This window comes from Cyanistes caeruleus, chromosome 3 (genome assembly GCF_971803275.1).
Source record: "Cyanistes caeruleus chromosome 3, bCyaCae1.hap1.1, whole genome shotgun sequence".
NCBI classification, from domain to species: Eukaryota; Metazoa; Chordata; class Aves; order Passeriformes; family Paridae; genus Cyanistes; species Cyanistes caeruleus.
This window is the reverse complement of record NC_141703.1, coordinates 107,559,427-107,703,605: the sequence shown is the minus strand read 5'-3', so window position 1 is coordinate 107,703,605 and position 144,179 is coordinate 107,559,427. Positions and strand designations below refer to the sequence as shown.

The following is a 144,179-nucleotide window of genomic DNA, read 5'->3' as shown; positions in this document are numbered from 1 at the left end:
ACTAGCAGAGTAGGAGAAATCTTTATATGGTTATACACCACAAAAGATGTGATTCCTTCCAAATCTACAGATCTTGGCAAATTTTCATTGAAGTGAAACTACTCTAGATGGGCTGATCCATCTCCTGCACATCTCTCCACAGTACCTTTTTGATTTAAAAAATATTCAGTAAAGGGCTGTTCTACTTATGGCATCACTTTGGTAGCTGACATAATTAAATTAGGTTTGCAGAGAGGGAGGTTTGCTTGTTGGTTGGTTGTTTTTTTTCTGGGTTTTTTTTAATGTGAGTTCTAATTCTGACCTACTTCCCACAGGTGTTTGGAATCTGTCATCAGGTTTTGTGCTGAGTTAGTGTTGTTAACTTCAGTGAAAATGTAGCTCCTAAAAGATCTAGAAATCACAGCTTCTGCTTTGGAAGGGCACCACGGGCCTCCTTGTGGATGAGTAATACAAAGTCCTGGAAGCAGGATTGTTATTCAAATGCCATGATAATACATTAATTGCTTTCTTTATTTATGTAAAATTGGAGGGGGGGTGAAATAGGGGTTTGAAAAAAAATAAAACAGAACGATTGGTAATGGGTTAGAAGGCTGCACTTTTCATTAGTCTGTTTATCCCCACAGCTGAAAATTTTTCTGTGCCAAAGTAATGTTGTGCTCTTTCTTCTCTTATTAGGCTGAAATTCCTGCTTTACAAAAGGAAAAAAGTCAAGCTGAGCATTCCACTCAGTATATTTGAGAAAAAAGTTGAGATATGGTGTGACGTTTTTTGAGATTAAAATTGGAAAAAGTGCGAATTTTACATAATGGGAATGATTAGAATAGTTCCAAAAGAGCATGGCTATTGCCTGACATAACATCATGTTACATATCTCATGTTTTGAGCATCTAAAGTTCTATTTTATGGCTTCTGTCATCAGGGAATGTAATGTTAAGCAATATGTTTTAATGGAGTTGCTGTTGTGCTTCTCTAATGGGGAGATTATGAAATTATAATTAGCGTAATCCTGCTTGTGTTACAAAAAATGACAAAACTGCCATTTACTTTAACAGCAACTATATTAATTATGCTGTTGTAATTAACCTTCTCCATCCCTCTTTTAAATCTGCTGTTCTCAAATAACCGTGGAACACTTTACAGGCTGGCAACAGAGACTGGGAACAGATTAAACCAAATACAAGAAGCAGACGTAGTTGATGTCAGTTAAGAGAGTCACTCTAGGAGAGGATCCTTAGAAAGGGAAGTTAGAAAATAGACTAAAATGAAGAGATATGAAAGGGGAGTGTCCTGTTCCTCACAGTCTTTGCAACACCTCCTAGGAGCTGCACTGATGAATTGTGCACTAATGTGTGTGTTGCTGGAGCCAGCAAACAATTTTTGTGAAAAATGTCACGGATGGGGAGTGACGTTGCTGAATGATAATAAAAACAAAAAGAATAAAAAAAGGACACCATTATTGATGCATATGGAAATGTTACAGACCCTGCTGCTAAAGTTAACTTGCTATTCAGAAACCTCTATTCTGAAGACAGTAAAAACAAAATTGTAACTTGCTTTCTCAGTACTTGTATATGTGAAAATGGTTTATAAACTTAACACAAAGTTAGGAATTTTTACCTCAGTTTTGCTTCCAGTAAAACCAGATTAATTTTCTAATTTGCAATTTGCAAAATGAACTGTGTGCTGTGGAAAACAAATTAAATGCAACATATACTTGGTGACTGTGAACATTGATTTGGTCTTCAGCTCACTCACAAGAATACTTTTTCTCTGATGTGACTTCTTTCTCTTTCTTTGGATCTCTCTTAAAATTTGATCCATACATTTAAATGCCCAAAGTACTGTAGGATCAATAGGGTATTGGAAATACAATATCCTTCTAGGATGGAATAGCTACAGACATATTAAGAAGGAGGGTACATGTAAATCTGTGTGCATTTCCTTTTTAGACAAATCCCAATGTAAATGAGAGGTGAACTGAAGAGTGGCCAAAGCTCTGACCTCTCCCACCTCATCACCAGAGAAACCATGAGGTCAAATCACACACTGACAAGAAAATTGGGCATGGCTTTCACCTGAGCATGAGAACACTCATCTGCAAGGAGAGAGAGTCTCAACACCTATGAATATTTATGCATTTTGTACAATTATTGTTGAATATAGAACATGAACATTCATTAGTGCAGGAACTGAAACCCCACTTTTCCTCATCCAGGGTAACTGCACAAGTCATTAGACTCCAAGGTCACTTCCAGTCCTCAGTGAAATATTCATTTCACTATACTATCCAAAATGAGACCATATAGTGAAATGAATATTTTACTATACCATCCAAAATGTAACAATACCTGAAACAGTAAAAAGGAATCTGCACTACTTTGAATCTAAAATCCTTAAAATTCATGTATTTATTGAGTGGGGTTTTTTTTTTGTTTTGTTTTTTTACAAGCATTTGACCATATATATTTTATTCTCCTAAACTGATTATGTAAAATGTATGTGTTTCCATTCCCTGTAGCTTCTATATTTTCTTTAATTATCAGTGTCATTTTTTTAAATTGGAAAATGTATCACCCATCTATATCAAAGATTTATCTATAAAGTTTGATTATATATTTGATATATATATACCCATCTATATCAAAGATTTATCTGTAAAGTTTGATTACATATTATATATATATTTATATGCACGCAGTATATAATCTTGGCAACATGGCTCCATTAGGACTGTGAATTCATAAAAAAGTAAATTAGTTGCCTCAGAATTTGCAGTCTTTCTGAATAAAAATTGCAGGGCCAAATACACTGGATTATGGGGCCATCAGAGTTGCACACTGAATCTAGTCTTTATTCAGAATCCTATTTTCACAAAAATTAGCTGTGACCTCATGCATAGCACAACTACTTTCCATCAACCTTGACTTCCTCTGAAATACTTTATTTCTGTATTTCAAGATGTGAACTTCAGGATACTTCAAGTACTATATTCCAGAATTTGGGGGATTTGATTAACATTTTTGTTTTAATGTATTTAAAAGAAGCAATAATCGTGCAATACATCCCTTCTGTTTTAGTAACCATAGATTAAATATGGAAATATATACTAAATTTCTCTTATAACTTTGTCTCTTCCTTCTACAAACAGTTTATGAAACCCTATTTGTTATTGCTTCTTATGAAAATCAATTATCCACATTACTTTTAGACATTCCAATGATACTTATGAAAAGTTGCCACCAAAACTACATTTAAGAAAATATATACACGAGGCTCCATTCATTTATGTTTGTATCAATGATTATATTTAGAAATTAATTTAAAGTAGAATAAAAGTAGTGAATAAAGTTTCTCATCTGTACTCATAAAACTTCATATTAATACTTCTTCTGAGTCACAGCCCGATAAAGGTTACATAGGGATGAAACCTTTTTGATACAAGAATAATTTAAAAAACTTCTAACTATGGTTCCTTTTCTCATTTGGAAGTAGCTTAGATAATTTAAAATGCCAAGTGTACATGCACCTTCTCTTTTACTACTATCTGAAATTCAGTGAAAAGTTTTTGTTTCATTATTTCTAACCTAGGAGAACTGGAAATTTTTGTCTTTCATTAAATTAATCTCTCTTTTCTATTATTACCTGAAGGTTTGCTTTTCAGATCTGGCACCTAATATCATTTATTCCAAACCTGATGAGTGTTGTCCAATTACCTATTCCACTTGAACAGTAATTGAGTTCTGCTTAAGGACTCTTATGCATTGTTTGAATACGCCTGATGGAGCTCTAAAACATTCCTCAAGGACAGTAATGAGGCACTGTGTTTGTGGGACTGACTCACAGCTAAAAAGAGAATGATGAGCTACATTTTATCCAAGTGCCAGGGACTGCTGGAAAGTAAAGATTTGATTCTCCTTAAGCCTATTTTGCATCAGTGGACTTACCTGTATGTAACTTATATATCTAAAGACTATCAGGACCTTTGTGTTTGGGAGAGCAAACTTGGGAAATTTACAGGTGAAATCAAATCTCTCTACCCCAAACCCATAGGAAGAGAGGTATGGTTCATTATGACACTATGTTTTGCTCACATTTATTCTTTTCCCTTCCAGCTGGCCCATGTAAACTGCTCTGACAGACACAGCTTTTCTTGCCTGTCAATAGCTACACTGATAGCTGCAGGACTAAACTGTCTACAGAAAACCATCCTGTCCATTTTCTCCAAAAAGGTTATTGACACAATTAATTACAAGGGTTATTAGGGGTTATAAATATGTAATGAAATGTTTCGGGTGCCATTTTTCATGAATGTTGGATGTGACTTTATTTTGCTCTGAGCTCCAAAATCTAAAATAAAGCTAAAACCACTTTATTGTCCACTGGTTTTTGACACCAGACATGATGTCCAACAGCATCTGTGCTGTCAGTCAGTCTTACACAGAAATTGTAGTTTTTCTTCCACAGTGGATCACTGGCCTTTCACTGCATGAAGGGGACTGACATGACAACGCACCTTCCATAATTTCTCACAATGTATACTTTCTGCTGGTGCAGACATATTGACCTTCTAATCTTCTAATCACACAGGCTTGAGACTGCTGGCAGGGTAACATGGTCACTACTTTTGTTTCCTATTTCCTTTTTTAAAACATATTCCTTTCAGGCTTCACATATATATATTTTTATATATATATATATATATATATATATATATATATATATATATATATAAAATCATCCAATTGTTTGAGAGCTGGCTGTACATTTCTTTCTTAAAATAACGTATATAGTCATGTTGATATTAATATTAATAATATTAAGATCTATTAATTGATAGAATTGTGATTTTTTTCTCACCCTCCCCCAACTTCAGGGATCTGTGCAGCTGCCCACTGTTTATGCTGAAAGCTGATGTTGAGATGATCAGTTTTCAGGAGTGATTCTTCAGACAGGCAAAAGGGCAACCTTAAAGGCAAGGTGCATGGAAACAAGAGAAGTGCTCTTTGCACAAAGCTCTCTCCTGCAAATTTTCAATCTGTATTCCAAAAAATATAACATAGGGAAAAAATTATGTCTTCTGGAATGTATAACAGGATGATTAAAAAGGAAAATTTCAGAAAGGCTTTCTGTCACTTTGAAATTGTATGGATTTTCAGAGTTGCTATTTTGTTCTTTTTTTAAAATCTTCAGATTCTTACCAGAAATCTTTCTGAGAAAGGGAATGAGATAATTTGAGCTATTTGGCAAAGACATATTATTAAATTATTCTGCTCTAGCCATTTGCGTTATCTCATCTAATGTTTGTTGATCTCTTTTAACCTCACACCCAAAATTCACCTAAGAATACTCTGCAAAATATGAGCTAGTTTTATTGATGTGGTGGAAAAACAGACTGGTCATCCAGTTCTGCTATGCATTTCTCTGTTTTATACTATATGTTTATTAATCATTATCCATACATGTGTCTCTTTGAGCAATTGACAGGTATTTGCTACTCCTGTTAGTAGACTTTCAGATGGTCACTTCTCTACTAGAATAACCAAATTAGGTATTCAGTTGTGTGTATCTTTGCTTCATCAGTGTTTTTAATAGGAGTGGCCCAAATAACTTATTTTGAACAATAAATTTCTATGTTTCTGAAAATTACACTTAGATTCTCCTGAATGACCTTTGCCATTTATCAAATAGTTCAGAATTTTTTTGTCAAGATGTCAACAGAAAATCTAAAGAAATTAATTTGAAGCAATGCTTCCATTTGCAATGTATACTTGTATTGGTTTGGGGGTGGGATAGAGTTAGGTTTCTTCACAGTAGCCAGCATGAGGCTGTGATTTGGATTTGTATTGATAATACAGAGATGTTTTCCTTACTGCTGAGCAGAGCCTACACAGAGACAAGGCCTTTTCTGCTTCTCACACCACCCCAGCAGGCAAGGCTTGGGGGAAGACCTTGGGGGTCCACAAGGAATTGGGAAAGGTCCAAGCCAGGATAGCTGATCTGATCTGTCCCAAGGGATGTCCCAGACCGTATGTCATCATGCTTAGCACATAAGGAAGGAGGAAGGGAGGGATGTTTGGAGTGATGGTGCTCGTTTTCCCAAGTCACCATTGAATGTATCAGAGCCCAACTCTCCTAGGGATGGCTGAACACCTGCTGCCCATGGGAAGTCCTGAATGAATTTCCCCTCTTGCTTTGCTTACATGCCTGACTTTTGCTCTACTATTAAAATCCACCCACAAGACTTCTCATTTTCACCCTCCTGATTGTCTCCTGCATCCCACCAGGGCAGAGTGGTGGGGAGGGGCTGAGCTGGGGTTAGACCATGACAACCATAGAGGTGCCCCCAAACTGGAACTAGATAATCCTGGTACCTATTGTTCACATGCCTGTGGAATTTATTTGTCATATGAAGCCTTGGAAGCTGTTCATATTTATGCCAAGTTTTGCTAGAGCTAGCAAAGTTTCTGGATGCTCTTGTTTCCATCCAAGCTGCCACTTTTCAGAGATAAACAGGAAACACACATATGTGTTCTCAAGGATCTGCTGTATGTGAGATGTAAGCTATGTCCCCTTTTCTGGTGTGTGAACATCCCTCATGAAATATAACACTTTATCAGGTTTTATTTTGTTTGATTGGGTTTTCAGAGAAGTTGAGGAGGGGAGCATCTTCCCTGCATTTTCTCAGTCATCAGCTTTTTCTTAAAAAGCTTTATCCTTATTAGAACTAAAGCTTCTTTATTCCTTCACAGCTCTACAGAGGTTTCTTAACATACAAGACAGTCCTATTTTCAATTTATTATTGTTCCTCTGCCATCTGGGATTGATTTTTCTCTTATTTTATACTTTTTTCTCTTCCATGCAAAATAATTTTTCAGCATCAGGGGAGCAATATAGCCAAATACTTTGCTGGTGGGTAATTTCAAGCATAGCATAAGGCCTTTTTGCTGAGCTTGTATATACCATATTTTTAAAATTCTCCTTTATTTCTTTCACAATCTTCCATAGTGTTATTTCAGTACACCTCTTGTTTCAAGAGTACTTATTTGGTTAATAATGGTTTCTTTCTAGTCCTATTTATTATCCTTAGTGAGACCCTGATTCAGGAGTTTTCATAAATAAATATCAAACTTAAACCAAACTATACTGCTAAATCATTTCGATTTCACAAACTAGATATTTATGAATCAAGTCTGCAGTTTTATAATTTCTCATTTAGAAGCTGCCTTTGGTCATTTCATTTTTCACAATCTTCTAACCAGTTGCTACTGTGGGTATAAAATTTTGTTGCCTTTTCTTTCCTCTGTGCTTCTTTCCTCTGTGCTTCTTTCCTTTGTGTTTTCTTTTACTCCCTCTTCCAACTTAAAAAGAAAAATAAAAAATAAAAAAAAATCATCGATACATTTAAAAAATGTTTTGTATTTTTTTTATTAGCATCATACTTAGGATTATGAAGGTTACAGGGTCCAATACAGAATAATGGCAAATACTTGCCTCTGTTCAATTTCCTTCAGCTGTGGATATTTGCACAATAACATTATTCTTTATCTAACATACTCTGATCTTACTGGATTCTTTTTTTTTCCTCCTTGTTTCAAAAGATGGAGTCTTTGGGGCATATATGATCTATCCACTTCTAGTTGTCTTTAATAGCATAATTATAGACCTATGATTCATCTAGTTTTGGCACATTAATGAAGTGAACTGCCACATTAAGAAGAGTAGATATTGTTGGGCTATGTTCATTGTAGGTATCCTCCTACTAAAAATAATCTCTATGGGTTTTGATTAGTAAGTAAAAGATGGTTCAATTCAGAATTTATTTTTTTTTTTGTAACTGTAGAAAAAATACTGTATTACTTCCAATAAATGTACAGAATATTCATAAATATAGATAGTATCTCATAAAATCTGTAAAATGCATATGCATGTGTGTGCATGCAACTCCTGAAATAAATATGCTGAGTTTTGAATTGCTTGGTGGTTCAGCTCCAACATATTTCTTTATAGATGCAATATAAAATTTTCTAAATTTAAAAGTAAGCCTTAAAAAGCTCCTCCCTCACATGTAAAATATTCTGTCATTTGGGGAAAAAACAGTAAAATGCTTTTTTCAGTGCTGGGGTTTCTGCACTGCTTTCATTACAGACTTCTGAGAGACAATCCTACGTAATTGTCTATGAAGAGACTCAGTAGAAGCAATTAATTCACCAATAATGTCAGTAGTCAGGGTCTTTTAAAATAGATCCCGAAGCACCAGGGGAATAAATGCCAATATCTAATACCCTTTCATCCTACACTTATAAATCTGCTGTAACAAAAAGTGGAGGACTATCGAATTACTCGGTGGGTCAAATCCAGACCAACAAATTAATGCAAATTCTATCATTAAGCACATGACTACCAACTCTCAGGACCAGGACATTATAATAATTTTATTTGGAGTGGCAGGTTCAAATAACTTTCTTCAGTTACAAGATTTTTGTCCTCCAGTTCTGTTAATAATTTCCTTTCTCCTGCAACCAACTTGGTGATTTTCTAACCAAATGGGTGTAAAAACCCAAAAGTCAAAAAGATTCATTTTTTGAATACTTCTTATAAGCTCCACAGTGAAATTAACACTATTTACAAGTTAAAATTATTATCCAGTGACTAAAAAACAGGGCTTTATTATGGTCTGTATATAGCTTGGAAATGTTAAAAACCCTTCAGACAGAGTTGTGCTACAGTATAAAAATCTCTATTACTGCAAAAATTATATACACTGGTTATACATAAGTTTAAAATAGAAATTAATTTCACATAACAGATTTTTTTCTAGAAAAGAAATGAGAAAAAAAAATTTTATAGGATTTAAATGATGAATAAATTATTTTATTGGCATCTTCAGAATCCTTAGATTAGTTAAAGCTCTTGTTAATTTATGGGCCAATAACTATTTTGAAATAAAAGAGGGAAAAGGAAAAGGAAAAGGAAAAGGAAAAGGAAAAGGAAAAGGAAAAGGAAAAGGAAAAGGAAAAGGAAAAGGAAAAGGAAAAGGAAAAGGAAAAGGAAAAGGAAAAGGAAAAGGAAAAGGAAAAGGAAAAAGAAAAATGTCCTTTGAGATAAAGACCAAAGAGAGAAATGAAACCATGGGGAGTAAACCAACAGTACCCAACAGTAATGTTTAGGAGTAAATATTTTTATCTCAAGGAGAAAAGGGGAGCTAATGATTCTTCAGTTAAAGAAGATTTCTAAATGAGCAAAATCCTCTGGATGAGATGATAAGGAACCATATGATGGATTATTTAGTATCTAGGGAAACAATTAACCACTCTGTCCCCATAAAAGCATGTATGAGGGATTGAGACATGAAGGGTAAAAGGGTCTATTTCCCTTCCTCACACATCAGCTGTCATTAGGGGCTGCCATTGCATCCATTTACCCATATTTCACTTAAATGAGTGCACAAAGATGAATAACACAAACAGCTGAACTGAGGCTGCAGTGCTCTTGGTAAACAACAAGTACACTGCAACTGGACAATATTTGTTTCTGCTTCTGAATAAATATTAAGTAGTGGCTCTGAGTTTGTGGGTTTTAGATTTTTGTTTCTTTTTTTCCTTTTTCAACTCAATCACCATTTCCTCTGCAAAACAGGTGAAGAAACTCTACTTAATAAGTGGGGAAAGTGATTGACACTAAGTAAGTGACTAAGCCAGTGCAATATAATGCGAGCTGTGCTGTAGCAAGAGACTGCCTCAAATGCAGTGTATCAGAGTGGCTTTGCTGCGTTTAGATGCTAAAAGGAATTTAAAAACTACTAGGAAAAAGCAGCCTAGGGGGTTTCTGTGACTCTTACTGCTTCTTTCACTCTTCATCTCTTTGAAGAGAAGCAGACCAGCAAGGTGTGTTTGTTTCACCACCACACACCTGGAGCCATTCTCAGTCTTGCTTCCCTGCTCCCAGAGCTGCGTGTGAAGCAGCTGGGCAGACAGGGAAAAGGAGGAGCACTTCTCCCATCACCAGCCAGGGGTTTGCTCACACAACCCTTTTGTGTATCTCAGGAGTTGGGTTACAGAAAGGTAAGAGTGATAAAGAGTTTCCTGCTTTTGTAAAATATTGGCCATGAACATCTATAAAGATTCAGTTCTACATTTTATTTCAATTCTGAAATGATTGTATTTTTCTTCTGTCCCTCTATTACTTATTAGATCCAGAGTGGATTTATTTTTTGAGGTTAAAATAGCTTAGAAGCAGGTAGGATTTGCAATATGCCATTGGAACAGGTTCCTTGGTCATTCAGTATTGAGAGGCTGAAGCACTGATGCTCCTACTTGTTTTCTGAGCTATGAGCTCTTCTTTTTATCCAGTGTCTGTTAGAGCTTTTGTACAACCTCCTGCTGTACTTTGGAATACAATAGTTTCAGCTGAAACAAAATTACTCTGAAAATGAAAAAAAAAGGACCAGAGTTTAAATAAACAGGACAGAAGATTCTTATTCCACTGTAGGTGTTGCATGTTTAAACTAGTGCAATGTACTTAAATAAGGATTCATAGGGACTCATTACTTTCCTTGATGTTATAAAATAAATACATCTTTAAAATACTCAGATACTGAACAAGGAGAACCACCAGCTACCTTGAATGGACTGAAAATACCTGCCTAAATAATTCCTCAAATCCAACTAATATGAAAATATTCTTATTTGTTAGCAGGAGAAAGTAGAGACACCTGCTTCTACAACATCTACAAGTGTCTGAGAATTTCATTTCTTGGTCTCTCCAGCTGCAAGTTAAAGACAGCCCAGCAACCAGGGACATGACAAAATAGAAGCATTCAGGCTGTGTGGTGTTGAATAATGAGAGCAATTTAGATACATCTGGGATAACACCACATTTACTGCATTAGTGGAACATTTTCTCCCATGACATAATCTGTCAATGGTCTTCTATAACTGACAGAATAAAACTTCTTGTCAACTTTATTTTTGCGTATACATATTTTCTCTAACTGGCTTTTCTTCTTTGTGAATTTATGCGTTACATCAGAACTTGAACTCTTACTGTTCCCTTCTGAAAATTCAGACCTTTCACATGCATGTCATCTGTGCTCTTTCACCATGCACATTCAGAGAGCTCTTCCGTACATACCTCCACAACCTAGTTTGAGACCATCAGTGCTCCTCTGGCAGGAGAAATCCTCGTATATTTACATCTGCAAATCTCAGGTTATCTTACTACTGGAAGGAGATAAAAATATGTCATAGCTTTGCTTGCCTTATACCCAGGCTGGCTGAAAGGCCAGGAACACATATCATGCCCCATGTGTTAAACCTGTGGCTACACTCTAAAGCAATGGCTGAAAGGAGTTCATATAAATCTGTTTGGAACCAGGGAGTCAAGATCTCCAGATCTGAAGAAAGGAATGGTCTTTGCAGTAAAGAAAGACTAGGAGAAGACTCTATCTGGGAACAGGCTGAGGAGTTCTATCTCTTCACAATCACTGAAGATCTGCCCTCAAGGTCCTCAAATCCTATGAGTTATTTGACAGAAATCACTGAAGAAAAGCTCCTCACATTCCTCCCTATGCTTCATCTTATGGCAATGGAAAAGCCTTGTAGATGACTATGAAAATAGCAATCTGGATAATTCATAAAAGCTCTTCTGCCCCTATCAATGATGCCTCACTGTAATGGCAGCATTGGCAATTCCAATGTTAATCACTTAGACAGGAATTTTTTTTAATGTCTTTCTCATACCTCTTCTTGACCCTTAGGACATGCGTGACCATTGTAATACATATAAAAGAGATACTCAACTGGCAAAGATTAATATAAATATTAGCCAAAATAGGGATGTGCCAGTTAGTTCTTCTAGTAACATCTCTGCAACACAACTGGTGTGAGACATGCCCTGAAAAAGAGCCTAAGATGCTGTGCATCAAGAAAATGCCATTGGGAAAGATCTGCAGCTGTGAGCAGTAATTGGCAAAGTGCTATCATCAAAGCCCACATGGTCACATATGCAGAGGGAGATTCATAGCACATCAAGTGTAAAATGAAAGCTGTGATATAGCAAACATGAAGCCAAAGAAATATTGGTCAATATGCTGAAGCTGCTGGCTGCAGCAGTCCCCAAACTGTGTGTAACTTTGAAAATAACAGGAGAAAACTGGAAGCACAACCCCCAAACAGTTGTTCTAGTTAGTGGAAAAAGCTGATGTAGAGAAATATTCCACAGAAATGAGGTGCAGATGCTGGATCATTATCAGTGACTAATATCACAGTGTCAGTGCTCTCACAAGCATGAAAGTGATATAGATCATCACTAATGCCTATGGATTTATTAAGTCACATGGTCAGTCTACATTCCTCCATCTCCATCAGGCAAAGGCTGTGGACACTAAACAATGAAAGAAGTGATGTCCTTCAGTCACAGTGAATGGATAAATGAAGAACACAGATCAGTAACATCACAGAGTATATTAGCGGATTAGTAGGCTAAGACACGTGAAATATGTGCTGGTATAAAATATTAAACTAATTATGAAGAGTGGTTCTGCACAGCCAACACCAGATGCTTTGATTCTGACTACTAATCTGTTTGAAACACAAGGCTATGTCACATATAAGTGTGGTCCTGCACACTGGCAAGGTGCCCAGAGACTGTGAACCTGTGACGGAATGGCAAGAGTAAGAATTTCTCACTCTCTTTTAGTCTTGCTTTAAAGACAGATAGTTCCCTCCCTCTTAATTTATTCTGCTTCATGTTGAACAAAATTAAGGGTGTGTCCCTAAAAGAAAAGAGTTCTTCAAATTTTTGGAAAGAAAGAAAAATGTCATCAATATCAACCTGTCCACTGGCATCTCAAGCATCTTTCTCTCCATCAGCAGAGAGGGAACTAAGATATAGAACATGTGGAGATCCCTAAGTGACTACAGGTAGGACCCACTTTTCCTTTGTAACTCCTAAGTCAAGGAATGAGAAATAACTGTCTTGAAAATCTCTGCTTCAGTAATATGGAGTGAATTTTTCCAGCCTGCATATTCTCTTGGTCAGGGAATGAATACTTGGGAATTTTTGTATTTAGGAATAAATCAGCATGATGTGACTTTTGGAAACGCTGTACTACATTGTACTGCACAGAGAGAAAAAGAATCCAGTTACTTGAAAGTTCAAAAGCCTTGATTCATAATGGTTACTCCTTGGTGATATATCACACCATTCTATTTAAGGTTGTCTGGTCAAACCCAGTGAAATTTGCACGGTTTTGTAGGCAAAAGCCAGAATACGATTATTAATATCACCTAAATGATTTTAGATGCTCAGCTGTAGTGATAAGAGGTGAAGACTTCTCAAGTGATATATTCTTTTTACCTCTTGTTCCAGGACTACACTCTGCAGGAAATGATCCACCACTGCCCATAAATAAAGCAATAGTTTTAACTTCATAGACTCGAGTGAAAGCACAGTGAGAGCAATACTGGAGCATATTCCACAAAGGCTCGTGCTTTGATTAGATCTATCATCTAGGATGATTAAAAAATATTGCATTGGTATTGGAATGCATCATCTTTCTTTCTTCCCTAACCCACTTTCCTCTTGGATATTTCTCCAATTTTTATATCTCAGTTTCCTCGCCTCCTGGAGCATACACATATAGAACTAAGACAGAAACCTGAATTTCTGTCTGTGATATTTTAACAGATGAAGTGGTGCATTTTAGTGCATTTAATGTCTTGAAATGCCTGGGGTTCACCCTTTTGCAGGTGACAGAATGGGGATTACACATCATATTTTGATGATTTACTTGAAAAGCAGTTTGGTTTTGTGTTTGGGTGAATGTCAACCTTTGTATCTCACCTTGATAGTTCTTTACGCTTGTGTGGCATGCAACCAAAGGAACAAAAAAAAATTGGAGAAATCTAACCTATATCTCTGAAAAGTAACTGAACCTAAAAAGAAGAACCTTATGACTCTGTCTTAGAGGATTTCTTCCACTAGCTGACTTCAATCCAATTAAAAAAAAAAAATAAAAAAAATTGAGGACTCTAAAGTTTGTTTGAATTAAGCTCATTGTCTGATTAGAAGCTCTGACTAAGCAGTTGTAGCAATACTGTGTATTTAAGTGAGAAAGCTTTTTCTTTGGTTGATTAATCAAGGGCGAGTTTCATGGTTCAACTACTCTGCACTGATTTTGCTGTCATCTGCAAAGAGAGGCGATCACAGAAAAGTTTGGTGGTTTTTTTTTCCTTCTAAAGAGCATGCCCACTACATTGTATTGCAATTTTATTTAATTTTTATTCAACCACCATTCATCACTATTTACTCTCAGCTCACACCATGACCAGAGTTAAATTCAAACAGCACATTTTGTGCTAAGTTGCTATGATGCATTGATGAGGTCTTTCTTTTGGAGAAGTGCAACCGTATGGGATCACTTCTATGTTATCTGTCAGCACTTGGGTTTGATTTTAAGGTGTGAGAGGCATTAAAGTTTTCAGAGTAAATTCTCTGATGTAGGCTTCTAGTCTTCATTTTTCATTCCCTCATTTTAATTTCATTTCTCTCCCAACATTTTCTCCAGTGCTCTTAATATAACTGAGTGATAGACTCAACCATTTCTCTTGATGTTCCCCAAACTAAAAGTAGGGATTCCTTACAGTTATTTCTCTTCCACACATTTTATTTTTTTTTTTCTATTTGAATGCTGTTTCTTATTGCCACCCATAACATATAAAATGCATAATCCCTTTAAAACTACTTTATTTTAACCCAGCCTCTCTGGCGACCTGAGTTGGCCTGGTTTGGACCAGTTTTTTCAGTTTTAGGTTTCATCTTGTACTGTGGGAGGGGAGGGACTGCAGGGTTAGTTGGAAGAGCAGGAAGTCTGTGTGTGTCTGAGGTGGAAAGGGCAAGGCAGCGGGCCAGGTGAGTTATTTTGGAGGAGCAGATTCTTGACTTATTTCTGGTGCCTAGGTATGATGACCCTGGAAAAAGTCAATGATCACATCCAGCTTTCTTCTCAGGATCCTATCCCAGCCAGTGCTCAGGGTAGAAATGTTCTATGGGTTAATCAGGGTGAGAAGGCCATTATGCAGCCTGGGACCTGTGCTGAGTTGTTACTGGGGAATTTTGAATGAGGCAAGCGATTGCAGTGAAGTGAAGGAAGGTCTGACAATGAAAGCAACTGGATCTTTTTGAGAAACTGGAGTTTGTTCCTACCTAGGACATAGAATGTTATTTTATGCTATCAAATAACTTCAACCTGACTTTTCTCTCTTGTAGAAAAGATTCTTCATTTCCCTGGTGTCTCACATTGCAAAAGTGTTGTCATATTTCAGGAATGGTATTCTCCAATTAAATGTTCCTACTAAAACCATGAGCCACTCACCCCTCATGGACTGAGATGAGAACAGTTTGCTGGAAACAGCAGTGGGATAAGAAAAAAAACATGAACAGCAACCCAAGGAACAAAAGTGTACAAAATGATTCACATGCCAAAATGTTCACCACAGAGCCCATGACCTGACTGCAGCCTCTCCAACATCCAGAGTGACCTTCCTCTGGAAAGATTCCCTTCCCCACACCCCTGGCAATGGTGTGAGGTGGTATAGAACAACCTCCAGGTCTTGGCTATTCCTGCTCACCTGCAAAAATAAACCCTGCCTGGCCTGGGACAAGTGTTTATAAATCAGAACTAAAATTGTAGTCAATAAATCCATAAACATAAAAAGTGCTATGTAACATTAGGAATGCTGAAAAATCAGTTTCTCTCAAACTTCACATGCAAAATCACTTGATGCTTTTGACCTTAACTCCCTGTGATGCAGACACTCTCTTTAAAATGTATATAATAATGAATACATCCCCTTCATTTTAGAGGGGTGAGAGGTTGGGGAAATAAATTGGTATTTGGGAAGCTGTCACATAACAGAAATGTGTGAATTAAGTTTCCATTTTTAGAACAGTGTTTTAAGAGTGTGCCACTAATAATAGCTGAAACTACACATAAAAAAATGAAGAGGGATAAAAAATGGAGAAGATTTTCATAAATGATTTCCATCTGAGCTGTGCATTGCATGAGGAGTTAAGGGGTTCATTAGCTTTTCATGCTTGTGATCTTATGTCTAAAGAGTACCATAAGCATGAGGACTAAATTTCAATGGCTCACATGTGGTCTCCATATAATTTGCAGTGCAAGCCAATAGTACTTTTACCATTGTTTTATGGGTATGTACGTACACAGTCATGCCTATACATATTCACTGACAGATGCAGTTATGAATCATACTCGCCTATCAGTTAATATTTTTTTCAGATTCTAAGACACTGATACATGTTTCAGAGATATCTTGATATTATCAGGCTTTGGCTTTTACTGTATTTGGATGTTCCTATTCATTTTTGGCTTTAATCACACAGTTGGTAGCAGAGTTTCATCTGTAATGTCATTTACATCAATTGTGCAAAATTGTTGTCAAATGACCTTGCTAATATGGCAAATCACATATAAGAGAGGGTATTTAAATGAGATCTAAATGTTTAAATAGCTTAAAATCTTAGGATTAATAACATTCAAAATGTTGACTGTGCTACTTGAGACTTATAACCTTTCTCAAATGGATCTTTAGTTAATTATCTCTAAACCCAGCCTTTTAAAACATTACTCTGAGTCTAGAGATTGATATTTAACTTTTTTTCTATTAATCATATTTAGTTTTAAGATTTGGAAAGGTAGTCCTCTAAGGTTCAGCTGACATTTAGACAATTATGTTGAGACTTAGCATTGATATATTTTGGTTGCTTAACCCTTCTTGTCAGCAGTTTTGCAGTTTATGCAGACCTAGCTGGTGACACTTGCATTTATAGAAGAGTGCACTTATTTTAATAAAACAATTCCTGTCCTTGTAGTTATAGCATTTATGACTATTATCCTAAAAGAAAGCAGTATGAAGCTGTTATCAAACTATAGGAAGCAGTTTCATATATATATTATATATATATATATATATATATATATGTATATATTCATATCCCTGGGGAAAACTGATGCTGATATGTATTAAACTCTAGGCCTTTCATTAAAAAATCATTATATGTGCTTCCCAATTTTAAAAAGGGGGAAAAAATCCAACACCACTAAAAACAAAAACAAAAGAAAACAACCCAACCCTAAAATCAAAACCTGATTTTTTCAGTTGTTAAAACTTGATAGGTTTAGAAAACTTGTATAGGTTACTCCATTACTCTGTCTGTTATCAGCTACAGGGAAAAAAATCCTCATGATATGGATTAAGGAAACTGGGGGTATTTAAGCTATAGCAAAGCCTCTGCCATTCTGTTGTTATTACTTCTTCCAGAATTGAAGAGCTCTTATTCTGGCTTCATCCTAACTCACTGCTTCTTAAAAGAACATTTTTTAGGGGTTGGGGGAAGATAATGTCAATTGATATGGCCAAAAGTACGGTACCTGAATTTTGGTATCTCTAATCAAGCTCGTATTTGATTGTAAGGCTGGAGTGTTGTCTGCTGTCAATGTGTCACTGCCATTTAAACAGCAATCCATGTCCCTTCTCTAGTTCCAGGCAGTAGGAGAAATATTTTATGGTTGTGCCATGCACTGGAATTAAACTATCATAATATAAAGCAGAAATAGTAAAATGAAAGTTGTCAATAAATTGGCAATGGACAGAGGGAGAATGAATTGCTTGCTTGGTGTAAATTCTGATTTCAATTCATCAATTTTCCTTTTTTCAATTTTTTTTTTAAGAGGTCAGAAATGGATTGAAAAAATGCTTGCTTGCGTTTAGAACTGTCTTAAGATTAATTAACATTTTAATGCTTCAAAAGTTTTGAAAATAATAACCAGTAGATAACATACAGAACATGTTAATTATCTTTCTAAGATTACTCACTTTTCCAAACATAGACCTCTGAATTTTTTAATGATGGCATCTGAAGGTCATTTATGAACAATTCATATGACAATTCAGAGCTAATAAACAGCCTGGTGTACAACGAATTACCACCTGCTCCCTTTTTTGCAAGAAAGCATCTTTCATATCCATGCCACACTACTGTTCATCACATTTCAGACTGATGCCTACTTTGTGCAGAAGAACCTTAGCAACAGGGTTTGAGAATTAGTATCTAGTTTGTGTTCTGCTCTCAGAAGCTTTTTCCTCAATGCTCCTGATGTCTAACCTGTTTTTTCATAAACATATCTGTAAGTATCATCACCAGCTCCTGTCCTTGTCTAGGGAGGAGGGCAGAACAATCTGTTTTAGTGGTAGTATCCTGTTTTTGGTGGGATAGAGTTAAGTTTCTCCAGGGTAGCAGGTGCAGTGCTGAGTTTTGGATTCAGTGTGAGAATAATGTTGATAACACACGGATGTTTTGGTGCTGAATAGGGTTTGCCCTCAGTCAAGGACTGTTCAGTGTCTCATGCTCTGCCTTTGAGGAGGGGCACAAGAACCTGGGAGGGAGCATGGCCAGGACAGCTGAGCTGAGCTGGCCAAAGGGATGGTCCACACCATAAAAGATCATGTCCAGTATGGGATATGGATTCCACTCCAAAATAGTGCAGCTGGTTGGAATGGGTACTGCCCAGAGATGTAGCATCAGTCAGAGGGTGGTGAAGAAGTTGCACTGAGCATCACTTCTCTCCTCAGTGTTTTCTCTCTTTCCCTTTCATTGCTACTATTATTTTTATACCTTATTTTGTTTCAATTTTTAAACAGTTGTTATGTGTTTTTTTCCTTCAGCTCTCTCCCCAGCTGGCAGGGTGAGGGAGTTGTTTGAACAGGTGGCCATGTGGGGCTCAGCTGATGGCTGGGGTTAAACCATGACAGGTAGGAAGGACCAAATTCAATCCTGTCCTCCTCCTAGAGGATTTATATGAGTGCACAGATTGATATAATGCTCAGTAGGCCCAGAGGGAAACCCTACAATGCATCAAACAGAATGAAATATGTGTGTAAAGGCTTCTTGCACCTGCACAGTTTGGGTTGTTTGCTGCTGCCCCCACTGCTGGTGGGAAGCCTGAGCTGGGCTGATGCTCAGCTCAGTGGTAGCCTTGTCTTCCACTCAGCCTAGCATCTTCCACCCCAAACAGAAGAACATTTTTTATAGGGGAATTTATTTGCCATTTCTTTTGTCTCCCAGTGCCCAGCACAGCAGCCAGACTGTGTTCTCCCTGTCCTCTCCCACTTCACCTGTTCTCCAGGATGGCAAACACTCAGCAGAGAGGATAAAGTGGGAGGGTGGGCTGGTGTGTGAAGGGAGACTGCTGCCCACGTGGAGAGAACACAAGTGTGTGTGCAGGCTGCAGCCTCCCACAAGGACAGGAGGGGGGATGCTGAAATCTGTATTCAGTTCCTACAGGCACTGCTCCCAGGATACCTATTTTAGGGGAAATATTTAGAATAACTGATGCTTCTGTGACTGGAAGGCTGATGTGAGGTGAGATTCAGAGTTCTGAGAGCACGCCAGGTTGTGTTCAGGGGCACCAGGGAAGAATCTGGCCTTTTGTTTATGTTGCTCACACAATTCAGTAGTTGGTATGTACTGAGCTATATATATTTCGTGTTGATATATACTTTTGAAAATAGTAAATTCCTGAATTTATGCAACAGCTAGGCAAACAATAAAGGATGTAGAGAGCTGAAATATAGAATAGGTGCCAGGATTACTCATCCTCCTCCCACTCTCTGTTGGTAATACTTTTCCTTAAAAGTAGAAGGCAACGGTAAATTTTAATGACTTTTTCCTTCCAAGTTTCTATTTTTAGATTTATAGGTAGAAGAGGCTAGCAAATATTTTTAAGTTTTAGTGCTCACAAAAAGTTCCAGATGAAAAGTCCTTGAGAATAAAATCTCTTGCTCTGGCAGGACACAGGAAAGGCAGAATGTGTATAAGCTTCAGGGCTTCATGCTTCAGATCTGGAAGTGTTCCCGTCGCGCGACCTTTCAGCTGAGACTACCCGTAAAAGTATCAATTAACGTTCACAGTTTTATGGTGTGGGTTCTTGCACTTCGAGAACTATGCTAAGACCATTTATTAACCTTATCTGATGTTCAGAATAGTCGAATGAACTGTTTTTTTGTTGCTTTTAGTGCTCACTAATCCCCTCAATCACTCAGTCCTTCAGCATCAAAAATGACCTTTTTTACTACAGACTGACAGCTAATTCTTGTGACATATTAATGCATTTTTATTCACCATATTCAAATAATGTGTACAATGTTGATAGATGGTCATGTTTTTGAGCTTCTACGTTTCCAAATTTCCAGATTGTTTGATTTTCCCTTTCTGTACCACTCTGAAGTGCATGAGGTACGTACTTTGTTTGCACACAGTAAAATGCAAAGAAGGTTGGCTGCAGCTACCCAAACAATTCCATCTGAGCTTGTTTTAAGTCACTGATTGCTATTTTAATGGACATTTGGTGAGGAAAAATATCTTCTGCTTTCACCTGAGTTGAGCGAATATTTTGTGAGAAAAAAAAGGTTTCGATCAAAATCTGATTTCATTGTTTTTAAAGTTTTACTTTGAATTCTTTGTATGAGTTTTCAGATGACCTTTACTGAGGATGGTTGTTGCTTTTATTTTTATTTCCTTCAACCTTTTGTGCTATGCAAACCAAATTTATAGGTAGTGACCCACCTGCCCAGTCAGCATTAGAAATTCCTCGTGGGAGATGCTGTACAATCACATAGGGAAAACCTATTACTGCTAGCAAGGACTGGTACTCAAAGATAAAACGAGTCTACAAGTGTGACAAACTATGAGAGGGAAAGCTTGGATAGCCATGGTGAAAACGTAGTATTACAAGCTCAGATTAATAGCTTTGAATCATTTAAATGTATTGGGTTTGTTCATGTGTCTGACCTTGTTGTGATTAATGCCCAGGTCTAGAGCTACAAATAATATTCCCCTCTACTCCACAGGAGGCTTCTTTGGCTTCAGTTTCGGAGGGCATGTGCTAACCACTGCATAATTTCTAAGGGGGTGTTGCTTGATCTAGTGACTTGGTGACACTTGTGGCGTTGAGGTCCATCTGCTATTCAGGGAGCATAGGGAAGGAGGCAGGAGGCCAGATGTCGTGTGTTAAAGACCTTGTCTCACCGTGGATGGCCACTCTGGAATGCAGCACTCAGCACACTTCTTGCATCACTAAAAGGGTAAGAGGAGAGCAGTGTGATTCTCCTACAGCTCATTTTGCATCCTGACCTTTGGGAGGATGCTGAGCAGCTCAAGGTGTTAACAGCTTTCATTTTTAATTTTTTTTATTGTTTTTTTGTTACGTGGTTTATTTCAAAATGATAAGGGAAACAGTGAAAGTTACCAATTATGCTTATTTAAAAAGTACTTAAATCAGTTTCTGAGTCCTTGGAGATGATGCATACCTTTGTAAGTGCATAATTTGAATACAGGTAAGAACTTCTAGATTTTCTAGAAATAAAACTAATTTGTTTGAGTTTATACTTTCCACTAGAATTCGGGGTCTGGGTGCCATATAATTTGTAATAATTAACCTTACAACCATAACACATTAAGAAAGGATACACTCATAGCTTTATTCATAGTGTCCAAGTTCTTTGCACAATCTAGGCTAAACCTGTGACATGCTCAGATAGACATATGAAAAAACCCACCACCCCCAGAGAAAACCAGTCCTCCCTTATCCTGGATCAACAGCTCACAAGAACTGATGCCTTTCCAGCTAATTTTTTCCTACTGCTTTGCCATAGCCAGAAACAGTGTCTCTGCTCTCTTTAGAGGTTTATTTTTCTCCTTAGTCTGAGTTACTCCATCAGAAAGGTGAATATTCATTTTCTAAATCCCGTGAGCCAAAAACATGCTGTGCACATTTATGTGTTGTTCTCCATCCTTAAGAATTTCCCAAAGGCAAGTCAAATGGTGGGAAAAATTAGAGAAGAGAATGGACAGCAGTTTTCTCACCTGAGTTACAGCCTGTTGGATGTTTCACAGCCAGAAGCCTGGCACTACTGTGATGTATTGCAAACAGCTGGATTTTAATTTTTTTTTTTTATTTTGGAAACTACCTTTGTAATTAATTCTCCATCCTAAACACATTTTTGTTTAATCATTAGAGGGAGGTTCATTATTAATTTATCCAGATTTCTACAGCAAAAAATGAAGCAACTATCCAAAGGTTTAGGTAGTAATATAGTATTTTTAAATACTGTGAATCTAAGGAAATACTGTTTGGTCATGGTAGAGAAAACTGTTTAAAGTCTTATATTTAAAGTGTTAAAGACAACTACTCCTATAAATAGTTAAAAAAAAAAAAAAAAATTCTGCATCCAAAAATCCAGCAGTCATATGTGATTACTTTTATAGTGCTTTTTCAAATTCAGTCTCCCAGCTATCCAAGCATTTTAGTGTAAGAGCTGAGGCCTTGATAAAAGAATATAATTTATCTGACTTGCACTTTCCAATTTTCAAGCTAAGGACTCTATGCCAAAGTACAAGTAACTGTGCCTGTTCTTTAGTAACTGCCTGTATATTGTTTATACCATCACAGATACAAAGTTTTTTGGATAACTGACATCCCTTCTCCATTCTCTGAATATTTTCGGTCAAGTAATTATTCTATTTACATTAGGAATGAGGGAAGAATTAGAGAAAAGAGGTTCAAATTGCCAACCCTTTAGCTACTTTTGCTGCCACTCATATATGTTAATATATATTTAACATAATTTAATACCTTTTCTTTTTTCTTTTCTTTAATATTGCTGATTTTTATTTACTGTTTTATGCCAGCATGGTCCTTTCTTAAAATGATAGCAGGCTGATAAGAGACTTTGATAATTTTTGCCTATTTATAAATAGCTATTTCCTCTTTTTTTAGAATTACAAATACTTTATTTGGATTCCATGCTTATGGGAAAGTTTCAAATTAGAAATAGATGGCAAAAATGCTCTCTGTATAATTACCCTACCTTATTATAATTGCAAAACACAAAATAAGTGCAAGTTATTTAAAACCCTTGCTAGTTGTAGAATATAAAATGAAAAGTTAGTCTGAAATTAAATGGAAAACTATGTAAGCTCTAGTGAAATGCTGTTCTGTATATTTTATGTGATATGCATTTCTATTAGGAAAACCAGACTGCCCTTTACTCCTCTAGTGCTTATAGGACATGTGTTTCCACACTATGGTGGGGTTATCTCTCCCTCTGCTTTGCTTATTCTCATAGCAATAATGTCATACAGGATTGGCATTAGAACAAAATTCCTTATTAAAAAAAAAAAAAAAAAATACTGAAGTTTTACATTCCTGAACTCTATTGAAATTGGTGTAAATACCAAGGTATAAATTTAGCTGGGGTGATATGCAGAAGAAACATTAATTATCAGGAAACCAAGAGAAAAATATCTTTATCACTGATATTTTTTTCAACGTGTTTTACAAATGAACACAGAGTGCCTTTTTCAACCATTATTGCAAAATACCAGATTTATGTCTATTATGGATGAGTCAACAATGGAAATAAATTGGTAATGGATTATGCTTCAATTCTGTTTTGTCCTAATCTTTTAACCTTACTCAAAAATACTTGCACTCAGAATGGCTGTTCTTCATTTTAACATGATTTAATCAAACAAAGTAAATTGTGGTAAAATGCTGAGAGCAAGATAGTCATATTTGGGTGATCACACATAACTCATTTGCATTTTGTAGTTATGCTCCTTCAGTCCTACTCTAAGAATTTCTTCTGTGTGATTATGGAAATTTAAAAAACCCAATCATTTATTCTTTGAACATTTCCATTGCTATTAACAGTAATTAATCATTTAGTGTCTTTAGATGTCACTAAGCATCTGTATTTGGCAAGTCTTCTGTTTAACTAGAACCATTCTATAAAACATATAATTCATCTACCATTTCAGCTACTTTTAACTTCCTAATTAAGCTATTGAAAATAATTATTTTCATTTTCCTCCTTCACTAAAATTCTGCTGGTTGACTTCTTGGTCAAAACAAAGATTTAGCCTTGAAAACAGAAAAGGCTACACTGCTTTTCTTGAATCCAACATCTAGGAACCCACACCTTCACCTTCAATGGCAAATGTTCATATTTCTAAGTATCACACTAGATGTGTTTCATCCAATTTTGTTAATTAAAATTTTCCTCAAAACAGCCTTTATGGAAAATGGTGATTTCTTGAAAGTAAAAAAATTCTAAGAAATATACACATTTTTGCAGAGTTTTCTTTTCATATATTTTTTAACATCCCTAAGGCCAAAACATTCAATTTGAACTTTTCAGAATGGATTTTTTTTCCTTGAAGGACAACTTGTTTGTAATTCTTTTCATTCTAAAATAGTTTTAAAATGCTCAACTAATATCTGTGAGTTCTGTATCAAAATAAAAATCTGCTGCTTATTTGTTTTCTGAAAAGTATATTATCAGAATTAAGCATTGAACTAATCTCATTATTTTTAAATACAATGTTTTAATTTTATTTTTCTTCTGAGTGGGTAGTAAAAATCCCAAAGTCCAACATTTGTCAAACAGATAACTGGATTCCAAGATAGTGGAGCAAAACTTACTTTTATGAAGATAGCTAACTTAGAGCAATTCCAAATTGAAGGATTCTGCCTGAAAAATTGTTGATGGTATCTGTGAAGGGCAAGAACTTCATGGTTCAACAGGGCAGAGCAAAAGTGCAAGCCAGTGGGAGTAAAAGGATATTGAAGACCAGGAAAAATACTGTCCCAAGCATATTGGGTAATTTTCTATCAAGAATCTCCCCACACGTAAATCTTTCAGTGAGGGGCCACTTGTTTTATGTAGAGCTGAGCACTTGTTTGTTAAATGCCACCTGATTGCTAAATGCTGTGGACAAATTAGCAGCATGCTTGAGAGAAGAAAATAATTAGGATGTCCATTGCTGTGTTCATGGAGGTCTTAAAGTGAAGCATCCAAGTCCTCATAATCACAGCACACTTTTCTGCACTCATTTTCTGCTTTGGCATCTTCTTCTATCCCAGTGTTCTGCACAATCGTCTACACTTTTGGCTCATCCTTTTGAGGGAATACATCTTCTTTTACATCTCTAATTTCCATATAAGTTAAGAGAACTTAGCATCTGTCAGGATTTAGACATGACAATTTTCCTGCTTTTTTTTTACGCAAGATGACAAATACTGATATCCAGTGGGGTAATTCTGTGTGGTTCTTTCACTGGATGCTGGGATGGAGCCCTGTGGGATTCCCTTAATTTGGAGGTGAGATACTGACTAAGAGAGATTACATCTTCTGGAAGATTTTAGTTGCTAAGTTATTTTAAGCATAAAAGTTCCTTCTCCTTTTCCAGTAGGAAAAGCACATAATGGCTAATTAGGCCCTCAGGGATCAATTTTCAAAACAGTGTGCAGGAAGTGTGAGCACAAATCTTATTTGTTAATGGGCTTTGTGAACATACCTCCTGTGATTTTTCAAAATTTAGAATGACAAAACAGCAACCTCATTGGAGAAGGAGGTTTAAATATATAGCATATGATGCCTTTTACATGGGGCATTAGGTAGATGACATACATTAAGACCACAGAGTGTTTTTGTGGTCATTATGCTTTACTTCCTCAAACCTTCAAACAGAAAAATAAATAAATAAATAAATAAAATTATCTCTGCAAGCCTGTTGCAGAAATCAATCCCACGGTTCTTACTACCTCCTCTTTACTTAAAGGAGCAAAAGCAACAAATGACTAGTTCCTAATTTTGGTGAGGAAAAAAAATATTAAAAAATAGACATTAAAATAAGCATTTAATTGTAAAGATTATGCAAGAATGAAATAAAAAGACAGCATATAGAAAGACTCCATAGTAATATTGGATTTAACTGTCTATTTAAACTGTTGGGAAAAGATTCCTTTTCATTTCACAGGAAAATGCAATGCTATTTTTTTAATAATGTCAAGCAGAAGGGGAAAAAAATGTGATTCATAAAATCTGTGAATGTTACAGTATGCTAATGGAATTGATTATTATCATTTATAGTAATACTGGAGGTCATGACTACAAGAGAGAATTTAGAAGCAGGTGGATGTGTTTGGAGATAGGGTGAAGTGGATTCAGGGGACATGCAGCTGTAAACTGAACACATTTGTTCAGTTTGGGTAGTTTGGGTGTGCTCTGGCAGCTTTCTGCTGTGGTACCTCATTTCTTGTCTGGTGTGTAGGCAGATCACCTCAGGTTTGTTAGCACCTTCACATTTTAGTAGGTTTTAAAAGTTGAAATGAGGATCTGGATCCATGTGGCTGGATATGATAACACAAGTGCATCAAGGAGTAGACACATCCAAGCCTGTCTGTGGAAAACAAATGTTGCATATGCATATCTTTATTAACTGAACACTATATGCCTATATCTCTTCTAAAACATGTGCAAATCAAGAAGGTAAAAAGAATAAAGTAAAAAAATTGCACTTAAAATACTTAAGATTGCATTGTGCCCAAGTGAGGGCTTGCCATTGGTTTCAGTGGAGTCAGGATTCTGCCCTAAATTATTTTTTCATGCATGCAAAAGAAAATTATAGCAGAATATACAGGATAAGTTTGCCAAACTCCTAGCTGGTGTCTTCTCAGAATATGTTCTTATTTCAGTTTTAGGCAGCTTTTGTTGATTATAGGACAATTTAAATAAATCAGGTCCTTCTGTGTTTTTCCAAGTCCAAATGTATATTTGTGAAATTCACAAATAATGAACAATCACAAAATTCCAACCTGCACTTGTTAATAAAAGCTTTTGATTTCAAATACTTGAGGCTTCTCTAAATAACAACAATTTCTGTCCTGAGCAGAAAAGGATTTGTTGTCCTAAACATTTCATTGCCCAAGTGGCATATATATAGAAAACATTAGATTTCCCAAAGAAAATAAAAAAGAAAATAAATATTATTCAAAAATAATATTTAAAAATATGTAAGCACATTCACTATAAATTGCTGAATTTATTTCTTAATGTTACTGGACAGTAGCTTAAAGTGGCAAGTTTTATTACACTAGATATTGTTTTAACCTAAGTGCAGTTTTTTCTTTCAATGTACATTTAATTGAATAGTACAATAGTGTGAGTATATTTATATTGTGGTACATGATTGAAAAGATCAGAATGTGTATTTGTTGCAGTTCCATTGTTTTACTATTGAATATCTAAATTCTGCCTTTCAGAATGAAATTTTAAATGTTTTGTTGTATATGTTACATTTGGTATAACAGATTACAAGGTGAAAGGATCAATACCACTAGGTAAAAATTATGTAATTAAGTGTTTAATTTTACATCATTTGCTTTCAAAGACAATTTTGTACCTCACAAATCGCCTGTATTTCCAACAAAATCTAGCTAGGATGTCTGTCACGATACTGACACGCTCAAATAATCCTGTAAAACAGTACTCTAGTTTAAGGGACATTCTAATATAAGGAATGATTACTGAAATTTTAAAATTACCTGGCATTGGAATGAATACATTTATTTTTAGCTATGTGTTTTTGTACTTCAATAAATTTCATATATATTTTCTAATTAATATTTTTTAACTCTTTTCTGCTTTGACACCTTGAGTGCCAGGATTTAAAAACAATCCCTTCTCTTAGGTACTGCATGCACAGACTGTAATTGTTGATCTATCTATGATTATGGAAGCAGTCTACATGGAATAATTATTCAATAAAATGTCTTCCATATGGGCATTCCCATTCCAGGATGGAAGTAATTTTTTTTCATAGGGTAATGACCAGATTTGCAAGTTTATTAAGTCTAGCTAGTCTCCTTCATAAAAAAATTCTTATGAGGTTATTTTTGCAGCAAAGATATTACAATTTATGGGTTTTCCATATCTTTTTTTGGGAACAATTGCACCACAGATAAACTTTGAAAGAAGGAGAGTCCTTCCCCCTCGTATCTTTGAGACAGAGGTGGACACAAAATTTCTGCTCTTTTCACAGAAATCATTACAACTTACAGATGCATACTTAAATTTGATGGAAACAATAACATCTCAAGGTTTTCAGAACTTTGCCAGTAGATTTTATGGTTTTAGTTTCCCTCCCTGCAAAACTGAGATGACTGTTTCTCCTGCACATCACCCATTGTCTATTAACATTTTTTGCTCTTTCTCTTACCAGCTCTTTACAGTGCCCAAAAACATCACCCCTTCACGTTCCTGGTGACTTGCAATAATCCTTTTCTGTAGCCTACAGATTTTTTAAAATTTAATTTAGCCAAAACTTGAATGCATAAAATTTCTCAACTTTCTAAAACATCCCAACTTGTTCCCTTATGAGTTCTTAACACATTTTAAGCATCTTGTCATGGATTCACAGAGTTACTGAGGTTGGAAAAGGCCTCTGAGATCCTGCAGTCCAGCCATTAATCTATCACTGCCAAGTCCACCACTAAGCCATGGCACTAAACACCACATCTACATGTATTTTGAATATTTTAGGACTGGTGAGTCAGCTGCTTGCTTAGGCACCCTGTTCCACTGCTTGACCAATCTTTCAATGAAGAAATTTTTCCTAATATTGAATCTGAACCTTCCCTGGCACAACTTGAGGTCATTTCCTCTCATCCTATCACTTGCTACCTGGAAGAAAAGGCTGATCTCCAGCCAACTACTCCAACCTACTTTCAGGGAGTTGTAGAGAAGGATGAGGTCTCTCCTGAGTCTCATTTTCTCCAAATTCCAGCTCCCTCAGCAATTTGTGCTCCAGACCCTTCTGCAGTTCCATTGCCCTTCTCTGGACGTGCTCCAGCACCTCAGTGTCCATGTTGGAGTGTTGTTCCAGTATAGAGGGACAACCCCTGCTATGTCTGGGTTACCACACCACTGCTGATATGGGCCAGGTGCCATTGGCCTTCTTGGGCACCTTGGCACAATCTGGCTCTTGTTCAGCTGCTGTTCACCACCTTCCCCAGGCTTTTGTCCACTGGGCAGCTTTCCAGACACTCTGTCCCAGTCTGGAGCACTGCATGGGGCTGTTGTCACTCAGGTTCAGGACCTGGCACTTCACCCTGCTGAACCCCACACAGTTGACCTTGACCCATCAATCCAGACAGTCCAGATTGCTCTGAAGAGCCTTCCTACCCTCCAGCAGATCACTGCCAGCTTGGTGTCATTTGCAAACTGACTGAGGGCACACTTGCTCCCCTCCTTCAGACCTCTGATAAAGGTACTGAACATACCTGACCCCTAAACCGTGCCCTGGGAGCATCACTTTTGTCCAGCAGCCAGCTGGATGTAACTTCATTTTCCACAACTCTGCCCTGGCCATACAGACAGTGTTTTTGACAGTGAGCAGTGTACTTACCTGAGTCATAAAAAGCCAATTTCTCCAAAGAATGCTTTGGAAAATGGTGTCAAAAAGGCTTTACTAAAGTCCAGAGAGACGACACCCACAGCCTTTCCACCATCCACTAAGTTGGTGGCCTTTGTTGTCTTCTTTTGCATGGGAGACATTGTCTGTAATTTTTGGTCTGTATCTGACCACTCCACAAAACATCTTTCCAAGATAATCATTATTTTCTTTTCTAACAATTACAAATACAATTTATGCTCTTCTCCCTTGAGTCAGTACTACTTCTAAACTTCTGAGAGTTAGCTGCCAAATATACTGCCTTCCACCACTGAGAGCTTTTTGCCATCCTGCTCTTCCCCCGTGCACATTCGCGTTTTCTAACACTTAGCACTCAGTTTGTCTGCTTTCTATCTTGCCTAAGGTACCCAAATCTCCTCTACTACCTTTCCCACAGTTATTTCAAGTTTTTTCTACCTGGACCTGTATGCCACAAGGGCCCTTCAGCAAAACTCTTCTCCTACCACCTTGCCACCTGCCAGAGCTGAGCTGGGTTTTGCACTGTGCTCGTTAAGAACTAATTGATTAGCATTAATGCAGTATAACCAGGTTTTTAAAGACTTTTGCTAGCCTTGAAGAATTTCTCACGTGACCTGTGTATTCTAAAGAGATCATAATTTCCTGAAGTGACAATTGAGCTTCCTGTACCTCTCTGAAGAACCCTTTGCAGTGATTCTTCAAGCTCCTACTTTGTCTTACAAACATAAGTGCCTTAGGAAATGCTGATAAGTGCACTCAGGTACTTGCATAAAGGCACCAATGTGCAAATGCTGTGACCCTGCCTGACAAGAACAGCTGCAGGGAGGGGCTTCCCAGGCTGGTGCTATCACTGAAACCTCACTATCTGTCAAAGGAATAAATACAATAAACTGAGCATTAGGACATAAAAAATGCTAGCTGGGACCATGGATTTTGACAGGATGAATGACTGAAAGTCAGGTTCGAGTTTATCCTCCTAAATAAGGTTTGTTTATTATAGGTACATTGTGAGTTTGGCCTAATGTTTACGTATTGCTGAAGTTTAGGACAAATGGGACACAGAAGCATTAATTTGTAATGTTTTGTAGTGAATGTAGCACCTTGGTGCTGAAGTCTATTGACTATTTTGCCTTTCTAGGAAAACATATTTGATCAATTAATTAACTTGCTTAGATATTACTCCATAAATTACAATAACATTCGAATGAAAACTGGTACTTATTATAGATGAAAACTGATTTTTTTTTTTTCCTCATGACCTTAGATATCCAATTTCTAGAAATAGTACTAGTGCATTTCTCCCATTAGAGACATCTATAATATTTAAAACCCACAATAAATTAAAAAAATATGAATAAAAGAAGTAAAAATTAGATGAAAAACTTTCCTATGTCAATGCCTCAGGTTTATTGGACAACTGATTTTGGATCTTGAATCTCAGTCTTCATTCTTCAATTATATTTACCAGAAATAAAATTATTACCTAGCTGATAAACTGGAGAGTGTATTTGGAAATAAAACTTAGGTTCGATATCTTTGGAATAGGGGCAGTTTTGGGACTTGAATGCAAAAGTCTCTGGAACTTTCTGAATTTTTTTAATTATTCTTCTATGACCAGTGGGTTTTTCTCTCAGTGTATCTGTTAATAGTTATATTTGACGCTGAAATACTGTGTGGTTCTTAAAGTATATTTCCCTTTTAAAGAGCAGTATATGTAAAGAAAAGGAAGAGTAGAGTAGAGATTACTATCTGATCTTTCAGGGAAATAAACTTCTAAAAATATCCCCCTCTAATTTGCTTTTAAAGGAGCCTCAAGGAAGAAAATTTACATTGCATTTGTCATATCACAAGATGTCTAAAGGCATAGTTTTCACCCAGGCTGTGCAAAATGCGATGTGGATCACCTGAGTCACTGCTCTTCTAAAGTTTGTCTCTTAAGATAACAAGAGGATATTTTAAATTACAAAACACAATGAATGCACAAACTTTGTTAGCATTTCTCTATGTAAAATTCTGTAAATATGTCATTATGTACTAGGCAAGATAGTTTTTACTGGCTGCTTTTAATGCAGTGTTTACAACTTTACCATCCTAAAGTATATTTTTTGTTTTTTAATAAGTAGTGAGTGCAACTGAAATTTGAGCCATTAGGGTTTATTTTGGTATTGATTCCTCTTTTTCATATGACAGCTTCCATCAACATATCTCAAAGTATAGAGCTCTGGTAGCATCAACATCAGAGGAAAGGCTTGAAGGAGGTTGTCTTCATAAAAGATGCTGTCTCATTCTCCATTTATTTGATTTTGAGTTGGAAAGTTTGCTCCTTGGATTATTTTTGCTTCCTGGAGGTTGCCTTGAGGGAAATACAACTCAAGCACAAAGGTGTTTTTCAGAGGAAGAAGTTCTATCTTCATTTGTGTCGTCTTTAAGTAAAGGTGAAAATGATATGGGGCTGCATGACTTGAGCCAAATGTGCACAGATCAAAATTTAGGTCATTCTGCCTCATGTTTAAAGCAAGTTATGGTATAAAAGGAGTAGTCCATTTTCCAAAAGTTCATCTCCAAGAGGGCAATTTTTTCTTGATGTCGTAGAGCAGCTGCCATATTGGTTGCCAGAGGGGTGGGAAATTTAATAGACATTTAAAATTTTAGATTGCTCTGGCTCCATGTAGAAGTTTGAGCTGTAAAATAGTGAAATTACAAAAATGGCATAAAGTCCTGACGTCTCCACCTGGAAGGATGCAGATAATTGAGTTGGACGGAGTTGCTGGAAGCTTATCATCTCAGTGCACTTTACAGCAAAAATAATGTGCAGCCAGAAATCCTTGCATCCTAACAAAACTGTGCATTTTTATAATACAATGAATCTCAGCAATTCCAAGGAAGCTTTCAAGCAGGATGTAACTTTTTTGTAGGAAAGATGTTCTGAGGGCTGGAACATCATACAACACTTTCCAGGCATACACACACACATATATAGACATCTGTTCAAAGATAAAAAGTGTGAAAATTAATATAAACTTTAAGCTGATGTAAAAGGTTTCAGGAAGTCTGAAAAAAGCTCTTGGTGTAGGGGCAGGAGTATGCAAATTGTGCTAAGGAGGTTCTCACCCCACAGTCAGCTCCTCAAACACCATGGCATTACAGGGGCAAATGGGTGCTTCCCAATGTGGTTCACAACTGGCCACTGATCCCAAAAGATAAGGGAGGGAGACAACATAAAATTATGGAGTTCTGATCCTGCTTAACATGAGAGGCAAAAATGAATCTATAGCATAGGAAAGGCAAAGTTATTAGCTGGTCTTGGATTTAATTTTGGAAAAGTAATTTAAAACAAATATTCTGACTACTTTGGGATAAAATGAGTACAAGACCAGACTCAGACCATGAAACCGACTGCCTTTTGTAGAAACTACTCCTTGGATTAATATGAGTAGCTGAAATTTTTTTTTTGCTTTTTTGTAGTATAAAGTAAAACATACTTATGAGAACACTGTAGTTGTTGCTGTTCTGGGATGATTAATCTGTGGCTAAAGTCTTGGAGAACACAGTTGGAGAAGTCTTTCTTTTCTCACATTTGCAAGAGGAAGGCATTGTCAAACGCCTTCAGACTGCGTAGGGGATAAAAGGCACTGATGGTTTGAAGCTATGTCATGCTCAGTAAACACCCACATGATGGTATGTATGAGAGATATCCTACACAGAGCTCTGGAAATCTTGGGAAGATTTCAGCAGCTCCTGCAGCTCTGTATGTGACAAAATCAAAACCAGGGAACCTGTCACAAGTTGTACCTACACAGCAGTGACTGAATAAATTGAGGAGCTACCTGAGCCACCTTTAAACCCTGTTCACCCTTAGAGGAAACAGTTTAGGACAGAGCAGCATGACATTTTACATGAAGCACTTTACCATGGTTTTTAAGGCAGAGACACATCCTTGCTACTCCATAAACAGTGGCAGTATTTAAAAAAAAAAATATATATATATATATATGAGATTATATAATCTAATTCAGATGTCTTTCATTACACCAGGCATAATCAAGTGATAAGCATTTTCAAAAAAATAAAACCTTGCCAGAAATAAGGACATTCCCATCAGCCCCTAAGGAAGGGTTTGAAAGAAACAGATTGACTTCCAGACACATGGTGAAAAACTCCACTGATTTTAGTGGGGCTTCTCTAAAAACTTCTATCTTAAACCAGGTCAGAATCCAGCCCTTTTTTTTCAGATATACATTCAACAGAAAAATAGAGGCAAAAAATTCACAGCCATGATTGAAGGTGGGATGTTGGTTACTGAGGAAAAAGCATATCTGGGAAAGCTACAAAAAAAGAAAGTGTTTTCATAGTGTCCATATTTGAAAAATAATTCTTAAAAATTTAATATCTTGCAGTGTTTTAGTAAATAGTTAATAAAATATTAGTAAATATTAATAAATATTTTTACTATGGTTTGCCATGTAGGAAAAATCCTCTCTGAGGAATTCCATATGACTTTGCAATCCATATCATAACTTCCTTTTCAATCTATTTAGTGATACATTCATCAAAGATTTAGGTGCTGAGCTTTTGTGCAGCCTAGAGAACTCTGTGAAAAACCTGTTGAGAGATATATATAGCATAATGCATGTGGAGGAAAGAGTATGGGGACAAAGCAAAAACCCTGTGTTTCAACAGCAACAAAATTCTACTTAAGTAGGTATGAAAATCTTGTGCTTCAAAAAAATATAGTAGAAAGACAGCAATATCACATAGTGGATTTGCATTAAATATTCAGCTTACAATGCCAGATCATCCTTCGGTTTTTCCACAGAAGAAAAATGTAGACACAATTAAGTATATGCATGTTACTACCATTAAGAAAAAGTTAAGTGGTTCTGGATCAGGAAATTAGATTATAATGAACTCAATGTGATTTAATTGAGGTAAGAGAAATTTAAACTTGATAACTATTCGAAAGAAGAATAGGTAATATGTGAGCATTCTGTTTCCCTGGAGGTAAAAGAGCCTTGACAGGATTGTTCCTCTCATTAAAAGCTGACATGACTTCATCCTATATTATTTGCTGGCTTTGATAGAGAATTTGAAGTTATCTGACACACGTTTTTCATATTCCTAATGGATGAAAAATCTAATTAAGTATATACATGCACAGTTCAATCTCTCCATGGCTCTGTTGGAGTGGAAGTTTACTAAACTGTTTTTAAACCAGATGGGCACAGGACCTTATAATTCCAGCTACCTATTTGTAAAGAAAAGTGTCAAATTACCCCATCATTTTGGAAAAGGGAGAAGATATAGGATAATCACATATATTGGGTCAGATCTGAACACACTATAATCTTCCCAAGTCCCTTTTTTATTTTTTATTTCAGGTTCCAAATGATTTGATAAAGCTGTTGCATATTGGATGCTAGACATGAAAGTTTAATAGATTTCTAATTATTTAATTCATTTTTACTCATCTCATCAATGAAATAAGACCTATATTGACCTTAAAAACTGAGGGATTAAAATATGGAGTGGGTTTGCACATAGATCTGTGGACAACTATTACTGTATCTACAATTAATTAATTTGGAGTGCTGATCAGTAAGATGCATGTTGGAGTTTAAAATTAACTATCAGAACATTTGATTTTAGTTCATCTCTATGCACAAAATTCTTTCAACCTTAAAGTATACATGTTAAAAGTCAATATTAGAGTAAATATAAAGTCCAGTAATTTTCTTACTAATTTATATTTCTGTACTCCCATAGATGACCTTTCCATGACTCAAAGCAATTTCTTGGGAGGATGTTGTCTGAAATTCACAACATGAAAAATGCTTTCTAGATGATTACCTACTCTAAACAGATGAACAAACAGGCAAGGAAAAAAAAAAGTTCCAGGCATTTTGACAGAAGAGTTGAGGAACATTTGGAGACAAGATATAATTAGAATGGTCTGACCTTCCACAAATTGTGAACACTTTCCAAGTATGCAACTTTTATGAAATCTTATATAGTCAGATTTATTTAGAATTTCCCACTATTATTAATCATCTATCAAAGCCTCAAGGGCATGATGGAGGAGTTCATTTGGTTGCTGAGTTATGGGCTTGCAGGCTTTTCCAGGGGCATTTTTTGGGTTTTTTGCACGCTTTTCTCTGTATCCCCACACTCCTTACCCTTGCTATCTCTCCAGCATGGGATTCCCAAGGAAATGAACCAAGCAGGGGAAAGAGATACAGGCATTTGTAAGGCCAAATCTGACTGGTTCCATGAGATATCTTCAAATATAGATACAGCACAGGGTGAATTTTGTCTCTAGAGCCTTACACTGAAAGCCTGAACATAGACTGATATTTTAATTCCACAAATATACAGTACAAGGAGCACTGCATACTTGCAGTTTATATAATTATATAACCAAGTCTCTGAGAGATAGCTATAATCTTCCTAAACATTAATACATATACAGAGCTCTAAGTTACCATAGAATTTGGAAGAAGCAAACAATCCCAGGAGCTGTATGGAAGAAAAACTCTTATGTTCTAAATGTTGTTTAAGAACTGAATCTATTTTTGATTTCTCCTCTCCATTTGCCTGCCTCTTCACTTCTATGTTAATGTTATTTAGCACTGCTGCAGAAAACTGACTGCTGACCTTCTCACAGTTTCCTTTTCCTCATCTCTTCTGTTTTCATTGTTTTTCCTCAACTCTACCTTAATTAGAAAGACATTTTATTATCTGGGTGTACTTGTGTTAGCAGTGCTTATGACAATGTGTTCTTCTTAGCATCGTTAAGGAATAGCTCAACTGCTTTTCTGTAGTGATGGATAAAGGTTCAGTCCAGTTCATGGAAGTAATTGGTTTTTTTTCTCATTAGTATCTGTGCTTACTGGCTGAGGCTTCAGGCCACTTAAGTCATTTGTCTCCCAGCAGATGATGTAGAACATCAATTCAGGGAGAAAAGAACACAGGAAGGGAAATGGATTTGCTGCTTATGATTTTTGGATTCTTTTCAGTGCTTCCCTAAACGTGTCAGAGAGCTGAATCAGATCTTGTGTTTCCTCTGAGGAATCCTGAGGAACCTCAAGACCACATTGCATTTTATAATATGAAAGTTCATCTGTTCAAGGAGATGAACTCCATCCTTTAGGGAAGGCAGAAGACAAATATATTATCCAGAAATGAACATTTTTAGGTCATGCTTAGACCTAATCCATAACAGATCTAATAATTTTATATACTTTGCTTAAAATTAATTGGTTGTGTGGGTGTTGTTCGTTGGTTGACTTTTCCTTTTGTTTGTTTGGTTTATTTTTTATTTTGTTTTTTAGTCCAATGGGCCCTGGTATATAAATTCACTAAAAAAAGTTATTCAGAAATTTCTAAGTCATTTACTAATTAAGAACTAGGTACTGTGTGAACATTGCTCTAAACTTATGTAAGAAGTAAAACCAATTTTATTGTAGGTTGAAAGAAGCTTTTCTGTTTAAGATTAATATTTTCTGAAATACCATTTTAGGTATTTCTAAATATGTCCAAACTGTCTTGACAAACACACGAAAGATTCTTACAAAAGATGAGTTAAGTTTGCAATTAATACTGAATATAATATTTCCAAAACCACTGTACTTAGAAAGTTAATTTGTAATCCTTTGACATTGTTGAGCGTGTTGCCTCCGAAGGGCAGCAAGAAAGCCAACTACATTTGACCACATTTATCTGGGAAAATCCTTCCTGTCAAGAGAAACATTACTCTGTATACACTTAGGCACTTCAAATTATAATTTAAAGAGTGTTAATTAATGAATTTATTACTTTCATGGTACCCACTACATTTTTTTTTCCCTTTATTATCAGAATGTTAGGCCTTGCATATGTACTTCAAGATAAGTGAAGATTTTGTGCAGTAGCACAAAGGTCAAACTGGTGCTTAATCCATGGCTATGTTTCCACTGGGGCTCTGATGTCAAACATCAAACAAGTCTGAATAAGACAATCAATTAAAGGAAGGTAGAACACAATAATTTAGAAGCTAATCTTTCATTTTTAAAATATTTTTTAAAGTAAAACTTACCCTTTTGATGTCTTTCCAAACTAGATCTCAGAGGCCTCTAATAGAAGAAGAAACATGTTCTCCTCATTAACATTCATTAAGCAAGAGTTATTAAAAAAACAGCAAGCACCAGTTATTAAAAAAACACAACCTTGATAATAATAGCTGGTAATTGACAGTAGTGGTGCAAAATCTTTAATTTATGGAGTTTCGGAGTAGCAGACTCAGATTCTGTGGTCAGTATATTCCCTCAGTATCCTTACAGAGATTTCTAGAGGAATAGCATAAATTATTTCCCTACAGTCATCTTATTTCTCATTTTTTTCAGTAAGAAGTGCCAGAGCTATGTCCTGAAGGATGCTTAAGCTCCCTACTGGTTTCATTAGATACTGAGGGAGCTACACTGCTTGAAGATGGAATGTATATGTACCCTGGCTTCAAACGATGGGGTGCATATCTTGCAGGATGCTGAATGTAACACATAAAGTTAAAAAAAAAACCCAACTGGATCACAAAGTAGAATTTTCAGGAGATTTCTAGGCAGTGGCATGGAACAAAATGAATTGTCAAGGAGTTTCTACTACATATGTGATCTCAGATGGCTAAGGACAAGGAACATGAACTGTAACAGTATTGTCTGCCACCAATTGGTGCTGTTGCAATGTCACTGTACCCTGGCAAACACAAGGACTAGAGAATTCCTGCCTCTTTTTCTTTTCTTATTGTGGCATATCTGTCATGGATAGAACGGTCAATCCAGCCTCACACTGTGTCTGACAGCCTTGATGCTGCTGCTGCTGCATCTTTCATGTGCTTGCTCTGATCTCCAAGCTTCTGCCTCGTAATGGCCCGTGATATCCCAAGCCCTTGCATATCAGTTTCTAGAGAACTGCCTCTAAAGCTGTCCTTCCTTATAAAACTGTGCATGTCTTTACAGCCTGAAGGCAACTTCTCTCAAAGCCAGGAAAACCCTTGTTGTGACTTCAGCAGGAGGTGAGGAAGCATCTACAGATGATGATAAATGTATTGTGTAATAACCTACTCTAATCTGATTTCCTTCAGACACAAACTGGTGGTGGGTAGGTTGTGCCCTTCACAGCAGGGAAATGGGCAGTGGGATGCACCCAGGAGCTGGGCTTTGGGAGCAGAGCAGAAAAAGGTATTGGGAACAAGTTGTTAGAGTGCTTGCCACTAATAGGGCTCTTTGGCTTTGAAGTGGCAATTTCAATCATTTTGAAATTTGCACATAAATACACTTGTCTGTTAGAGGTAACATTTGAAATGTGGAAAAGAAATATCATTTCTAAAAATGCAGAAATGTAGGGGGAAAAAAAAAAAAGGATCTATTTCCAGAAATGTTCTCAGCATAATGGGCCTATTGGAATCTTTCAACCATAACGTGTTATCCACTTAATAATCATGTCTGGTTATACCAACTTCCTGTATAATAGTGACTATGATTTTCAAACTATTAAAATTATGCATTTTATAGGTTTTTAGCTCACTGATTTTAAATTAAGTATATTCATATTGAAGAGTTTTTGAATATCTGTCACTAAGGAAGTCATCAAAATAGATTGTCAGGTAAATTAAAGCAGCAGTAAAGCATCTCACCAAGGAGATATTTCTCTTTTATGAGTGGCTGATTTTGAAGTATGTTGAGGAGAGGCGAGTTCTGAGAGTGTCTTGTCTTATGTGTTCTTTAAATTAGAATATATTTGGAGTCAACTGTTCTACTAGTGCTCTACTAAGGCAGAGTTGATGGCCGTGTACAAAGACTTCTGGGCAGAGGAACGAGGAACTTCACCTCATTCACTTTGTTCAGTCAATAAAAAACACTGCATATCACATTTTATATGTATTGTTTGCTCTCATACACAAAGGAGGGATATATACTTGTAAAAAAAAAGATACACAGACACACATATGTGCATTCATATACAAACAAGGTGTGTGGGTGCCTATAGAAAGGGAGACCCCTTGTGTGTACATATGCTTTCTGTACATCTTGAGCATTATTTCTTTGAAGTGCAGGTCATGCATAGTTAAACATATGACAAGTCTGAATATAATAAACTCCCTTCATATATTATTTGCAATTTGTGGTATGAAAAATGCTGTCTTTCTATATTGCTGAGAGAAAAACATTTTTGACAATATTAACTGGAAACGGAAATTTTAAAAAAAAAATAATTCTAAGTTTAGATTCTGCATACCTGTATGATTTTTTTTAGGGGATGAGAGAATGGGAAGATTTTTATGGAACTTCATTTTTTCTGAAGAGTGGAAATATTTTAAATTAGAAGCAGTCTTTCAATAATGATGATTTGTTTGATTGTTATGCTGTGCTTCTTAACACAGACCTTTTCTGCAGCAAAAGGTTAATTAGTTGGGAAATGAAATACAGAAAACCATAATGAATGAGACAGTATTAAGTCTTCCTTTTCCTGCCAGTCTCCCAGTCCTTTTCTAGGATATACACTCAAAGAGGGTAAAGGTGCCTGTGTAATTGGACATTCCTTAGTGATTTGGACTGCCTTGATTCATACACACAGAGGGAAATAAATGAATTTCATTTTCCTATAGAATATTACTGACTTCAATAGCCTTTAACTTGGGGGAGTTTTTTGGGGGTTTTTTTAGGGGTTTTTTTGTAGGGGCGTTTTTGGTGCAGTTTTTGTGTGTGTGTGTGTGGTTTTGTTTTTTTAAGAGAAAAGCACAATTGCTTTCTTGGTAACCTTTTGTAAAGCTGTTTGGTAGGAATGTGTGGCAACAAATCATAGACTTTTCTGGCTGCTTCTCAGGAGGTATTACTGAGAAGGTATTTTTTCACTGCACAGACTCCATCACAGGAACTGATCAGAGAGAAGCAGGTAATCCATGTGCCACTAACCTGGGACAAGTCTGTGTCAAAAGTAATGAAAATGATGAAAATATCAAAGCTCATAGGGCCTCAAAGCATTTATGCCACAGTAAAAAAATTAGCTTAAAGAGTACAGAGCTTGACCAAATCTGTGTCTGCAGCTATGTGCTTTATGTAAAGATTTGTAGAAATACAAATACACAAAACAGACAAATTACAATTACAAAATACAATTAAACACAATACTACATGTTATTTGATTTTTGGTCTTAAAATCTCTCACCTTCACCTGCACTGCTTATGCAACTCTTTTCAGTTCTTTCCAAATTTCTAAATTTTTTGCTCTTTGCCAGCAGTATTTCTTAGCTGTAAGAAGATGTTAAACAAGAAGAAACTGAACTTTAGGTGAATATTAGGCAGTTTCACACTTTTTAACTGTTAAATGTATATTTTTAATACTCTGAAATCATTCATTCCAAGTGTTATTTCCATCCAGCAGAGAAGCAGAAATAGGACTACATTTAATCACAATTCAGCTTGAATTTTGAATATTAAATGTTCATAATTAAAGCTTCTAAACAATTTACAGAGCTGGTAATAATTACAGGAATTAATTTGTACATTTCTTTAATTAAAAATAATTTTGGCAAATTATAACTTGCTCCTGAGAAGTTTTAGAATAGAATTTGAAGCAAGGTTTTGTACAACTTTGTTCAATGCCTCAAACCCTCCAGTATCTTTGGAGTATACACAACAGCTATATTGTAATTGTAGTAAGATAATATTTAGTTCAACACATGTCTATTTTGTACTGTCATATATATTTAAATTTAGGGGGAGAAGGGCAGGGCTGCTAAGACATATCATCATCTCTTTGTGATGTGCTTGAAGAAAAGCAGTCTAATAGCAGCTTTGGAAAAGGGTTTTTTTTATTGTGTATGTTTTCCAGGCAGAAATATATACTGAAGGAAATGTTCAAACCCATGGCATTCATGTGGTACATCTTGGATGAGGCAAGGCACATGACATTCCTGTTAGGAAGGAAATATAACCCCTAATTTGACATTATTTCCTTCTATTTTGCAAGAAAAGACCTTTAAGTCTGGAACATAATGAACTTGCAAAATTAGCCAAACTAGTTCAAACTCTCTGCAGTGCAATTCTGATATGTATGTGTACAGGAAAGCAGGAAATGTTCTTGAGCTTGTTATCAAGTGAGACAAGGTTAATTAGTGACTAGAATAGCTTTAGCATTTATTTTACTCCATTATATTTTACCACTTGTCCTTTTTACTTCCAGTATAAAATTTCCTTGTTTTAATATGAGAAAGGAGTCACTGTTGCTTTTCACATTTGAAGTAACTGATGAATGCATATTTAATATGCAGAGTGGTTGCTCTCCTGTGGGTTTTGGTGTTTGTTTTTTGGTTTTTTGGTTGGTTGTTTTTTATTAAGTGTATAGATTATTTAGACCTATATTTTTTAGAAAGGAACATTGATTGATTTTTCAAAGGTTCAGTACCTAAAATTACAGCTGGATTTTCAAGGGTTCTGTGTTTGTGCTGAGCAGCCTTCAGTACAGCAAGGATTTTCAAAGGTCTCAAAATACAGTGTGTCAATACTTTGAAAATAAACTTGTTTCTTTGATGAGAAGTATACAGTACTGCTTGAACAGGCACTTGCTTGAAGGCAAAGTGTGTAGAAACACTGTTGTCCATAAAAAGGAAAAAACAGAATTGCTAATTAATATCCAGCTGAGAGTTAAATTTGAACATATTTATAACTCTTCAGGTATACACAAGACTATCTGAGTTTCATGTTCTTCATTATTGCTTTGTAGTCCAGAATAATGCGATGTCATTTAACTTTTCTTATTTTACCTGTCTCTGAAGGGAACTGCATTCCACTTGACACTGGGATTCCCACACAAATTCAGATTCTCTCCTTGGCTTCTGTCACTATTATGTATTCAGGAAATGCTCTATTTATAGATTACAAAGGACTATTTATCACTAAATCTTGAAGACTAAAGTCTTTAAAATTCAAGCTAAATTTAAGATTTCAGCTAAAAGCAGGGCTGCAAAATTCTCAGTTACTGAAGATTTCAATATTCCTTTCTGTGTTTTTCACTTGGTATTTATATATAATGCTCTCTTACTTCATATTCTTCAAAGTTATAAATGAATACTTTTTGTTTTTGTTTTTTTTATTTCAAAATTAGAGTACAGTACCTTGATGATGGTCAGTAACTGAAAAAAACCAGGATAAATAGTTACAGACCAAAATGCTATATAAGCACCAAAAATACCATAAGAGACAAGCTCGTGAAAAATAATGTGTGTTTTCATTTTGTTTTTCCTCACTCTCTTTCTGCTCTGAAGAAAAAGGATTTCATATTGCTTTTGTAAGAAATTTGGTTTCTTTTGGTGCAGACACTGAACCCTATGGATTGGTCTACACTGTAAACCATTAGAGCAGACTCTCCTGCACAAATTGAGCAGAAAACCCCCAGCCAGAGAGGTCTGGGGAGCTCAGCGGCAGAACAGTGAGAAAATTTGGTGGTCCAGTGAACATTGTTCTGTTTTCAATTATCATGTCGACGCAAAGAAACAACCTTAGCTGTCTAGTGAACTGCATTGCATCTTTATTCACGTTTTATTGTCTCAAGGAAGATCTACTCATCTAAACTTTCTCAGTCACCTGCTGTCAATTAACAAAACCCAGCCTTTAAGGAGAAGTTTAAAGCGTTACATTTTTTGGTGACTCATTGGATTCGATAATCATGGACATCCTATCTGTGAGCAGAGCCAGGCTGATGTTCCCAGCAGTGCTGTTGCACACACTCTTTGCTCCTTCCAGGATCTTGGCTAATGAACACTTGTTAAACAAGGGAACAGGGAACACTCTTGCTTAATTGGTCAATTAAGAGACTTGTAACAACTAAGAGGTGACACCCTACCATCTTCTTTAATTCGGGCTAAAAAATCAGTGTGATTTTGAGACTTCAACTCTCATTTTACTTTGATCTGGTTTAAAGGAAGAAAGAAGACTCTGAATCTCATATGAGGACTGGATGGGCTAAGTAAATATAAGTGCCATCACCGTTCTCTTGAAGGCTTTTTTCTTTGTCACTGACATGAACTTAAAGAGATTTCTGTTTATTTTACACAGGAAAAGACAACTTAATCCCTCATATATAATATTTGAGTAAATCCAATTTTATCTACTTGCAAATTTGGGGTCCCAAATGCAGAATTTATTTTGAAATAAAAATCACGCTCTATATTGTAATTTGAATTTTTAGTATTTCAAAACGTAAAGCAGGTAACTGTATAATATTCAGTGTCTACATATATGAGTACACTTTCCTATACTAGCTAGTGTTAAATGTCTTTTTTAATATCTACAGTACATCTTATTTAATAATAATTTATGTTGGAAGGGGTCTCAAGGTCATGTAATTGTCCACCCTTCCGAGTTACATGAATCCAGCCTCTGGTTTTGCCTCAGAAGAACTCTTAGATTAAGGCTTGAGTTTATGGTTAACTGCAGCAATTGAACAGTTGTCCTCCATCCATGCTGGAACAGATTTTCTACCCAAAATCCAAAAAAGGAGTGCTTTATCTCAATTTGGAAGTTGTCCTATTCTACAATCTGTTAAAAAACAAAATTAAATCTAAACCAGGATGTATATGTAAAAGCCTCATTTAGATATTTTCAAATAAAAAGGATTTACTTGAGACTCCTGAGGTTGTTAACTAACTTAGATTGGATTTTGCAGCTGAGCTTTTCTGTTTTTTTCCAATCTTATTTCCTTTTTCTGGTACATTCTTAATAAATATTACATGTACTATTCAACAAGTCAGGTAAGTGATTTTTCTTGTTAAAAAAAAAAAAAAATCAAGTTGCAGTATTCAATCTTTCATAGAATGTCCTTTGCAAGCTGGGAGCAACAATGGTTCTGTCTACACTTTCCTCACAGCCTGATCCACTAAGGACCTTTACCACAACAGACCTCAAAATTCAATCCAAAGTAGAAAATTGCAGTCAAAACTCCATTATGAAGATTTCCACACATTAAATTACTACAGAAAGGTCAGAGTACACAACAGTTATGTCACTCATTTCCTGTCTGTTGACAATCATGAAATGCAACCAATACAGAGCTGCTGAGCTGAGCCCACAGAGTTGGGGCAGTAGATACTAAGGTAGTGTTAATGCTTTGTTTATGCCTGACATTTAAGCAGCTCTGTTACTCCTCATCAATGAAAGGAGAGATCAGCTGCAGCCCTGGCACTGTCAGCTCATCTCACTGCTATGGATGACAACTGCAAATTACTAATACTTTTTTTTTTTTTTTTCATCTCCTACACAGTTCTGTCTTCCAACAAGTCTGTTCTTCTTCAGTCAATCAAAAGATAAACCCAAAGACCTTTCACAGCTTGGGCTCCCCTATGAGGTCTCACATGAATTCTCACAAGGACAGGAAAGAACCTGAGAGCATTCCCATTCATGTTTTGGATGCTGCAGCGTGTCTGACAGCAACTAGAAGCGCTCTGAAGCAGCTCATGCACTCAAAGCTGCACATAATGACATCACCCATTCCTGTAGCTGTTTCAACATCCTCCCCAGACTTTAAGCACCTGGTCAGGAATATCTATGGCAGATGATTAATTCATTAAGTTAAAACCACTGCCACTTATAGGAAAATGAACTGTAAGTAAGACTTGGAATATTTACCTTTACTAAAAGACTTCAGTAGCTTCTGCTTTGTGCAGAGAAGGTTAAGGGAGGATTTGATCATGGATTGTAGATATCCACCATGGAATATGATATTGACCAGTGGAAGCTACATAACATGTCAGAGTAAAAACACAGACATAGAGCTGAAAAGCTGAAGCTTGAAAACAATCAAATTTAAGATAATATTCAGCTGTACAAAATGAGGGTTATATTCCAGTGAAGCAACTTACCAAGGGGGCAATTAATCTGTTGGCTCACAGTTAAAAATCACACATGTGTTGAAAAGACACACTTTAGTTTACCTGGAAGTTGCTGAAGTTTGTGTCATCATTACATGGAGAGAAGAACCATTAATTCTCAGAACTTTCAAAAAAGAGTCTGTGGCCTGCTTTATGTTCACTCCTGACTTTAAAATCTTTGTGGTGCCAATCAGTCAAGAGTAACAGAACGTGTGTTAAAAAACCTCAGAAAATGCATAAATCACATTCATTTTGTCTGGACAATGCTTGCATTTGTCATAGAATCATGGAACAATTTGGGTCAGATAAGTCCAACTCAGAATATTCTGTGAATCTGAGTTGTTAAATATCAGCTAATTCCCACCTCTCTGCCATGGGCAGGGACCCCTTCCCACCTTCCACTAAACCAGGCTGCTCAGAGCCCCATCCAGCCTGGCCTTGAGCACATCCATATGTCATATGTCAGTTTGTTCAAAAGAATTTTGACCCACAGGCTTAGAGTGGGAGAACACATGAACCCTACCATGAGAATAAAATGCATCTACTAGCTCATTGCTTCTTTGTTATTTGGTAATATCTTTATACATGGCATTATTTAATTTGCTTTCCTGAAATATATGGATTATAATGAAATATTTGAATGCTACTCACAACTTTAAAATGAAGTTCCGATTCTCATATTTTGTATTTATTCTGTATTTCACTATTATAGGGCACTCATTTCATTATATTGAATTATCTTGCTGCTATAATGAAAACCATTAATTTTTTAAAATCAGTATGAGTATAAACAAAAAGAAAAGAAAAAAAAAGTCATGCCACTCAAATTTGATTGCTTTTTTGATAGACTTACAAAATTAGTGGATGAAAGATATGCAGCAGATATATTTGCATTTTAGTAAAGTAAGAGCATGCCTTTGAAATTCTTACAAAAAGGATCCACATTCACTTGAATATGATTGCTATTACATGGAGGAAAAACTAGATGAAAGACAATGAACAAAGTGAACTTTAATGTGGGGTGAAATGTAGATGGATACTCAAACCATATGCATTAAAATTCATTTTATTCAATGTATTCACGCCTGATCTGGAAGATGGAGTAAATAGTATTTAAAAAAATTGCAAATCGTGGTGTGCTGGAAAGCAAATTTTAATGGACATGGGGTGGCTCAAGAGGGAAGTCTGCCTCTTGCTCCAGTGTGTCTTCACTTTACTGTGACATCCTAAACAAAATCCAGTAAATATACTTTGGCTGAACAAGTGTTAGAAAATTTGCTTACACAGTAATTCTCTTTTAAAGGCCTAAATGATTCCATGTTTTCTATCTTGAAATAAGTAGGTCCAATATGTATTTTCCTTCCCTTCTGGAAAAACTGCCAGTATGAACATGGTATTCCTTCCAGTAAGGACCTCTGGATGCTGCTGATAAACTGTTTTATGTCCCTGCCTTTCCCAATGCCATTGAGCAAGACTGAAGCTTTTCCAAAGAAAAACAGGGTTAGCACTAAAAAAAATAAAGGGTAAATACGGGGAAGTTTTTCATGCCAGTTTTATTCCCAAAGAGGGTTTTTAAAAATATTAGTTAATTATTTGGACAGTTAGACTGTTAAAAAGTTAATTGGAATAACAGTTAATCATTATTGCCACATATGCGGTATCTTTTGTCCAAAAAAGATTTTGGGTAGAATTCTTTTTGTAATGTTTGGCAGTTATGAAAGGGAATTTATCCATGCATAAAAAAGGAAAAAGTCATGTATATTTTACTTAACATTAGATTTGTATTTTGTTACTTATAAAAGAACGTTTAAAGCATTTTGTAACTGATTATTAGCTAGGTAAATTTATAAATTTAGAAACCCATTAACTTAACAGATATAGAACCATTTATTTTATGTATAAATCCCTTCAGAAAGACTTTTCTTTGTCAGCTTTAGCCTGGGCACAAGCATGATTTTGAAAGTACTACCTCCATTTCTTGGAAAAGCCTTATCACAACAACAACAGCAACAAAAAGCCAAGCAAAAACCCCCAAACAAATAAATAATCTAACAATAAGAAATTGTTCTCTTTTTTTTTTCCAATTTTTTGGGGATTTATGCTTATAATCCTGTGAACTGTGAAGTTCTACATGTGACAATCTCTTAAGAAATGCAAAGATACTGAAAATAAATAATACAAATATAGATATGTAGCCTCGTAGTCAGATCTTCTCCTATACCTTCAATATATCAGTGAAAAAAAATCCAAATAAAATATATTTTTTTATTATTATCATTATCATGAGTAACCCATTGAAGATTATATAGGTTCTCTCAAACTAAGATACTTCTCTGATTAGAAATGTTTGATAAACGTATCTGATATTATGATTTTCCTTCTGATAGGTTTAAGAGATGCATTCAGTTTCAGATTTGTCATAAAGCCAGGTTCATTGCTCTGATTCCAGCTGAGTATCTTTTTCCCTAGGTTATTCATAGAGAGCTGTATTTCTCAGTATGATTACAGGACACGTGATCTACCTTCCTTTACTTTTTCTTTATCCAGAAATTCCTGAAGAAAGGCTGTGCTGGTGTTTCCACTTGGCTGAAGCACGTACAGAAATGAATCACTCGGTTTGAATAACTCGGTTTGAAATGCTATTTCCCAAACTCCAGTTTTGCCTCTTGCTTGCTATTGCCTACGTGCTCCAAGTGCTCCAAGGCATTCAGGTTTGTTTGTATGGTGCTTACCAGCTGGTTTTCTCCAGCTTAGAATTTTCAGCCCAGGCTCACTAATGGCTGCCAGGCAGCAGGCTCACTCAGCTATCTCAAGTTAAGTGGAACCCATTAATTTTGCCATCTTGCAGTGACTTGCATTTTCCATCTAAAGATAGTTAAAAATTTACTTCCCATCCTTCTTTTTCCCTGTTACCCCCTAATGTGTCTTGCTATTTTTATTGCAATATGCAGTTGTTGTAGAAACATGCATTTCCTAAGTGATTTACATTGTCACAGGAAAAGTCACAAAGTGCTGAACTTTATGGCAAAATAAAAAGGATAACCTACCAATGAGTGCTCCTTTCACTTCCACCCTACTTCTAAATTGTAGGGCTAATGGACCAAAAAGATTTTTCATACTTTTTCTGCCCATAGACTTTTTCTGCATAGGAAAAGAGAAATACATGCAAACTTTGAGTGACCTGTAGGATCTTTCTGACTGCGGTGACCTGGTGGTGCAGCACGTCCTCCTGCTCTGCTAACCAGACCCACCTTTTCTAAACATCTCAAAGCCTCCACAAATAATGCTCAGTGAGTGCAAGCAAATTTCTCTCTGTGAAATGTAAGATAGAAGTTCACCAGCCATATTAGGTGCAACCCTGACAGAGCTTTCACTCAGGTAATGCTATGGCAAAATTAAAAAGCCAGGAGGGGCGGGGGGGGGAAGACCTGCCATGCAGAGAGAGAAAATAATTGCAGCACTGCTCACTAAGGAATAATAGATCACCTTTTTACACTACTAATTTGCCTTGCTGCCTCTACTAACAGCCTCTGGATCCCACCTAATTGTACCCCTCCATTCCTCTGCCAGAGCACATTGTCACATCTGCTGCTTTGGCTGTCTTTTGCTCTCTTCTCATTGTGTTCACTGACAAATGATGAGACACTGAAGTATGAAGAAATGCAAACTGTATTATAGGAACTCTTCAGATAACTTGAATCAGCCAATTGGCTGTGGCAACCTTTCCTTCTAAGTGTTGTTCCATTACTGAGGGAAAAAGGGCTTGTACAGAGCAGGTCAAACTTCATAGTTATGACTAAGATTTTTTGTCTCCATTACTTTTTACAAAGGGAAACACTAATTTTTTTTCTCATTCTGTTATTTCAAAACCTCCTTTCCAAGTAAGAAAAAATGAATTATAGCTATGAAATTTGTCAGGTACATAATTTTTGGCACATAATTCCCTTCCCAGATTTTAATTTACCAAGCACTCAGTACTTTCATTGCTTGTACCCTCAGATATGAACTTTGGGGAACTTCAATTCTGTCTCTAGATAAAGTTCTCAGTTTTCAAGATCCAGACAGTTATGTCATTTTGTACATTAAGCTGTCCTCTGCAGCCTGGATATCTGGGAATGACCAAAACCTAGGGGTAGCATTTACTCTGGTATTTGCAGCAGATCATTAATGGAGATATGTCCCATTATCTTTCTTACACTATGAAAGAAAAAAAATCCAGAGAATAGAAAATTATAATATAGACACAACAGGAAAACAATTTTCCTTTCACCTCTACTTTTTGGAAGCTTTGTGAATATCCTATGCATGATGCTTTTTAATATTAATAACTAATCTGTTCATCATCCTATCAGCATGTTCAACAAACAATTCTTTGTTTGCTTATTGTCTTCCAACACAGTCTGTATTTCAGCATATTAGCAGATCCAAGCCATAAGAGATAACAAACATTCACACAGGATTTTCTCAGATCTATATTTTGTGCTAACTACTTATCAGGTACCTGAAACAAGGTTATCACACATTTTTATACAACCTGATCCACATAGCAGGAATAGAATAAATATTCTCTGCACAAATTACTCTGTACTCTGAAATAAGAATCTGCACATAATTCAGGAAGCCTAGAATGTAGCTTATTTTCCATTGGTATGTACACAAATATTTATGTTGATTTTCTGTCCAAAAGTTTTCAGTTTGCCTGTTGTGAATTGCCTATCATTTGTTTGTCATCAATATAATGTTTTAGGAATTGATTTCCAATTCTTAGCTGAAGCTGGATGGTAATTTGGAGTTAAAGTGTAGCACAAAGGAAGTACTTTTATGCTGAAATGAGCATGGACAAAAACCAATAGGATAAAAATAGAGCTGCAAAATTATTTTATAATTTTTCATACTACCAGGAAACTGTCTAATTTGATGACGTTCAACTATTCCATTAAAAGCCTGAAAATTAAGGCTCAGAGTGCTGTTTATGCAAGGACTGCTGGGTGAAATGCTTTCTGAGCCCCAGACACACAGGGTTCCAGAGCCACTCCAGGGCACAGCTGAGTCCTGCAGTCACATCAGTGGTGTCTCAGGGAAAGCCCTGAGATGTAAAGTATGAGGAAGGACAAAGCACTGCCCACCAGTGAGAACTGAGGGCAGAGTGTGAGAAACAGCTCTCTGAGCTCTGTGGTGAGAATGAGCAGGGGCAGGAGGTGCTGCAGGTGTCCATGCAGCCTTTGAGAACCTCACAACAGAGCAGTTATTCCCTGTAACCACTGGAGAATAGATAGGAGTCCACTGAGGACCCTGTGCTGGAGCAGGCTCCTGGCAGAAGAGGAACTGCACAGGAGCTGGTCTTCTGGCAGAAACTGCAGCCTGTGGAGGAACATGCTGAAGGTGTCTCTGCCTGATGGACTACCCCTTGGAGAGGATCCAGGCTAAGACAGCTCTTGAAAAGCTGCAGCCTGTGGGAAGGACTCACTTTGGGGCAGTTTGTGAAGGTCTGGCTCCAGTGGGAGGGACCCCATGCCGGAGCATGGGAATTACATGAGGAGAAAGTAGAAGAGTCAAATATTTGTGAACCAACCACAACTCCCCTTGTGCCATGTCCCTGCACCACTCAGGGAGGGGAGAAGGAGACAGAAGATTCCACAAAGGAATGAAGCTGAGCCAAGGAAAAAGGAGGGGGTAACAGTAAAGTGATGAGGTTTTGAGTTTATTTCTCCTACTCTATTTGTAATCCCATAAGTGATACATTAATTTCCTTCAAAGGGAATCTGTTTTGCTCATGGTGATAACTCATAACCAGTCTCCCTGTTTTCACCTTCACCTATGAGCTCTTCCATATTTTCTCCTCCTGTGCTGTGGAGGAATGGGAGTGAGAGAGTATCTGGGTGGGCATCTGCCAGCCAGACAAGGTCAGCTCACCACAAAGACAGTTAAAATTTACTGTCACTCTGAATCTGCTCACTCCTACTGAGGCCATAAACTCAATGTTATTGTCATGAAATGAATATAAAATACACTCTCACTTTCCAAAACTGTGGCAATATTACCAAAGTTGGATTCAGGTCTTCTCTGTGCACACTCCAGCTAGATGTTTATATTCATGACAACACTGGATTTTGAGGAATGTTTACAATACTTGGGTATCGTAAAATTTGTGCCTGATTTATATAGAAGTTTTTTTTCAACTGCAAGAATAAGATTGCAATATTTTACCAAATATTTCTAACATTCAAACTCTTCAGCCAGAAGAGTAAGTGAAATTAATTTTTTTAAAAGTTAATTTTTAAATTTGTTTCTTCTTTAAGGGAAGTTAGTCTGCTCATTTTAATTCAGTGGTCTTTTAGGATATTTTTTATGGTTAGGAAAAACTTTCTAAAATAAAAAATCTTAAATTTTCAGGTGTATTACTAAGTTGGTGGGGTAGAAATAAGCTTTAAAGAAATTATTTTTTATTAAAAAATATTAGCTAAAAATTCAAAAGTAACCGTAGGTTATGCTCAAATTAGCAGTGCTATAAACTTCAAGGTTTTTCACATTATTATTATTATTATTATTATTATTATTATTATTATAACTAATGATGACTCAGCATTTTTGTATTTCATTTATTACACAAAACAACACTTTGTGATTAAATTTAAAATGAAGAAAATGTTTTTGATTGATTTACAGTTAATCTTTGATTAACATTTCAGAAGGAGGAAAAACAAATGAACATGCTATAAAACATGCTAATGATGATCATGATAATTGAAAATGTTCTTAGAATAGATAATGCCTTAATGAAGACATCAGGATTTCATGTAAATATCCCCCCTGCAGGTTTTATAACAGGGAGAAGAACCTTTGAAAGAATCAACAACTTTTGAAAAACTGTGCTGGATTTAAACACTTTCTGCCATTAAAAAAAAATAAAAATAAATAAATACTTGCCGTGTTTTAATTTACTTTGGTTATGATGCTTTCCTCTTTCTATATGTATTCTTCCATCTTTTTGACCACTAGGTTTTGCATTTACTAATATTAAAACTCCCTTGTCTGCTGAAAATGTTGCAGACCAAACCATTCTTTAATTTCATTTTGACTCTGTTATTTATCTTCTTCCTCTTTTGTAATTTGTGGTCAAAGCTGAATGATCACTCTAAAGTTACCAGCAACAGATGTGGAGCTGCTATTCTAAGCACAGGAAGAAAGAAACTGCACAGGGATTTCAGATTAATTGGTCATGAAATCACCTAAAAAGTTCTAAAAGTCATTATGAAGTATGACTCCTAAAAAACCTCACTATGTACAGAACAATGATTTCCTTAAAAAAACAAAGAACTACTCTCTGTGCCTCCAGTGATCTGTAAATGAAAGCCTGAGAATGACATCCTAAATGAAATGGACAGGATGTAGATAAACCTTTCTTTTCTAGATCATTGGTAGGAGTATGTGAATATAAAATGGTGAGTAATGGCTCATTAGGAGATGAATATCATACATAATAAAGTAATTCCAATTCATATTGTTCATCTGGGCCCAATCACAATTTGGCCAGAAGATCTGTTCTAAGGTAGGAAAGAAAAAAAAAAAGGCCATAAGTGAGTTAGACACTTAACATCAGGATTTTAAGAGTATTTAGCTTCTGTCTGTCATGACAGTATAACTGAGCCATCTAGCAGCCCATGAAAAAACCCAACTTCCACTGTATTTCACAGAGCCACCACTCCAAAAGCTGAAACCTACTCTCATTTTTTCTCTTGGATCACCTGCCACATACCAAAGTCTCCTAGTTATCAGCTAGTCTTTATCAGCACCTACTGTTCCTGTTCTGAAACTTCAAATGTAACAACCCCCCCAACTTCATCCTTGGGCACCTACTATTTTGTTAAATGTTCAGGTCTATGTATCTTAGAGACCCTACTATGTTTCCACATGTAAAGCCTTTATTTTTTTTTTAACTTAGCATGTCCTCGCTTTTCTTAACATCCCTGCATGAGCCCTCCTCACTTGCAGTTTGAGTTTCTTATGTTCAATTAACTTTAACTCATTTAACCTTGAAAGGACAGCTGCTCCCCACTAGGCCATGCAGTCCTCAGCTTCTGGTACAGCTATATTAATCAGAGAGTGTGAATTAAAACTCAGGGGAAGGGTGGAGCACTTCCACAGGCAGGCTTCTCCAGAAGAGTCTCTGACTCCATCTCGTTGGGATTGGTTAATGGGCAAGTGCTATAGAGCAAAGGCTGGAGGTTGAGTTTTATCTCTTTTTACTTGGTGTTCTTGCTGGGATTAAAGCTCGTGGAGTTCTGCTACTAGTGGAATGCAGCACTGCTTCATCTTGATGTGTTTATGTCCTTTCTAACTGCATAGAATCTCTGGCTTGCTGACAGAATAAGATGCTCTTTTGCTTTCAAAACAGTTTTAAAAGGATTGCTGCTGTGGGTTCTTTTTATCTGCAGGTTTCTTATGTGAAACACTTCGCCCAGGAGGTGGGATAACTAGCCTAAAGCTTGGAGAGTGGATTTGGGTTTATGGCTCTCACCATGTAGGCACCTGTGAAACCATACACTCAGTTAAGGGGAAAAAAGGACAATTATTCTTTTTACATATTTTCTTTCTCTTGTCCTCTTCCAGTGAACTTCCTCAAGAAGCTCTATGAAGTTTGGATCTGCAGATGAGCAAGCATGAAGTGTATGCCCTTTGAAGAGAGAGAAGTAATGAGTTTTAACCTTTCATTTTGGGAGTATTTGTTCTTTACTGAATGAGGACTGGCCTTTAGGGGTGGTTCACAACAGTTTTTAAGGTGAGGCAGTGACTTCAGTCCTAGAAAGTGTTTAATATTTACCACCTCCCTGTCTTGGCTGCATTGCACTTTCTGTCCTTGCAGTTTTGGTCCATCTCAGTGAGCATCTGTACTTTTTATACATGATATAAAGTGACAACTGATATCAAATGATATTGACAGGCCTTTATTGAACTTAATTACTCTTCAGAGACTGGCATGAATCAATTCTCATAAAATTCATCTGTCACTTTGTGATGTGCCAGGTTTAACATGGAGGAGATGAATGGAGAAGTCTCTGAGAACATTTTAGCAGCAAGTTATTTCTTCTTAAATTATTGAGGGACAGTGTTCAAGTGAAAATTGTCATAAACATCACTTAACATAGTTAAAATAAAGATGAGAAAATTCAGCAGTGACTTTCAGTTTGGATGTACTCTGCAGTGTAGTAAATACCATGGACTTCCATTAAAATCAGTAAATTCCCTGAAAATGCACTCACCACTATGGCAGATAATTTTTCTTTTTTTACCAGTATAAAGTTCACCACTTAGTGATGTATCAAATATCTTATACTGTTTTGTGTGGCTTTTCTTATTGCTTTGTGTGTTTTGTTGTATTTGTTTGTTTTTAGTTCATGCTTGTTACACAAAGCTATGAAATTATACTTTTTTAGCATAAGTATTATGGTTGAATCTGAAAGTGACAAGTTCTGAGCTTCACTGAAAAAAAAAAAGGTTAACATATTCTATGCTAACAACAAATCTGGTTTGTGGTGTTTCTTATGAATGCAACCAAAAGTTTTCCAGTAGCTTAGGAAAAATTGTATAAATATAAGCCAATGGTAACTTCAGGCCTTTTAGAATCTATTCACATTGCTTAGTGTAAACCAATGTTTCTCAAGTTAAGGATGTTAATTGAAAGCAGATTCTTATTTTTCTTCTGAATTTCATATGGTGTTCTCTTCATCTGCAGTGGTGGTATTTGTCCTACTTTCTTCATCTTTATCACCCCAGCTTCTCTCTGTGATGGAGTTAAACCACTGCTTCTCAAAGTGAAGAGAGGCAAGAGCAAGACTGGAATTAAAAGAAATTTGCTTAAGCCAATCTTCTTTGTTTTTCTGACACTAAAATGACTGAAGTTTTACACAGGCTGATCACTTAGAGAGTGATCACTTAGGCCACTCCATTTTCAATTACCCTGCAGGGCTTTCAGCCAATGTTTTGTATTAAATAGGTGGAGGGTAGCTCGAAGAATCAAGAAAAATAAGCATAATAATGTTATTTGGGGAACTCACCACTACTTGGCCTATCCAAGAAAAGGTGTCAGCTGGTATGTAGTCAGCATTAAAGCTGTTCATTTGGAGTAGTCTTCTAAAATGGCTAAAATTTTTGTCTGCTCCCCTCCATTCTTACTTAAAAGCTGTTCTAATTCTCATTCTAGTCTTCAACATACAGTTAAACTTGTGACTTTTTCACAGGCAATATGCTCCCAGTTTTTTCTTGTCTGTCCTCTTCTTTTGTCTTCTGTAGGTTGGTCATGTTGGGGTTTTGTTTGTAATTAGTCCTCCTACAACTTCCATGCTAAAGAGAAGTATCCTCTCTGGTTTCCTGTTGCTAGGCTACATGACTCATGTTCATATAAGACACATTTCTATGGCATAAAATCGTACCATGGAGAAATGCCCAGGTTTGATTGCTGTGAGGTAGTTTGGGGTAATGGAAGCACTGTTTGCCACAGCACTGCAATGTTCTATCCAAGCTGAATTACCCTACAGAGTAATGATGTCTTTTAGCTAATATAACTACCTTTGAGTCATAACAGTTCATATCTTAAGATATCCTAGCTGGTCTGTGTCTGTAGAAACTCTGTACATCTTTGAGCAGACTTTCTTGTAACTTGTTTTAATTTGATATTTTTTATCTTGAACTTAATTAACAACTTTCAATATACTGGAAATTTCTTCTTAGCCTATTTTCCTGCTAGAGATTAAAGCTTCAGACAGGCATTCTTTCATCCAGAGGTTAAACACTTAAGCCTTTCATGTGTCTGGCTTCCTTGAGGTGAGGTTCCTTTTCAGAGTTAGCACTTTTTTTGAAAGCACTAGTACAATTTCCTCCATTTTTCTTTTTTTCAGGAATTTGGAGTATACATAGATTAATTCCTTTTGAGTCTTTTCAAGAATGCATCCAATAGAATTCAAAAATCAAAGGATTTTAAAAAAAATTGTTTATCTTCCCCAGTCTGATTAGCTACCATCTATTACTTTTTCAAGCAATGCATTAAGCAGCACAAGTACTTGGAATTGTGTAATTTGGCAATTCTCTTCACAGTTGGAGAACGTGAAAAGTATGTCTTTGGTAATATTTTAGGTTATTACTTTTTTAAATGTATTAATACTGATTTATGTACTTAATTACTGAGTGAGGAGATGAAGTTTGCACTTGAAGAACAGTGGGATTTGTAATGTTCTGGTTTCTTCAGGAAGGTTTATATTGCTTTTTCATATTTGCTCCTGAGAAAACTGTCTACTAGTTCAGGCAATGAAGGAGTATGAAAATAAAAAGCGGTTCTGAAATAATTAATTATGAAATTTTCTGTGTAGAATACCTATGAGAAGATAATAAAAGTAGTAAGGAATGTTATGCAAGCTCTAATTGAGTTCTGTTTGTTCAGTGTGGCACAATACTACCTTGGTATATGATGCAATTACTTCTACCTATATGATTACAAACAAACTCAATATTAACAAAATCTCATCCAGCTGAGCACGTGGAACATATATTACTAATATAATTTGTAATATAAAGTTGATTTGAATTAAATTGCCTTATGATGAGGGTTAGTGGCCTGAAATGGGCCTTATGTGCTTTGACCAAAAACATGTTGAAGTGCTGTAAACATGGCAAGTCCACATCTACAATTGGACAATGGTGTCCAAAAGTTCAAGCTTTTAAATCTTGTACTACCACAGAACTCTCAAAGGCTTCTTCCACTACTGTGCTGATTTGCCAGCAAACTTCTGGCATCTCAGCATGGCAGGACCTGAGTCAATTGCCAGTTTCTCATCTGGATAACAGCAAAAACCTGTCGTGCATTCAAGCAGGGAGCTTGCTGGGGCCTGAGAAGGCCAGATAGCAAAGAATCATAGCAGAAATCCTGTTAAATAAACTTGGAACAAATTTTGAAGAGGTCATTTTTCACTTTCAGCCCCAAGGTAGAATTGGGTTTTCCTATGTTATTCCTGATGCATATTTATCTAGTTTGTTCTAAATATAATAATGGAAATTTGGCTGCCTCCTTAGACATTCTCTTCAAGTATTTAGCCATCTGTAGTGCTACGCACTTTACCTGAAAGTCTCTTGTTCTGTTAAATCCACTACTGCTTTCCTTATCTTCATCAGATGTGAAGAAATGTTTATTCTCTACTAATTAATAATTTAAAGTGTAAAAGATAAAAAGGTTGTTATACACATCTTCCTTCAGTCTTTGTTAGACCAAATGATATAATTTCCTTTCAACCCTGGTCATGTTTGTTACTCCTCTTAAAATTCTTTCATCCTCCGATCCCAACTGTTTTATATTTTCCTGGAATCATGGTACCCAAAAGCAGAATGGTGATCACTTGTTGGTAAAGCTCCAAAGCAATGCTACTAAAAAATTGCTCTATGTATCTTACAGTCTATAACTGTATATTTTGCAGCATAGCAATTGACAAGAGGAGACAGACTTCATTACCTTGGACTAACAAGTAGTAGAGTTTCCTACCTGTTTTCTGGGACATCATTCAGACAATATTAAAGGGAAGATTTTACTTCCAATTAGTTTGAGACAATTTTTTCAGAAAAATAGATTATTCCAGATTGTTGCTAAATTGGTACATAGACTAAATCTTTGGACAATTGTGATTGACAAAATGTATCTGTTTAATTTATGATGTTGCTGATACACTCCTTGATTCATCTTGAGCAAAAACACTTTAGAAGAGATCCCAGACCACAATCCTAGAAGTGTTTTTACTTAAGGGGTTTTCACGTTAGTCTAAATTGCTGTATCTCTGAACATGGCTGATGTTTGGAAAATGGGCTCCTCTACAACTACATAGGTAGCACAGATGCCCTATAAAAATTCCCAAAGCAATGTCATGTAGCATGATCACCTTCACCACATGATAAATTATACTGTGCATTATCACTACAAAATCGCTAAATAATTCCATGGAGCCTACGGTATTCTGGGTTGAAAAACTGGGGCACTTCTCAAATTGACATCTTGACTGTGCCCTTCATGTGCCTTCTTTTTTGTTGCATTGGTCTTTTAAGATGGTCATTAACAAGATGTAGGGAGAAAAAAACCCAGTAGGATGGAGGTAGTAAAAACTCCATGGTAATTCAGTTGCACAAGATGCAAAATTCTTTGTGCTGGAAACAAATATTCTGCTTCTGTAAACAGTGTCTCAAAGTAAAAGCCTACATTGCTCTCCTCTTCCCTTAAGCCCTCCTCACCCCTTCTAGTGGAATGACAGAAATAATGACTTGATGTTTGGCTTTGGTGAATCATGGCCTTGGTAGCAGAAGTGCTATAATTATCTCATTGCTACTATCACAGCATTGTAAATATTAAATGCAAAAAACAATGTTTCAATAGCTTTGAGGTTTTGACACTTATTGAGAAAAGCCGTGGAGTTCACAGCTAATATTTCCACTCTTTCTTGAGTATTTTTAGTACAGTCCTGCTTTATAAGCCACAGATTGTCATTATTAGTAGAACAAGCGCCTGGAAGTTCATCTCTGTGCTGCTGATTTCACTCTATTGTCAACCATGAGCCTGGATTCACTTAGCAGAAAGGATCCTCTGATTAGCTTTCCCTGCATGCTGCATATGTAATCTGGCTTCCAAGAACTGGAAAAGGCTTCCCCATCTGCTCAGGTAATGAGATAAGGTGCACACACCCCACAGCTTCAGCAGCACGGGGAGGGAAGGTGACATTTTCATTGAGCCACTATTGTCTGTTTCTTGGAAAGGTGGTTCTCCATGACTGTGATAACACAAGGAAATTAGAAAATGAAATGAAAAGTTGAGAAAAGAGGAAATTTTCAGGCTTACCTGAATTTATTCTGTCTATGCTTGGAAAGAAAGGTGATAGTCATAATCATCTTTGAAGAGCTTTGTTGTACCGCTATTTGGTGCTTGGCTTTTGTTCTGTGCTTATTTAAGGAACCTTGTTTCTGGCCTACTCTGAAAAAAAATCCCACCTAATCCGTGCCACTTTAATCACTCTTTTTTTCCTCTCGATTTAAGTGACTTCTGTGTGGTCCTTACTCAGAGCTCATTCCCTCTAAACATGATGATTTCCATTCAGAAATATTCATTGTGATGACTAAAGTCAGGCATGGTGACATCTGTGGTGGTATATTAGGAACAACTTTTGGCACCTAAGGTTTTTAGGGCACACATCTCTGCTTCTTTTTCTGTTTTTATGCTGAAGAATGGGGCTACTCCTTGGTATGTTTTTATCGAGAAGAGCTTGGAATTGGATGTGTTTTTGAGTCTAAACTAAATTTAAAAAACTTGCTAAGTAATACCCTAAGGCAAGGAAAATGAGCTGAGAAAGAGCTACTCCTTTTTTACTGAGTGCTTGTATTTGATCAAAGGTTAATTCTGAAGGATTATGTTGTCTTTGTGTGTTTATTTAGAATAAGATTAGGACAAATGTTCAGTTTATTATTAAAATGTTATACACAGAATTTTCCAAAGGACATTTCATACTTGACCTACTAAATATTTGTAAACCAAGTGCTGCTTCTGACTGAGGCAAAATTGCTAAAATTAATCACAGCATAAGGTCCTAAATGTGTTTATTGGTCTATCAAAATGTTTTCATTTTCTGGCATTCTGACATTTGCAGTTAGTCTTAGTCCTAAACTACATTTTCTATTCAAGACTAACCAGATGATACATATTTGCAGTTCAGCATAGTGGAAGGAAGTTTAGGTTTGTTTATGGATGTTTCTCCTTCCATTTATATTGTGTGTATTTATTTACTTTTTTGCTATTGTTCTGGTCATTAAAATCCAGCAAGAACATACCCAGACATGCCCCCCCTTACAACATGCAATAGAACAGGAGTTTGACTGAAAAATCTAGCTGACAAAATGACAGTGACAAACTATTATGAGGCCTACCTATATATGCAGGACATTTTTTAAAACATTAGATCAGTTAAAAAAGGAGATGTCTATTTGTGAATGCTTTTTACAAACATCCCCCCCCAAAAAAATAAATTAGTAATGACTTTATATAATCAAAAAAATCACAGATCTCAGAAGAAAACCAGGACCTGTTCTGTATTCTGTACAAGGGATTCCCTCCCCTGCTCCCATATTTTCTTAGTTGTAGCTTAACAGACTTGCTTTTATTCTGTGGCCTAAGAAAAGGACAAATGTCAGTGCATGGGCAGAGGGAGTGAGGAAAACACCAAACCAGACACATCCAACACTTCTTTAGCACTCTGGTTTCAGAGGGACTCAGGCTATTAAGCAGCTGAAAGCAACAGGCAGGTAAGAACACCAAAGTTCTAACAATATTTCAAATGTATGGAACGCTGTTTAGAGCTAAATTAAGGATGGTTGTTCATGAAAAAGCTAGGAATAAATATGTTAGGCTTGTGGAATCATGAGGTAGCATACTTTGAAAATCAATATTCATAACATACTCATTAATCTCTTAGTTCTTTCAAAATAGTTCTTCCTGATAACAGAAGAATAAGCCATTAAATATAAAGCAGAAGGCAAATTTGGAAGCTGTTTTAGATTGCTGGGTTTGGGAATGTCTCATTTGAAGTGGGACTTCCATACATCCTGAAACAGAGTACCATACTGTTCCTGTTTGGTGTGAATTTGTGTGGCTGTATTATTTCTTGAAAAATAATTAAATTGACATTCAAAAAATACTGTCTAATATTTATTTAATGGAAAGAAAAAGCCCAACCAAGTCTGCTAAAGAACTGGCCAGGACACTGTGGGAGTTAGTGGAATCTGCCTTCCACTGCCTTTAGTGTGGCAGTAGCAGGTAGTGGAGGAAAACTCCTTGTCAGGCAGAGAGCTGCATGGATGAGGCTGAAGCAGGGAGCTCTAGCAGCTGCCAGGGTTGGATCTCCTTGGTGACAGTCATGTAAGAACTTCAGTGAAGTGTAAATGTTGTGCTCAGAGACGTGGTTTAGCGGTGGGCCTGGCAGTGTTAGGTTAAAGGTTGGGCTCAGTGACCTTACAGCTCTTTTCCAGCATTACTGATTCTTTGATTCCTGACCTGGGTGTGTGAATGTGGGCGTGTTGCTTCTCTGCAGTTAATAGGTAAAGCATGTTGGAGCTGTTAAGGTGGTGATGCTCTGGAGAGTGGGCCTGCAAGACTCAGTAACACCTCAATGGCCAAAAAGGTCTGCCTAAATTTCCCTGCCCTACTGCTCCCTGCTCCCCCATTCTCCTCCACCAGCTGCTTCTTCAAAGTACTTGGCTAGAGTTGCTAGATGGAGCTGCTAATGTGGAAGTTTCTTTTTTTTCTGGCCTTGGATACAACCTTTTTCTGTAACAATTGAGGCTTATAAGCTATAGCATGATGTTTGAAGGGGAAACAGAGGAAAAATTATGGGAGATGCCAGAGAAGAAATTCTTGCTCTTCTTTATTCTCCACAGATTTTGCATAAGAGAAATCTTCATCTAACCTGATTTTTCAGTTTAGTTGCTCTAAAAATGGAATCTTGTTTCATATTTGGTCTATTTTTTTATCCTTTGGTAAATCAATATGCTTAAGTCCATTTTTGTTTTCCTCCCACTTACTTCCTTTCCATACACACTACAAAAATAGCATGTAGAAATCATCCTTCTGTTGCTTCACTAACCCATGAAGATTGTAATTCTGCTTTAGAAGACCCTCTGAGGCCAGAACTGCTACAATACTGACTTAAAAAGGCTTGTAAGAACTTCTCTTACAAGCAATTTATAAAGATCATTTATTATTATTATCATATAATTTATATATATTATGCAATTTATAAAGATCATTTCTAGTTTGATATTCACCTTCTACTAATGTTAGATATGACAGTACAAAGGTACATGATAGATTCAATGGGATTTTGCAAGAAAGAGATCATTTGGATAATGTGCTCCTATCTCCTCTTAGGCTTGCACAGCAGTAATTCCTAGTTACTGCTATTTAAATTTATACAAATTATCCTTTGCTTTGTAGTATAGGATGCTCTAGTCTCAGATTCTTTACTTGAAAAAAGGATTCTACCTCTAAAACCTAATCCTCTAGGATTTTATTTATGTGAGTGCTTAGTCAGTGAGTTCAAGAAGATCAGAACACACAAAAAGTTTATTAAGCTAAAGTCCTCTAGAACTGAATGAGAGAATTTATTTTTTGCAATACCCTTATAGGTACTTTGTAGAGTTCTTAGCTTAATTTCAGTATTCTAAAATAAGTATTAACAACCTATCTGATTAAAAATAATTCTTATTTATTCTCTCCTATTTTTATCTGCTCTGATGAAGCTCAGTACTTTACCTCATTTCCAAGAGAAAAATTGGATCATTTTAGGGCTGGGGTTTTTTAACTCTATTGCTATAAAACAGATAATTCTCTGCAAGATGACAGCAGTCTGTCCTGAATTCCCTTATGTCTCACTCAGATTTACTCCTGGTAGTAAAAGGGGAAATTTAGGGATACACCAAGAACCTGGGCAGGTGGTGTGTGGTTTAACCCCAGCCAGCAGCCAAGGCCCAGGCAGCAGGTCACTCACTCCCACACCAGTGGGAACAGGGAGAATATTGAAAGGCTAAAAACTGGAAACTGGTGATTTGAGATAGTTTAATAGGGAAAGCAAAAGTCATGCACAAAAGCAAAGCAGGGAATGAATTCCCTGCTTCCCATGGGCATCGCCAGCAGAGCGGGGCCCTATCATATGTAAAACTTTGGAAGGCAAATGCCACCCCTCAAACCTCCCCCCATTCCTCACACTTTATATATCAAACAGGGTCTGGAATATCCCTTTGGGCAGTTTGGGTCACCTCTCCTGGCTGTGTCTCCTCCCAGGCACCCCTGTGCTCCCTCCCAGCATGGCAGTATGAAAAACAGAAAAGGCTTTGGCTCAGTGTAAGCCCTGCTCAGCAATAACAAAATCATCTCTATATTATTAACCCTGTGTTCAGCACAAATCTGAAACACAGCCTCATGCCAGCCACTGTGAAGAAAACTAACTCAGCCTCAGCCCAAACCAGCAAAACAGGTGTCAACTCAATAACAGAGAAAGTCAGATTTTTATTATACTGGATGCTGAAAGCAGCTTCTAAGATCAGGGTAAATGTTTATTTTTATATTTATGCCACAGTGCTTTCTTAATTTTTACATTGATATCCTTGGCTTTATTCTATTATTAAATATCCTGTTTATAACTAGTTTTATTTTTCCATTTGCAAGTTTGACTTTGCCAGCACTGACATGGTTTGGAGGGTGTTCCTTTGCTCAGTGGTTTTATTCTCTGACCCTAAGAAGGTGGCACCCTTCTGTTGTGTGCTGGTAGAGTGCCTGAGGCAGGAGTTGGTGTGCCCTGGTCCTTCAAATTCACTTTCACCCAGTGGAGGCACTGAGAGCAAAGAGAGTGAGCCAGGAGCTACAACAAGCTATAGGCCCTAAGTGAGGCACTTATAAACTCGGCCAGAGTTAATCAAACTATCATTTTCTGCAATAAAAGGTCAATTTTAGGTGAATTGGATGCTTTTCTCTGCTTGCAGGAAAATGTGAGATGACTGCTGTAAATTGAGGCTTCTGGTTAAATGTTCCTAACTTTTGGCTTTGGTGTTTCACTCTGTAGCTATGTTTTTTTGCTGATATTATTGTTTGGTGGAAACTTGTCCCTGAGTCATGTTTTCTCTGTTACTCAGCACTGGCTTATTTATGTCTCTTATCCTTTCTGTTACAGAAGATTTCTTGTGAGTTATAAAAAAAATGGGTCAGGGAAAGGTCTCTGCAGAAATGTGACACATTGCTTTCCATTTTCTTGCTAGTTTTTTGCAGCAGTGCACAATAAAACTCATAACTTAAGTGTGGTTTTGTAAGCTGAGGGTAATTTAGTTTTCATGTTTAAAAAAAAAATAAAAAAAATCTCCATAATAGGAGAGCAAGAAAATGAACAGGAAAGCAAGAATTATTTGGTCAAAGAGCATGGGACAACTGATGCCTTTCAAACAAAATCAGATAACAAACACACAATAGGACTAAAATAGTGCTCTGATCATTCACACATCTAAAATTAAAAAAAAATTGTAGGTACTCATCTGGAGAGTTTAGATTGGACATATAACAACACTAAAAATACTCCACTCATTGACTAACAAGCAGAGAGCCTTGACATTTAGATTAATTTGAAAATTACAGCTCAGGATTTATCTTGTGTATGCTTAAAACATTAGCAAACCAAATTTATCCAGACCTGGTAAAGAAATTGGGAAACTGGGGAAAGGTTTTTCACATTTTATATTTGATTAACTGTGCATCTGACAGTGTAAAGCAAATCCATCTTTAAGAAGAAAATTAAATATGTACCAGAAGTCACTTTCTGACAATCAGAAAATCAGATTTTATGTCATCACAGCTAATATTAGCAAAATGTCCTTTAATATGATAGTATTCAGAGAACAAGTTTCACCTCTTACATTTCATATAGTCTAAAATCATCCCCTCATCCATTGCTCCTTCTGATCTTTTTTTTCTTTATTTTACCTACAAAAGCATCTTTATTAATAGTGCTATAGAAGTTGAGCCAGCAGGATTTCTTAGATCTTTTAATAACTCTCTGAATTTAAGCTTTTTTTACCTTCCTTTTATGATGTACCAAGTCTAAAAACTTTAAGGTTGGTCTAACTTTACTAAAAGCCTTCTTTTTTCACTTTGACCACCGTATAGGAATGAATATTTCATACGGGGAAAAGGTGTTTCTTTCCTACCTGATGAATCTGTGCTCAAAATCTATATTTGTCACTAGAAATAATGTCCAAATGAGATAGTGTTGCTGACCAGCAGACTTGTTCCTGCTTTGCTCTCAGAAGTTAGCTGGAAAACAAAATGAGGGTCCTATTTTTAGTTAGCAAATCTACCACCTGCTCCAATGTGATATTTCTCTAGAAGTAGACTAAGCAGTCAAAGAAAAGTAAAAATCCTCAACAAATATTGGAAGGAAGCAAATATATTTTCAAATAGAAAGTATGTCTTAATTTCAAAAAGCACAAAGAAACATCAAATTCAAATCTTTTGTACAGTCATATTTAATTTGGTTTAACAACTGGAAACAAATTGTACACTGTGGCTATAAGAGTCCCTATAAATGACTTGTCTAATCAAATGGATGCAGGGGCAATAAAAGCCTTAGAGGAGAAATATTTATCATTGAATGGGATTGGTTTCATGCCATTTTATGAATGATAAATGATATAGGTCTGTTCTGCTCCAGGTTACCTGCCTCACTTGCCCCATACAATAACCCCTGCTGCCTTACCCGTGGCATCAGGGTCTCAGTAGCATTTTGGGCTTGTTGGTTCTGGCCTGTGAGCTTCAGCTAGATCAAGAGGCTAGCAGGGCTGAAAGGAAAGCCTTGACCCTGATTCTGTGACTCATCTTCCCTCTCATGTAGCCAAAGGACTTGAATCCTCCTGTGATTTCTGGAGATGGCAGTGCCCCTGCATGCCCTGCTGGGTGCAGGGCTCTGCCATGCCTTGGTACATCTCATCTGTTCTCCCCAAAGCCCTGTCATCCAGCAGCTCTGCTTCTCTGCTGGCAGCACACCCTGATTGCTCTCTTGCAGCTCCTCACCTGCACCAGGGCCAGGAGGTAGTGCTAGGATGGTGCTTCACCTGTCACCTTCACAGACAGCTCCACAGGTTTGCCATGCCTTTTGCTGTAAAAGCTCCAGAGTGACTCTGGAACAGACAGAAATTTTTTCTGTTATGCTGTAATGTCACTCTTGGGGTCCTAGTGCTATTTTCCTCATTCTAAAGGCAGCAAGTCTTCACATGGAGCTGTGATTGCCCTCACTGGTCTCTACTGTGCTGTTCAGTCAAAGTTCTGCATGTTGTGAGGGACCAGCGTGGGAAGTGAAGGTTTAAGGTACTGGTGAGGTCAAAACTGTCTACAGCCATATTAGAAAAAAAAGCTGGAGATGGAAGAGATGAGTCTGCAGCTGAACTGAGACTAGTATTTATCAAGTTGTTCTCTTATCTTGAATAAGCCCTGAAGTCTGTAAAGTGGCCATTAAGAACCCATGGCAGGAACAGTGGGATGGTAATCCTCTTTACAGACTGCAATTTAACTTAAGTCATGGTGTGCTAAATAGTATTTTTAGGTCTTGACAAGAACAGATCAGAAACCTTGTTTTTCAAACTCCATACTGAGTATGTTACTCTCATTTTTAGGTTGGTTTTTTCCCTTGTTGTTGAGAAACAGGACTTGGACTCTTCTTTGAGTGCTTGGAGTTATCCAAACAGATGAACTGGTTTCTTGAAATTGATAAATTTAATACTTTGACTTGATAATGTTATTTGTGATAACATTAGCTTAATTTCTCATATAATTTCTCTGAAGAATGAGTAACATTAATATCTATTTTTAACTTATTTAACTTATGCATAGCTAAATTTTCTCCAAACTTATATAAATCCATAGGAATATATTTTATATATCTTATTATCTCACCAAAAAATTATAGCTTATCCTTTAAATACTGAAGTCACTAGAACTGTTTCAACTATGCCAGAAAAAGCAGTGATCTACTGGTATGTCTGCAGTGAAATGGCTATGGGTAATGGCTTCTAAAAATTGTCTCAATATGGGCAGAGATATTTTGCAGGCTTCCTGGTACACAGCAATTTACAAAAGGAAATACTATCATATACACTGTATTTTCTGGGTATGACATAACAACAATAAGAAAATAAGTGAGGTTTGGATCCAAACTAGCAAGGCTTGAGATATTTCAGCTGTTAGGAACTATAGGATAAACTAACAAAATACCAAGCAGGCTTTTCCTTTCAGTTATAAAATATTTATACTGTGGCTGTGGTCAAAAAAGCTTCTGTGCATGCTCTCCCAACCCTTCATTCAGCTCATAAAAGTTAAAACTACTTTTTTTTCCTTTGTTACACAGTGAAAGACACACCTTTTTTTTTATTTTTTTTTTCTCCCCCTCAGTTTTAAGTTAGGGAAATGACCAAGTTTTGTTTGGGGAGTTTGTGTAAACTATCCTGGCTTCAGGGAGATGAGGTGGGCAAATTAAATAATGTGAAAATTCCCAAGCTGAGACAATTTTGCCTACAATACATGCTAATGGTTAAACATTTTGACTTCTTGGACTTTCTCTTTGATACCTTTGGGTATATATGCAATAGAATTGTAAACTTGGTCAGCAGATTAAATGTTTTGTCTTGCCATTTGACCCTTACCTCAGGTCACTTAAAAAACAAAAATACTTTCTGGTTACAGAACTATTCAGAAGAGTGGATGTTAAATTGAAGAACTGGAATTAATAGGTTCTTATTTCATTTTGAAAATGGATGGGCTACTTTTACCTATTATTTATTGTAACTGAAGAATGATGTGAGTGCTGATGGCAGAAGTCCATTTTCCACAAGCAGATAAAATCTTCATGAGTTTCAACATATTTTGGTCTGCTTTTGTGATTTTTATGTTGTTACATGGAAGAGTTAACAGAAAATGTTTCCTTTTTAAAGTATTTAAGACAGGCCTGCCTCTTTGCAAATTTTGGTGTAAAATTCTTTGTGAGGGTCAAAACTTTTAGTAAAGGAAGGAAAAAATGGGAGGGGATTATACCACTATACACATGAGCTTAAAAGCAAATTTCTGGTACCTTTAAGCTTATGATATGAACCTGCTGCTTCTCAGCAGACATAAGCAAGTTCAGTCTACCTCTTCTGCTTTTGTTTCTTGCCTCTCCTTAGGTGCACTCAACACTACACACACACACCCACCTTCAACATCCAGCAGGTATTTAAAGTTGGGAATGAGGGATGAGAAATGCGGTCGTTGGGCAATGCTGAGCTGCTCTCAGCTTAGACAGGTAGTGATGAGAAATTAAACTATCCTGTGACTGTCTGGAGAATCCACCCTGATGTCCTAATACATGGCCTCAAAACTAACTTTAGAAAGCTAATTGTAGGGATGGAAATCCTAAATGTTTGCTATCTACCAATGCTATTTGCTATGAAATGCCATTTCTCCTGAAATATTACCTAGAGCTCATGGTCCAATTTTCAAACCTCCACAATAAAATGTCCCAGAAGAAAACTCTTCCTAAGTTTATCAGCCTTCCCCTATTTTAACGTGACTGTTTTGCTCTTCATGGAGTCATAAATAGTAATAGACTACAGAAATAACTTTTTTTCCCCTTGTACCGTTAAGAAAGAAAAGTAATTAAATGAGACAGTAACTTTGGGTTGGCATTACTTAGGACACGAGTTTTGCACAATTTCCACACATATCTGCATATCTGTGATTTCAGCTGTACAAAATGCTCTTACCTGACACTTCATTTTTACTAGGGAATAAGTGTCTTGGAAAACTTAACCTTGCTCCTTAAGTAAATTTCAGTTTAATAATGAACCAAACTAAACAATTACTTTTTTGACTTGTTTGCTTCACCTCCTGATTTTGTCTTTTAAAAGACTATGGGCTATATTAAAATGGGACATATTTTTGTGATTCTTTTACAGTAGAAGGTTACCTTCACTTTCTGAAATATTGAAGTCAAGTGAGATACTTTTTACTTTCTCATATCTCTCCTGCCTTTAGATGAGTGCATGTCTGTTTTATTTGCATAAATTATGCAAGCTTATGGCTGTTTTGGGTTGACTTTCTATATCTTTAGTTTCCTTTGGAACTCAGGGGGAAGTATGTTAACCAAGTTACATGCTTGGGTAATTGGGAATATCAGAAAATACAGCAGCAGTAACTAAGCAGCCTGCATTATTTTGCTTATGGGATAGTTATAGAGATAATTCAAATGAACAAATAACTAGACCTAAACAATTGTTAGGATTAGGTTTAAAGCCCTCTATTGAAAATTTTTGACCCAAAAATGACTTTTTGATATGTTCTTCAAAGCTCCAAAATCAGTACAAAGCTCTTGCTAGAAAGTGACTATGAGTATAAAAATAACTTTAAAACAAGCTTAGAAACCAAGGTATCTATCTTGAAAAAGACAAGACAATAATCCAAAATGCTTTGCCTGGTAGTAGAAAGCTGAAAGGCTATCATAACATGAGAACATTAGTAATTGTTTTTGAGAAGTAATTCCTTAGTATGGTGGATGTTCCTAAAAACTTACAGTAAGTAGCAGCAGCAATGGTTTAGTAAATTCATTATGTGTTTTCAAGTAGAATTCTGAAACAGCTAAGATTACTGCAAGGGTGGTGGGATTTTTTTTCTCTTCCTCACCTGACAGTCCCCTTACAATTACCCTATTTTAAAGAGGATTGTCAAAATGTCTCTCATCCTAATTCTAATTAAATACTTGTATGAGCTCAGATATTAATAAATCACTAAAAAGAACTTAAGCATTCACTTGGGTGAAGAAAGATATAAACCAAACTTTATCATAGCTGCAGTACAACACCACAAGATAAATATTCATAATAAGGATTCTTCATATTAGTAACACTAACTATGAGAATTAATAAAATGTAATTGGAGCAAGAGCAAAATTATTTTTTTCCTTGCCACTACTTTCCAGGAAATGGGAGAAATTTTTGAAGTGGAAGAAATTTCATGTGACTGTTGGCATCTGTTTTTAAGGCCTGTGAGAGTAGAGGGTGTAGGGAAAGATGAGAGACTAAGCAGATAAATTAAGAACAGTAGATAATAATTTGTATGTTTCCTTGATTTAAGGTTTTACTAAATCTATTCACCTGACTCCAAACACATTCATTGTCTAAAGTTTTTTTGCATTCATAATAATAAAATAATTATATTTAAATTTTCTTATTAGAAGAGAGAATAAATTTAGTCTGGGATATTTTTTTAATGCTTCTATTAGTGGGACTGGGGCTGCTGGCAGTACAACTGAAATGGTCTAAAATCCTAAAATGTTTCTTTGCTGAAATTTTGAGAAAGTTATGGTGCACACATGCTGCTACCCACACACAGACAGAGCGAAAATGCTTTGCCAGTAATCACAGCATATTTTTGAATTTGAGGAGGCACTTCCAAAGGTGGGTTTGATCTCTCCTCTTGCATCTGAACTGCAAGTCTTTAATAACTTTTTTGAGGGGGATCATCTTTTACATTTGAAGTAGCAAGGAAATGTATTGTTCTAAAGACATTGCATTAACTACTGTTGCACCACCATCCCTCCCCATCCCTCATGTTCCTTTTTGGTGACAAAAAGCGTTCTCTATTGAGCACTTTATTAACTTTGATCCTTTTCAACACTAACAGGTGAAGCAGAACTTTGCTTCCAAGCCAGCTTGGTGGGTGTGTGCTGAATGCTGAAGCTGAGGCAGGGTGCTTTGTAATGGGTCTGTTAGTCTAAAATGTGCTTCTCACTACGGGGAACTTTGTGGTTTGAGAGGAGCGTCATCTGTTTCAATTTTGAATACTTTTTAATTACTTACTCATGTATGCTTACTTCCATAACTTAGTGTTTGCCTTTTGCATTTTTTATAAAAAGATGGAAAGCACTTTGTAGCAGGAATTCCTTGTGGGATGTTGTCCAGTGTATTACACAGTGATGACCTAGTCCACAGGTAAAGCTTTCAGTGGTTACTGAAGTATAAATAATTCTGTGGTGATGTAGAAAACCTCCAAGTGTTGGACAAGTCTAGCTTTTCAGACAGGGTGGGTTCTGTATGTAACTTCAAATTTTTCCCCATTGTCCTTGAACTGTTTAAGATACCATGCTTCCCTCATCTACTTTTGTAGCTGAGGTAGTAAAAAACAAGGAAGTTCTTTAAAAATTGAGATGTGTTTTAATTAAATCAAGTCCTTGTAAAAGGCAGGGCCAGTCTCTATGGCTAAAATACTCTTTGTGTCAGGCAAGAAGTCTTTTGAGTTCTGTGTTCTGGCCTGATAAAATGAACTGGTTTGTGTGCCTCTCATGCCACCCTTTTCTATAAACAGCATATCCCTGTTGCCTTACGTACAATTAGATGCTCAAAGGAGCTCTTAATCTATAAAAGAAGGACTTGTATTTGTCCCTGTATTCTGTTTGTACTTCAGTAATCTGCCATTCAGCATCTTCAAGCATTTCAACTACTAATTTTCCCACTCTGGCTAGAAGAATGCGCTCCCTTATCCAATGTTCATTTTTGGGTTACAGCATCCTTGTTATCTTGTGACTCGCCCTTCTCTCTCCTGCTTCCCTATTCAGGACAGTAGTTAATATTCATTAATCAGAAAAAAAAAGAGCCTGCATTTTAAGTGCAATATTCAGTTGTCTGAAGACCAAAGAAGAAAAATAAGCCTCTTGAACTTGCAAAAATATAATGGGGAGCAAAAAATGAATCTATACAAAACTTCTCTGTGGTGTAGTATCTAAATTTAACACTATTTGAATTGTTTCCAATAAGGAATAAAATAACAAGCCTCTTTTATCCTATTACCTAATCAAGCTTATTCCGTGCTATCCTGTTGTAACTTTTTGCATGCCCTTGCAATTTTCAAGTGGTTTTGTTGGCTTTGAACTCAGAAAGCTACTGGGAAGAGCCAAAAGAGTATACTTCTTTCTGCACTTGTTTGTATGCACAATCAGTAAGACCTCTGGAGACTATCAGATGTGTTGAAACCAAAATGGCAACAAAAATATGTCCATAAACCACTAAAAAGACTTTGTACAGTCAGAGGTCCAAATGTCACAATGATTAAGTGGTAAATGAACTTTGTCAGAGATGTGAGGAAGAGGAAGGAAGGTTTTCTCGAGTCATTATTCATGTTGGATCAATCAATGAATGCAGCTCAAGGGAGAAAAAGGTTGCATTTTGACTATGGTGACTGATAAAGTAACAAATGGAGGAGAGAGAGCCTACATTTGTTTGGTTCTGCAGCTCTTCCCACCAGAATGGCATTCCAATGTCCATGTAATTGAATTTTGCATTCCCTTAAGACCTCTATTATCCTATTCAAGTGAAAAATGTTATCAAAATTTCCAGACCTTTATTCTAATATGGAACCTTCACAAAATTTTATTTTCACTTCTGCTTTGGTTCAGCTAAATGTGACAGGATTTTCTTATGCAGACCACTGTCTACTTGGTGTGTTGCTCTCAGGAAAATACAGTGTGAATGTCAGTACTTACCTGTATTTGCAAGGTAAGTGCTGCTTCTCTCTTGAATAACAGCAACTATAAAATTGAATTCTTTTTACATTATGTGAATTTTCACAGTTAGTTTATGAAATGCACGTTAAAAAAAAAAAATAGGAAAAAACTTAACACCAAAATATTTAATATAAACAGATACTATTTTCTTTTTTTTTCCCTGACACTTTAAATGCCGCTGTTAGTGTAGCATAATTTTCACTTTAAACCTCTGAAGTGTTATATTTTTTATCTTACTGCCTATGATTACCAGAATATGACTATTTGATTCAATTTGAAGGAATGGTTGTGCACTGTGTTCAGGAGGTTCATGGTGGAATTCATGTGATGCTTACACTGGGATGCCAATGTGGAGCCTTTTTCAGGACTGCAATGTCAGGCTTTTCCATTGGCATGCAGCTGGGCTGTTGGCCCCTTTCACACAAGTAAACCCCAATAAACTCTTCCATACAAGCTCCTTGCCACAGCAAGATGTGACTAAGCCTTAGGACAAAACAATGTGGAAAGAAATAGTAACTTCCTCAAGTATTTGATCCTGTCTTCAGTTTGGGTATAAATATGTAGAAAGCACGTCTATCCATGTAAAGCTGCTTCTGACTGTAAGAACATCACTCAGGTGTCTTTAATGGGGAATGTTTATGTGGAAAAATTGATGACTTCAAGAATAGTCTGCTTTGGAGATAAATTTGTGGAGTGGTACAGGAATACTTAGCTGAAATTATTGTTTTGATCCATCTATTTTGTGTGTGTTTTAGTGCTTCTTTTGCTTTAAAATACATGCTTGTAGCCTGATTTATAATCTGAAATGGGAGGTAAAAATAAAAAAGCAGATGGATGTTGAAAGTTGGAAAGGCCTGACTATAACCTTATTTCTAACAGAAGCTGAAGGGAGTAATGTAATGAACTTGTAATTGTTCTATCTGATCTTTCACTGATATTGAGCTTCAAGCTCTTATCTGCTTTGTTCTGAACTGAAGAGTGGCTCATCCTCCCTGAACAGTTTTCCTACTGTTCAGTCAACAGAAAACTGAAAACCAAACCATGTTTAGCTGAGAAGATCTAGGTACATCAGGCAAGCATTTTGAAAATACTGCAGAGCTTCTTTTTGGGGCTGCTCTTAGGAATATTCATTTAATGAAACTCTGGAGCATCTGACAGATGCTACACATTCTCATCACACACACATTCTGTGAAGGTTGCCTACTATCATGGGCACACACGTGGGAGTAGAGATGCAGAGACATATGCATCATATTTAGATTTCTACATGTGCAAATCTAATTATAATCAGAGAGGCACAGAACATTTTAAGCTGTTTTTTTCCCTTTGCCATTGCATTCCCATCAGATACATCTGTTAGAAAGAAATGTCTGTGGGCAGTGACATAACCACAGCAGAGAGCAAGAGAATTGGAAGTCAAGCAGAACTTCTGACTCTGTAATATTATGGCGAGTTCCTAAATGCTGGTCTACTACGTGGTGCTTTAGCAAGCTGTTTCTTGGGGGATGGCTAAATAGACCAGAAGATTTGATGGTTAAACAATATTTGAAAGGCCTTTAAAATCTGAGATGAGTGTAAGTGGGGAAAAAAAAAAATCATTATCTAAAAAAAAAAAATCGTTCAGTTATAATTTAGCGCTATAACAGATAGAAAGAAGAGGATTATTTATATAAATTTATATAAATGTTTATTTGAAAGAATAATAACGATTAGTAAAAGGTAATTATTTAAGAAACAACATGCTATCTGACATATTTTGCTTTAATATCATACCTTATTGTGCTGCTTTTACGTTTTTTGCTTGCTCTGTGTAATGTGTTTCTATTTTGTTCATATTAATTTCTGTATTATTTATTGCCAAACTTAAAATATTTTCTTCCTTCTCATGCCATTAATATGGCTGAATGGTCTCAGTTTCTTTTTTCTACTTTGAAATTTTTTCCTTATTTCTTGAAAGAGTGGCTCACTCTAGATGCCAGGACCACATTAATTTTTGTGATGAGGTTATATCATGTGACTTAAATATTTTGTCTGCTTTTTCTATTAACTTTGAAACTCCAAATTTGACTCCTTATTCTATTAATAGTGTTGAAAAAAAAAAACCAAACCAAAACAAAAAAACCCAAAACCAAAACAGGCCTCAGAAAACAACAATCCCCAACGCTCCCATGATTGGTTAGCCTCCTACATGATATTTGGAAAACATATTCAGATTAAAGTTTTGCAAATTTGTGTTTGCCTTTCTGATATTCATTTGAATTCTCACATTTTATTCCAGTTGCTTAAAGAGAGTCTATCCTGTAAATAGCTACATCTTTTAATCAATCTCTCAGAATCTTTTAAAGCTCTTCAGTTTAGAGTTTCACATGACTCTATCCCCTGTAGGACTCACCTCATCACTTTGAAAAGGTATTTCTGTATTTAAACCGTGACAAATTTGCTATGCTTGCATTTCTAGAGCACCTGAAGTCATGAAAGTATCTTTCTTAATTCATACTTTTTCTGCCTTTCTTCTTTTCTTCACCCTCTATTTTAAAAGGAAAGGACAGAAGGGGAATGACCCTGTGGTGTAACAAGTGGCTGTCCTGAAGTAGCACTCTGTCCCTAGCCTGCTTTTGCTGTGTTCTTTGCAGTCTTTGCTCTGAAGCCTGCATACAAAAAGTAGCAGCTGCCTTGAGCTCTGCCCTGCTCCCAGTGAATGGGCTCCCTTGACAGCCTGCAGTACATCACGTACCCCTGGCCTTGTTCAGCCCCACTGTTCTCCAGGACGCTCCGTACAAAATCCGTACTGTCTGTGCTGGAGATGACAGCACCTGGCTGTGGGAAAATCCTTCAGCAAAGCTGAGCGTGTTCCTGCCCCTGCAGGAAAGTTCTGGAATGATGGAAGCTTAATAAATTCAGTTTTGTGTTGCAGAACAGTGTGAACAAGGATTGGAATTTGATCAGACATATTCTGAGTGTAGTAAGATAGTATTTGGCTTAAAACTCATCCATCAAAAGCTGGTAATGTAATTAATCAAGTAATTAAACAGTTTAAGATGAAAGAAACTTGTTTTTTTTTGTGCTGTCTATTAATATCACCCTGGAAAAAGTGTTACTCTTCACCTTTCTCAACAAAAGAATGCTATGTGATGGGTAGACTGAATTTGTTTTCATGAAGCAGGGGACAAAAGGTTGTAAGTCTGGTTAAACAGAGAAAAAAGCCTTCCATCAATATTTATTCCTCTTTGTTTGTTCAGTACTCCTAGTAACACTTTCAGATGTAGTATGAAAGGGAAGTGTGGCATCTCTTATTACCAGCTGTTTGCTGAAGAAGACAATACGAGAAGTGGATTTCAAAGAGGCTGTTCAGCATACCTGAGCTGATAGGAGGAAATGCAGACAAAATTCAAAGACCTCCTCAGAAACATATCACAGACACTGTGCCCTCCCCAGAAGCTAAACTTTGATCTGAGAACCCCAGCTGGAAAAAATAAACAAGTGTATTCACATGTAAAATGAAAAAAAAAAAAAACCAACATTGCCTGTTGCTTACACATTTCCTTTTAATATAATGTTGAATGTCTACTGGCCAACTCTTAGCTAAGCTAAATAAGAACTGGGTTGGCATACTGGGCTCTTGTGCATCATTTACAAATTGCTAAAGCTATCACCAAGCTGGCAAATGGGTCTGACCCATATCATAGCTTGAATGAGGAATGCCTGCCCTGCCTTAGGAATCTGTAGTGTTTTCCCTGTAAGCCTGTTTTAGCTGCTACATCTCATTAGATAAACTGAATATTAATCTACATTGTGACAAGTCATAGTTTTTGGCTGAGCTCCCATACTTATGGAGTGTTGCACTTTGGTTTTCTTTCGGTTTCAGTCTTGTGTCATGCAGTGTTGAGCCTTTTAACCTCATTACTCAGATCAGGACAATATTTTGGCCTGTTTCTCTGCTAGCGTCTCTGAGTCAACACAGGCAGCCAGAACACCCACAAACCCGTGGTGTGAACACAAACAGTAAATTTATTTCTGTTACCTTGCTAGCAGGGGCATCCCTGAGGCAATACCTGGTCAGAGGCACATCAGCAGAGACACAAGCACTGTTGCACTCAGTCCGTGCTAGAAGGTCACTGTCCTGCTGCTCCCACAGCTTTATCCATGGCTATTCCCAGCTGCAAGGTCTCAAAGCCATTTACAATCCTCCTGACCAGACTTCTGCTTTTTAATCCCTTCCTCCCACCTAATAGCCACAGCCAGTGGTGTCACACCAAGAAAGGATGAATACAGAACGAGGAGGGAAACTTTCCCCACTGCAGATTTAAAGATGACTTCAGGGGTGGAGTAGCTTTTAAAAAGCACCTGCAGAACTGGAGAAGTCTGGTCAATTTTATCATGAGATAAAATGTAATGCTGATATATTTGACATGTTTAGAATAATGTAGTGCAGAGATAAAGTAGCAGCACATTTCTGAGGTTCCACTTGTAAGCTTCCATTAATGCTTTAGCATTTTGGCCAGCAGCTGCTTCAGTTTGAACTTAATGTCTTTTATTACTTGAACAAGGTAGCTCCCTTGCAGAATGAACAGGCATCCTGGGCTTCCTTTTCACAGCACAGTGCCGGCTTCTGGAAAGGGCAGAACAGAGTTTTTCTCTGCCATCCCAAGCAGGGCTGCTGGGACACCCTTACACTACTGTGAAGCCACACTTATTTTTCGATGATAATGTATCCTACAAACCAACATGGTGCTTTGTCTGAGCTGACTTGGTGATGTTTTCTGCAGTTTTGGATGCACACACCTGGCTTATTTTTTTTCCTTTTTTCACTCTTTTTTAGACTGAGTCCTTCCCACCCCCTGCTGTAGCATTCTGAAAAAGTTTGCTTGCATTAAGCAATTAAAAAAGGCAGAATAATGATCAGCCTAGAAAACTTTGTTTTATCCTTCCCTGCTCTGGGTATGATCTGAAGTTAGTCCATGATAACTGTATGGGAATTTAGGAATTCCCATTCCAAATTTGGGAATTAGACTATTAAACACTTCCTACTTTTCCATACTTGATTACATAAGCTGCCTGTAGAGGAGGGCTCTGCCACAATAATAGAAGCTAATTTTGGGCTCAAGTTGAAACATATTCCCTGTATTGAGTCAGGATCTAGGTATTTTTAATAAGTGTCTTATAATTCACATCTGAATTTTCCATTTCTAATTTCATTATCTTGCACTGTGTTAAACAGTCGTAAGTATAATGTTTGTTCCTCAGAGATCTGCTAAATCATCCTCAGTGTGCTCTAAATTCTTATTTCATTTCAAAGTCCCATTTTTGAAATGTTAAACTATTATCTAGGACACAATATAAGAATTCCCTGTATGAAGCTAGTAGTCTTTCTTTTGAAAAAGAATTGTTCCTCTCTGGGCTTGATAGTTAATTAATTCTAATACTAAAGCTTTGAAACTTGAGGCTAACATTGGATTTTCTACTAGCCTAAATTTCCAAAGACCTCCACTGCTTTTGCCTCTATAGGTGTGGAGGAAGAAGAGAAGGAAAAAAAGGGGAATATGTTAATATAATCAGGAATTGCAAGTCCTGTTAAAATGCTAATCTTGATCTATTATCTTTGGATTTATTGATGCTCTTTCTTTCTTGCTGCAAGGGACAGCAATGCATCTTCTTTTGCACACCTACTATATATTATTTTTTTTGTATGTGATGGTGGAAGTGGCCATACTTTGTATATAAGCTAAGAACTTTCAGGCTGCAAGATTGCTGTTGCCTGAGAATCTGAAACTGTGCCATTGCCTGACTGGGAAGTAAGTCCCAAGTCACAAAACACATGTTTATCCCTGCTAGAGGCTGGCAGCACAATTGTCAAAAAAGACAGAATGTTACTAACAAATGTATAAAAGTGCATATCTGTGTATTAATGCATAGCATGATTTCTTACCTTAAATAAAAATTGGCTAGAAATGGGAAAAATTATGATCAGCTAAAATGGGTTAATTATATTTCACATTCATTATGTATAAATGAAAAGCCCAGCATTATTCAAAAGCTTCACTCAATTAAATCTTCATGAACTTAAAATTCTTATTGGTCCCTAATTAAATTAGGGGAATTACTGGCAATCTGAATTGGAGTTGATCTGTATTTAGGGACCTCTTGAACAAGGTCCCTCATCAATATAGTGTCTTGCATATCGCTGCCTTAAATCTACCCCTGTGATGCTTCCATCTCAGTTGATCTAATTCCTGGTTTTAATTTTTTCCTTCTCATGAATTCTGTATCTGTGGGTCCCAAAGAAGGAATGATTATTAGTTGCTAAAGTAAATCTTTCATTTTTGTGGCACTGTTAGGGTCTCAATGTGGGGCTCTCTGGGCTTCTTGGCTCTTGAGTGAAAATGTAGTGTTTTCTAAGCTGGGAAAATTCCTAGAAGGCATAAATAAGCAAGCCAAGAGAGAAACTCACTGTTCAAAGGTGGTTAAATAGGAATTTGGCAACTATATCTAACAGTGGAATGCCAGCTTTTTCTAAGGTACTTGTCTCCTAACTTCTGAATACACATACACTGACAAAAGAGTATATGCTCATCAACAAGACATTAACACTTATTGTTGCCTTTAGGCCAATCTGTAGAGTAAAAGTTTAGAGTTCTTCTAAACAAGGTAATTCATACTTCTCCCTGGATTTAATAGAAGCTCTTGAGTATTTCCTATATGGATTTATTCCTTCTTTCATGAGAGAGAAATTAACATGGAGTTATATTCCAGGATCAGAAAATATATAACTTAATGCTAAATAGTTATAACTTAAAGTATAAGAGAATTTAGTTTAAATGTTGATGAAATCCCTAAGTAGTCATGATTATTGCCATTGGGTGTCTGTTAGAAAGAGGAGACAAAGACTCCAGAAATATCCCTTCATTCCAACACCCAAGTTGCTCTTTTTATGTACCTGCTGCTATACCATCAGAGGTGCAAGCCTGCATTTGAAAAGCTGACACATGGCTGTCTTCCAACATTTCCTGCCAATATAAATTAATGCTTACCATAAGACACACTTGGATGGTACAAAAGGATGGTCCTGTGAGAGATAATTGAGGAACAACTGAGTAGTTCTGCCTCTTATACGTCAAATCGAAGGGTATATATTAATTAATTACAAAACAGTCCATTATTGTTTCTTGCCAGACCTAGTGTTATGTATGTCCACAGTGATAGCATCATATTTGTTTAGGAGGGAATATCTGTCTCACAGGAACTGGTATCTAGAGGAAGATTAATCACCCTGCCAGTTAATTAAAATAATGACGCTTAATGCTGTATAGTTTATTTCATTTGTAAAGTTAAATGGATGTTATTGCTCTCATTTTATCCCCTACCATTTTCAAACCACAAAAGAGACATACTATCATTTATTTAGTTATTTAATTATTCTTTTCTTTGACTAGGAAGATATTGAGGTTTACCAATGTAAAAGTATGGGGTTTGCAGAGTATAACTGGATGTTATTCTTCCTCTTGAATGCCTGGATCTTAAACGCCAGCTACTTCATGCCAAAGAGAAACCAAATAAAGAGCTGATGCTAAAACTTATTTTTCACCAAGTTTTCTGTATATGAGATGATTGTGCTAAGCAGAGTATGTTTATGAGTAGAAAGTAGGTGTCAGAAACAGGGGTACCTAATAATTACAGCTCTCCTGTTTATAGTTTGCTTGGTGGTGTCAGCTGAGGGAAGTGAAAAAAATCATCCATTCTTAAGAGGAAGTGCAGAAACTGTTGCTGAAATAATGAAGCAGAGAAGATCCTGTAGGTTGGTGAGATAAAAAATGGGGAGTCATACTGAAGCCTACAGTTGGTTTTCAGTGATAAAAAGGCCCTCTTTTAATTTCACTAAAATCAGAAAATCATGATTATTTCAAGTAGATGTGTCAGACTACATTTGACACTGGGCTTCTTGCATATGTGAGACTGTGCTGCATCCCTATGATCAGTGGTATAACATTTGTGTAAAATTGATTCAAGAATACTTTTGGACTCTGATCTAGCCTCAGATCTTTTAAATGTACATAGTATTGACTTAATTCTTAATAGTGCTAAACATTTCTGAAAGGAAAACAGTAAATATTTGTTTTATTCGCCTGTCAGTTGGAGACCTCAGTCTATGATAGAGGTCTCTCTGCAGGAAACAGGAAAAAACTATGCTGCAGGTTATTTTAGGTCTCATGTCTATGAATTTCTTTTGTTAATATTCTAGGCATTACTATTATTTAGATGGTGCATGTTTCTTCCTCTTTCCTTGGGATATGGTTGTTTCGAATTTTTTACATTTGGTAACACACTACACCTTTCTCACCCATGAAAAGTTATAGTCACAGTGAAAATGTTATCAGTGTCAGTAATTTTCAGGAAGTATGACTCTGCGCTCTTCCTATGGGTCAGAGACGTCCAGTTACAGAGCAGAACTGATACTTTAAGGATCAGTCATATGTGTGAAGGAAAACACTTAAAGGAAATTGTAGAGCTGAAATCCATCGATGTTCAGAAGGCCAATGTGTAGTTTTTCTTCCATTTCAAGTTCAACCTCTGTCATTTTAAGCCTTCTCTGTGATATAATGCTTTATTCTCAGAAAAAAGGGAAGGAATTGTGAGACACTTTCACAGCACTATTTTTGTCCATAGCATTCTTCTAGACTTGAATCAGTATCTCAATGTGTCAATAAAAAAACCCCCAACCAAACCCTAAATAGCTACTTATATCTACAGATGAGTGAGAGAGAATATATTTGGCCAGTGATCTTTCTGAATCAGCAAGAAGTTAAAACCTTTGTCTTTCTCCCCACACCCACAAAGCCTTTGGGCCCTTGTCAGAAATGTGTTTTGGTACAAAATATTGATTAGCATATCTGGCTCTGTTGGCACAACTTCTCTATGTGTATGGCTTGTCTGCTGCATTAGAAAGCAAATGTCAGGAGCTGGGATATTGAATACAGGATGAACTTGCCCACCTAGAAAATCTTGCTAGTCTTTGTCAGCGTTTCCTGTCAGACACTGTGTGTTTTTTGGATGCTGAGACTGAGTTTGGGAACACAGAACAGCCAAGGATGTATTAAAATCCAAAGGATTTAGGCCTTTTGGCTTTAAACATGCTTTCTAGAAAACCAAATTTATATATATATATATAAACAAATTATTACAGTGATACTAAATAGTCAGTATAGAAATGATAGAGGAACGGGATTGAACATGATTCCAAAATTGGCTGCTGATAGCCTTGGGACTTACTTGCCTTTGTTGAGCAAAGGTGGCAGTGGCCCTCCAGATGTTACCACCACATGATCAAAAAATGGAATAAAACTGATCCCTGGATGTCTTTATCAGTCTTGTCTGACCTTTCTCAGTGGCTTGGTCGGGCACTGCTGAATTGCATGGCTCTTCTGCTGGTTATGTGGTGGGAGATCAGCATAGAAAATTATTCAAATTACTAAATTACATCTGTCTCTTGAGCAATAGGTTGGCAGATACAGACCACCTAATTAGAACTGTGAAATGGTTTTAAAAAATTTGCAAGTTTTTTGGTATGGAAAATGACCTGTTTTGATGTGACCAGAAGGTATTAAGTCTGTGGCTGTGACCTTGCAAACAAAGTTTACATGAAAATATTAATAAGAAAGGGTTAATTTTTTATGTGTCAGTGACACAGCTCTGTGCTATGTGTTGGCATGTGGTAAATGACAGGTAATGGATGAAAATATTTGCACTATGAAGAACTCCAGAATGAATTGGTTCATACATTAGTACTCGTCTTGTAGTTGAGACTTGTGAAAACTGCTGTAGAAAAGGCACTGGGTTCTGCAGTATTGTCACTTGTTACTGGGATTAATTACTGCCTCACTGAGCAGGGCCAACACTCTCCTCAGGCTTCCTTTTCTGGCACTGTACATGCAGAAACTCTTCCTGCCCATCTTCTCTTTTGCTAGTTTGAACTCCAGCTATGCATTGCTGATTCTACTCCTACCTCTGCAGCCAGTGTCTGTGTTTCTTCCAAGCAGCTGTCCCTGCTTTTGGATTCTGTGTCCTTTTGTTCTGTGCCTGAACTCAGCCAGGAGCTCTCCTTTTTATCTGTGCTGGCCTTGCTGGATTTCTGCAAAGTGGGATGAACTGTTCTTGTGCTCTGATAAGGCTGACCTTGAACTTTAGCCAGCTCTCCTGGGTCCCTTTGCCCTGTAAAGAAGTTTCCCATGGGATCCTTCCAAGCAGGTCCCTGCAGAGGCTGAAATCTTCTCTTTGCATTCAAGGACTGCAATACTGTTGATCCTACTCATTCCTCTTGGTATCTTGAGCATCTGGATTTCCTCTGACCCACTAAATTGACCAGCAGACAACAGAGGCACATGAGAGACAGCTCCTGTGAGAGTGAGACTTTTCCCAGCTACCCCAGGAAGGTTTTATCTGCCCCTTCTTCTTGATTATCAGCCTGATATTTACCTGGAGCACTGAATAACTGCTTTTGCTCAACAGCAGGGTTGAGAAATGCATCCCCTGGGCCCCACATCTTTCACCCTTGCCAACAGGGTGTCCTGTACAGTACACACAGGCCTTGTGTGCTTATTTAATTCTGAGGTAAGGAATACCAAGGGGAGTGAATTTATAATTTCATAGTACATTTCTGTGGGGCAGGCTTGATATTGGTAATCAGATGGTTGGTGTTTTTCTTTCTTTTTTCCTCTGCTTTGAGATTGATTCTCTTGTGCACGGTATGGCAGGAGTTGCTGTACCTGTATGTCTCAGAGTATTCTTAGTTAAGTGCTCGGGGGCGAGGGAAAGAAGTAGCAGGTAATCTTGGAGTCTTTCATCACAGAAGCCCTAGAGGATCCTTTTAACATAAAATTACTTGTACTTAACATAAAACATACAGTAAATGAAATGTTCCTTCAGGTAAAAGTGTGACCGTTTGGGAAACTTACCTCATCCTATCACTTAGCCAGTTGCTCTACGGAAGAGGAAGGAATCGAAGGGGGAGTTGGTGATTAGTACATTAGCTTGAAACCTTGAACAGCAAAATCCTTGTTTTCTCCGTCTTGTCTTTTCTTGTCTTACTTGACAAGTCTATATGAGATTGTCTTTATAACATTTTAAATAGTAGTAATCTTACTGAATATTTGCTTCAGCTGCAGAATGTACAAATAAGCTCTGCCTTAATGTGCTTGAATAGACTTTTTTACCTTAATGTTCCCTTCAGGGATTCAGATTCACAACTTTCAACCTTTTCTTCTTCCTACTTCTGTCTCTGAAAACATCAGCATTTCTTTAAGTATCTCCACTTCTTCCTCAGGCAGTTTGTCATGAGGTATTTCTTCTGGTCTATGAATTCTCTTTAAGCTGACTTTTTTCTTTCTTTGACTGTTTTAGTTTTTCTGGGGGGGTTGGAGGTTTTCTTTCATTTTATTTTATTCTCAGTTCCACATCAGCTCCCTTGCTACAGTGTTGACAATTTTGTGATGCTGCTGTTTAAAAAAAAAATAAAAATTAATGAACTTTGTTCACTGTTCCTAACAATTGTCTCTTCTCTTCTAGCAATTGGAAAATTGAGCCTGTATAAAGGAAGAAACTTTTTAGAGGCTAAGGCTCTGACATTGCAGATATCTCTTTCCAGTCTTTCTTATTTAAAGCATGATAGTAGTTTCACTGGTTTGAATGGTATCATTGATAGTAGTTTCACTGGTTTGAATGGTATCACTGACATGCTGATGTTGGGCACATGTACCGTGCTTGCAGGGTCAGGAGCCTTCAAGTTTTTCTCAAATGAACTTGTCAGACTTTTTCTAATTATCCATAATCAGAAAAAAAAGAAAACAAACCCAAGCCAAAAACAAAAAAAAACAACCCCAGATACAGAAGAAATTGCATAAATTAAAGGTCTTCCTAGGAAATTATTAGGTTCAATCAAGTTGTGCTGCTGTCATTTTAGATGTCCTTCAGGCTTTAGAGACATATTCTTTGGGTCAGGAAAGATTTGCTCTATCTGTATATTTGTAACTGGAAATAAAGAACAGTGTTCTAGTGTTCCATGAGCATTAGTCTGCTTGCTCATATCTTTCAGTAATAAAGAGTATAAAACTACCTTCTTCATATGTCTGATATAAATAATAAAGTAAAAACCGATAACAGTTTTTTTAGGACACCTGCTTTTCTTTATTTTTCCAGATCACCTTTGTCTATCACTCCTTAGAGTCTTAGTTCCACTCCCTCTGCATTATAAAATATTGCCAACAGTTTGGAACTTTCTTTCTACTTTCAGGAACATTTCAGTACTGCTCTTTTCCATCACTAAGCATGATAAAATGCTGTAGTAATACCAAAATTACTGGTTTATATTTGCATTGTCTTATTTACACTCATTTGTCATGCATGTTAGGCTCCTCTTCCTAGAAATGAAGTCAACAAATGTTGTTATCCAAAACAGTTGGTGAGTAAGTATATTGGAATGATTTTTTAAGCATCAAATACCAAACTGACATATTTTAGGGAATGCTGAGGAGCAGAAAACTGTTGGTGTTCTTTACTTAAGAGCCGGTTGTTTGCTTTTATTCCAAAACCACCTGCTTGCTGACTTTTTCTCTCCAGTGTTAAAAAGTATCGAGTTCATTAGGATCAGATCAAAATGATTTTGACTGTCACAAGTAACATCTTAGGAGGATCTTGGTATTATAACACTGGTTTAACATTATAATAAATATACTGAGGTTTTTTTTTTTTTCAGTGGTGGTAGTATGGAATCTTATGCTTCTGACTTGGCTTATCGATTTTTCTATGATAAGAAGTGCTGTTTGCCATTTGTTGGTTTTCTGCTTGGTCAAGGAAAACTGTCTGCTTAGTTGGCTCTTCTCTCCATACTCTTTTCCTTGAATTAGTGTCTTGTTTCTCAGAGCTGTGTTTTTGCCTATGCACAACACCCTCTTTGTTAAAACACAAACACAATCATGATTCTGAAGTAAACATGCAGTACCTGCAAATTTGCCTCTAGCCTAAAGATGTACCCACGGAAATTTAGGAACTTGAGGGGGCTGGAGATAGGACTAGAATGTTACACGAACCAGGTACATGGCAGGCTCAGCCAAGGGAGAGGAGGTGGTTCTCCAGGCAAGGGGTTGATAGCAAGGGACACAGAGAGTGCTCAGAATGTTAAAGTTAGAAATGAGCCAAGCAGGAGAAACAGGAAACTTATGGGATGATGGAATCCATCAAAGGCCCTGAATACAGAAAGGCCACTTTGAGCTGAGGAAGTCTCTCTGTTGCAAGCTCAGGGAATACTTGAGGAAATTATTTTCTCATAACTGTTGTTTTTGGGTTTTTTTTGCTTCCCCAGCTAGTGTCTATAGTTTGCCATGAGAGGCAGCACACTGTGCTGGATAGATTATTGAACAGACCCTTATGGCTATTCTTGTGTGTATTTATTTTCTTACTTGCATTTTAGTAACCTCACTCTGAGACAATTAGTCTCCACAGGCTTCTCCTGTTGCCAGTGAAATGAAAGGCTACAGCTCTGGTGAAGTTTGGTGTTAGTTTGAGTGAGAAGGAAATTGAAACCATTTCTACCTTTTCACTGACTACAGGAGAACATAGAGGGTTTGGTTTCCTTATGCTAATGTACTCTGTGAATATCCACTGTGGTACTTCCCCAAATTGCTTACAATTTAATTTGAAGCAATGCGTAACAATTGACTGTAACAAACAAATAAGAGGAATGATGAGAAATGCAAGAACTAAGGTGCCTGTAATAAAATGATTACATGGCTCCAAGTGACTTCTGTCATTGGACTTGGGAGCAGAATGAGGCATTAAAAACTAAGCAGTATGAAATGTAACATTCCAGCAAATTTGAAAGCACTGAGGGAGTACTGACTCTCATTCATATGTGGACTTTATGAAGGGTACTTATTTCTGTGCTGAAGCTCATAAAACAAAATGTTTTAAAATATTTGTCTTTTTATATTGCAAGGTCAATATGTTGGTCTAAAATGTTAACAAAATAGCCATTTGGCTCTGAAAGCTCCCTTTTACAAGAACAATTCACAGCTCTGTGTGGTGCTGTTCTCTGTGCTGCAGCCCTCCAAGAACAAAAAAATCCTGAGGAAAGAGAAACTCCTCGAATAAAGAAATTCTCTCATGCATTGCCAGACTGAGTCACCCAGAACATTAAAAAAATAGCCCACTAAATTGATAAAGCAGAACTGTCATCCTATGTATATTTTTTCCTCTTTGTGTGCATATATGCATACACAAAGATCCCTCAAATTGTTTGGGCTACTCTTTCTAATATGGAAATGAGACTATTTTTTCTTTTTAGCCTCAGTGTGAAATTAATTACTTTAAAATCTTCAAATTGCACCTAATTCACCCAAAGGAACTACACCTAGATGTCCCTTTAAGCTCTTTTCAGGTTGTTTGAATGTTGTGCAAACTGGGATTGGGTCTTAACTGTCCATTTGGGTTGAAGTTATATGTAGAGGAATTGCAGGAAATGAAAGGTTCTTCGTTCTCCCTCACTGTGGAGAGAAAAAAAGCCCAAAAGATTTAAATGAAAGTAAGTTCTAATACTCAACCATAAACAAAATATTGTATATGCAGATCTGTATGTATGCAGTTACATATACAGATGAATGTACAAGAAATCTGGAGTGCATTTCATAGATCTTGGGAACAAGGGAAAACAGCTGAGGCTTTATTGCTGCAGTTCAGCTTTGCTGAGCCTTGCAAATATAGAATGTTGAAAGAAAAGCTAATAAGAGGATAGCTGTTGGCAGAAGAGGCTCACATTTATCAGCAGTTTCAATTAGAGTTAGGTACTGCACTAACAAAAGCCATAGCAAATGTGAGAATCAAAGAAGTGACTTGATTTACAATTACCTCTGTGCCACTGATGTGTTTATGAAACGATACAGTAATGAGTAAAAATACTAATGTGAATGGAGAAGCCAGATCAGATCTATCTCCCAAGTGTACTGTACAAATGTTGAATGAGAGAGGAAAGAAATAATAAGGGGGAAGAATGGAAAACTTGTGGAAGCTGAAACCACGTCATAATTTAACAGCAGTCTTAAGATTCACTATGCAGGAGGTGATGGAAAGAGTGTCACAGTTAAATGACATTAGGTATTTTCTTCTAGAAGTTAATCATAACCAGATCTCTGTTCTTAAACAGTACTTTAAGTACAGAAAAAATTGCTGGTACCAGTAAGAAATATTGGAACAGTAGGCAGTGTAATTCCAAGACCTGATTCTTTGAAGATCAGAGAAAGTTTGACAGGGAATAACGTAGAGCATTTGTGCCCATTTTGTTCAGAATATGAAAGATCATTCATCCATCTCTGCTTAAAATGTCATTAGAGTGTATGGCAGGTGGCAGAGAAATCTGAATGTCAGTGAAATAAAGCATAAGAGATTTTCCTGGTGAGGCATGAAGGTTGTCATCTGTAAGTCCTGTTTCTTCAAACTTCCTTTATCTTTGGAAGAGAGGGGAGGATAAAAAAAGAAAATTTAATGGAATAGAAGATACTGGGTTATTTCCAAAGATCTTATGTGAAAGTTACACTACTGATACTTGAAAAAAATAAATGCTTCTGTGGATCTTTTTGTGCCTTTTGCAAGAGTCAAGGAGGTCTGACAGGAGAGACTGATCTGCAACTCTGAGGTTTCAGCAGGCTTCCTGGCAGCTACCCTTTGCTACAGAATGTGTGTTATTATCTGTTTATTACCTTGTTTGGATGACACTTTCAACTGGCTTCCCCTCAGCATGTCTTTAATGCCAGAGCACTTCTGAAAGAGACTTTCAGGCTGTGACAGGATTGCCTGGGTTTCTTGGCCATGCCTATGATATGATGGTTTCCAGCACAGCTAGAAATGAATGCAGTAACTACCTGCTGTTTGAGATGTTCACAGCAAGTTGGACTGGCTGCAAGAGAAGAAATGTGAATTTGAATTGAGGCAGATAAATCTTTAAGGTTGCACAATTCATAAATGGCGCTCATCTGAAACTGAACAAGTCTTAAGACATGCGTTCTGGTTTGAGGGAGGTGGAAGATAACATTAACAAATGATGTGGGGTAGGACCTTTTGTGACTGAAAACAAATCAAAGAGCTCAGCTTTGTTGTGTAGTACCAGTCTGGAAACTCCAGGGTAACTGGCTAAATACAAGCTCCTTGCCTCAAAAGGGAGTGGTTGTGCCACAGCTCCTTTGCCACCTGCAACTGTCCTTTGAGGCTTGTCCTGAATACAGAGCACACCTAAAATGTCATTATTAGTCCCACCCAACACAATGTAAGAGTGAACACAGAATCAGGTACACAAGAGAACTTCATACAGAGTTATGGGATTTTTTTTTTATTTTTTTATTAAGTGAAGGAATTTCACAAATCTGTTTTAGAAATTTGACATGTTTATCTTGGAAGCTGCTTTGTAAGTATTACTTTCATCAGAATGTTAACATACAAACTTGTTTTTATATCTTTTCTGAGATTTTGTCTAAGCAAATTATTCATGATTATCCTGCATTCAGGGAAGATTCTGATGAAATTGTTAAATATTGTTTCTCTTGTCTGTAGAAGGAAAGAATCAGTTTGAACAGACCAATAGTTCACTGAAGTTTCTGTACCTTAGTCACTTAGGTATATAAGTGTATAAGGTATATAAGGGACTAAAAGATTATAAGCTCTTATAATCTTTTAACATCTGAAATTCAAAAAAGTATCAACTCTCAAAGAAACTTTACGGAAAGATAGCAAATTGATTTTTGTTTTCATGTGAAAATATTTATTTATTTTATAAGTGGAAAAAGAAATCTAGATTTTTTTAAAATTCCTTCCAACCTTAACCCAATTTAAGGCACTTTCAGTATTTTGTGATGCTAGGGGTGCTTTGCTGATTTTGATTCATCAATGCATGGGTAAGGTCTTCTTTCTTCTCCCCCCTGATGAATTTTTAGTCTGCTTATTTAAAACAGACTATTTTATTTATTTGTTTTCAGGGTTCTCAGCAGTAAATGGTGCAAAAAATTATTTAATTCCTGCCCATGGCAGGGGCATTAGAATTAGATGACTTTTAATGTCCTTTTGAACATGCATTACTCTAGGATTCTATGGTACATGAAGTGTTAGATGCTATTGGCTTTTTCCCATCAAAGACTGAGATACTACAAGAATTGGATCTCTTTTCTCAAGAATATTTGATCCATGCTCTATAGAAATGAGTTTGATAGAAATACTTCTCACAAAGACCTTAGTTCCTGAGATTAAAGAGAATTTGGGGAGGTAAATTCATTAAAATATTTTAGTGAAACAGAGTAAGTCCATTATTGTTCCCTTCTCTTGTCCTAGAACATATTTCTGTTTTGTTCCATTCTCTGAAACAGACTACCACATATCTGTTTTATTTTCCTTTGAAACAGTCTTTACAGAGATGGAGTACTAACTTATACTTCCTATTTTTATAGCTCTTTGAATTCTAGAAGTGTTCTGTACCATTTCAGTCTTTCAAAATTCTCCTGTTTAACTGATAGAACCCTTCCCTGATGATTATTAGAAAGTTAGTCTAGTTTCTCAATTACAGTTGTCACAGTAATCTTTTGGCGTGGCGAAAAGTTAAAAATATACTGAAGTTTGCCTTCAAAATATCGACTGGAATTACATCCCAATACCTCATTCTTGCTGTACAGATGATAAGTGATAACTGAATAAGTAATGCAATGCTTGGTTTTGTGTGGGATTTTATTTTATTTTGTTTTATTTTGGGTTTTTTGGGGCAGTTCTTTTTTGTTTTGTGACTTTTTGTTGTTTTTTTTTTTTTAAGTTTGAAGAGCCAGCTGCAAAGAGAAGTGGAGGGAGTACTTTGAAGAACAGGATCTCTTATGGCAGCTTTCTTGCATGGTACTATTTGCTGCTGCAGAAATGAGGTAAGAAGACAGCTGTTTATGCAAATAAAATGTCTCTCAAATCCACATGAGAAGGTGTGCACAACTCTTACAAGAAAAAAATGTTCCCTCATGCTCCTACAGCGTCTGTTTCCTGAATAAATCCCACACCAGCCTAAATTCCTATCTGCCAGCTTGTGTTAATGAATATGGAACTTGCTGAAGAGCCAAAGCATAATGAAAAAAAATAAAAAAAGAGCATAAACATTGCTTTTAGTTTGGAATGGATGCATGACTAATCCAAATTAGACATACAGCACTGCCCATTTCAAAGGGCAGGCTCTCTGGCTGGCTTTGCTTGTTCACTTGGTCTAAAGAGAAAAACAAAAATACACTGAAAACTTGATTGAATATAATGGAAAGAGGAAGAGAAAAGAATAGAATTGGATTATAAAATTTGAGGGAAAAATCCCCTACTACAGAAGTATGCTGTTTTGATGTCCAACTGAATTATTCATTTTTTTTAGAAAGCACAGTATTCCTCCTGGCAGAAGAAGCATGGCATATGGCATCAGAAATTTGGTGAGGTTTTTTTCCCCAAGAACTGGTCATAAGGTCTAACCATTTCATTTATGAGGCATACAACACAGCTATTTCTGTCTTCTTCAAGTACTGTTAAATGCAAATGATTAAATAACAAGTTCAGTTTCTTCTAACTTGCTTCCATATAAACATTTCTGTGATAAAAGTGCCCAAATGATTGGACACCTTATGATGGTAGAGCATATGGAAATTTGTAAGTCAGTGTTGCCATGGTTGCACTGGTTGTTGTGCCTATGAAGTTCCCTGATTTATGAAAGTCAGACTAATTTGTTGAACTTGGGCAGATCTTCTGGATCTTTACAATTTTAAATACTACATTTCACCATGCTGGCTTCCAGGCGTGGACGAAATAGAAGAGGAGCAACTGCTCCTCTGACTTGGACTGAGCAAATCCTGATTTTTGTTTGCATGTGGAAATCACAGGGCTGATTATTAGCTCTTGGTTCCTGAAATATATCTGTAGCATGGATGGTTACTTTATGGTGCCTTGGTAGTGTCCGTTTTCTTTATTTTAGAGAACAGCTGAGGAATCTGATGATATTTTATCATTTCATATTAATTTGTTTGCAAGCCGAGCTGTATGGCAAATAAGATTGCAATATAGAAATAAAAATTTATTTGTAAAATTTCATCATGACTGTGTATTATTGAATATATGGAGCTGGACAGTAGTAACTCTTGTAGCTGAATTTCTTATAGGTAGGCATGTAGAATATTATTAGTTATATGTAACTAATCTTACATTGGAACTTTCTATAAGATGTCTTTAGTTTTTCCCAGTTTCCTAACAAAAAACAGCAAAGAAGTAAAAAAAAAAATCAGAAAAATCCATCTTGACAGACAAGTGCACATATAGGAGAAAAAATAGCTTTGAGCTCCAAGTGCAAGACTTTCTTTGGACACTCAAATATGTGTTATTTCATTGCTTAGGAAAGCAAACTAATCCCTCCTAGAAATTCTATTATGTGGAACCGTATTGCTACCGATACAAGTCAACAGCAATTTTGTAACTGTGGAAACCAATCATATTTATTTCTGTCACCTACAGTATGTTCCAACTGACTGATGATAGTAGTGCTCAGTCCTTTGAGAGGACTAGCTGCTGTAATAAGGGTGAAAGATAAACCTCTGAAACCTATTGACAAAATATTTGTAACAAGATGATAAAACTCAAGAATTTGGGTTTCGTTCCAACTTGCTCTGGGAATGTGCTCTTGTGACCTACACTCTACATCTTCCTTCTGTAGAGGTGACTGTTTCTAAAAGACACAGTGGTGATTATTCCTTTTTCACTGCAGTGGAATGAGGGGAAAAGCAGATGTGAAGAATAAGAGATGGCTTTCTTTTTAAGTTCCAGTGCAAGTGTTACAGAAGTGACAGCATCAGTCTCTTTTAATTTGAGAGGTAGTCCTACTGAGATCCTACAGATCTAGGATAGAAAAGATACAAAATCTGACAGGATTTAAAATGACTTGGTTTTTTTTCTGCTAAGCTCAGTAAATGACATCTCCTTAGCATGTGAAAATGGAATTTTTTTCTCTCTTCATTTCATCAACTGTGGTGAAGAAATACATGCTGAATTTAGAAAGTGATCCAATCTTAATATTAAAATTATGCTAAAACATTTCCAACTTTATTACAACTAGAAAATGAATTTTAAAAATCTAGAATTTTAATGTTATGATTTTTGGAAGGCATAATAACTTTAGCCCACAAAGATAACAACCACATAAAAAAATTCACAAAGTAGGAGTGGGGGGAAACAAAAAACCTCCAACAAACCCACCCCAATAACCCTGCAGCTTTAATTTCTATTGGTGAAATGAGCTTATTGGTGAAATGAGACATTCATGAAATAAATCAGTCCCCTCTGACAGCTGCCAAACTTCTATCCATGATATGCTGTTAAAGGTAGTACTTTTAGGAGACTTTCTGGTCATCTGCTCCTAGAGGTCCTTTTAAATAAAGCTTCAGGCAATCTTTCATTGTACAGAATATGTAAGAGAGTGACTAAGAAGGATGTATGTGGTAGGACTAGCTACCTGGAGGAGAGGAGGATTTATTAGATTAATTGCTGCTAATTTCTGCTTCAGAAGAAAGTCTAATTAAAAAAAAAAGAAAAAAACAAAACAAAACCAACCAAAAACCACAGCTGCCTTATATATAGAAGCTTGTGAAAAGTCTACACCACTTATCAGCTAAGGATAATCAAAGATTAGCATTGCCAGGGGTTTGTATTTCCTTCTTTCTCCCACTTTGAGATAAAAACCTGTTATTCCTTTACTCATCCACTTGGGAAATAGGTTATTGGCTACTGCTTCTCTATAGGGAGAACTAAGTTTAGCACTGTCATGAAAATCACCAAGTACTTGGGAACTGGGGAAAAGCCCCTGCCCTAATGAGACTCCTTTGACATCCAAGCAGTACAAAACACTCATCAGAAACCAAATTAATTATCAGCAGAGGTTTACCCTGAAATAAGAAACCTAAGAAGGTTTCTAAGAACCTATGAAGAGCTAGAGTTTATGAACACCTCACATCAGGTGGTGACTTGTGTAGCTTGAACCAGGGTCTTAGGGAGGGGTGCTTTGTTGGGCTTTCTTCAACTAGGAATAACTTTATGACAATGTTGACCAACAGGCATTTTTTTATTTTTTTTTTCTCTCTAAACCCATCTGGTAGCAGTGCATATATTTCAGTTCCCTCAGTAACGCTGCTAAGGACTTGTGTACACTGTCCTCAGAATCATGGATTAGTAGTGAGATTCAATCAAGTCCTCATATTAATGATTTTCTGCACTGGAACAGCTGCTGCCACCCATGGAAACCCTATGGATTTTTTCCCTTTTTTTTTTTTTTTTTTTTTTTTGGGGTAAAGCCTTGTGCCTTCTCTTGGAAGAGAAAAAAAACAAGACAGAAATGGCATGGTGACCACTGATATTTTTAAGACCTGCCTTGTACTTGTGACTGTCTCAACCCCTAAGTGTGGATTGTGACTCTTTAAATAAACCCCGACAATGGGAGAAGGCTCAGTGGAGAGGGACAGGGTAATGTGCCCACTAAACTCAGGGAATAAGGGTAAGAAGCTGAGTATCCCAACAGCAAGGAGACCAGAGGGTGGCCTTTGTTTTAGAAAAACAGGTACCAACATCTGAATGGATCACCTAGTGATGCAAATGTCTCGCTGAATCAGCCAGACCAGCATGGGGGCTGTAAATACTTCTGTAAATACAGAACACATGAAAACTGGATAACTATTAGAGCAGCAGGTTTGAATTGGCTTTGCCCACATATTCCTTCTTGGAGATTTGAGATAGTAAAAGTTACACTTTTCAGACATGGAATATCTGAAAGAAGCTGATGAGGGTTTATTGGGCTCTTGCAGTAGTAAAGGTGGATAATTGTTGGAGTATGAAGTGTTTCAGTAGACCAGTGCTTGAATTAACAGAGAGATTATCAGTTGAGTTTTATTATCCTGAGTGTTTTGTCATCTGCAATTATCAAGTACCTCAGCAACTTCTCAGAATTATGGAAAGAGGTTTTTGCTGGCTTGGAAGTGACTGTAAACACCTGGTTTGTCACCTGGTTCTGGACAGTGATGCCTGGAGAGGCTACCTGGAACAGGCTAGATAGTGTGAAAGGAATAAAGTGAGTATTTATTGAAAGGCATTCAAAGGATACACCCTGGGCAGTACAAGAGCTCAGCTGAGGCTGCCCCCAAGATGGACACCTGGTCATGAGTGTTCACACTTTTATAAGTTTTGTTCCATTTATACATTGGGGTTAATTGTCCAATTACAGCTTCAGGTAATGAAGTCCCATCCTCCCAGATTGCTCTCCTCAATTTGCTATTTGTACTTTTTGGGCCTGAAGCTGCAATGCTGTCCTTGGTTCTCAGGCTGGAGAAGGATTGTTTTGTCTGGCCACACTGTGAGGAGAACTTGCTAACACTTTGCATGAAGTTCAAAGTTATGTACTATTGCAGTACAGAATCCAGATAACATGAAAGCTAAAACTTAAGGCATCACCACAGTGTGCTGTGATGAAGGAAGGAAGCATTCTAGTCACTCAGTGAGACATTCCTTTAACTTAAGCATTGAAAGTGCAGTATAGAGGTTATTTAGATGACACAATATATAAACTTGGTTGGGGGGGGACTCAATTTGTGCTGCTACCTGGCAATGTAGCAAATCTCTCTTCTAAGAGTCACCATGAGGTTTTTTGGCCATGCTGCCATTCTATGTATGATCATCTCCTTGATACTTCCATTGAAAAACAAAATTCTTCTGAAAAGAACAAAGTAAATAGATGAGACAGGGAACTACATTTCTTTTTGTTTTTTTTTTTTTTTTATTTTGGAAGAAGGATCTTTTTAAAGAAGTAGTTCTTTCTAGCTTCAACCTATCAAATGTCTCAATTCAGACAGGGATAACAAAGATGCTGAGCTAAGTATGTTGTTCTTGAAGAAGTGCATAGGAAACAAAGACAGGAAGTTTTTGTCTGTTTAATATAGTAGTCCTGAGGAATAGAATAATTTGAACCATTAAGAAGAGAATTTAGCAGTTAAACACGTGGGTATCAGTTTTTAGATACTGGAGCACGCACTTGCTTGGTTATCCAGATGTATTCAATACTGAATCAATTTCCAAAGAAGGCTATTTGAACCTGTGTTGGATACTGTGCTCTCAGATTATTTGATTGACTGATCAGACCTAATTCCTAACACACCAGAGCTGATGTATGGATTTCTATTACAATGCTTATTCTCTTAAGCAGCTTGCAACACTGTCCAGGAGTGGCATATATAAATATATGTAGTGATTTAGTCATTGTATTGTAACTCTTTGCAGACTTTTGTAAGGACATTCATGTAATAGACTGAACTAGGCAGGTGTTGCTTTGACCAACTGGAACCTGTGATTTTCTACAACAGCTGTGGCAGATATTTCATTCACCTCTCTCCCCCTTACGTGATAGTTAGGGAAGGATTTGTCCTTGGAATATTGGATAGTGATGTATTTTTATCTCAGAAGAAATCCTTTAATGAGAATAAGCTCTTAACAGAAAATCATTGCTTAAAACAATTTTAGAGACTTTTGCTATCTGTTGGAACTGAAATCGATATGCCAGACATAGATACTGAAATTAAGTGCAAACTTGATTTGAGTATCTTATTAGTTTCCAGACTAACACTTCAGAGCTATTTAACTAACAAACTTAGTTTTTAACTAAGTGTTTTTCATTGATATTTTCATAATGCCTTTTCCATGTATTTTTATTACATTTACATTTTATTACATTACATCTCTTCACTCAGAAAATTTGTGTTTTTCAAACATATAGCAAGATGAAACTATAATGCTGCCTGCAATAAAAAAAAAAAAAAAGACCTTCAACAAGGTCTTTTTCTTAAATCTACTATGGGAACAACTAAAGCAGCATAAAATAAGCACATCATAGGAACTAAACACATCATATGGGCTACTGTGATGACTCAGACGTATAATTCACTTGGATATTCTAAGTGTTAGGCAGATATTTTACAAAGAATTTAGTTCTGAGCTTTTATGTGACATCTTAAAGGTGACTTAGTCCTTTATTTGTCACATTTTTGCACAATGTAGTTGTGAAGAGAAATTTTTCAGTTGTTTCCAATAGTACAGATTTTCTTGTTCTGTGTTTTTAGCATGTAGTGTTCTTGCATTATTAAAAAAGTGATATAATTATATTAAGCATGATTATAAACAGCAATGAACAAATTCCAAGACTTCATCCTGCTCAATGAAATCATGTCCTAATTTTTCCTTCTCATAAGGAAACTTTTATTGTGTTGGGTTTTTTTCATGGTTTTGGTTTTTTTTTAGACAAAATCCTGGGAGAAAGATTTAGGTTCTGTATATGGAACTAGTCTTAGTAGGAACTAAAATCTTCAGAATAATAATGAGACCTCTTTCGTTTTATTTTAGTATTGCCTTCTTACGCTTGTGTTTGTTAATTCTGTGTTTGGACTTTTAAAGAACTTTATTTAACCAAGCTGATACTTAAATGTTAGCCTATATTTCATATGGCTGGTGTTTGCATTTCATAAATGCTTATTCCAGGACACAGTTTAGTGCCTTGGCTGTTATTTTTATTGTAAATAACTTCAGTCAATTATCCACGGAATAACTCCAGTTAATGTAAGAACAAGCATTTAAGTTCATGAATAATCTTGTCTTCAAGTGAGTACATGTTTAATATTTCAGAACACTGTTATAACATTTGTTACAAGCAATTCAAGGCAGGCTATGAAATCAACTCCTGATAAGCACTTCATGCTAGAGCACTAATTTTAGAGGATGTCCTCTCTTGCAAAACACTTGTGTGCATCTTTCCCCGTGTTTACTTTGCACCCAACTGCTAGTGGCAGCATTCCAATGGATGTTTGAGCTGCCCTTTCTCTGCTCCATTGCCACCGTGAATGGACCAGACTGGCTTCTCAATTCTCAGAGATAATGAGCTTATAATTGCACTACAATTATGCTTTCAAGGACGACTCAGACCTCCTTGCAGTTACCCATCTAACCTTCCTAGAGGCTGACAAAAGTGTCCCTGGGGCACTGCAGTGTGATGTGCCTGCCCAAGCCTGCCTGGAAAACTCCCCAAGAGGCAGTGGCATCAGACTCTCCCGAGCTCACTGCTTCGTGGCTTCTCTTGTCTTTCCAGACATCCCTCTTCAGATGGAGGAAATGGCACTTGGTGCTGGCAGAAGCCAGAACTTTCACCTCTGCTGTTTGTTTTTTGCATGTGGATTGCACTTCTGTCACTCTTACGGAGTTGGAAAGTTGCCTTCTATTTGTGCTTACTGGCAGAACATCACATGTGATGCTTCTCAGCATAAGACTGGTGCTGCTGATTTGTTTCTTCAGTTTTTTTCTGTTAGATTATAAATATGGCTTGCTTGGTCTGGTTAAGCTATGTCCTACCCTCCCTGCCCCAGAGCTCATCTGATCAGCTGTGCACCACAGCTGAAGGTATTTAAAATGCCCACCTGAAAGGACCTGGAAACCTTGTGTAACTCTGATTATGTGCAGGCATACATACCTGTCTCTTAAACCTCTTGGGCAAACAAAAGAGGGAATTGGAGAACTCTAAAATGTGGTTCTATTTTTAGTTGATAAATTGTATCTTAATTATAGTAGTGTGCACCTTAGGAAAAAAAACATCCTGAATTAATTAGAATCCAGAATTTAACCTGTACACTTTGGAAGCTGATTTTTTTTTTTTTCTTTTTTTTTGCTTGAGTTGGTGATGATCTGGAAGCTAAAACACTTCATATAGAAATAAATTAATCACTGTTCACACTGAGCAAAATTTAGCTAGGTATTAGAACTCAAGATGACTGAATGTCAAAGAGCCTGGGTTTTGTAATAGCACCAAGACAAGCATCAAGCTGATTGGAAAATTTTTTTTTTTTTTTCCTTAAGAAAGGTAAATCCTGGTATATTTATGACATTAGATTTTTGGTTTATTCTTATCTGCTTTCATGGATTTGATGTGCCCTGGGATCAAGATGACACATTGGAATTTAGTAGTTGATGGTATTTCTAAAGTCTTGAGAAACTTAGCTGATTTAATGGTAAGGACCCTCCAGATTGTTTTTGCACTGTCACATCACACACAAGCCATTGAAAGAGCCCTTCATTTTGTTTAGGTAGAGTTGTTTTCAGTAGGCATGACATTTTCATAAGGTATGATGGTATAAAAAAATTGTTATTACAAATCTTATTCGCCACAAACACAACTTCTTTTCTAGTTATATATTTACAGCAATTATCTTACACTAAATAATTAGAATTATAATTCATCTTATTACAGAACAGAGACAAAATTTTAGAAAGCATCTGCATTTTCTATTCAAGCCAGTTAACTGGGAAAGGCACTAGCCTGGATTTATATCTACTGTATACAGATTGAAGCTACCACTGATTTGAATGTTTTTTTGTCTTGATAGCTTGCAGTAAATTCTGATAGTTACTAATACGTATTTCCCCAGAAGGATACTCAGTGTGAGTAATAATGCCTCATTTTCTCCTGAACATACTGTATACTTAAATACATAATTTATAAATAGCCTATAAAATGAGATGTATTTATTAATGCCTAAGTAATCATGGGAAGAATTGCTACATTGCATCAAATTTGAAATATACCATCAATGTTTCTACTGAGTTACTGATTTTCTTTTTCTTCACAGAAAGAACAAACCATTCCTTCAAATATTACTCTCCTGCCAGTTATTAATGCTAGTAATATCAGCTATTTTCAAGGCTAAAACTCTGACTTGAGTCTCTTCCAAAGCTCTGTTGCCTTTTCCAAATTTTGTAGAACGTTTTTTTTTTCTTGTTTTACCTTTTTCTTAACACAGAACTAAGTTAAGACCCTTTTTCCACTACAGTGTCTTTTCTCCTAACAGAAATACTCTACACCCTTTCCACCTGTGAATCAGAATTATTATTATTAATAATAATAATAATATTTTTTTACTTTAGTCAAATAATAAGGTGTTCAGAATTGCCATGCAAGTGGGTGGGTGGGTACAGTCAGGGAAGTGCACAATTCTCAGAAAAACTCATGATTCAAATGATTATGGTCATAAAACTGCAAGTGGGGAAGGGGACATTGTGCTCTGTGTTTATGCAAATAAATACTTTTATGTGTTGCTCTGATGTTGAGGTGTTTGATCCAGTGATCTATTTTCTCTTTTGCTGCTGCTGGGCTGGTGGAGTGAGGGATTTGAAGCTTGTGTGATGCTGTCCATCCAGCAGACTCTCTTGTGATGATGTTCATGCAGCCAAATTTCTCTGTCAGGTGTCTGACAGGTTTTTAGTCCACTGCACTGTAGGTCTCAAGCTGGGTGTTGATGGATATTGCTTTCATTGAAATTAAAAGATTGGAGGAAAAAAAAAAAGCCCAATTATATTGATTTTTCCTTTTCAAGCACTTTTATATTATCAAAGTAACTTTCAGATTTTAATTTCAAAGGTCTGGTGTATTAAAATAACAGAAAAATGTAAATTGAAATAAAATGTTTTCCCTTATTAAGTCAATAACATTTCATTGATCAAAAACATATTTTTCTTTCTGAGAATATTGATTTAATATTATGTTGAAATCAGTGCTTGATAAGGATTGGAAATCTCTCTGTACTTCTGGTAGAATTAACCCTGAAAAAGAGATGGTGGCTCTCTCTCTCTAAAACAGCTCAAATCAATCTGAGCAGGCTGGCTTAAAACCCTTCCTCCATTTCATACATGTACTTTGCTCTGATTTACATTCCTAAAGCCTCTTTAGTCTATGTGCACTTGCTCCTTTTCCTGGAAAATTAGGACTATTCTCACCAAGAAAGGGTGAAGAGTTTGTTTTTAAGGGAGAAAGGTTGTTAGTATACAGTACACAGAAGTATATTTGTGAATTTACAATGCACTGCTAATTCCATGCTAATTTTCCCTGTAGACACTCATTACTTAATATAATTTCGACTGACCATAGCTTTCTGTTGCCAAGTGCTATGCTGTAAATTCAAACCCTACACTGTCCTTCAATATCCTTCTAAGGCACACAAGCCCTTAAAATCATTCACCAAATGAGAGAAGTCACCAGAAAGTAAAAGGTTGCTATCCTGCAGTCCCAAAGAGGTCAAAAACCTTGGTGGATATAATCTATGGGATCTAACTCAGTGAATGCATATTATGGACAAAAGGCATATAGATTTGCAAAAAATCACCACTTTGTCTGTGTTTAGCTCCATGGATCTTTAGTGAGATTATTTACTCAATGGCTAGAAGTTCTTTTCATGTATCTAATCAAAGTAATGAGCATTTTGTGATATGCAATTAACTCTGCAGTTGCCCAAACATCTGGGGACAGATCTTTTGACAGCTCTGTGTGTATATTTGCATGTTTCTGTGTGTACAAACACTGAAGGAGGTTGTGCTTGTCAAACAGCGTTGTTAGGTAGTTTATATTTATTGTTGCAGTACTTGTGCTCGCCAAAGCTTTGACTTCAATCAAGAGGTTTGCATTCTTTAAGGAAAAGTATATGGGCACTTGTCTTTGAGAAGAGAACTTTGAGGCAGGGCAGCTAAACTTGTCCCCATTACCACAACTGATGTAAATATTCATTTGTTTTTTTGTGAAAAACTCTTATTCTTAGGATGTAGCTTTTAATGATTGAATGTAGGCATTGGTTTAATATATTAATTTTTGTGCACATACCTTGGAAATAATTACTTGATGTACAACTATCAGAGAAATTTTGAACTCCAGACACTTAAGAATGCAATTCTCTTACCATCATGTGATCAATTTTTTTTGATATAAAAACAGGAATCCTGGGTTAAGCATCATTGTTTTACATTGAGGATGCTTGGGAAACAGAACCTTGTTAGTTTTACTTTGTTTTTCTCATCGTAAGGAAGTGTGAGGCCCACACTCGCGGTAAGCAGTAGGAGTATTTGTTGGCCTTGCCTACCTTGGATCTCCAACAACCCCTTAAGAGGCTTCCCCTGCCAGACTATGGGTGTGAAATCGATAAGATGAATGTTTCAAACCAAATAGCTTACCTTTGTTTTTGATTCAGCCATCCATTCTGGAGGTGCATTATGCTGCAGCTCCCGGCGAGACGGGCGCTGCGGGAGCCGTGGGCAGAGCAGGCCTGGCTGCTGTCCTGATTAGATCACCGACGGAGCAGCAGGGATTTAAACAAAATTGCCCGGGCAATGGCTGCTGAGACAATCATTTCTTTAAAGGCCATAGAAGCGTGGTCAAGTGGGCAGAGTAAGAGTGTGAAAACAAAGTGTTTTGGGCTGTGTTCCTGCTTATAGATACGTCTAATTTGTCACCTGCATCAACTAAATTTTCCTCATCTGAAAAATGGAGATGAATCACTTATTTCTCATGACCCTAAGATGGCAAACTGCTACTTAGAGCAAACTTTGGCTAGATTTTTTGTTTACCAAAGTGAATAATTTCTCTGGCACCTCCCAGATGATTTCAGCTATGCATTGATTATTCTCTGCTATTGTGCATTACCTCAGTTTTAAACCTGCAAGTGGAAAAGTGGAGAAGAGGTCATGGAAATTGATGTACTTACTTATTACAACTAATAAGAAAACTTGTTGCTTTCATATGTAAAGATGCACTTGTTAAAGTGAAACTACTCGACCTGCTATAACCTACCTGTTTTAGCAATTTAATTTATTGTTCTGGAAATCATTTAGCAATGGAGATTACTCATTTTCTTAAAGATGCCTAGATGGTAGGAGTAAATTTTTACCAATAAGGTTGAAATATTGGCGGTGTGCTTATGAAACACTATTATTTCAAGTCTGGGATTTTTTAATGAGATGCCTATGAAAAAACATCCCTCTCTAACAGCATCCAGGGTCTCATAACAGGCTTTTGTGTTAACATTATATTGTATTAATCTTTAAAATATGGAATTTTCTTCTGAAATTTATGATTGTTAATTTACACAAACATAGCATGTCTTACATTTGAAACTGTGTTAGAAAGCAAGAATACGATTTATGCTATCTACTTTCTTTCTTGAAGTGTAAAATCTACTTTTCTGTCAATGTGGTATAGCCAGAAATACTTTTTGGAAAGATACATTTGCTCTCTGCTTTTCAAAATAAAAATATTTGGGCAAGGTTTGATTTCAGGGTTATGTTCTGTATCTATATGCCGTATTTGATCCTCCTGGATTTGTATTTACAATCTCAAAAAATTCTTAATAATATTGAGAAGGCTGCATTAAAAAAAAAAAAAATAAATCCTTAATTCACACTCCAAGCCTGAAAAAATAAGTTCTTACCAACAGCTTCTATCAAAAGTTAAATTCCAAGTTAGTTCATACCATTATTTACACATATAGTAATTTTTATATAAATTATGGCATTCTAGAAATTACTTTTTGTTGAGCTACTGGGAACTCACTATTTTTTAGTCAATTTTTTTTTTTGTTAGGTTGAGGTAATAGAAAATATAACTGAAGTGTAAAATTCTCTTAGGAACTCCAGATGAATATTTTCCTGCCTAAGGGAGCAATGAGTATTTCTGCCTCAAAACTGAAAGAGCCTCTTCTTCCAATCTTGAAGCAAATCTTTATGTGCCATCTCCTTTGTTCGTTCTATAAAGTTTCTCTGTATTGCTGCTGTCAAAGATCGGATGCAACTTCTTTGCCTTAAAGGTTTGTCATATATTTAATAGGGTTTATTTGTAGTTAACCCTGGCATACCTGACTCCTCTATCAGTGTGCTTTTGGCTCAGGAGCTTTAAGGGGGCCCTAGGAGTGATTCCCATCCTAACTGGGTAAGACATTTTATAATTGTAAATAAACCAGTTGCTGACATGAACTAGGACCTCAGGTGCCACACAGCACATGGTTTTTGTTGCAAAGCTTAAGAGAATCCTGCCAAAACCAGACTGGTAACAAAATAAAATCTCTCTTCAATAGCTATTGCCTTAAATCCTCTGACTCCTCTGTAGTGTGTTGTGTTGTAGCACCTTCCTTACTTTCAGAAGTGACAGATAGTTATTAAATAGAAGATGTGTTTTGGAGCTGGGATGATGTTAATGTAGGCAGAGTAAGGGAAGAGGATTGGAGAGGTGTTTCTGCAAGCCTGCTAGTACTATAATCCTGTGCTGAAGAAAATAGAGAAAAAGGACATTTTTTTTTTTTTTTCCTGCAGAAGGTGCAAAAATAAAGCAGCCAGGAGCAGAAGTAGTTTTTGCCATCATATATAATTTTAACCATAAGCCTCACCTCTCTAAATCTGCAAGCATAAACCTTTCCAAACAAGTGTGTGTATATACAAACACACACACACACTCAAAATAGGTAAATTATCTTTGCAGTTACCCCAAAACTTCATTGTTGTGATGGTATAACAAGCAGATTTTGAACTCCAACCACCTCGCAAAGCAGAGTATTTCATTAGAGCCAAACTCCTCTGAAAGTGAAAATAACCTGCTATCTTGTGAACAATCTCAGGGCAGTTTACATGATTTTAATGAGTGCATAATTTTAAACATGGCCTTCACCATCTGCTCCACTGTCTTCACAATCAGTAAAGAACATAATGCATGACTGTATCATGAAATGAAAGATAAAAGTGCTAAGTGGTCCTTATTCAATAAAGTTTTAATCTCTTATGATTTATTTTTTTTCTTCCAAACTGTGGGAGTACTGGAGGATTGCTGTACCTGGGTTGCTTTCTTTTTAGTCTTAAGGGAAATGTGAACTGAATCATATTTTCTGGGTAAATTCAGATCTGTTGGCAAAATAGAGGGGGTTTTATATCGAAAACAAACAAACAAAAAAAGTAGTAAAACAAAAGACTGTGCTGCAGAAATAACTGAATATTTCAAGTTCTGTGAATACAACAGGAGAGATGAGGAAGATGACTGTGGTCTGTGACAGCCAGTTCTGCTCAAGCATTGTGACAGTGCTCAGTGTCTGTCTGCTGGCTTTGGTACAGACTATCCATTGGACTTGTTGTGGGAAAGTGTAATTCCTCATAAATGTCAGCTCTGCCTTGGTCTGGTGGGCTTTTGGTGTGGTTTTCTTTTTTCTTCCTAGAACCCAAGTGAAGTCATGTCCAGAGCAGTCAAATCTGGTCCATGTCCAGGTCTGTCAGATCCAGGTCTAGGTCTGCCACTGCGTCCAGGTAAGGTCAAGTGAAGGCTGCTCCATGTCCAGGTCTGTCAGATTCCTGTGGAGTCCAGGTGTAAATCTCTCCCTGTGTCTGGGTCAGGTCAAGTGGAGTCAATTCAGCTCCAGGCTGCTAAACCATGCTGCCCCTCCCTAGTCCCAGCTGCTCAGGGAGAGAAGATACAGTGATAAACAACTATAGGCTGAGATAAGACAATCTACTGAAACAAAAGCTAAGTTTACTCATTCACCAGCAAAGAGAAAAGGAAGATATTATTCTCCACTTCCCATCAGCAAGAACTATGCAGCACTTCCTGGGAAGCAGGGCTGCAGAGGGGAATTATTGTACATAAGAAATGTTCTCTACTTCCTCCTTTTCCTTGTTTTTATACCTGAGGTGACATCATATGATATGGAATATCCCTTAGCTTTTCTCTTGGTGAAAATAATCAGTGTAGTCATTTCAGTACCTTGGATCACATGGAGCTTGTTAAGAGTACTGTCTTAATCATTTCACTGGAAATTAAGCTACAAATCCTTAACAGATACTGAATAGAGATGCAAATTAGGCATTCCTTACCCATGGAATACTCTAAGGACTGTGTTCAGAACAGCACCAACATATTTGGCATTGAAGTTTGAGAGTTTGTGTCTAAGCTTTTGGAGTAAATGTGTGCTTGGGAATGTAAATATGAAAAGGTGAAGAAAGTCGCTTTTGAAGGAAAAAAATTGAATGCATTTGTTTGGGAACCTGACTCTTTGTAAACATCCACACAGTCTGTCTGTGTGCACATGGGCTCAGGGAATCACAAATATTTCTCCAACAAGCTGAGTTTTTCACTTGCGAAAGCACTGCAGAATTGAGTTGTGGAAACATATGACCACTGTTTGCACAAAGGTTCAAGAATATGAAGAGATTAGGTTGAAGTCCAGGACAGTGTGATTGTTTAGTTTGAAAAGAAAAAAAGAAGTATGGAAATAAGAGATGCAACCTGTATAATTCCAACTGCTCACCTCTGCTTTAATACAGACTTGAGTTTTGGACAGAAATGTGAGTACCAAATATATGCATTAAAAAAAATAAATCTTGTTTGAGAGAAACTACAACTGAGTTTGTTGAGGGTTTGTTTGTTTGGGTTCGGTTAATGTATTGATGTCAGTCCCTTTAAATACTTTTTAAAAAAATATGGGAGGCCAGAGGAAGACAACAGAGCTGGGGAAGGGTCTGGAGCACAAGTCCAGCAAGGAGCACCTGAAGGAGGTGGGGGTGTGGAGCCTGGAGAAAATGAGGATCAGTAGAAACTTTATTGTTATTTACAATTACCTGAAAGGAAGTTGTACCTGGGTGGGCATCAGCCTCTTCTCCCAGGCAGCCAGAGATGGGATGAGAGGAGATGGCCTCAAGTGGTGCCTGGGGAGGTTTTGGCTGGTACTCAGAAGGAATGTCTCCATGAAAAGGGTTGTTGAATGTCTGAATGAGAGGAAGGGCAACAGCCTGCAGATGAGGCTAGCAAGAGTATGCTGATTGCCTCTGAGGACAATATTAAAATATATGTGTCATGGTTTTAAAGCATGAACTAAAAAAATCACTAGAAAACTTGCTTGTTTCTTCTGTAAGATATGGATTAGAACAAGAGCAAAACAGGCTTAAAACTTAAAAGGAACAAAGAAAGTTTATTAACAAAAAACTACAAGAATAAGAAACCAGAATAAAACTTCCAGAAACCCTCTTTTTCCCACTAGCCAGCCATTCCCCTGTTCACATGACAACATAGAGACAAAAGACTTGGTGGTTAAAACAGTCTCAATTTTGCATTGGTCTTTTTATCAGTCTTTGCAGAGAAAAAGAAGTCCTTTTCTGCTAATCTATGGAGTTTTTCACAAGAAAACCATTTTCTTTGTGGCTTTCTATTTTTCTGATGGAAATTTTTCTGCCTGGAAATTCTGCCATCAGTTCTCTCCTCCCACTTCACATCACTCTGAAGTGTATTATGGGTCAATGAGTCAAGATGGGGTGTCATTTCTAAGGATGAGTTATTCAAAGGCAAAAGTTCTCTTCATCTGCTTTTGTGAGCCTCTTTGGAAACAGAAGTTTTCTCTCTGCCTCAAAGATTACAAATCTTCAACTATTACTTCTCTTTTTTCTGTTCCAGCATCTCATAGGATTACAACTACTTCACTATTTGCTTAAATCTACACTGTGAACTACTCTATTCCCCCTAAAAATACTCTGCCATGAATTAAAGGCGTTTTTTCAGAACACTATTGTCTATCTCCATAGCTTTAACAGAAAAATATTTCAGCTTATTAAAGCATCTCTTTGTCTTTCCCCTCTGAAGTTTAATTCTTTACTGTCATTGATAGTTTATGGTGTCTCTTTACATGTTGATCACTCTCTCTCTCTTCCCCTCTCTCTGGAAATAAAAGATTAATCTGAAAGTCTCAGCTGGGTAGTGACAGAGTTAAAATCTTGCCCAGGCCTTGTGGCTGGTCCTGTGATCTCTGCTGGAGCAGCGGCTGGAGCTGTCTGCAGTGGAAGATTCTTCATGGCTGCTCTGGAGAGTGTGGCCACTGTCTCAGCCTGCCACAGGTCAATGGCTTTTTCTCTCTCTTTACTCAGCAGTCTCTGGTGGAACTCAGCAGCGGCAGAAACTGCAGCCGAGCCGGGGAGCGGCCTGGCCTGGCCGGGGCCTGCTCCCCTCCCCACACACACACTCTGCGGCCTTGTCCGGCCTGGTGGGGGGAGGAGGCTGAGCCGCAGCCCCGTTACTTCTTCAGGAGTCAGAAATCAAAGAGAACAACAAACTCCCAGGCTTAGGTCTTAAGGTGGTGTTCCCAGGTTGATCTCACCTTTCAACGGTTAACACTACTGTCAATTCTCAGAAATGGCCAGTTATTGGTCAGGAGGAAAAAACTCCCATCTGCCTCCAACAGTTTCAACTTCCCTAGCTCTGAAAGCTAATCTTAAAGGTGCAGACCTTAATATATAACATAAACCAGGCATTTGGGGATACCAGTATCATAAAGTCACCCCAGGACAATATGTCTCCAACAAACAGAAATTATCTTGTTTCTCGTAGTCTGGACTTGGCCCACACATTGGTTAAAATTTGTCCTCATCTAATTAAGTGGCTTAACAGAGCCACCATGAATAGGCAATTTCCAAAAACTAATATGCAATTCATTCTGATTTCAGAGTTTTGTGGGAAAGGGAGTGAAAAGTGTCATAAAAACACAATGTTGTTTTTTAAAGTATCACCTTGAAAAGGAAGGAATGAAGAAGCCAACAGAAGGGAGGAGGAAGTGATAGATTCATATTTTAAATTTTAAGTCTTTCGTTGTGCAGGCTTACAGTTCTTGTTTGTGCATGACTTTTGACTCATTAAATATATTGATGTAGGCCCTCAAATATGTCTTTAGCCAGTTTTATGAAATACACCCTCAGTAACATTACAAGGTTGTTTCATCTGACTTGATAAAGCCATGTATTATTCAATGATAGTGCATACACTGACTTCATGGAGATGGTTTATCTGTATTTGAATTGTTTTAGTTGTCTGTTTAATTATCTCTAGATTTTTAAGTTCTGACTAATTTTTGCCTCTTATATAAAAATATGCAAATAAGCATAAAACTGAGCATCAGTAGAATCTCCTGTGAGTTGCCTGAACAAAAACTTGTCACAAATCTGACTCCACACTCAAAAGGGGAGGAAATAGCACCACGGATGGATTTACAGGATACCAATAAAAGCCTTTTATATAAGAACATCCCTAGAGACAAATCTTTTATATACTCTGAGGTGCATAAATCACTGACAAATCTGTCTGGCAAGCTTGTTTAGTAATTTCATTTATTAACCAAACCAATTTAACAGTTTATAGAGTCATTTATTTGAACTTGTTAGAGAAGTTCTTTGTAAATTTAAAACACCACTAACTATGTGTGTGTGCCACTAAATTATAGCTAAGGATATCATCTGTTTCCACTCCTCCCATTCCCTCACTCTTTATATAGTATGTTAAAAATGGTAATTGTGTGCTATAGCATCTTCCCTGAGCATTTTGTTTCAGATATGATTCTTACAAAACATCTCAGGCATTTTGACTCTCTTGGAAATGTCTTTATTTCCAAGCAAGAAGAGATTATTCTTTAAGGGTTATATTAATGTTGGTTCATTCTTCCTCTGAAATTGCTCTCTATGCCTTCTGATATATAGAACAAACAGATTAGTATTGCACTTTACAGATGGACATATGTGGTCCTCTGTATCATGTAGCCTTTTCCACATATTAATGAATCACCCCAATTAAATGAAAATTGCCTCTCTGCACTTAGGCTGGCACAAAAGAAACCCCTTGCCATCCCTTTTCTGGAAGGAGGTATCCTGGCTTTTTAAATGTGGCATTAGTAGTCATATCCACCAACAGAACATTTCTGTCTAAATGAGATTTTATTAAAGAGGGAGGGGAAAGTACTCTCAGTTATGACAGACTGAGACTCAAGCAGTTGTATGTTATTGAAGGGGGAAGGGAAAAGATGAAGAAAACTGAGCTCTAGAAATAGTCTGGACATTAACAGCCTCTGTCAGCTGCACTTTTTTGTAGGATAGGTGACTGTAGGCACTGTAAAAGAATAAATGCATGTTAACATTCTTATTACCCATTGCAGTCACCATAATTAGGAAGGCAAGGGAGAAGGGGACACATGTCTATCAGCACAAACTTACACTTAAGGCTTGAAGTTTTTCTGTGTGAACTAAACATGCAAATAGGATTCCTTGCTCTCAAATTATCAGTCTCTAAGCGTTTTCTCCTATGGTCGTTAGTCAGAATGTTCTTTCAAAACATGAGACAGTGTGTTGGGCTGTTTTCTTAGGCTATTAAAATGTATATACCTTAATTACTGTTTGCCTTTTAAATGATACCCAATGCATTAGTACCCCAGGTAGAAATGGTTATTAACATCTCTCTTACTGGAGAATTGTTAGCCTGCCAGGCTGAGGCCTTCCCTAGACTAAAATAACTTGATGATGCAGAAAATTCAGTAAAATTGATTATAAAGACAAAACTGGCACAAGAGCAATGAGAAATTAGAAATCAGAAGGATAAAAAAATTCTGCAACATGTTTTATAGATTTAGACAAGAGATTTTCACAAGCATTGATATGGTTTGCCGTTCTGGTCTCTTTGTTATTGTTTTCTATGGTGTAACTTAGTATGTGACCATGAAGGTAAAGTTGATTTTAGTGGATTTTGTTTTATAGCTTGCTATTTGCTCTTAATAAAGGAGCTAGTGCAGAACCAGAATAAAATGTGTAATGTTTTGTGGCCTCATAAGAACTGAGCGGCAAGCTTTAAGAAAGAGGATAGCTTAACACCAGATTTGCATCTAATAAATCTTCTCCAAATTAATCATAGGCATTAATTAATAGATGGCAAAATATATCTTTTCTTTTTAATGAATAAGAAAAATGCCTTGTAACATCATGCACTCAGGATAATAAGGAAGACAGTGATGTTAACAGAAGGCTTTTTCCTCTGCCATGAATTTGGGAAATCCTCTCCCTATTTTGCCACCCACTCTCTAGAAGTGCTGTGACTGTGGCTGGCAGAAGGAAAAGCAAACACTGCCGAGCCAGCTATTCGCAGCTGTATCTGTGTCTCAGCTGTGCCCATCCATCTGCAGTCGTTGCCATCTGCCAATTGCTGTAGTTGGGGAGCATCTGGAAGGCGAGCCATTTTAAAGAGAATCTGCTGCACAGCAAAGAAATTATTTCCTCCTTTTTCTTTTTAATCTTTCTTGCTTCCCTTTCCTTCCTTGTGTGAGTGGCAGATGTACACCAGTAATGTACTGAGACACAGAGTGTTCCCTCCAGTAGCCCACAGGAAAAGAAGACTGATCAGAGTATCTGTGACTAGGACAGCACAATGAGATGCTCCTGTCCTCCACATTTTCATCTATGAGTAGATTCTTTGTAGGCATTCTGTGTTATATTAAGTTCTACAGGAGAGGATATGTCTGTTTGTGTGCACCTTCTTATATTTCTGAAGAATTATCAGATAATGAATCATCTTTTTAAGTTTGGCTTCTAGGACCTTAGTTTTAACAGTCTGGTTTCTGTTTTATTTTCAGTTAAAAAAAATACAAACAAAGATTAATGTCTTGTGCTCTGGTCATCTCTTTTACAATTGTGCATTTAATAATGAAGAAGGACTTAACAGGAAAAAAACAAGACTGCTCGTTGCTATATAAGTTTGTGTAAAAAAACAAAAAAAAAATCATGCATAAAGGATAAATTGAAGTAGAGCTGGAAATGTGAGAACTCTGCAAGGAATGATAATCCAACCACCTTTTCTTGCTTATTTAGTATTTGTATCCATGCTGGAATGTTGAAGATACATTTTTTCTGGGTATGTTTGGTGCTGTTGCTTTGGAGCTTTTAAATTTTTGGATGAATTGAGAAGATATTGAAATTTGGATTCCTGGCTTGGGATGGATTTTACCTTGTGTGAGACATATTTAATTCTTTTAATACCAAAAGCCTAGGATAACTGAATTATCCATGCCCATGGAAAGGCTGACTATTTTTTAATTTCTTTTTTACCTTCAAAATAAAAAAACCTTTTAAAACTACTTTCCTGCAAGAAAAAAAATAATTAAAATCTCTTCTCCACTTCCCCAGTGCTAATCTCTTATTGAAATCCAAGTTAGGATTTAACAGTGAAACAAGCAAGAGAGCTGTTTAGATTTGTGGAAGCAACAGGAAACAAATGCCCTAAAATGGCAGTTTACTTCTTTGCATCCAGATCTTGCCCAGGCTCTGTTTGAGGTAATGCCAGAGTGTCACTTTCATAAGGCATTTACATCAGCAGCTTTAAGCAGGAGAAAGGGTTTTGTCAGAATAAAAGAAAAATATTGGGAACTTCTATCAACTTTATTTTCTGTCTCTGTGGGTTTCCCTCAGTTGGAATCTGTGCTATTTTCTTTTCTTAAAAAAGCTCCTGTAAGATTTTTGTTGCTTGTGCATTAGTGTCTTATTTACTGTTGCTTCTGAGCAGGAGGTTGTCATTCCTACTTTTTGGTTTTATTTTTTTGGTTGGTGGTTATTTTGTTGGTTTGTTTTGTTTTGTTTTTTTCCCAGTCCACCAGTCATGGGCTTTGCAAACAAACTTATCTTTTCTGATTCCCTTTTGTGTTGGTACAATAAGCATTTATTTCTGGCGACTGATTCTGTAGGACTCTGGTCCTTGGCTGTGAATCTTGGATTCTTACCAATTGTTCCTGTTCTGGGCCTGGTAGCTTTAGCTCATTAATCTAATGTTCTATAACTTCCTGCTGATAATCCTGGTTGTTGGGCCTCGTGTTCATTAAGCTTGCTCCTGACTCCCATGTATGACATGGAGTGTGAAATAATCTGTAATGACAAGAAACACAAGCACATGTGAAGCACAGCCTTGCTCCCCAAGCAGCCCTCCTGGCTTCTGCAGCGTCACTTGTGCTCCGAGGACTGATCAGCGAGGGTAAAACTTGTCCTGTGCAAATGCTAACACTTGTTAGTGTGCACAGAATAAGCACTCCAAGTCTTTTTTTATTATTTTTTTATTTCCCTCTTGAATGTGAATAAAAGCACTGAGCCAATGTCAGTATCTGATGGGCTGCCAGCATGAGGCTTGGCCCACGATTAAGTGGAAAAGAGCAGGTCAAGTTGCAGACAGCCTCCTTTTCTCTACCTAAGATCAAGGCATTTTTGTTGTCCTTGTGATTTGAATGCAGAGTGCCTCACGGCTAACTTCTCTAAGGCTAGCACCTTAAAAAGGGCAAGAATTCCCAAGTATTTTTCCATCTTTCAAAAGCTGAAATACCAGCCATCTTTCTGCAACACACAAATGCTCCAGGATGCAATTAAGGGTATAATTTTTACTATTTAAAGCCCTGGGGGGGGTTGTGGGTTGGGTTAAATCCTCCCTGTCTGAGTTCAAAAATTCATCCTGTCACTGTAATTTCAAAATTAAATTAAGGAGCTCTAGACTAGTTTTTCATATTGTCTTAGCCCCTGCTGAATATGGGATTCTTTCACTGGTGTCTGGCTGTGTGGCAAGGGGAACAAAAGCCCAAATATTTTAGATGTGGGAAGAGTCAGGGTGATTGCTAGTGTAATGTTACTTTTCACAGAGCACACAGACTTCCAGCAGTTATGCAAAGCTAGGAAGTGACCAGGAGCAGCAAATTTTCTGTACTCTCCCTTTATGTTTTACACCAAATTCGTCTGTTTGTCAAGATGTTGTTTTTTTGTTTGTTTTGTTTTGTATTGTTTTGTTTTTTTCATAAAATGTCATTTCCTCATGAAAGCCAGTAAGTTAGTTAGCTGCTGGGATAGTTCTCTTCTAAATTTTGAGATGGATAATTAACTTAGTGCCTGTTCATGTAACTTCAGCTGTCTAGTGGTCTGCTACTATAAAGAGGGGAAACTTATGACTGGTGGTTCTGCAAAAGTTGAAGGTTGCAGCAACTAATTATGGCATCTTTGTTAGAGAGACTATTTGCTGACATTAATTCTAGCAGTGATTAAATAGCTTGGCTGTGTCACCAAAAGTGCAAGAAAAACAAAAAACTCTCCAACAACATTTTTATTGTTCAAGAATCAAGGCATTACTTTACTCTGGCCAGGATGTGCAACAGAAATAATTTCCACATATTGCCCGGGTTGTGCAGTGCAAATCATTTCATCACACATAATTTTTACTCTGTTTTTCACTTATTTGATACAGTCAAAACCCATAGAAATTCATTGGTTCATTGGTCCCAAGTTGTGCAGTTCTCAGTATTTGTGCTCCTACTGGTTGTGATTTTCTTCGCCTCCGATGCTAATTAGGTCTTCATTCTTATCTCTCTTTTCCCAGCCCAGGTGTCTCAGACCATGCCAGGGGTGATGTTTGGAGCTGATGTTCGTTCATGGTCATTATTGGTTGTTATCTTTTGTGTGTGGTGTGCTACTCCCGGTCTGTTGGCATGTTAAGCTCATTAGACCTCGCCTGGTGGAACAGTCCCCTGAAAAGAAACTTCAGTTCCCTTCTCCTGGGGCAAAAATGAACAAAACTAGCTAAAATTACATTAAAAAAAAAATTAAAATTTGTATCCTTTCCAGCAGCTAGAGACTTGCCTTGAGAAAGAAGGTGGCAGCATTTGCAGGTGTGATAGGACCTCTGGTAATTCTTAGTGAAAACTTCTGAGCTACGCCAGACTGTATTTTTACTGCACAGTGAGAGCCAAAACTGGTCAGAATATTGTATCTGAGTCTTTACCTGCATCAAGATGAACTTCATAACTCTTGCTTTAAAAAGTTTTTTTTTTTTTCCTATGTGCAAGTTAGGGGGCCCAAGAAGTCTAGGTTTAAGATAAAGATTGAGCATTGAGTACTGTGGGAAAAATAGATAAGTCATAGAAAGGGGACTGGAACTCTGCACAGGTTTCCTGGCAAATTGTAGTGTCTTTGGTATGAGATGTTTTTAAGTGAAATTTACATAAAACCAGGTTGGGTAGGACAAAGGTAGCTGAAGTTGCCTTACTATAGGGGAAGGGGCTGAAGGATTTTTCTAGGTCCCTTCTAGTCATATAACTCTTATCCAGAAAATACTTAGGAAATTAAATCAGACTCCATCTCTGCCATGGATTGGTGTCATTTTGTTTCTCCTGGAAAAGTGAGCTGCAACTTGAGCTATGTAACAAATCATCTCAAATGCATCTTTGCCCATTGCTATTAAAGAACACCTTGCAGAAAAAGGCTTTAATTGTGTAGCCAGCCCCATTTGTAGGAAAACCCTTCTTACCCCTCATTGAAATTCTATGTCCTTGCCTTAAAGTACACTGTAAATAATGGATACAGTGAGTTTTGTCCAGTTTTTCCCTTCCTGGCTACAAAATGCTTGAGGCAAGTTTGTGCTGCAAGCTCAAATCATTAAGGGTTGTGAATTTGCCGGAATAAAAATAATGATGATAATAACAAAGCAATTCCTGAGTACAAGGAATCATTCCTATTCTGAGCAGTGTATTGGAAAACAGGGTGTTTGTAACTGCAGTTCATAGGGAGTTACATATTTTTATGTCATTCTAGGCATGAACCCTTGGAATGGTTATAGAGGATAATATGATGTGCACATTGACGTGAATAGGTATAACGCTTCATCTTAGTGGCACCTCATACCTACAGAATTCAGAAGGATTGCTGTACTAGAAGCAGCTGAAAGCAGTCTTTAGAACAACAAATACAACACTTTAGTTTTCAGAATTCCCTGAGTCTTGTAAGCATGAGTGAAATATTGATGTTTTTGAGAAGTGAGTTTAAATATCTTCATCTCTATCTATGAGTTACTGTGCAAGACAGCTCCTTCCTGAAGCTAGAAGTAAAAATTAATTAAAAATTCAGCAAATGCCAAAAATCTTATTTCATATGATACAGAGGCTCAATAATTTTCATTGAAAAGCAATCTACGAACAGATCTGCAGGCATTTTCAACCATGTTTACACAGATCAGGAAGAAACTGAACAGGGCAAATGAAGCTGAAAGTCTATACTGTAGCATCAAGATTTAATTATTTGCTTTTTGTGTTTAATCATTTGCTGTTTTCTTATTCACAATGTGTTCCCTAGATTTTTTAAATACTTCTTTACCAAGAGAGTGGTTGGACTTTGGAACATACTTCTTGGAGAGGTGGTAGATGGTGGCCCCATCCCCGTCAGTGTTTAGGAGAATTTGGACAATGCCCTCCATAATTGGCTTATTACTAATAACTTATAACTACTAAATAACTTTTGGTCCCCTGACTTGTACCAGGTGATCACTCTAGATCCCTTACATCTGAAATAATTGATTTTATTCTAATCTGTCAGAATGAATGAATGAATGAGTATCTCTTTTAAAATAATAGCATGCTTAGGTGGTGTTCAATTGAAAAGCAAATCCAGCTTGCACTAACAGGAAAGGTGACTCTGTTGCTTCAAATAGGACCAGATTTTAAGATCATGTTTGTGCAAGTTTGTGGGAAATTCTGCTTGAAGATTATAAACTAATCTCACGAGGTAAAATTTGAGCTGAGAAAGCTCATCTTATTAAAACAAACCAAAAAGAGCAATTTCTGTGTTCCCTGCTCATTTATGTGGAATAGACCTGACATACACATCTTACAGAAGCCTGAGGAGGCTGTTTCCCATCTCCCCAGCTACTTTTTCAAAGTTATTAGCATATCACACATTTCCTAATAAACTATGCATTTTCTTTTCTTTTTGCTGCTGATTTGGCACTTTAGTATGTGCTTTGAGAATTGGACTGATTCATTATAAAACCATATTTATTTACCCTGGCCTTTATCTTTCCAGAAGAATCTCTGCAAGACCAGAGGCAGGAATACAAGTGTATCCCACAGATGTGCCCTGTCTGCCTGACCACCTGTGAGCCTACTCATCTGCTGACATCTGTTGAATGTGGCCCTGAGCTCACAGACCCTCTTCTTGAGATCTGTAACAAAGGTGGTCAAAATTTAAAAAGAAAAAAATCCCAAACAATCCTCTCTCTTCTTTTTTTTTCTTTTTCTCAGATAAGAGTTGTTCAGGACTCAAACCCAAACAGGGTTGCTCAGAAGCAGAGGGGTCATTCCGTGTTCAGCAGTTTTTAAACCAAGATAATTTGTAGCTAACAACCCTATTTTGGTTTTGTTCAAGAAAAAAAAAAAAAAAAAATTGGGAAAAATAGGAAGGTTTTTAACTGACCAGGCTAAATTATAAGGTGTAAAGTGACAATCCTGTGCCCTACAGTACAAGGAGGGTGGTATATTTTGCTAATTACCCACTTGCCTGACAATTTTAACACACTCTGATTGGTATATTGAATCTGTGACGATTCTAACAGGTATCTTGTCCAATTAATATGAGTCCTTACCTTTCCCCACCTCTGAAAAATAAAACCAAACTGCTTCACCATATCTATGAGCCTGGAGAATCGTGGTGGCAGTGGGATGGCATGGGGAGGGGCAGCAGAAGTAGTAGCTGAAATTGTATAGAAGAGATCTGTGTGGAGGGTCATTGCAGAGGGACACAGAGATCATAACAAAGAATGACAAGAGGTAAATCTACTCTCTGAATCAAAATAAAAGTGCTAAGTTGAGTCATTCAGTCTGAGTTTGGATAATTTTTTTATATATATATATATGTAAAAAATAGGTTTGTCGTTAATAGATTTTTAAGATTAAGATAGAATACAAAACTATAAAAATAAACCTCAGTGGTAAAATTTGAATGGGGATTTGGCTTTTATCTTAACTTGGATCAGTATTTAATACTCTTTTCATTTGGATTTCTGCCATAAGGATGGGTTTTAGAAATGGGACCCAAAGTGATGTGTATATATGAAGGTATATTGAATAGTTTATATATGAAATCATTCTTAATCATCAGGTTATCTTTTATTTCATCACTGTTCTCTGATACTAAAATTCAAAATCTGGGGTACAATTCTTTTTCAAAATAAACTTGTATAACTTAAAAATATTTTTTTATATTTTGTACTAAAACTCAGAAGAGTTTCAATAGTATGATTATTGAAAAGGAAGTAGGTAACAATAAATAAAACACTGTTCTGGAAACAGCAGCTGTAGTGTTTCATGTAGGTGTTATTATTGATAGGGGATTGGTAATATCTTAAAAAAAAAGTTAATAAAAAAATATTGAACTCTGAGTGTCTTTTAATTCCCATTTTATAACTTTTAAACTGCCTTAGCCAGGCTTTTAGGCTAAAGAGCTGCAATTTTCTTTACATCATTCTTCTTGCTGTCTTTGCACTGTCTCTCCTAATATAGAGAATTTTTAGAAACAAGTATTTCTGTGTCTGCATTTATGTAGTGGGATAATTTTAAGAGAGCCATCACATTCAATAAGACTAAATTTTGTAAGTCATAAAGACTAAACTAAAATTTTAAAATTTATGGAGAGGAGAAAAAAATAAAACATTTTTTTACTCTAGAGACTAATTTATAAGTTTGTACTCACAAATAGTATAATCAGTTGCTGGAAGACATGCAGGTCTAAAACAGGTGAATATCTGGGAGATCTCACCCTCTGGAAGTTATATAGCATAACAAAGCTGAATAAGTAAGCTGTATGTTCTTGGTAGAGATTAATGTCTATGTGCAACTCTATTTATTAAGGACAACTTAGCAATATCTGCACAAGTGTGGATGGTAGACTAATTTCTGTTTTCTCTCTCTTTGGGGTACTGTCAATCTGTCCACATAAATTGGCTCCACCGTTTTTGTGGTGGAGCCTTCGTCTCATTAATTTTTAAGCTGTTTTGCCAGTGGCTTTGCAGCATAAATACCATTGCCATATTTAATCACAGATGTGCCTCTCACAGCACCTGAGTCATTCTTTCCTTCAGCAGTAGAGCAGAGCACTCGGAGATGCCACATATTAATGCAAAGCATTAGGCTGAAATTGCATTTGAAAGCTTCAATACAATAGAGCTCAGTGGTCTCTTTTTGCCTTAGAGGCAACAGTAGGGAAACCAGCACATAACAAGAATTTTAACTACAGTTCTACTTTGTATTATCTACTGCCTTGTAGCATGAAGCTGAGAGAGACAGACATACCTCTGGGAATCAAACCCCTGGACTGAGTAGTAGATAAAATATAGGTGATGATAAACATAAGTACTTCCAGTCAAAGCCAATACTCTTCTCATCCTTCATCTATTCTCTTTTTTTCTTTATTTAAATTCTTCAAGAGTGTTTATATTTGTTTCTCTCCTGCAGTATATTTTATGATACTTTTCTTTTTAAAACATTCACTAAGCATCTTCAGGAAAGTTGTAAGTTTAATAATGTAAATTAATTGTTATCAATTACCTTGTCGAAAGAAAACTCAGGTTTTTTTTCAATCTTCTGAATTAATTAGCTTTTTACACTAGAATTACATTAACAAAACTATACAGTTGAGCACTTTACATATTATATAGGGGATTAGAAGTGAGACAGGTTTTAAGTTGTACTGAAATATGTGATATACATGATGGGGTTTGTATCATTATTTCTTACACTTGAAACTGAAATTGTTAAAAAAAAAAAAAAGAGAAAAATGTTGATACTGTTTCAAAAAGTAAAATATTTCTGATTTTAGCCACTCACTGTATTTTTACTGCACTGTTGGGAAAATTGTGCATTCCTTAACTTGTAGAATGGAAGACATCTATGTGTGTTTGAAAGTATTTATCGATGTATACATAGAATTGATTTTATTTCACTTTCACAGAACCAACAGTGCACAGGACGTGAAGCCAAATACTGTTTAAGAAAACCCAAAAACCCTAAAAACCCCAAATAAACAAGCATTCCCCTCCCTGCTCTCCAACAACAAAACTTTTAAGGAAGAAATGTTTTGATATAAAAGAAGCTTATATTTGGGTTTAACTGGTGTGGCAAATTTAAATTCACTTTGTGAAATAATACCTTAATATTTTTGTGAGAAGGGTGAAAAGTTAACAAAAAAAGTATCAAGTACTCTTAGTTTTTCCTTTTGAGTTTCACTTTACAGATCCTATGGCTTCTTTTGAGTCATCCCTTGAACCTAAGAAAACTTTTTAAAAATTGCTCTGGATCCATGAATTTTAGTTGTTTGGCTCTCGTTTTGTTCTGTAAGGACAAGCTACATACTGTGATGTATTCTTATGATAATTTGGCAACTCCTGATAGCAAAGGAATAGAGGTTTTTATGCATCACGCTTGCAAGGAAGAAGAAGAGCAAATGGAGCACAGTAAGTCTTCTAGGATTCAAAGAAAATGAAAACATGGGATTTTAGTTGTGGTTTTTTCCCTGTGCATCCAAAAAGACTTGGAAATCCAATGTATATTTGTGTGTTGTTCTCCCATGCACACATTGCCACCTCTTTCAAGGAAGATAAAGTAACTTTTTCATTGTGCTTGCAAGAACACAGTGAGCTCTGCTGCTGAGATGCCCGTTGTCGAATATCTAAGAGCAGATGCTGCTCATGGGCAGCTCCTCCGTGTCAGTGTGCTACCAATTCACGTGATTGCCAGCTTGAAAATTATATATAGAGTGAAGCAAGGGCGTGTTGCTTTGTGCCCATTTGATGAGCACCCTGTGTCTCTCATCTTGGCCAAGATGAAATTTTAAAACTTGAAGCGAAGAGAGGAAGGAGAAATGTGTTGCGGACTGGAAAGGGAAAGAAGGATTTCTGTGTTTGTGAGCATGGGTCTGAGTGAACACACACAGAGAGATAATCACCTGTGCTCATCAGAAGTACAGCCCCAGCAAGTTAAATCCTGAATTATCCTGATGCTCAGTGATATTAACTGCCACTTGGAAGAGTCAGGTTTTGGCTCAGAGATTAAGCCTATTATGGATGAGGATTATTTTGACTTGATGGTTGTGGACAATAGTATCTCAGCAAAACAACTGTGAGGAAATCCACAAAAGATCTGTCAGAACTGGCTCCTGGAGAAATAAAAAATCGAGCTTTCTTTTTTTTTTTTTCTCTTTTTGGCCTTGTTCTTTTTTATCTCCATCTGTTTTGTCTGTGCCTATCTGCCAAAAAGTACATGCTGAATTTCAGTTCATGAATGAATGAGAGTCTGTTTGGTTTCTTTGAAAGGACATTTGAATCTAGTCAAATTATCTACAGAAAGGCTAAGCATAATTTACTAGAGCCTTAAAGGAGACCACTCTTGCATGGGCTAAGCTCTCTTTTAGATAAATCAAGAAATATATGACTGGAAGCTGGGAAGAACAGCTCATGAAATGAATTTCTGTGACTGCTAAAGTGGTGGTTCTGAAGTACCATTGTGAAGAAGCATCACTGCTAGAGCTGAGAGAGCTCGGAGCTTTAGAGTGGGATTAGTTCCTTATTAAATTTTTACTATGAGTAAGACAGTCAGCAAACTATCTAGAGACTTCCAGAGAGACAAACAGCATTCCACAGAAATGTTGTTTTTGATGTGGGTTTCTGTGTATGTATAGGTTCTTTTTGTTTTGTTTTTTAAAAAAATTAACTAGTTATTTAAGTTTAAACAGAAGGGTATCTTGTTGTTTTTGTTTTTTTTTTCCCATAAGTACAATGCAGTGGTAACAATTATTTTCCACTTCAGCAGAATTTAATAGCAAAATGTATACATGGAACTGGAATATTAGTGACTAAGTCAGATGTATGTCCAAAAGGAATTGGTTTGCAAAACAAGGATATAAGTTTGTATTTAGTATGAAAGAAGAAATGGATCATGGAGAAGGTTTTGTGTTTAGCTGTTCTGGAGCGTGCTGTGATGGGAATGTTTGACATGCTTGGGTACCTGATGCTCACAGAGCTGGACACACAGGGATTGGAAAGGCAGATATGTGTGTCAAGGGGGATGGACACACAAAAATATACTTTAAACCTAAGCATGAAGTGTGAGGATAATGTACAGTGTTACAAAATAGTAATGGTTTGATAGTTTGATGAATATTTTATCCCCAAATAAAACACAATTGAGCACTTTGTGCTAAAAAGCTAAAAGCTCAGGGAACAAAGGAAGGCTTGTCTGGCAGGAATTATTACAAATCTGAGAATGATAAACAGGAGTGCATCAAGGACAACTGAGTCTGTTTTCTTCAGTGCAAAACCTGCCCAACATGTAATAAGATAGGTAGCTAATATAGCTAGCTAATAATAGTTTTCAAGTTAATCAAGGGGGAATAAATCATTAAGTAGACTTGATAAGACTGTAGAAGACATGGAATTAATAATCACAAATACATACAGTATTTTTAAATCCTTGTCTTTGACAGAGGAATGCAACAATAATCAGCCTCAAGGTCATCAAGTGTGCTGAGGAAAATGTACATGGAGACACCTAAATTCAACACATGCTTTAGCATATTTTGCAATTATTAGCCATATGAAAGTGAATGAAATTGGGAAAAATTACTGTAGTTTGAAACACCTCTGTGAATTAGTTGCTACAGCTCAGGTTACTTCAGCTAGTAAGTGGAGTTGAATTAAATTTTACATGCTAATGAGCATAATGGTGCATATTTTTTATTTGACACAGGAACTGAGAGTAGAAGGTTTGTGTGTGTGGTGATGTTTTTTAACCATGGAAGCTCTTTAATTGCATGTGACTTCACTTTAGGTCTAAATCCGCAAGTTCCCATTTTCATCATTACACCTGTGTCTGTAGCACGGCTTCTTTATAGAGAGGTGCCCAAAGGATTAGCCTGCAAATTGGCTAAAAGGACTAAATATTAATCAGAATATAATGTAACTGAACTGGCCTGGGTGAAAACCCTGTGTAATTGGTCTCATGAGGAGAAATGTTGGGATGAAAGAGTAAAGATAGACTCTTGGGACAGGGAATAAAGATCTGGAATAGGATTCTTTCAAGAATGAATAGTGGTGCTGGAGCTTCTTAGCTGAGGGGAGGAAACTGTGTATGACCAGGGGAAGAGCAAAGTCATGAGAGACAGTGCCATGCTGGCAGCTGCACTGAGGCTGGTGAAATTGTTATGTTTGTAGGCAAGGTTGGCATCATGAGATGATCCAAACTGAGAAGAAACAAGTTGACTGCAGCCAGCTAAAGGATAAATATACAGCAAAAGAGGGATTTAATCTTCTTGACATAGACAAAAAAGAAGAAAATTTACATGTTGTTTGAAATTTAATGAATTGGGAGGTATGTTTTTTGGGTTAAGGATAGGTACAGGTTGTATGCAGCATGCCATGCGGGAAATGCAGTTCTACAAAAAAACAGTTTATTTTGCTATATTTGTATGTATCTCCCTGTCCTAGCCTTCACTTGGGTTACTGAGAGGAAAACTAGTTGAATGGTCACAGTTCTGGCACTATTTTTTAGCCTGGAACCGTAAAAGCATATTGGAATTGTGAAAGCAAACTATGAAGACATTGGCAAGTTCTGTGAAGGAATTTGCAGCCCTTAACAGCAGGGTGAAACAGGCAAGTCCTCACCTGACTGAATTACCTGAGTTTTTCTCAACTGCTTTCCAAATAGTAGCAGTTCTTGCTGATTGATTCCAATCTCTGTCATAAATTGCTGCCTTTCACCTTTACCCTTCTGGGATTTTTTTCCTAACTAGTTCAGTTTATTAAATTTTATTTAACTCTGCCCTCAAAGCTTGTCTGCTTGGAATGGTTTCTTGCTAGCCTTGCCACAATAAATAGACAAGAGGAAGAATCAAGACTGTGCCATTGTACTGAATTATCATCTAGAGATTTGAATTCCAGAATTTTTATGCCTGCTTTGCAGCTGCTGTTGTCTTTGGTGTCAACCTGCAGAATGGAGGGAAGATTAGTTGAGGAAGTTGGCAGAGATATAAACAGCATTGGTGAGACCGATAAGAGACAATCATCTGCTTGCCTGTACTTTCATCTTCACTTGTGTTCAACTTGAGCCCATTACACAAATTTTGCCCATTGTCACTCTTTTGATCTGTCCCTCTTTTACTCTGTTTGCCATTAACTTTTCCATAGGAAGCAGATTATTGTGGCACAAGAGAGAGTCAGTAGCAGCTTCAGCAGATGTTGCCCAGCATGCTGGAACTGCAAAAGCGTTCCCCATAACAAGAAAATAGCAAAGTTGATACCTGGTACTTTGTCAATACTGAGGGGGGTCAGGGATGCTCTGGGACTGCCTGGCTATACCAAGAAATTTATAACTTGGCACATCTCTCAAATACGACTTGGAAAAAGTTGGTGATCTCAGGGAAATAGAGCTTCTGTCATACCTTGGTTGAAGCTCAATTAAGATTAAATTAAAGTTTTATCATGCAGCTCTTCCAGCTACAGAATATTTAAAAAGGGAGGGGAGCAGTTGTACAGTTTATACTGAGTGCTGCTTTGTGCATCAGATGAAGTGTAGAGTAGTTCTTAAATGTGTGGTTGGGAGCACCCAAACAAAATAGTTGGGAAATTAATGAGTCCTGTGCTGCGAGGCATTCTTCCAAGAGGAGAAGGTACTTTGCTGTTTTATCTTTTAGCCACAGGTGTATATTTGGTGCTAATAGTGCTCTTGAGATCATCAAGAGGAAAAAGCCAGAGGCACGGAAGGATTTGGAATGGCTAGTCATTTATTATCCTTGTGTACAGTCGCTGTGAGAGAAACATGTTAAATTGTCTAGCATATAGTGAGGGTGGGGAAGAACATCTAAGGCTTGATGAGAACTGCCTGCTGTGACAGAAACAACTCGATTTCCTTACAAAGGAGTGGGCATATGTCCAGCTTCAGGAGGAGTACAGTTAATAAAGAATTCTGCAAGACTGCTACTCTCAGAATGATTCAGTGACTATCACATGAACTTCTTAAAAGTAGTATAGCTTTTTGAACAGTATCAGAAAGTGAGAAAGCCTGTTCCTGGAACCAGTACAAACAGCTTTTAAGAGAGAAGAAACCATTTGTTTTTGAAATCATCATGGTTATCTGAAATGATAGCTGCTAATAGGTGCTGTTATTAAAAGGATTATGGGGTGCCCTACTGAAACAACATGTCTGGCAACTGAAGCCATCTGTGGATGACTCAGGATCAGTTTACTCCATCCACAGAGTGCCTTTTTGCAGTAAAGGTGAAAATTTGACATGAGAATTATCATTGAGGTATTCTCTTTACTACAAACCCTGGAGCATCAAAAAAGGCTTTGAGAAACACAGGCAGTAAGGCAAGGAAGTTTATTAATCAGTTTTATGGCACAGTATTGAGGCATGTGTTTTCCAGACTTCTTGTTCAGGATCTCTGAACACCTTGGGAGTGCATGTTGATATGAATTTCTGGGACACAGAACAGATCTTGAACTTAGCTCTGTGATTTTTGTGTAGGAAACTGGATCAGTGCAGGCAGCATTGTTCATAGTTGGTGAAGCAGAGTCTAATAAAGTCTGAATGACTTGAAGCTAATACCATGGCAGATCCAAGGGGAGTGGCAGATATGTGGTTTTGGAATACTCACCTGGGAGGGAGAGGATTGAGAGCTTGTTCTCTAATTATTGTTGTTAAAAACAAGAAAAAAACCCCCAAATAATCAAACAAATAAAATCTGTGTAAGTTAATGATTGGGACACTGGTGGGAAGCAAGAATTGAGCACACATGGCATAGAGGAGACTGCTTTGGACCACTGGGTCATTTGGGGCAGCAAAGCTGGTGAGGGCCTTGCAACACAAATTCCTATGATAAATGACTGAGGGAGCTGGGGTTGTTTAGCCTGGAGAAAAGGAGACTCAGGGGTGACCTTGTCATTCTCCACAGCTCCCTGAAAGGTGGCTGTAGTCAGGTGGGGGTTGCTGTAGTCAGACAGCAGCTGACAGAACAAGAGGACACAGTCTCGAGCTGCAACAAGGGAAATATAGATTGGATGTTAGGAAAAAGAATTTCATGGAAAGAGTGATAAAGTACTGGAATTGTCTAGCCAGGGAGTCACCATCCCTAGAGGTCTTTAAAAAAAGACTGGATGTGGCACTCGATGCCATGGTTTAGTTGTGGTGTTAGGGCTGGGTTGGACTCAATGACCTTAAATGTCTCTTCCAACCTTGTGATTCTGTGAGAAGTGAGCAGCACTGTCACTGTCTCCTCAAGGAATATTTAACAGGGAGTGCCATCATGCTGTCTGTCCCTCAGGGATGCCCTGCAAAGGGACTCAGGGGCTCATTAGGGAGAATCAAAGCCATATCTCAGGAATCCTCTTCAAATCTTCCCTGTGTTAAGTGTGGCTGGGAAATGAAGATGAGAATACAGGTGTTGCTGTGGCATAGGCATGTAAGTGGTTCTGTGGCTCTTTCTGTAGCCTGTAACAGTTTTGAGTATTTCATTAGCTGTCATGGTGAAGGTGATAAAGCCTGAGGACTCAATGTGTGTGAAATAAAAGGAAGGAAATATTTAGCTAGTGTTGTCAACAGTTTCAGGTACTTAAGAGACAGCTTTGCCACGTTTCCGCAGTCTGAAGGCCCAATACCATAAAAAAACCTGATGTACAGGAAAGATCTTGGGACAAACATATCAAAGAGTGATATCTGCTATGTTCATCTACTTTTCTTCACAAGAAAGTATGACTTTTCCATGGAATTTTTTTCTTTATTGTGATTTGTTCTATGCATGGGTCTTCACTCAAAAGAATCCAGTTGTAATTTTATTAAACTATTCAATCATGAATATACTTGAGAATAACTGTTAGACTGCTGGCAAATAATATGGATTATAGCAATTTAAATGAACTTCATCTGTTTTCAAATTTATTTATTAATAAATTTATATAAATATATATGTATAAATATGTAAACTAAATGGATATATAAATATATACAGAGCCTTTAAAATTTTGTTTGATAAAATATTAACATCTCATTGAAATGGAGCAAGGTAGAATATATGCTGCAGAAATTCTTGCAGCATTTTATAAATCAGTAAGATTTTGAGCATCACTATGTTTTATATACCTGTGTATAGCAGGTTCTCTCTCTTAATTCTGTTGACACAATTCAGACACCAGAAATCACCAGTGCTGCTGGAATCACAATAAAAAAGACCAATATCTAATTTCTCATTTAAAAGCACTAAAAGCTATTATGTAGGAATTGCTAAATATTTAAAGCTACTTTATATAAAACTGTTATATAATCTACAGAGCCAGGCAAGAATAACTTTTTTTTTAAGATATCTGAGCAAATAAAATAAAAGCCAAAGAAAGTCTGCTTTTTAAAAAGCCTTCTGCTTTTCTCAGATGACAAAAAGTGGATTATAGAAGTTGTCCCCATAGCAGAAACAGGAGTACTGGAGGTATTGAAGTTTTTTCTTTCCCATAAAGTAACAGAAGAAAGTAGTTTTCCCCTATTGTGTCTTATAAAATTGTTAAGGCTCAATTGGATCCAATTCTTGGAAAAATTAGAGACTGTGAAATGTTTAACTTTTTTTTTTTTTAAGTTTCCTTAGACATTGTATTGAAAAAATGCTTATAAATTGAAAGATCTTTCAGAGCATGTCAGAGTCAGAATACAAACTGCCAGAATTTCTTTATAGATTACAAACTCCGAACACTAACAAAATTGCTTTCCACAGCAGGATTGCTGTTATGAAGGGTGTTTTCAAATGTTAGATTTATGACAGAAAACATCTTGAAGGCAGGATAGTTTCAGTTGGCTGCTATTTTGTTCAGCAGGACTTTGTGTCCAGACTAAACACAGTGTTTTATTTTTGTGGTTAGCACCACCAACACATTTCTATTAGTGAAGACCAAAGTGTCTGCATTGGGAAGAAGGCATTAGGTAGTGTAGAGTGGATCTGTTTAGTTAAATTTGCAAGTCATGAACAAAATTCATGCAATATATAGCATTGTAGTAACTTGGTAGCCTCAGAAATATTCCTTTAGTTTATGACACTCATTCACTCTAGGTAACCTTCTTCCATTTCCTCCCTTCTCCACTTGAGAAGGAATGCTGGAATGCTTAGTTTAAAAATCAGATGGAGTGCTAGTTTATTTGTATTACTGAAAATCTAGCAACAAGGTTGAAGTTTCATTTGCCTTCATCAAAGAAGTTAAGAAATTATACTTTATTCATCTTGTTGGGGGGATTTATTACATTGAGATAAGAACATGCAAAGTGAAATTTTCTGCTGTATTGAGGAAATGTATTTCCCTCCTTGGTTTCAATGATGCCAAGTTCAGCACTGATGAAATGTAAGGTCCAATTTTCTTGGCTCAAAATGAGATGGGGGAGAAGGAACTGGGTCACACAGATGATGTGAGACAAGAAAACATAGCAGATGTTGTACATCTATCACACTTACACTCATGCAGTACATGTTCCATGGCCCTAAGGCTTTTTTTTTTTTTTTTTTTTTTTTTTACTTTCACTCTTCAAAGAAGTGCATAAGATTTCTAAAACAATAGAATTAGAGTGATTCTATCATGCAATGTGAGGTAATATGTCTTCAAGATAAAAGCTTGAAAAAACAAGTGAATTCATATGTCTCATATTCAGAGAATATGAAAGGAATGATTTCAAGAGGTGTTTTTTACTGTTATATTGCTTGTAAAATGATGATTTCTTTTAACAGTAATGCTCTCTGTAGGCATTTTATACAAAAGCTGTACCCACTATAGTGATCCAAACTACAGGCCCATTTTGTAGTAATCTAGATAGATTGAACATAGCAGACACAATTTTGAAAAGTTTCTCAGCCTTCCTGTGGAAGTTCTCTGAAGACTTGAAATTACATTGATTTCCTATGAAACTTCAATTTCTAGTTGTTCAGTTACTTATAAGAAAAAATCTATTTCTCTCCTCATATCTTTCTTGTGTGTCATCTTGATATAAATTAAAATACTCTCCATAAGTGGATGAATCCAATTGCCAGGACTTGCATTAAGTAAACACCTGAAATGAAAAGGATGACACACATTATTCAGGTGTCTTGCTGTGGTTTGACTCTTCCCAACCACCTCCACCTGCAAACTGCAGTGTAATCTCACTTAGACAGTGAGTGTCTGAAGTAAAGGACAAGAGTCAAGGGTTTGTGAGCATAGTGGCAATTTTTGGTTCTGCTAGAAAATCCTACTGAAAGTGTTTCAAAATATTGTGGTTGTGATTTTCTTTTTCTCATTGTCATTCTGTTGTCTTCAGCTGAAACTCCTGATATTCCCTAGTAAAGAATTCTTAATATTTGTAATTTCCAAGATTAGCCTTAATTTTTTTTTTGTTTATTTGTTTTCAAATAAAATTGATAAGCTGTGTCTGTGCTATAGGAGTAGGGATAACCAATGCATGGATTCTGACTTTTCTGTGTTGTGCAACCCATCTCTGCAAATTATTATTTTCTGTGATTCTGTGCTTTGTTCACAGTTTTCAGTAGAGTTTTGGCTGATTTTACAGATACAGGGCAGAATAAAATATTCAGAAACTGTCCTTTTTTTTGTTGTTTTGTTTTTCTGTTTGTTTTTTTTTTGTTTTGTTTTGTTTCTGTTTTTTTTTCCTCTATTGATATTTATTTGGAACTGGTCATACTGATTTTTTTATTCTTGAATTCTTACTCAGGATGCTTTGGGGTAGTTTTTCCTATTTAGCTAGAAAAAAAATTAGGACAACCTTAAACAGTTAACAAAAATAAATTGCAGTGCAGTGTTTTGGCAGTGGAAGATACACTTATGTTTCTAATACTGGCAAAAACGTGAGTTCAAAGATGCCAAAACCAACCCAAAAGTTAATATAGGGAAAGGAAAACAAAGTGACTTAAGAGTTTCAGCAATGAAAAATCATCATGTAAAGTTCATTTGGACTGAAAAATGCGCCTGTTGTGGCTCTAGAATGTGATGGGACAGCTGTGGAAACTAATAACTTTGTGACAGTTGGCTAATTATATGGAAGTTCTACCAAAAAAGGTTATACATAGCCTAAAGTATCAGAGACTTAATGAAACTGTCGTCACTGTAGTGATAAATATCAGTTCCAGAATGTCTTCTCAGACAGAACTGTAAGCATATCAGAATAAATAGTTGACCATAATTCTGTAATGCCACCATATTTTTAAAGAAATTATAGGCCTTCAAGTAGGCTATGTGTTAAAAGCTAGGGATTTGTAGCAAAAATCTATATCCCAAAATTTCAACTGGTAGTTGGAACCAATAGGAATAATAAATAATAATAAAATAATGACATCATTGAATCCTGAAGTTCAAAGCACTAATAATTTTGTCCAGTTACCTTGTGGAATAGGTTGAAATTCCCTTGAAAACCTCCAAGTCAAATTCAGCCATTATGTAAATGATGGCTTAAGCTGATCATAAAAATGGAGACATATAGAAATACAGTTTATATTTGTTTGGAATTCAGTAGGTCTGAAAAATGGACAGAGTAGCAAAGGCAGACATCAGAAAAGAGTAATAATAAATCAGAAAATTCCCTGTTTAGTGCCCATTTCTGCCATTCCTAACAGTAGGACAGGATCTCAAATCAGTAGCAGTTGCTATATACTCAATTTAAAGTGTCTACTGTATGCTGAACTGGTGTAATTCCATGTGCACTTGTTACATGACTTTGGTCTTCCCTTAAACGGGTTACATATTTAGCAGGCAAAGAACAAGAGCTGATTTCAGAGATGTATGTTGATTAGGCTCTTGTTAGGCATAAATAAGGGTTATCCTGTGTTATACAGTATGTTATGTAGCCTATTTAATACACACATAGGTTTCTCTGTCTTCTTCCACTTCCACCCACAAATATTTAGACAAAGAGGGTGAGCTGAAGAGTGAATCTCTCAGCTCTGATCAAAGCCAGATACAAGCAACAGAAATGTTTATTGATTACTTGCAACTTTGACACTGCAAAACCAGGCGAAAACAAGAGTATAAAAATGTCAAAACTAGAGTTAAAACTACCTCTTCAGAGCAAATACATGATTTTGCACTAAAGTATGGACAATATATATGTGAAAATATAGAGTTGGTAACTTAAAAGTATGAAAGAAGGTAACTCATCTGGATTTATCAAAGTTTTGTAAGAAGAAAAGAACGCGATTTAGTGTATTAGACTTGTTGCTGTTGATAAATTTAGCAACAAAGGGCAAAAAGAAAAGCAATATTAGAAGGCAGATTATCAATGAAAGAACGTTTGTGAGTTGGACTTTTGACGTTGACAGTTTTCAAAGTGAATGAGATCATATGTTGAAAAAAAAAAAAGGATGAGAACACTGAGAGGGAAAGAGAAGAAATTTAATCATGTTAAAGAACAGCCAGGAAGGTGTTCAAGGAAGATAAAAAGTTGGAGAACGAAATTTTCCACTCTGTCAAATGGACTAGATAAAATGAGAGGGTAGGAACAGAGGAGTAAAATTGGGAGTTAATGTGCGCATAGGTACTCGTGCAAATAAAAAAGCTGCTCAAGTACAGAGGAAAGAGAAATTGGAAGGTATCTAGAGAAGGAGCAGTGACTAGAAAATTTTTCTGGGATCAGTGAAAATTGGATATTTCAAAAATAGATTGAATGCAGTCATACTTTCAATCCAAGAAAACTAATCAAGACCTCTAACCTAAGGAACAATTAATAACTTAGCACTGTTGCTATTGAAGAATTAAAATTCCCCAGGTTCACTGAATAAACATTTATCTGTGATATTTAAGATTATCTTCATGTCTTGAAGACACTGTAAACATGTCTAGAAATGACACACTCCCACAGTTTCTATACAGCAGAATATGATGAAACCAGCCACCAAAAAATATTACATTTTCCACTTGCATTCATATCAGCTAACAGAATAATATCCATGTGATTTAGAACTAGACATTTCAAAAGTCTTTAAAGGATCAGAAAATCAAGTTATAAACTATGTTGCTTCTTAAAGTTTTCTAATAAATACATTATTTCTGTGTGATGTGCAAAGGAGAGGAAAGAGATGTGTTGGCAAAGAATATTTTGTTCCTTTATTTTTCACTGTTCTTCATGCATATTTTGTACATTGTTTTTAAGCACTACATCAGTTAATAAATAGTATTTCTTGTCTAAAATATGGATACTGAGAGTCAATGAAGAGATTGCTGAGGTGTGATTATTCTTTCTTAAGCAAACTCTAGGTTTCTAACCCAGTTCTGTCACTTGAATATTATCATTTTAAGACAGGGTCTGTGTATCAGTAGTGTTTATTTTCATGTTCAAGTTATTCTTATTCTATTAACATTTTAAAAAATTCTGCCTTTCGCAAATCTCTTAATATTGCTGATTGCCAAGTGATTTGGTAATTTTTTGTGAGGCTGGGTTCAGGTAGCTAATACTGATACCCTAAATACTGCTGACTTCCACTGAAAGCAAATAAGAAACTGAATGGAAATAAGAAGATATAACTGAATTTTTAGAATTACTTATTTAGTTTCTTTCAAAACTATACCACAGAATGATGAATGATAATTTTAATATGTTCTTCTGATGGACCTGAGAGGTGGAAAAAGTTTAATTCCAGTAGACCCACACCTTTATGATTTTATAGTTCTTGTACTTGGTTGCAAAGGTGTTACAGGAAAATACCTGGTCATTTCTGACATCTAATGTGCATTATTGAGTTAAAAGTATGCCTATAAACCTTTCTAAAGTGCAAAATTTTTTTTTTTTTTTGTGCTGGAGGTACCTGGCAACTCTGACACTGCTAAAAATGCAGTGTCAAAATGTTAAAATCTCTAAACCTCTCTGAAGCCAGGTTAAAAAAAAAAATCCATCAAGTTTAGTAAAGAGTAAACATCTTGCCCCAGACTGAAAGAGAATGAAGGTAAAAGAATCTTGATAAAGAAAACAAACATTTAGGAAGGATGAAATGAAACCTAAGCAAAGCATAGGACACATTAAGCAAGAAACAAACAAGGACATCCTGTTTGTTCTGATTTCTTCATCCTGTTTTCACTTGGAACAGAGAGAAATATTCTTAGCAAACCCCCAAACCACTCAAATTGTAGTTTAGTGATTCACTGCAATAGAACTGAATTGGAAAAGATTCCTTTCAAATAGCAATGAACACCTCTCTCTCTGCTTTAAATGAGCACAAATGTCTGAAATTCACAGTGTCATTATTAAATAATTAAGGATGTATTAATGAATAAACTCTGACATGGACTTTAGCCACAGGGGCTTGTGCAATATCTTTGTGAAGGGAGTAAGGAGTAGTGAATGTCTATACCCTAAATTGCTGCATAAATATAAAAACAAGTAAATATTTATAATAAATATAGATACAGGTAATTATTTAAGTAGAGATAACACTAGGGGAATTTCTTCCACAAAATCAAGGTGTGCTGAGAATGCAGATTCCATTGATTTTTCTTAGTCCAAGGCCTTTGAAATCTCTTTTAATATGACTAACAAAAATTGTTTCTTAAGTGCAAGATAGATCTGAATGACCATTTTACCAGTTAAAGAATGCCTGGTAGGTCAAGTGCAGTGAACATTGTTGTGTTTTCACACAAGAATTCTGGGCTGAGGAAATGCTATTCAACAACATGTGTAAATGAGATAAAACTGAGCCATAAAATCAGGAACACAGAGTGGGGAAGGAGGTGTTAGGCAGATAATGAGGCAAATTAACTCTGTTCCAATTGCTTGGGTTAAGTTTGCATTAAAGATGCAACTTTAACTTATATTTGCAAAGAGAAACAAGAAAGATAAGTGCGATGATTCGTGACATCTAAGAAGGCCAAGTGGTAATTTAGATGGTTTAACATAAACCTTGTATTAAATCATTCTGTTTTAGCAGTGCTTTATAGTAATACAAGGGGAGGCAAAACTGGTAAATTGTTCATTTGCACAGGGAGTTTGTTTAGCTACCACATAATACTGTATTTTCCTAAAAGGAATAATTTCTATTTCCAGAGCTTCCTGTTTCATAAAGTTTCACATGAGCATTGCTGACCCCCAAGCACTGGAAAATCACGTGGCTTTTCAAACTCTCATGTTTTGCTCTGATGGTTTTGTCTTTGGTGCATTAGGGAAAGTAGGAACTCATGTAAACCTCTGACCCTCACCTTGGAGGAATCCTCCATTTACTCTGCAGCTTTTATAAAAACATTAAAGTTGGCAGCAATGTGTATATATTTATATAGTATATATAGTTTTGTTTTCTAGCTAGTTAAGCTGGAGACAGAATTTGATCTAGTTTTTGCCTCAGACAAAATTTTAATTGATAATGACACTAAAAGATAAGCCATTTCCTTGAGGAAAATAAAAGCTCTATAAGCCATCTAAGTACACAAACATAAGGCAAACTTGCTGTACTTCTGGGCTTTAATCTATGCAATTCATATGAAGACCAAATGTAATTCATGTTTTTCTTTAAGCAAGAATTCTTTTATTCAAATAATCTGCATTCAAATCAGAGAAGGCTGTGAAGGACAGCTTAATAGTTTATTAAAAATAAAAAGCTAGCATTGTTTTTAACCAAACTGCACTTTCTCAAAAGTGGCTTGCACAAGCTCTTATGGATTTATCAATTCCCACCACTTTAAGTGATTTTATACTTTTGCACTTAAATTATTGAAAAGTTTATTTCTTTGTAAAGTTATTGTCTCAACAGAAACATTGTGTTTTATCAGAAGTTAAGGCTTTTCTTTCTAAATTACACAGCTTGGGGTAGCTAACGGAGACATGAAGATAGAGTTCACAGGGCCATTTCAGTTTATGATGATTCTTTCTTTTTTTCTAAAATCAGAGAGATATTACTCTGTGGCCTTTCATATCTCCTGACAATTTTTTAATATTTTGCTTAACTAAAGGAGCATGCCCTGTGTAGAAAAAATGAACTTATTCTGAGAATTAGTTAGAGAAAATTTTCTTGTACATGCAAGGTGTGGCCCTTTTGAGTCAAATTTCAGTACTTTGTTGGTGATTCTTTATGCATTTCAGGAAGGGAAAAAGGTTCAGCTCTTCTGTGGGTGAAAATAATGTGAATTCAAAATGAGAACTGTGGCTAAAGTGGGGAGAGGGGTGAGGTGTTGTTATTTGTTTGTTGTTTTATTAATGTGTTGGGGTTTTTTAACTTTACTGGAGAAGGATTCACCTCCAAAAACTTACATTTCTCATAACAGAAAGTATCACATAGTCAGAATTTATGAATTTTATAGTAACAAAGGCATCTATTTTATTTGCCATTTTCAGGCACTAGCATTCAACAGGTTCAGCTGAATGAATTTTTAGTAGTTTGCCAAAACAGATATTGGAAAGGTTCTTGTTTTACTTATTTGCTTATTCAATGTATCCATTACTGATATTTGATCAGGTTTTTTTGTAGGGTTTAGAGTAATTTTATTTTTATTTTCATGTCTAATGCCAGTTCAGAGTTGCTTTGAACTGAACCGCAGAGAAGTGAAAATCTGTTAGAACTTAATTCTGTATTTCAGTTACTTTACATTTTAGTCTCACAATTATCATTAACACTTGTTGTCCCTTGACATGTAGTAGAATTATATAATCTCTTTTATTAAGTGTTCTTGAACAGTCTTTTTATTGGGGTGAGGGCCATATTCATTTGATCTTTTACATTTTATCTCTGAAAAAAAAAAGGTTGTATATATATATATATATATATATATATATATATATATATATATATATCCTTTGAGTATTTAGAGTTTTTCATCAGAAAATTTTATTTTGGGTAAGAACAATATTAAAGTACTTTGAGGCATGGAAATTAGTCAACAAAATATTTTGAATTTATTTTGTTGCATTCCACTCATTTCAATTAATGTGTACTCCTTTGTTAGTTTTATTAAACTAGTGTGTCTGAAGTCGTCTGAAAGATATTTATTTACTTAATTTTGAGGTATGGAAAGCTCTTGACAGATTGGAACACAAATCTAAGAAGGGGATTTCTGCCTTGTAGTGTTTATAAGGTGTCTTCTAGATCTTATCATATACTGGAGAATACTTTCTGCTACTAAAACTGCAGTTATACTACATTCATTCTTAACATCACAACATATTAAAAATTCTCAGTTTTGTTTTAAAAATGTAACAATAGCAAACATTTTTTTTATTATTATTATTATTATTATTATTTTTGTTTCCAATCTCTAAAGTTAAAAAAAAACTTGAGCATAATGTATAAAAATGTGTTTTAGGACAATTCACTACAGTGAAACACTGTATTTCTGTCTTAGGAAGGCAATTAATACCTTGGAGCAATCCATTTTGGCCCCCAGCTTGTGCTACCTTGACATATGAAGTTAATATATGAAGTGAAATAACTTCAAATTTCACATTGATGAAGATGGCGTGACAACCTTGCATGCTTGTCAGTGAAAGTATAGCTGTAAGTTTTATTTCAGAAAAACTGAACATTTATGTCAGTTGTAAAATGCAAACTTGATTTACCACCAGCTAGAAATAGGCATTTAGCAGTGTGCAGCTTGTGTTACTGTTGATAAGCCAATTTAAGTATATAAAGAAGGAATATTCTTTGCAAGCCTTAAAGGATGATAACTGAATTATTTTCAAGAACATGAGTTAATTTAGAAGATCATGATTTTATTTTTTTTTTCCCCAGAAGAAAAAAGAGCCTTATTGTGGTAAAGATTGGAAATGAAACCTTGTCTATTCAAACAAGAGATAGCTAAACAAATGCCTAACATGTTGGTTTTTTTCTGCCTAAGCAATGCATCAAATATCCTTGCTCTTCTAGAACTGTCAGTACTAGAAAGTCAATCTGAAAACAAAACTGTCATCTTCTGGTGAAAATAAAAGGCAAAGTTAGTGAGAAGATGATGTAGGAAGTATGCTACTTAAAATGAACATCACGGGAATGCAGGAAATAAGTTGCAAAGGAAGAGTCACTTCTAAGATAAACATCTCTTCATGTTAGCTCCAAATAATAGCAATGAAAGTGGCTGACAGACCTCATGTGAGCAAATTCACTCAGCTGATGTCTGACATGTCTTGAATCAGGCAACTACAGCATGCACAGGGGGCCTAGCTAGAAGAAATGCACAATGCAGGGTCATGACTCATTTATTCATCCCAGTGAAGGTGATCAGTGTCCAATTTAAAATCTATATATATATTTATAAATATATCTATAAATATATCTATAAATACATCTATAAAATGCAGAAATTCTGATCCCACACTCAACGTTCTTTTGTGAAAATCAAATAGGTGAATATTTGTGGTACAGAGAACAGCAAAGTTCAACAAGTCAGATAAACCCACGGTTTTTACCTGAAAAAATGGTGCCTCTTGGTGACTATTTCCTATTGGCAGCTGCTGTTTTCTAAACTCAGGTAACAGCTGGTCATTTTTGGAAGATACCTTTCAGCTATTATAGATCTGCATGGCAACTCTGATGTGTTTGGGGTGTGTGGATTACTTTGGTATCTGGTAGGCTCAGGTAGGACCAAAGCTTCTTGGAGTTGTTGGATATTAGTGACAAGGACTTTCCCTAGTGATGGATCTGTCCAAGAGGAAAATCAATATTGCCATTAATATTAATGTAATAAATGCACCTGAAACTGAGTGGAGCATATAATAAATGGGTTTAGGTACAAGTGGAATTCAGTGCTTCAGTTCAGGGAATGGGCTGTTAAGTGAAATATTTGTAGTTGTCCTTATGCCTTATATGAGTATTTTTCTCTTTCTGAATGCTTGAAGTCTTTTTTTATGTGAGCTACTGAAGTTTTGAATACTTTCCCAGCTGAAAAATTGGAAATGTATTTGTAATAGCAGACCAAGCTTAATGTAGTGATAATTCTGGTAACAATATTGAAACAAGGTCTTCTGACAGGGGAAGAGTGAGAAAAAGCATTTTAGAAAAGGCTTTAGGAAATATACGTATAACCTCTTTGCAGCAGTGACCCCAATGAGATCAATGTGTTGTGCTGTATTTATATTACTTCCAGTACAACATTGATATTCTGGTAAAAGATTGTAGGGAGAAGCAGAGCAAATAGCTTTTTAGTGATTATTCTGTATCCTGAGTATGCTGGGTCATATGTTGTATCCGAAAGCAATTTGTCTGCATTAGAAACATATAATTTTTTACCTCCCTGAAAGCAAATAGTACCAGTAGCAGGATTACATTTATTATGCTGCAGTTAATGAGATTTGGAAGTGCTTAATACAAAAGTGTGGCATCATATATATTTCACTTAATTTGAAAAATATGTAAGAAAAAGTGGTGAGACTATTTGCTGATGAAAACCAAAACCACCCCCTTTACCACCGGAATGAGGACACCAACCAAGAGAAAAGCAATTTAGTAGGTGTACGGTGCAAGACACCACAGAAAATTATCATGGCCAAACTTAAGCCACAGAAATCTGGAGACTTTTGAACTCAGAGGTTGGCAAGAGCAAGTACTAAACATCTCCCTGTAAGGACTGTTTGGTTTATATCACTGCCTAAAAGAAGATTCATGCCTTTGCACTTCCCCTCATGTTGCACAGCCCCAGCAGAATTTTGTTTCTTCGATGCTTCAAGTCTGACAGTGCTTAAGGCATTTGGACAATGGCCTTAAAAGCTTTAACTTCTGGTCACCCCCAAGTGGTCAGGCACTTGGGCTAGGTGATTAGAGGTATCTTCCAACTGAAAATATTCTATTCCACTCTAAATATACTGCCAAGTACTGTGCATAAACAGAACATGATCTTTAGAAGCTGTTTTGTCAGTCACTCTGGGGACTCAACATCCACACCAACCACTCTTACATTTATATATTTGCTTCCTTGTTTGGTTTTAGTTTTGGTTGTTTTTTTTTGTGAGCCCTATTAAAGCTTCATGGACTGAATGAAGAAGTGTATTTGGGATGTAATTTGGCTTATTTTTAGAACTAATGCAGTGTTTCTTGTTTCTGCTGTCTGTTTTTCCCCTTATGAATAGATTTGAGACTTTTGATTAACAGTAATACAGCACTTAATCCCCTACTATCCTCCAAAATTGTGACAAAAACATTTGTTTGTTTCTTCAAGATAGGGAAATGGAGTATATGGCTTTAATACAGGCTCATTTTCTATTCTCCTAATCTTTTTAGTTATAATGAGGTCAAGGTGAAGCGAAAATGACTGTACTTTTCAGTAGCTGTGCAGTTTTCCCCAGTTTCATCTGTCCTCAAGTTTTTTTCTTCTTTTCCTCTTTTCTTTCTGGTGCCCTTAAAGAAAACTAGCATAATTTTAGTGTAATACCCTTTTCCTAAGAGATGTGACATTTTGTATGCATACAAACCCCTAAATCTTCCTTTTTTAATCCCTCTAATCTGTTGCAAGTCTACCTTATTTAGTGGAACCTCAATACTGTTTCTAAGGGAGGTGTGCATGCTGGAATATTACCTTTGTATGCTAATTAATTGAATAGGATAATAAGGACATGATGACAAAGTCAAAGCAGAAAACAAGTAATCTATCTATTTCTTAACAAGCAAACTAACTTAATAGAGGATAGCCAGAGTGCCTGCAAATTCAGGTTGTTCCATGTGAGTTGAACAAGTCCCACGGGTCAAATCCTAGGAGATAACACTGCATTTGTGGCTACTTTTCTGTAATAAAACTGGTTCACTTGGCTGTAGGAAGGGTATTTCTTATGGGGGAGTTCTCAGGACAGGCTCTGCAGGGTACGACTTGATTCTGTGAGCTCTAAACTGAGATCCCACCTTGCCAAGAGTTAGAGGACTTGTACCACCCAAGCTGAAGTACTCAGGAGGATCCCAGCACTACCAGTGGTATGTGCCTCCTCCATAACCTCTGTTTTCCTCCTCCCAAACACAGCAATGTGCATTATTGCTGAATGTGACCAAAGGACAGTCTAGGTAGCTGTCACATAACCCAGCCCAGGACAGGAAGCAGTCTTGAAATGCTCACAAGGCATATGCAAGGTTTTTAAGAGCTGTAGATTGGAAAATCCTCGTATAATAGTAATAACTCATGTAATTTTGTTAAAGTAAATCCAGTTTTTGCACCACTGAGGCATGGCTGCTCTCCTGAACTATTTTATGTTGTGGTAACTTTGGAACTGGAAAATCTTCCAAGACAGGCAAGTTCAAGAAAAAGAAGAGTACAAAGATAAATTTTGTTCCCCCTTCTAATTTCTACATTTTCTTTACATCTTACGCTGTGATAATCCTATTCTCCCAGCTGCTTACCAGCATGTTTAGGTTGATAAGAAAATGTCCTGCTTTCTGATTCAATTTTCTCCTCCACTTGCTGTTGTGTACCACTTTACTTTTATTCTCTTTTTTTCTCCTGGCATCCACTCCAGAAATATTTCCTTTGCACTGATAACACATAGCTATTGAAACACTTTGAGATGAATGGTGTCAGCATCACATATTTGCAAAGGACATTCTTACACCTGTAGACTGCATGTACTGCCTGGAACAGGCACATGGAGCTGTCATTGCCTTGATTTCATTCACTCTTGCACTTCAATTTCTTAGCAGAAATATAAACTTTTTATATTTTAGGCAGTCTCAGTTGTACAATTTTGTAAACCAAAGGCTTGGTGTTGAAGCTTTAAACCGAAAAAAAATCCCTTAATCAGGCTACATATCTGTCATTTTATTCCTTTTTCATATATGCTAAATGAAAAAATGTAGTTATTATTTTAATCTTTACCTCATACTGTTCTTTAGTAAACGTGAGCTTTACAGACACCTCTTTATGCATATAAATACTATTTATATCTCAAGCTATGTACTGTGAAGAAAATGGATGATTTTCTTCTCTGTGGACAAAACTCTGTGGAGTGTGTATGGGTTGAAAGAAGGAACATTTTTAGGATGTTGGCTTTTCCTTAGCAAATTGACTCAACAGGTTTTTGTGGTACCAATGACCCTTAAAATTTAACATTTTTGAAATGAGAAAATTACCACTTAGCAATGTGACTCAGTGACTCAGGCAGCTTGATGTTGTCTGTCAAAATCTACCATCAGCAGAAAGATTTGAAAGAACTGGAGATGATAGGAGGAAAAAAAACCACTTGTCTTAGTTTCTTCCACTCATAATTCTATGTGGGTAAGCAATTAAAAAATGAAAGGAATTGTATACTGACATAGTTTTAAAATTTAAGCATTTTTTAAACTCTCATGTGAACACTTCTAATTTCATTGAAGATAGCCAAATTACAGTCATGTAAGTTGAGAATACTCTTGCCTTGTGCTATAAACATTAATTTGGTAAATAAAGCATGAGACTATGCATAGTCAGAGCATGTAAAAATTTTGCAGTTAGGAATTTATTTTCAGCAAATGAAATTTGGCAGGAGTTTTCTTAAACCATTATCAGCAAAGATTTCTTGATGTTATTCCTGGCTTTTACACACTTTCTCTAAAATATCTGCAAGCTGTTCGATTTTTATTTTCTTTTTTTGGGGGGATCATGGATATTGAGTTGTATTCCTTAATACATCATCTGAAAACCAATCTCTCTAGTATGCATTAGACCTAAGCTTAAGGTGTGATCTTTGGACTCCTAGAAGGGATATTCCAGGAGTTCTTTCCAGAATGGACAGAAACAGAAAGGGGAGAGTATGTGTGTGTGTGTATGACTGGTAGATGGGTTAGAGGAACACCTAGAGAAATTAATGTGACAAGCAAACCAGTAAATAAAGGAGAAAAATTGAGGACAGCATTTGAGAGGTGTGGAGCTGAAGAATGGAAGGGAGGATGAGCAAGCAGAAAGCAGACACAATGAGCAGTGCTGTATGGAAACCATTCTTTTTATTCAGAGTTGGATACTTCCCTTTGATGCTGGTGGAGAACACCTTAGATTCCAATAACTGTAAATATGATTGCAACTAATGTTGTTCTTAAAATATTACAGCATCCACTTGTAGCACTTCTCAGAGCTAAGCAGTATCATGGAAGTGGACTGTCCTTAGAATTATGGTATTAAACATTTGCAAATAGCTATCTGGTATCAAGCCTAAATTAATAAATTTATTAACACAACCACTGCCCCCCCACCCCACAGGCTTAGGAAGAATTTAATTACATTTTTTTGGAATTTTCTTTACAGTTGACAAAGACTCTAGAGTATTCTCCTAGGTCTACATTCATTCATTTCATGTTTGAGGAGCCAGCCGTCACAAACCAAAAAAATCTACGCCCACCACAAAAAAAAATCAATCTTGTTTGTAACACAGCTGGTCAGAGGAAGATGTTTCACAGGGAGCAGAATCTCATGTTAAATATAATAGTTTTTTCCAACTCTGCCTTCCTCACTGACTTCTCTGTACAGTTATAAATCTTACCTCATTTGCTTTCTATAAGATGCTGACTCTTCCCTCTTCTTTTTCTTCTTGCCTTCTTTGTGTCAAACAACAACCCCTGATGGGACACATACTCAGTCTGGGCCCCTCAGTTCAGCCCAGGCCATGACTGTCCACTTGTATTTAGCTCTAAAATGTTTTATCTACTGCCTGCTCATTTAAAATAGCTACTGAAGCAGTTTGGCTATGGCCACCTGCCTGAAACCCACCTGGCTGCTGTCAGCCCCTTTCCTCGAGGACACGGGGACAGAAAATGAGATGTCAAAGCTCAAGGGTTAAAGGTTCAAGGGCTGCTCCTCAAACTGTTCCCCTCAACAGTTCTTCCCTTCCTTACCTTGAAGAGGTTTTGATACTGACATGCACTTTATGGCCTCCAGAGAAGGATTTCAGCATGAAGTTAATTATAAGACAATTATAATTCTTAAATATGCTATATTTTATGGAGTAGCAGCATTGTATGAATTGCTTTAAAAGGATTACTAGGAGTTTGTAGAGGTAAGATTATAAACTCTTCTTTCCCCTTCAAGAGTCAGGGAGTGATTTGCAAATATGAAACACATTCAGAATACATAGACATGGAAGTAAATAGGAACTTCTAAATACTAAATAGGAACTTCTAAATCTAAATAGTAAACAGGAAAAAAGCACACAGTGCAAGCCATGTTATCTCTGACAGTTTTCAAGGAGTAGCACGGTTCTGTGCCTTTCATTGAAGGGTCTACTTAATCTGCCTAGATGTATGTGATGCCTGTAACAACCTGCACTAGACACTCAAACCCACTGATTCTAGGAAGTTGTGCATTTTCTGAGGTCAAAATAAAGCAAATCTAGATGAACAGAAATGATAGCTATACTTCTTTGAATAAAAGAAAATGTTTTTACTGTTTCCCCAATCACCTTAGAGACAGGACTGCTATACACCTGTGAAGCATGTATATGTGTATGTGTGTGTATATAGGTTTGTGTTATAATTTCCTAGATTTTGAATGCCTGCAAAAGGTTGAACAGTATGCAGACTTAGTGCTCACTTCCTGTAAACCACACAGAAATCTCTGTGTATTAATCAATAATGGGTTTTCATCATCATGCAGGGATTTATTAGTAATTTGTTAATAACCACATATAAATTACACATCTCTCTTCCTTTTTTCCCTTTAAATGGCAGTTTTATCCAGGACTTTTCCTGTATCTGAACTCTCCAATATCATAGCTTCTCTGTCTGAGCCCAGATCTCATTCTATCACTCTCCCCAAGTGTAAAGCTTAAGTATGATTTAATTCTGAAAGGAAAGGTAGTTCTTTGAGGGAGGGAAGTATGACTGAACCCTCACTATCTCATCTAATCTTGTTATGCACGCATCACTGGTGTCTGAGATACTTCTGGAGGGGAGACAGATATGGGCCAGATGTTTAGGACAAGGGAGCAGACAGAGCTAACAACATCACAGGGGCAGTCACAACCTGAGGGTGTATTTTATGCATGGAAGTGGATAGGATTTCTGAGGTCAACATCAACAATAACTAAAATTCACTGTTGTACACATAGCTCACGTTTGTCTCTTTATGCTCAAAGTTGAGCTGTAAGTGGGGCACAGCCATGAGACTCTACAAAGCTGGCTAGCATTGAAATGCTTTGAACTTTGAATTTCAAGATGCTTTGGAGTCTGAAACTGCATCTGCAGGAAACTGGAATCATATTTTATCAAGTTTTGTATTTCACAGAATCAAGTTTTGTATTTCACAGACACTATTTTACTATTCTCTCTTCTCATAAGCAGTCTTAAAATAAGAGGATTTTTTATTTAATAGGAAAAAGGAAAGAATGTATTTATAAATAAGAAGTAAACAAATAATCTGCAAAATATTTGACAAAACATATGGGTATGTGTTTCATTTAGCTTTTATTCTTTTTTTCTTTTTTTTACAGTAAGCTAAGCTTCAACAAGTTATGTGGGGCATGTATTTTAGGAACAAAATGAACTGTAAGGTAAAGCTGAATAATCTTGCAACCACAGTTTGGCTGTCAACACAAGTTTGATTTTCAAATGTTGCTGTGCAAACTACTTCTTTCAAAAACAACTTTAGGTTGGCCCCTAAACTACTGAGCTTTATAGCCAAATGAAAAAAATAAAAGCTGATGGAAGTTGCTGTATAAGTCTGTCTGTTTTGGCATGCAATGCTGTCTCTGGATTGTGGTAGCTTCCTTCTTTATCATTCAAAGTGTGTGTTTAGTTTCCTGGCCAAAATTTTAGTATCTTTCATTATACAACTGAATTCCATCCATCCTTACCAAGCTCTATTAACTGAATTAATTTTGACTGTTCTTGCAATGCTCTCTTTCATTTTTTCTAGACTTTGTTCGCTGCATCTTGCTTTTCAACATGCTATAATCTTTTTGAGGAGTTGTGGGGTTCAAGAATTAAACAAAGAACCACCTCTGCCAATATATAGGGAAAGAGGAGGAAAGCACTGCAATTGCAGTAACTTTTTTCCACGTGATAAAAGCGAAGGAGAAAGATAACTTCTCTGGGAAGGCAATTCCACTTACTCACGTAATCAGTAAGAAACTACACAGATCAGCATTGGCTCCAGGGGGATCTTCCTGAAATTTTAAGCTTTGTAGCATAAACTAAAGATAGTGATCTGGTTTTACACGTTGTAGAATAGATGCTGTGTGTGCAGTTGTTGGGAGGCAATAGAAATGCTGTGAAAACCAACGTGTGGCAGAAGTAGCCTGGCAGGAGAGATGACAACTTTATGTGCAACAGCTTTTCTCCAGCTCCTCGTTTCCACGTGCCAGGCCCAGCTGCCATGCAGAGCTGTGTGTGACAGGTGCCAAGGAATG

General features: G+C 36.6%; 2 long non-coding RNA genes across 9 annotated transcripts; one reads left to right on the top strand and one right to left on the bottom strand.

The window, feature by feature from the left end:
• Positions 1–9,696: 9,696 nt before the first annotated feature.
• Positions 9,697–14,489, top strand: LOC111941470 (uncharacterized). The gene is made up of 3 exons (XR_002870039.2): positions 9,697–10,061; positions 10,693–12,920; positions 13,369–14,489. It is a non-coding gene; the product is annotated as an uncharacterized LOC111941470 (long non-coding RNA).
• A 17,004-nt stretch (positions 14,490–31,493) lies between these two features.
• On the bottom strand, positions 31,494–101,588 carry LOC111941457 (uncharacterized). 8 transcript variants are annotated; one of them, XR_015285206.1, is made up of 8 exons: positions 101,479–101,588; positions 83,331–83,870; positions 65,874–65,980; positions 65,012–65,138; positions 41,791–41,975; positions 40,552–40,634; positions 37,427–37,463; positions 31,494–32,339 (listed from the first exon to the last, which is right to left on the bottom strand). It is a non-coding gene; the product is annotated as an uncharacterized LOC111941457 (long non-coding RNA). The 8 variants fall into 8 exon arrangements; XR_015285203.1 differs by lacking the exons at positions 41,791–41,975; positions 65,874–65,980 and adding an exon at positions 81,649–83,239; XR_015285204.1 differs by lacking the exons at positions 41,791–41,975; positions 65,874–65,980 and adding an exon at positions 81,649–83,239 and having other exon boundaries at positions 65,012–65,117.
• Positions 101,589–144,179: the final 42,591 nt, after the last annotated feature.